The sequence below is a fragment of the Odocoileus virginianus genome, chromosome 27 (assembly GCF_023699985.2).
Source record: "Odocoileus virginianus isolate 20LAN1187 ecotype Illinois chromosome 27, Ovbor_1.2, whole genome shotgun sequence".
NCBI lineage: Eukaryota > Metazoa > Chordata > Mammalia > Artiodactyla > Cervidae > Odocoileus > Odocoileus virginianus.
In genome coordinates, this window is record NC_069700.1 from 36,260,906 (window position 1) to 36,405,084 (window position 144,179).

The 144,179-nt window shown below is 43.8% G+C and overlaps 2 protein-coding genes and 1 long non-coding RNA gene across 13 annotated transcripts; 1 reads left to right on the forward strand and 2 right to left on the reverse strand.

The window, feature by feature from the left end:
• Positions 1–13,827: 13,827 nt before the first annotated feature.
• On the reverse strand, positions 13,828–54,783 carry LOC110149594 (SLA class II histocompatibility antigen, DQ haplotype D alpha chain-like). 9 transcript variants are annotated; one of them, XM_070456664.1, is made up of 6 exons: positions 54,606–54,783; positions 48,867–49,136; positions 40,234–40,334; positions 40,053–40,149; positions 39,226–39,328; positions 35,549–37,017 (listed from the first exon to the last, which is right to left on the reverse strand). In XM_070456664.1, exons 1-6 carry the CDS (start codon positions 54,703–54,705, stop codon positions 36,906–36,908), a joined length of 783 nt encoding a protein of 260 aa, XP_070312765.1. In that variant the 5' UTR covers positions 54,706–54,783; the 3' UTR covers positions 35,549–36,905. The 9 variants fall into 9 exon arrangements, with proteins under 9 accessions (XP_070312763.1, XP_070312762.1, XP_020763775.2 ...); XM_070456662.1 differs by lacking the exons at positions 35,549–37,017; positions 39,226–39,328; positions 40,053–40,149; positions 40,234–40,334; positions 48,867–49,136 and adding exons at positions 13,828–14,558; positions 15,310–15,487; positions 16,338–16,619; positions 18,087–18,335; XM_070456661.1 differs by lacking the exons at positions 35,549–37,017; positions 39,226–39,328; positions 40,053–40,149; positions 40,234–40,334; positions 48,867–49,136 and adding exons at positions 13,828–14,618; positions 15,310–15,487; positions 16,338–16,619; positions 18,087–18,335.
• A 7,515-nt stretch (positions 54,784–62,298) lies between these two features.
• On the reverse strand, positions 62,299–102,336 carry GCLC (glutamate-cysteine ligase catalytic subunit). Of its 3 annotated transcripts, none has more exons than XM_070456669.1 (16): positions 101,756–102,336; positions 80,150–80,262; positions 79,149–79,331; positions 76,835–76,948; positions 75,129–75,187; positions 74,896–75,029; positions 72,981–73,055; positions 72,393–72,509; positions 71,047–71,185; positions 70,513–70,625; positions 70,204–70,296; positions 69,802–69,906; positions 65,334–65,415; positions 65,153–65,256; positions 64,944–65,064; positions 62,299–63,904 (listed from the first exon to the last, which is right to left on the reverse strand). In XM_070456669.1, exons 1-16 carry the CDS (start codon positions 101,903–101,905, stop codon positions 63,693–63,695), a joined length of 1,914 nt encoding a protein of 637 aa, XP_070312770.1. In that variant the 5' UTR covers positions 101,906–102,336; the 3' UTR covers positions 62,299–63,692. The 3 variants fall into 3 exon arrangements, with proteins under 3 accessions (XP_070312770.1, XP_070312769.1, XP_070312771.1); XM_070456668.1 differs by having other exon boundaries at positions 65,153–65,259; XM_070456670.1 differs by lacking the exon at positions 72,393–72,509 and having other exon boundaries at positions 65,153–65,259.
• Positions 102,337–130,452: 28,116 nt separating this feature from the next.
• LOC139031464 (uncharacterized) lies at positions 130,453–139,305 on the forward strand. Its single transcript, XR_011483961.1, has 3 exons — positions 130,453–133,845; positions 134,650–134,771; positions 135,715–139,305. It is a non-coding gene; the product is annotated as an uncharacterized lncRNA (long non-coding RNA).
• Positions 139,306–144,179: the final 4,874 nt, after the last annotated feature.

Sequence of the window (144,179 nt, forward strand, 5' to 3'; positions counted from 1 at the left end):
GAATTATTCATCTAAAAAAAAAAGAATTATTCATCTACACTACATAGTAAGCTTTCATTGACATTCTTCTGCTATGAAATGAACAATCTTTAGATAGATTTGACATAACATTTAGAAATTTTTAACTTTTAAGCTTATGTGTGTGTTTTTAATAGTGCATTAGAAAAGATGCAGAATTTCATAGAAGACAACTTCATATTCGAACCTATACAGTTATTCCACTCAGTGCTGAATGTAAAATTCCTAATTCTTTTTTTTTCCTGGAATTTTTTTTCTCTCACTTCTTTCTTGTTTTTTCATAACCTTTCTTTATTTTTTAAAAAATATAAATTTATCTATTTTAATTAGAGGCTAATTACAATATTGTATTGGTTTCGCCATACATTGGCATGAATCTGCCACGGGTGTACATGTATTCCCCATCCTGATCCCCCCTCCCACCTCCCTCCCCATCCCATCCCTCTGGGTCATCCCAGTGCACCAGCCCTGAGCACCCTGTCTCATTCATTGAACCTGGACTGGCGATTCATTTCACATATGACAATATACATGTTACAATGCCATTCTCCCAAATCACCCCACCCTCGCCCTCTCCCACAGAGTCCAAAAGACTGTTCTATACACCTCTGTCTCTTTTGCTGTCTCGAATACAGGGTTATCGTTATCATCTTTCTAAATTCCACATATATGCGTTAATATACTGTATTGGTGTTTTTCTTTCTGGCTTACTTCACTCTGTATAATAGGATCCAGTTTCATCCACATCATTAGAACTGATTCAAATGTATTCTTTTTAATGGCTGAGTAATATTCCATTGTGTATATTTACCACAGCTTTCTTATCCATTCGTCTGCTGATGGACATCTAGGTTGCTTCCATGTCCTGGCTATTATAAACAGTGCTGTGATGAACATTGGGGTACACGTGTCTCTTTCAATTCTGGTTTTCTTAGTGTGTATGCCCAGGAGTGGGATTGCTGGGTCATATGGCAGTTCTATCTCCAGTTTTTTAAGAAATCTCCACACTGTTCTCCATAGCGGCTGTACTAGTCTGCATTCCCACCAACAGTGTAAGAGGGTTCCCTTTTCTCCACACCGTCTCCAGCATTTATTGCTTGTAGACTTTTGGATAGCAGTCATTCTGACTGGCGTGTAATGGTACCTCATTGTGGTTTTGATTTGCATTTCTCTGATAGTGAGTGATGTTGAGCATCTTTTCATGTGTTTGTTAGCCATCTGTATGTCTTCTTTGGAGAAATGTCTATTTAGTTGTTTGGCCCATTTTTTGATTGGGTCATTTATTTTTCTGGAGTTGAGCTGGAGGAGTTGCTTGTGTATTTTTGAGATTAATTCTTTGTCAGTTGCTTCGTTTGCTATTATCCTCTCCCATTCTGAAGGCTGTCTTTTCACCTTGTGTATAGTTTCCTTCATTGTGCAAAACCTCTTAAGTTTAATCAGGTCCCATTTGTTTACTTTTGCTTTTACTTCCATTACTCTGGGAGGTGGGTCATAGAGGATCCTGCTGTGATTTACATCAGAGAGTGTTTTGCCTATGTTTTCCTCTAGGAGTTTTATAGTTTCTGGTCTTACATTTAGATCTTTAATCCATTTTGAGTTTATTTTTGTGTATGGTGTTAGAAAGTGTTCTAGTTTCATTCTTTTACAAGTGGTACCCAGTTTTCCCAGCAGCACTTGTTAAAGAGATTGTCTTTTCTCCATTGTATATTTTTGCCTCCTTTTTCAAAGATAAGGTGTCCATAGGTATGTGGATTTATCTCTGGGCTTTCTATTTTGTTCCATTGATCTATATTTCTGTCTTTGTGCCAGTATCATACTGTCTTGATGGCTGTGGCTTTGTAGTTTTTCTGGGAATTTTTGCAATAATTCATAATTTTGTGTGGTGTACTATGAAACCCTAATGGGGGAATCTGTTAGGCAGTAACAACTGATAAAACTAAATTCTTGATGAATTGAGGTCCTGAAATGCAGGCTCAATTACTGTAGCTTCTCTCTCTTTTGGCTATGACTTCAAGTATTTCAACTGCAGCCCCAGGTCCTCAGCTTTTCTATTCTTTTCTCCTGTGAATGAGCAGGAAAGGATGACAAAGAGACAGATTCCTCTGATGCATCTTCTCAGGTTACATTCTAATGAAAAACTTTTCAAATGAGAGGCATTTAGGCCTTTATTAGGAAAGAATTGCATCACATTTGTAAGGTTCCTAAAAGGTCATTCTACCCCCTCACACAGATTTTTCCTGGCCCTTCCTAGGTAGCAGACACCTACCCTAAGTGTTTCCTTTTTGTCTAACTTTACTTCTAACAATGTATCTACGGAGCAGATACCTTAATTTTTAAACTATTTGTGTTAGTTATGTTGGATTTTTGGCCATGAGCAGAAAGTATGCCTCTTAAAGATGATTTATATTTATGCTTTTGATGGACTGGATTGAAAAATTTGATTCTTTCCTGTTGTTTAAGACACTGCCATTTCTTTTCTGAATTATTGAAGCAGCCTCCCACTCATTTCTCTACTCCTTTCTCAATTCCTACACTTTACTTTCCACAGAGCAATAAGAAATATTCTGAAAACCTAAATCACATCACATCTATATAAGGCCTAAACATCTCAAATGTTTTCCTACAGTACTTCAAATTAAATCTAGATTCCTCAGTTGGCTAACAAAATCCTCTGTGACTTGGTCTTTGTTCATATTTCTGAGTTCATCATATGCCTTTCTACTGTTCCACTTCATCTGTTTGGGTTATACTGGGTGCTCTAAGAAATCAATCTTAAAAATTCAGATTTGCAAGGCTGCTGAAGAAAGTGAAATTCCCAACTTTTAGGCTGTGCATACTTTCCCGTCAACACCAGTATAGTCCCTGATACAGAATAAGAATTTGGTACATACTTGTGGTTGGCTTCATGGAGATCTCTGTTTCAGGGCTTCATCCATCTGGAATCTTTTCTATCTTGGTGTATATTTGTTGTATATTTGTACTCTTGTGCCAATACCACACTTCGAATGACTATAATTTTATCATGTGCTTTGATATCTGGAGTGTCTTCCCTATTCCAGTCTAGATTTTCTTTTCAGAATTGTCTTGGCTACTTTTGCACACCGACATACATATAGAGGCCTTCATACAGCAGGATTACATCATTATCATCCCATGTTAATTTTGGTGTTTCCCATATTTCTCTTTGATGAATGGGAAATGGTACTATTTGAGTGGGATTTAAAAGTTGTCTTCATACTGTGCTCTCTACAGGAACAGAATTGCTTAATCATATAAGATCTTTTTTTTATTCTTTTTTTTTAAAATTTTTCTTTTCATTTATTTTTATTAGTTGGAGGTTAATTACTTCACAACATTTCAGTGGGTTTTGTCATACATTGACATGAATCAGCCCATATAAGATCTTAAAGTCAGCAATCTTGCTAAATTCTTATAAACCTCAAAAGTGATTTTTTTTTTTTTGATTCCCTAGCAGCATGCAGAACTTCCCCAACCAGGGGCTGAACCCACACCCTTTACTGTGAAAGCCCCTAGACCACTGGTCCACTAAACTGCTGTGGGGGGCCCCTCTCGTAAGTGACCTTGAAAAATTTTTTGATCTCTCCCAAACACAGTTTTTGTACACAGGTATAACGTATTAAAAATAATAGGTTTGTCTCTTCCTGTCTGACCTTTTTAGCATCTTTCTTTCTCTACTTCTTTGAAAGAGATATCCAGTAAACTAGTGAATAGATGTCATAACAAGCTGCTATACTTGTTTTGTTCCTGAACCCATATCATCCATCTGTTCTGAAGTTCTCATTCAAAGTATCTCTTTTGGAGCTGTTAGTGCCTGAGACAAGAGGAAATGGTGTTTATCTAATTTCTGTTAATCACAGAAAACATGTTAAAAAGTGATGGCTTCTCCAAGAGAAACTTTTCAGTACTCAAAAGTTGACATTTTTATATGATTCAGAGTACATCTAACTCTTCAGTGTTCTGGCTTTCTATAAATGAATAAGTAGTCAATATGTCATCCACTGGGACTTGGTACCCTGAAAGAAAATGCCCATGAAGATGATAAATTGGTGGAAAGACTTAGAAGCAAGGTCTTGGCCCTTGGGTGGAGATGCCAAGGTCTACTTCTGATGGAGGTAATAAATTAGCACTGACACAGACAGCAATTGTGAATACACATTCCTAAATGTAAGGCTCCACTATAGTAGGCGTTCAGCACTATTATTTATTTATGGCAGAAGAGGGCATTGATTTGGCCTAAGGAGTTTCCCTCCCTACACCCCCGGCTGTTCGAGTGGTAAACATGGACTGTTTGCATAAGAAGAGCCCAGAAGAACAAAATTTACTTTAAATGCTTTTAAGCAGAAAGGAATTTATTGGAAGGCTTACTATGGCTTGGAGAATCAGCAGGTCATGGGGTGGAACCAGATCAGGCAACCTGAGAAGCTAGCCTGAGTCAGAAGCATCACATTACAGAAGGTCCTGACTACAGGAAGCTACTGTTACATCTGTCTTTTTACACCACGAAGTGACAATATCTCCTAATTCTGTGGCCAGAAAACAAAGTGCACCCACACTGGTGTCTTCTCAGGAAAGAAAACTGTCAGCATGTCCAAGCTTCTTTAGAATGCCTCTGATCAGCCAGATGGCATCTAAGATTATCTAGGAATGTGGACCTGGGTATGATTATACTAAGTTAGGTAAGTCAGACAGAGAAAGACAAATATCATATGATATCACTTGTGTCAATGGACATGAGTTTGAGAGAACTTTGGGACATAGTGAAGGACAAGGTCGTCTGGAGTGCTGCAGTCCATGGGGTTGCAAAGAGTCAGACATGACTTAATGACTGAGCAACAAATCACTTGTACGTGGAACCTAAGAAAGTGGTACAAATGAACTTACTCATAAAACAGAAACAGACTCACAGATGTAGAAAACAAACTGTGGTTACCAGGGGGAGGAGTGTGGGGGGGATGAACTGACAGGTGTAGACTGACACATATGCACTGCTGTATGTAGAACAGATAACTAGGAAGGACCTGTTGTGCGGCACGGGAGCCCTGCTCTGGACTCTCTAATGGCGCATATGGGAAAGAACCTAAAAAAGAATGGATGTCTGTTTTTGTGTAACTGGATCACTTTGCTCTGGAGCAGAAACTAACCTGATATTGTAAATCAACTATACTCCAAAAAGATTTTAAAAATCATATGATATGATTAGAGGCGGAATCTCAGAAAAAATGATACAAATGAACCTATTTACAAAACAGAAATAGACTCACACAGAAAACAAATTTATGGTTATCAAAGGGGAAAGGTGGGTTGGAGTGATAAATTAGGAGTTTGAAATTAACATATCCACACTATTATATATAAAATAGATAACTAACAAGGACCTACTGTGTAGCACAGGGAATTCTACACAATATTTTGTAGTAACATGAATGGGGAAAGATTTGAAAATAGATATGTGTATGTTTATAACTGAATCAATTTGCTATACACCTGAAACTAACAGAACATTGTAAATCAACTATAGTCTAATACAAAATAAAATGTTTTTAAAAATAATGAAGAAAAAAAGGATTATCTGTGAATGTGCTTTCTGTCTAAAGCACAGCTCAGAAGCATTAGAAGAAGTCAAGAGGTACATTGTTTGAAAACCCACTACACAGGGGACAGGGAATCCTTAAAACTACTTTATTTCTCTTAGTAATATCAGTTATTTCCAGATAGAACCCTCTACAACAAAAAATAAGGGGGGATGATATTGTTACACAATAGGTAATGTGCAGATCAACCACTTTTGTGTTCAATAGAGATTTTCTACTTAGAACAACAACAATGTCTAATCACTCTTGTGTCTCAAACTCACAACCAGTTCATTTAGGTGTGATTCTCAATGAGAAATCACTGATTTGCCTGTCTCTTTATGCAGTATTTTAAGCTATTTTTATGGCTTCCTTCTTTTAGTGACTGACGACTGGCCTGAGGAAGGTCTTATCTTGCAAACACAGGCTCTGGTTTCACTGAGAAGCCAGCATTACCGCACGTTCCCTTTAATCTGCTGTGGGCAGGGAGTTTCCAGAAAAGCAGAGTAATCTGGGCAACTCTTCCACAGGGTATCTGTGCTTCCCTCTGCTTTCACTCACTTTTCTGTCCTCTCACTCCAGAAAAATCACATTCTTTGTCTCTTTATGGCTGTAAAACATTTTACTTGAAGTGGTAAAATAGAACTCTATATAGAAAAGCAAGTTAAATCCATTGATATCACTACACATACACAAACGGCTAAATTGAAAAAAACAGCAATGGAGACTATCTAATGTCAAGATGTCTTGTAACCCAAATGCTCACCTTTTGCGTTTGGTTGTGTAAAATAGTACAACCAGTGCTTTAAAAGGCTGGCTATTTCTTGGAAAGATAGTCTTATCCTATGACAGAACAATGTGGCTTGTAAATCCTTACCTAAAGAAATGTAGACATATGTCCATAAAATGACTTGTTAAAAATGTTCAGAGCCACTATTTATTATTTATATTAGCCCCAAACAGAAAATGACTAAAAAGTCTCTCAGCAAAATAAGATATCAACAAATTTCCTTTCTTCAGAGAATAACAAGGAGCAAATTATTCATACAGGCAACATGGATGAAACTCACAGGCAACAACAAGCATCGTGTTGGATGAAGGAAGTCGGACAAAAGAGCACAGACTGTGCCATTTCTTGTTTGTGAAGTTATGGAAGTCTACCTTGACGCCCAGGGAGCTGTGACTGTAGTAACTCTAGCACAGTGCTCCTTCAGATGAGATACATGGGGGGTGACTAAGGATTTACCACACATGTGTCTCCAGAGAAGGGCTTCCCAGCAGGCTCAGCGGTAAAGAACCCGCTTGCCAGTGCAGGAGACACAGGTTTAATCGCTGGATGGGGTCGATTCCCCGGATGAGAAAATGGCAACCCACTCCAGTATTCTTGTCTGAGTAACCCCATGGACAGAAATTATGATGAACCTAGACAGTGTATTAAAAAGCAGAGACATCACTTTGCCGACAAATATCCATGTAGTCATCCAAGTTACGGTTTTTCCAGTAGTCATGTATGGATGTGATAGATGGACCATAAAGATGGCTGAGCACCAAAGAATTGATGCTTTCAAACTGTGGTGTTGGAGAAGACTCTTGAGAGTCCCTTGGACAGCAAACCAATCAATCCTAAAGGAAGTCAACCCTAAATATTTGTTCGAAGGACTGATGCTGAAGCTTCAATACTTTAGCCACCTGATGTGAACAGCCAACTCCTTGGAAAAGACCCTGGTACTGAGAAAGATTGAGGGCAGGAGGAGAAGGGAGTGACAGAGGATGAGATGTTTGGATATCATCACTGACTCAATGGACATGAGCTTGAGCAAATGCCAGGGGATAGTGAAGGACAAGGGAGCCTGGTGTGCTGCAGTCCATGGGGTTGCAAAGAGTTGGACACCACTGAGCAATGGAACATGCATGCATGCATCAGCAAAAAGTGAAGAGATTGTGAATAAATGGCTACGATCAGTCACCACACTGAAACATTACAATGTACCCAAGCCCTTGTCTTAGACTGCTTCTAGGAGAAATAGATTTAAGACAAATGCTTTGTGCAATTATCCTCAAGAGCCAGGTTAAATGTGAATTTGTTGCTATTTTTTAGTCATTAAGTTGTGTCTGACTTTTTGTGACCCCATGGACTGTAGCCCGCCAGGCTCCTCTATCCATGGGATTTTCCAGGCAAGAATAGTGGAGTTGGTTGCCATTTCTTTCTTCAGGGGGTCTTTCTGACTCATGAATCGAACCAGTGTCTCCTGCTTGGCGGGAGGAGTCTTCACCACTGAGCCATCAGGGAAACCCAAATGTAAATATATATGTACACTTAGTCGCTCAGTCATTTCTGACTCTGCGATCCCATGGACTATAACCTGCCAGGCTCCTCTGTCTATGGGGATTCTCCAGGCAAGAATACTGGAGTGGGTTGCCATGCCCTCCTCCAGGGGATCTTCCCGACCCAGGGATCGAACCTAGGACTCCTGCATTGCACGCAGGTTATTTATCATCTGAGCTACCAGGGAAGCCCAAGAATACTGGAGTGGGTAGCCTATCCATTCTCCAGGGGATCTTCCTGACCCATGAATTGACCCAGAGTCTCCTGCATTGTAGGTGGATTCTTTACCAGCTGAGCTACCAGGGAAGCCCAATATAGCTGTGTTTTTCGTGTTTCATCAGAATGCGGCCCTAGAGAATCCCCTGGTGGGCTAGTGCTTAGGGTTCAGTGCTTTCACAGCTCAGAGCCCAGGTTCCACCTCAGTCAGGGAAATGGGAACTAAGATTCCATAAGCCTTTGTGGCATGGTCAAAAAAATAAATAAATAAAAGCAGACTTATAATTGTTTACCTTGAAGCACACTTCGTTGCTTTCTAATTACAATTTCTTATCTCAAAATCAGTAATAGATTTCCAGTAAGATTTATTTCCCTGTAAATTTAAAGAGACAATATATTAATCTACTAATTTTTGATTATGAGGTTCTTAAAATCACTGCTATACATTACTAACCCAACAGACATTAGGTCTAGTTTTGTTGTTAACAGAACTCCCAAACTGAGTTTAAGAGTATAGGAGTAATTATCAGCTCGCTCTGTGTGCCTCTATCAGTAAATACTTTCCTTCACAATCTTACAACAAATTAAAAAAGTAATTTGTTGAGATCCAGGCAATTCTTTTCCTGTTTTTATTTTTTTGGACAATGTAAAATTCAAGAGAAAATGGTTCTGATGAAGTACCCCTAATTACATGTCAGCATTCACTTTTTTTTCAGTGCATATCTACAGGAGTGAAATCCCAATCAAAGGGCTTCTGCAGGGCACACAAGCCTCACTCATTATATTAAAACAATTTATATAATGTTTTGATTGGGTCAGGTCTCAGTTCCTCCATGTGGGATCTCTAGTTCCCTGACAAAGGATGAAACCTGGGCCCCCCACATTGGGAGCACCAAGACTTAGCCACTGGACCACAAGGGAAGTCCCTCATCCATTATTTTTAATTCTCTGTTTTGCCACTTCTGTTAGGAAACCATTGACCAGAACCACCCGCCTTGGCCAGGCACAATAACCACATGCACGAGTTGTCTCACAAAAGGATGTCCCGATAAGGAACAAGGTGTGGCCAGGAAGACCAGCTGGGAGAATTTGGGAAAGGCCCAAAGGAGGGAGGAGACATCACCCACCGGCTGTCCTACGGACTTCCCAGAATCCTTTGCTCTGGAATTCATCTCGGCAGAGTGACGCGTGAGCCACCAGGAAGGACCCTGAGTCCAAACGATCGGCCAGAGACAACCGGGAAACTAACCCGTCATCGTAAATCCAGCACCGCGAACCAGGGGCCGGAGCAGTCCTCCAGGGCTGCCGGCCCTCCTGCTCTCCGCCGGGCGCCCCTTTATGGAGTCTCTTGCTCTGTCAGCACATGTGTCTCCTGGGACAGCTCATTTCTGGGTGTTAGACAAGCGTCCAGTCTCGGGCCCCGGAGGGGGCTGGGTCTCCCTTCCTGCAACCCTTCCGGTATCTGGCTGTACCAGTGATTCACTCCCCAGCCCTCTGTTTTATTTTTATTCTTGGGTTTTTACTTTTCCCTGAAGTGCTTCCCTCTCCCTCCTTGTCTTGCTTTCTGAGGTACCTGTGAAGTGACCACTTCCAGTTTCAGGTCTTTCCTGAGCCTGCATCTATCGCTTGCCCTAAAACATCACTGGGGATGTTCTTTTTGAGGCTTTGCCGCTAGAACTTTCCTAAGGAGTCCCATCATCCAACAGAAAATGTTGACTACTTTCCTCTATCATGTCCAACAGTATATGCTTCATGTAATCTATTTACCTTGAACTGAGCCTGGGGGTCCTTTAATGAGGATGGGATGGGTAAGAGTCCTCACAATTCTTCCAATTATTTTCCTTATTGAGCCACATCCTTGGGCATTGGATCTTAAATTTCTATTAGTTTAAAAGGTCTTCGTGTCTCTTAAGTGTAAACACATCATTTTCCTTAAAGAGCACATTTCCTGAAGTAAATTGGATTTATATTTCCTGAACTGGATTTATATCTAGGAAAGCTATATACACAATTCTTCAGCTTATGACTTGAGAATAATGTTTTTATAATAGGAGATATAATAATACTAACATTTCTTTTAGAGTGACATGTTACTTCTGTAGAGAGAGTTTCATAAACCTGTGTGCAGAGTTTCATCAAGAACAAACCATGCAGTTTATAAAACAAAACACAGCCAGCTTCCCAGGAGCATCTTGTGTGTACCTTCTGATTACTGTCTTTTACTTTAAGAGGAAAATATTACTCTGAATTTTGTGAAAATTATCTTATTTTTCTTATGCATGCATGACTTTGAATTTAATATAAATACAAAATAACTTTACTTATTGGTTCTGTTTGTTTCTTTTGATAAATACTTTGTTTATGAGAGTCACCGTTTTCTTGTGTGTAGTTATATGCACATCCATTAGGATGGCTATTACCAAAAACTCAGAAAATAGCAAGTGTTGGCATGAATGTGGAGCAATAGGAACCCATGTACATTGCTGATAGGAATGTAGAATGGTGCAGCCGTTGTGGAAATCAGTATGTTGGGCCCCCCAAAAATTAAACATACAATTACCATTCCATCTAGCAATTGGAACTCTCTATTATATCTCCAAAGAACGGAAAGCAGGGACTAAATAAGCAATGTCCACAAAAGCATTATTCGCAGTAGCCAAAGGTGGAAACAACTCAAACGTTTGTTGATGGCTGACTGGATAAACAAAATGGAGTATACGGAGATAACGGAATACTGTGTGTGTTCAGTTGCTCAGCCGTGTCCAACTCTTTGCAACGCCATGGACTGTAGCCCTCCAGGCTCCTCTGTCCATGGAATTTTCCAGGCAAGAATACTGGAGCGGGTTGCCATTTCCTTTTCCAGGGGATCTTCGCGACCCAGGGATCAAACCTGTGTGTCTTGTGTCTCCTGCGTTGCCAAGTGGATTCTTTACCACTGAGCCACCTGGGAAGCTCAGTGGAATATTATTAACCCTTAACAAGGGAGGAAAAGTGGACAAAGGCTACAACATGGCTGAGCCTTGAGGATATTATGCTAAATTAAAATGAGCCAGTCGCAAAAGGACAAATACTGTATGATTACATTTATGTGAAGTGTCTTGAATAGTCAAATTTATAGAGATAAAAAGTAGAATGGGGATATCCCTGGTGGTCCAGTGACTAAGAATCTGCCTACCAATGCCAGGGACAGGTTTGCTCTCTGGTCAGGGAAGATCCCACACATCGTGGGGCAACTAAGCCAGTGAGCCAGAACCACTGAGCCTGGTCACCTAGAGCCCGTGCTCAGCAACAAGAGGAGCCACTGCAGTCAGAGGCCCATGCGCAACTAAAGAGTGGACCCCACTTGCCACAACTAGGGAAAGCCCTTGCACAGCAATGGAGACCCAGCACGGCCACACACACACACACAATTAATAACAAAAGTAGAATGGGGGTTATCAGGGCCTGAAGGGAGGGTGGAAGTAGAGGCATCATTTAGTAGTTACAGAGTTTCAGTTTAGGAAGATGAAAAAGTAATGGTTGATGGTAATGGTTGCACAACACAATGGACATGTATTTAACACTCCTGAACCACACCCTCAAAATGGTTGAAATGGTACATTTTAGTTATGCCTCTTCTACCATAATGAAATAGAAAAGGAAAGAAAGGCCAAGAAACAAGAAAGTTAAGAATGCCTCATGCCTGGGATTGGTGTAAAGATGTTTATAAAATTAAGTAGTTTAAGCAAAAAGAATGCTCAGCAAGGACTAAATGTGACCCCTGGAGTTTGGACATTGAGATTGGAGTTTTGGTTCCAGATAATATGAATTACAGTCAGAGGTAACATAATGGGTGCTTTCCATGTGACACCCATTAGGTTAAGTGTTTTATGTGTATTACCTCATGGATCCTCTCAACAGCCCATTTTATGGTTGCTAAAGCGATGCAGATGACACCATCCTTATGGGAGAAAGTGAAGATGAACTAAAAAGCCTCTTGATGAAAGTGAAAGAGGAGAGTGAAAAAGTTGCCTTAAAGCTCAACATTCACCAAACTAAGATCATGGCATCTGATCCCATCACTTCATGGGAAATAGATGGGGAGACAGTGGAAACAGTGTCAGACTTTATTTTTGGTGGGCTCCAAAATCACTGCAGATGGTGATTGCAGCCATGAAATTAAAAGACACTTATTCCTTGGAAGGAAAGTTATGACCAACCTAGATATCATATTAAAAAGCAGAGACATTACTTTGCCAACAAAGGTCCATCTGGTCAAGGCTATGGTTTTTCCAGTGGTCATGTATGGTTGTGAGAGTTGGACTGTGAAGAAAGCTGAGCACCGAAGGATGGATGCTTTTGAACTGTGGTGTTGGAGAAGACTCTTGAGAGTCCCTTGGACTGCAAGGAAATCCAACCAGTCCATCCTAAAGGAGGTCAGTCCTGGGTGTTCATTGGAAGGACTGATGCTGAGGCTGAAACTCCAATACTTTGGCCACCTCATGAGAAGAGTTGACTCATTGGAAAGACCCTGATGCTGGGAGGGATTGGGGGCAGGAGGAGAAGGGGATGACAGAGGATGAGATGTCTGGATGGCATCACCGACTCGATGGGCATGAGTTTGAGTAAACTCCAGGAGCTGGTGATGGACAGGGAGGCCTGGTGTGCTGTGATTCATGGGGTCGAAAAGAGTTGGACACGACTGAGCAACTGAACTGAAATGAACTGAAAGGATTATATTGTATAAAAATTTGAAATAGGGTGGTCTTAATACTCATACAATAGAATGACACCAATTACAGATAGTATGTTAATAAACCTAATTTTGGAACTTCCCTGGGGGTCCAATGGTTAAGACTCTCACTTCCACTGTAAGGGTCATCCGTTCAATCCTTGGTCAGAGAACTTAGATCTCCCCTGCTGTGCATCACAACTGAAAATAAATTAAAAATAAAAAAACACACAACTTATGAACTTGAGGGTGGACTGCATTTACATTGTACTTATAGTATTGCTACAGGGTAGTGAGGTTGCCCGTGCTCTGCACCCTGTCAGCCAGTCCCTCCTTCCTCCTTGATATTTACCCAGATAAGAGAAAGTGCGGGGCGTTTTCTGAGATACAGACAGCATTATCTTATTCTATGTTCTCACTTCTACGCTCTTTCTCATCCCACCTGGAGACTTTCTATCTCATCAGGATGAAAATGGGGAGGAGAGCTCTTACATCATTCTGCCTCCTTCACGGATTCATGTTTCTGACTTTGCACTCTCATAATCCAGTTTTGATGTTTAAAAGGTTTTATTTGGATGTCTGGTCTCTTGCACAGACTTAGACTTCTCTTTTAAAATTAAACACTTGAACATTGGCACCCCCCACCACACACACTTTTTTGCATGTTAGATATACACACTTCTCCCTGAGGGTAGAAATTTTGCTTTATATTCACTGATACCTAAATGTAAGAAGAGAGAGAGAGCGAAGAGGAAGTTTAGGGAGGAAACAAGGTCCCCATTTAAGGATATCATTTTCACACTTTGGCTGCGTGGTATTAATGTGACCCGAGAAGCAGTTTCCACGGAGCTGAGATTTCCGTGAGTCTTCCAACACAGGGGCTTCCATGCTTAGGTAGGAGTTATGTAGCCCTAGAAACAGACAGAGAAAGTGGCCACCCTGAGCAAAAGTACCCCAGAAAGAGATTTGTCTTTTTTAAAAGTTTCTTTTTATTGAAGTATAGTTGAGTTACAATGTTGTGTTAATTACTGCTGTACATCAAAATGACTCAGTTATACATACATACATCTGTGTATATTCTTGTGGTCATTTTCCATTGTGGTTTCTCACAGGATACTGATGTAGTTCCCTGAGCTGCACACTAGGACCCTGTGTATCCATTCTACATGTACCAGTTTGCATCTGCTAATCCCAAACTCCCAATCCAATTTACTCCCATCCCCCTCCTCTCTTGGCAACCACCAGTCCATTCTCTATGTTCCTGATCCTGCTTCTGTTTCATGGGTAGGTTCACTTGTGTCCTATTTTAGATTCCACACATAAGTGATATCATGTGGTATTTGTCTTTCTCTTTCTGACTTACTTCGCTTACTAAGACAATCTCTTGGTGCAAGATTTATTTATCTGTTTGGAACAGATGCTGGGTTAGGGTGACCGAGAACTAGATGGCTGGCTGGAACAATCCAGGTCTCTCTCTGACAGGCAGGCAGTGAACCAAAGACTAAGTTGGGAGAATTCCTAAGGGTCAGTGACCTTCGAAGGAAGATTCCTCCATAAAGTCCACCCCAGCAGGGAGGGCAGGAGGGCGTGGAAGGAGCTCTGTGACGAACTGGAACAAGGAGCACGTCTCAGTCAAGGTCAAGACGGGGAACTGGAGTCTGAACCATGCCTTTTTTTTCTTGTAAAGATTGATCACCTAAAACAGCAAACGGCATGAGGCTGTTGCAGCGAGGACAGAAATGAAGACTTTCCTCTCCTGAGAACAAGTAAAAGGAACGGTGAGCAGATGAGAGAAGCATAAACGGGCCTGAAAGAGTTAATCACTCCTAGCTTTCCTTTCAAGGTTACTAAACTGTGGCCAGTACCTCGCAGAAGGAAACTCACACTATGTAAATTATATCCGGTACCTACTGCCCCCGAACCCCATGCAAATTACATCCTGCACCTGGTGCTTACCTTCCCAGCGCTCCCTTTGCAGACCACCCCTTGTAGCATTTTGCATTGCAGAAAGAGGGCTGCAGTATTATAAATCAGAGACAAACTGACCCAATTATCTGACTTCCTGAAGCCAGTTCTGTTTTGAAACAATAAAGAAGAATGCAAAACTCTCACTATTTTGTTCCTGATCACAGACCTCGGACTGTAAGCCCCAGCTGTATGATCCCCTCCAATTCCCCTTAGCGCAGGGCACTAGCCTGCTATGTTCTGCTGTGTTCTTCCTTCAGCCGACTAAAGCCGTCTTTCTATTCCTCCAAACTCTGTCTCCGTATTTTTTATTCAGCATCGATGGGCAGAGAAAAACAAGATTTTGGTGGTAACTCTGTCCCAACGTCAACCCATCTCCAATTTGCCCACAGTTGTTCAAACACATGTAGGTATCCTGGATGCCAGTTTTGCACCCTTGCCTTCCCTGCCCGCAGTGCCATCTTTCCAGATCTGATCCTTACCTTCCCATCTTTCAGGCCATGACTCACATGGCCCTTCGACGTCTGGAGGCAGTACCCAAGCACCGGACTCGGAGGATGAGGACAGTGCCCGCCACGATGCCCACGAGGCCCATGGCCAGCCCCAGGGCACAGACCACAGTCTCTGTCAGCTCTGATGTAGGGGTCGGAATCTTGGGCTCTGAGAACAAAAAGACTTACAGGGTCAAAGTGATACCGAGCAGGGTCCTGTGATGGTCCTGTGATGCTCCTGTTAGCTAAAGCCTTTCTGTGTCTCCCCATCTCTTGTTTGCAGGAAACGTGCTTCATTCAGCCTCCAAGATCTCTCTGAGTTCAAGAGGCAGGCTCAAACAGATGTAATTCAGGGAAGGGAGGGGATGTGGAGACTAGGGAGGAGCAGTTAAGAAACAATAGTGCAGCCTTGGGGCAGGGTCCTGGTTCCCCCTCCGGGGCTACACACAGCACAGTCTTTGAGCTGTTTGGCAGATGTTGAAATCTCCAACCCGTGGAGAAATTAACTATATGCTGCCCACAACACACTGACCCCACACTGGCTGTCAACAGAAGGTTAATGAAGCTGATTCTCACTTGACTCACCACCAGCCAATCAGAAGAATGTTCAGGAGCTGATCACACCATCTTTATCATGCCAATACTATAAAACTCCTCACTACTCCCTCCAGTGGGGACACACAGTTCTGAGAGTGGTAGCCCACTGTGGCCCCCGTTGGCAAAGAAATAAAGCTGTTTTCTCTACTTCACCCAAAACCCCGTCTCCAAGGTTTGATTCAGTCTCAGAGTACAGAGGCCGGATTCAAAAGGACACTGTAAGCAGATGGATTGGATGTGGAGAAGGGAGTGTGTTTTGGAATGCACAAAACTCCTGAACTTCGGGAGAAGAGTAAAGTCAATTATTAGAAAACCCTGCAGTTGTGGGAAATGGAGTCATGGCCCTGGGGGTTCAGGGCTATAAGACAGGCATAAGATCCAGAGAGAATTGGAGGGTACACAGTGATGCGATTTAGGCATACCCCAGCGCTTGACGAGGGGCTCTTCCAGGCCCCAGTGCTCCACTCTGCAGTCATAGAAGTCATCCCCGGAGGGAAGAAAGGGGAGGTAACTGAACTTGAGGAAGGAGTGGTCACTCTTGGGGTAGAAGGTGGTCTCAGAGATACCTTCTGCAACGAAGTGTCCATTGCAAAACCAAGTGATGTTGATCACAGGAGGAAATATGTTGTCCACTTGACAGATGAGGGTGTTGGGGATCCCCAGGACCACGGAGGATTTGGGAAACACAGCCACTTCAGGGATTTCTACAAGGAAGACCAAAGATGGATTGGAATTTCTGACTATCGTGTCTTATCCTCCTTAATCAGTTTAGGGGAGGCTCCCCCACCCCATGCACAATCTCCCCAGCTGTTAGTGAGTTATTTCCTGTGTCCTTTCAGACTCACTTTACAGTCAGCCACAACCTCCCTTTATGTTTACCTGTTTCTTAGATTATATATTGATTATTATTATTATTATTTTACTGGCAGGACTATCCAAAACTTTGACCTTGGCTTTTCCATCTTCTGAATGAGGAAGATTAATGCTATCTATGGTGACTTCAGAACTGGTGCTGGCATCTTTATCTACAGATTCTGAACGGTCCTCTGAACTGTGCTGTAAATTGTCTTCTGAACTGTCCTCTTCTTTAGGGTCACTATGCAGCTTAGAGCACTTCTCGCTGGGAATCCACAAGGCAGAGTGGGTTGGTGTGTGTGAGCTAGGAGACAGATGGGCCCCAGGCTGAGCAGTTGCGACTGGTCTCCTACTGACGCTTCAAGACAGGATACCAGCAGGAGCATGGGGCCCTGATTAGGTGAAAGACAAAGTGACCACAACTTCCTCGTTCTTGTGGTCAAGGGGATTTCCCAGCCTGATGCTTGTGCAGAAGACGTCTTCAGTCTAGGGAGGGACAAAGGAGGAAGAAGACGCCAGCCCAGAAGGTGTCCTGCCAAACCCCCAGAAACCTTTGTGCCAGAATCCACCTTGGCTGAGAGATGCCAGCCCATCAGGAAGGACCCTGAGTCAGGTGAAGAATGGGCACAAGCGAGCTGACTGGCCAGAGACAAGCCAGAAAGCTGCCCCCATATAAGCAACCTAAATCATCCCTATTGCATGCAACTCAGTCCATTTGGAGTGATTCACCGTTTATGTTTAATTGTAAAAGACTGGTTAATGATAACAATGCACTGTAAAAGCTTCAGAAGGAAAGGAGAATGTTTTATGGACCATTTGTTTTGTGTGTGGCAGTTTTCAGTTATTAGTTTTTAAAATCAGTACTTTCTAATGGAAACAGCCTGAAAAAAATCTGTCACAGGATTTTGAGACCCATTAAAAAATGTTTAATTAAAAAACAAAAAACAAATTCCAAACTCTGAGTTCTCCTGTGTGCTCTCCCACACGTACTTTGTTTTTAATAAGCGCTGTTTCGATTCCACAAACTTGGTCTCTTTGCTGAATTCTTTCCTGAAAGGAGACAAGGGCTGAGGTACTACTTGGCTACTTAGGCCAAGAGCTTGGGAATATCCTCTTTTAGAACTACAAGGAGTGTCTCACGGAACTTAGGGGAGGGATATTTCAAGATTAAATGTGTAGCTGAGCACCGGGTATTTGCCAGGAAATGAAATAGAAAGGTAGAACGATTTAGACTGTTGGGGGAAGAGTAGCTCTCTGGGGGAAGAAAAAGAGACCAGGAACATGAGGTAGGTGCCGTGAAGAGAGGCCACACTTACCGTTGGTGGCAGGTGTAAAGTTGGCACTTTTTATCAAGATGTCCAAATTTCTTTTTGACATAATAATGTTTCTCAGGGCACTCTGAATTTCAAACATGGTAATATTGTTAAACTCGGGCAGCCTCCAGACAGTTTCCTTTTTCCCCAGGTCCACGTAGAAGAGCTCATCTCCATCAAATTCAAATGTGAACTGGCCAGAGGCGCCGTAGGTCTGGTAGACATTTGTGCCATAAGTGCCCACGTGGTCAGCTGGTGGCCATTCCAAAGCAGGAAGGTAAGAACAGGGAGGCAGGATACAGGGGAAGGGAAAGAATTTGATTAAAAAAAAAACACATGAGAAATGGTCTGTGGAGGAGTGTAGGCTCATATTTGGCCTGGTCCGATACCACTTCCTATTTCTGTCTTTTCTGTCTTGGGGTTAGGGAGCGTTATGTGCATGCCATGAGATGTTGAGATGCTGTCTTATTCACTCTGTACCTTCAGTAACTTGAAGGGCTCATGGCACACAGTAAGATTTCAGTTAAATAAGTTAATAATGAATGCTTGAGTGTGTGCTAAGTCACTTCAGTCATGTCTGATTGTTTGTGACCCTCTGGACTACTCCTCTGTCCATGGGATTCTTCAGGCAAGAATACTGGACTGGGTTGCCATGCTCTCCTCCAGGGGACCTTCCTGACCCAGGGATTGAACCTGTGTCTCCTGCATTGCAGGTGGATTCTTTACCCCCGAGCCACTGGGGAAGCCCTAGATAATGATTACATAATTTTAATTCTTAAATTTATTTCTAATCCCCTAATCTCTTACTTCTCATAGCACTTCTCTCATTCTTGCCGCACTATGGAATTTATTTACTTATGAGATGTGTTTTTTTAAAAAGGTCTCTGTCTGATTGTAAGAACATGAGTTTCCTGTGGATAGGAATCTTGATTTGTTGTTGTTGCTGTTTGTGTGTGCCACATAGCATGAGGGATCTCAGTTCCCTGACCAGGGATTGAACCTGTGTCCCCCGGCAGTAGAAGCGTGGCGGCCTGACCCCTGGACCACCAGCATTCCCAGAAATCTTGTTTTGTGCCAACCACCCAGAAGAGTGCTTGATACCTCGCTGAATATGTGTTGATTTAATGAATCACAATAAGGTTTTGAAGATTCCATTGCATTCCTCTTCTCTTTTCCTTGACTTTTTTCCCCCTTTGGGTTTCAATAACTGTTGTCAATGCCCATGACACAGTAGGACAAAGTTTTGGACAAGGGACTGAAATTTAGTGGAATCAGCCACCGTCAAGGTGTTGTGAGTACAGAATGAAGGAGCGGAGGGGGCTGATGAACCAAGATTAATCTCTTTTTATCCTCTTTTTAGAGCTTTGCTGGCTGGAGGTGACAGGACTGGTAGTTTGGGTTGACAAGCTGAGACTGACCTATTTTAAGTTCCTAGGTTTTCCACCAACATTACCCAAATTCCTGAAACAATCTAACATGAAGTTACACTTATAATAATCATGCTATACTTTGGCATTATATTGCTTTTTAGTCCATAGGGTCACAAAGAGTTTGACATGACTGAGCAACTTTTACACACATACACACACACACAACTCTTTGTTATTTAGAATACACATCTGAAAATAGAGTTGCCATATGATCCAGCAATCCCACTCCTGGGCATATATCCAGAAAGAACTATAATGCAAAAAGATAAATGCACTTTTATTTCATAGCAACGCTATTTATAAGAGCCAAGACATGGAAAAAATCTAAATGTCCATTGACAGATGAATGGATAAAGAAGATATATATACAGTTTTTAGTTGCTAAGCCATGTCTGACTTTTTGTGACCCCATGGACTGTAGCCTGCCAGGCTCCTCCGCCCATGGGATTCTTTAGGCAAGAATACTGAAGTGGGTAGCCGTTCCCTTCTCCAGGGGATCTTCCCAATCTAGACATTGAGCCTGGGTCTCCTGCATTGCAAGCAGATTCTTTCCCACCTGAGCCGCCATACTCCAATATAAAATAAAAATTAAAAAAACTCTCCTTCACAATTGTAAACCCACACCCTCAACTGTACACTCACCCACGATGTCTTCACCTCCACAGGGGCTCATCACGGCGGCCAGAGCAAGAGCGCTCAGAATCAGAGCTTTCTTCATCCTCCTCCTCCTCCAAGGGTATCCTCAGGAGTGGCTGTTCCGAGTGGTGCCTCACCAAGAAGGCGGTCTAAAGAGAACCGCTGGAAGAAGCCACGTGGGAGCAGCCCACGCTTCACCCTGCTCTATCATATTTCAGCCCATCAGAGAAGTTCCCTGAGCTGACACCCCAGTTGCCAGCTGAAGCATTTTTAGGGAGAGACCTGTAAGAAGCCTGGGAACTCCCTTGTTTTGAATCATCTAAGGGCATAGATTCAAAAGGGAGCAGAAGGATATCATATGTATCAGGAATCATCAAAGAGTAAAGTTTGTAGCAAGAAAATTTGAAAGATTTTGAGAGATCCTAAAGAAAGAAGCTTGTGGCTTCCCTGGTGCCTCAACTGGTAAAGAATCCGCCTGCAATGCAGGAGACCTGGGTTCGATCCCTGGGTTGGGAAGATCCCCTGGAGAAGGGAACTGCTACCCACTCCAGTATTCTGGCCTGGAGAATTCCATAGACTGTATAGTCCATAGGGTCGCAAAGAGTTGGACACGACTGAGCGACTTGCACACAAGGGCATAGATTCAAAAGGGAGCAGAAGGAACTTCCATTGTATAAATGAAAGGAGAAAAACTCTGACAGAGAATTCCAGTTTCATGGAGCTTACCTCCTACACTTTGGATTAAACTTGTCCTCAAAAAGATCTCTACTAGTAGAAGTCAATAAATGTCTTTTTTTTTTTCTACCCTGATATTTTTCTGCTTGGTGTGCACTTTATGATCTGTGTTTCTTGTTGTCTGTCTTAAACTGAGATTTGTGGACAAGGTACACGTCAAAGAGAATTGTCCTGGTTAGATCTAGGCCATGAGGTCCAGTGTGGGCTCCACATCTGTAGAGAGCTAACCCTAGAATTACTGGTGTGTATTTGAAGCCACTGGTGGTCTCGTGAGCCACTGGCTCCTTTAACATGTGCCTTTATGATCCTGGAGATAGTTCTGGGTCCGCTTAGAATCTACTCGGTTTACCAGGAAGTCTCCCACTTCCTGTGCAAAAGGACGGTTTTTCATCATATCATTCTAACCTACTTTCTATTTTGCAGAAATCTCTTGAGATGCTAGCAGCAGACAGAATACTGTTTTTTTTTCAGTAATACTAGATCTCACCTATTGTTACTTTCAATTTTTATTTTTTTCATTCATTTAAGAGGCTGAATTTTTTACACATAAGATCAGAACACCATCAAACAGTAAGAGACCACAGAAACAGCATGAGAAATCCAGGCAAAGTCCTGCTACAAGGCAATAGATAATAGGTGTGTGTGTGTGTGTGTGTGTGCAATTGTCAGGGAAGGTTGTAGAAAGATCTATTACTCTGACTTTCTGCCTGCCCCTCTGTCTCATCCACACATTTAACCTCTTTCCAGATGTTTTTGTGCCTGGGGTGGTAGTTTTTCATTTTGACACTAAAATGAAAATTTTTTTTTCTTAAAGGATAGTCTCTAGTTTTTAAAATTTATTAATTTCAAGTGTACAAGGTAAGGATTCAATATCTGTATATATTGTAAAATGATCACCAAAACGAGCAGTTAAATTTCCTCACCATACATGATCACACCATTGTTTTCCTTGTGATGAGAACTGTTAAGACCTATTCTCTCAGCAACTTTCTGGTATACAATACAGTATTATTAACTATAGCTGCCATGCTGTACATTACATCTCCATGGCTTTTTAACTTTATAGCTGAAGGTTTGTATCTTTTGACCCTCTGCTCCTACTTTGCCCACCACATCTTGTCTTTGGCAACAACAAATGTATTCTTTATATCTATGAACTCATTTTTGTTTGTTTTTCTAGATTCCACATATAAGTGAAATCACATAACATTTGTTTTTCTTTGTTTGGCTTGTTTTACTTAGCGTAATATTTTCAAGGACCATTCTTGTTGTCTCAAATGGCAAGATTTCTTTTCTTCTTTTTTTTGGTGGCTGAGTAATATTTTCTTGTGTGTGTATCTATCTCTGTCTTATCTTCTATGTTCAGTTCAGATCAGTCGCTCAGTCGTGTCTGACTCTGCGACCTCAAGGATTGCAGCACGCCAGGCCTCCCTGTCCATCACCAACTCCTGCAGCTTACTCAAACTCATGTCCATTGAGTAGGTGATGCCATCCAACCACCTCATCTTCTGTTGTCCCCTTCTCCTCCCACCTTCAATCCTTCCCAGCATCAGGGTCTTTTCCAAGAAGTCAGTTCTTTGTATCAGGTGGCCAAAGTATTGGAGTTTCAGATTCAGCATCAGTCCTTCTAATGAATATTCAGGGATGATTTCCTTTAGGATGGACTGGTTGGATCTCCTTGCAGTCCAAAGGACTCTCAAGAGTCTTCTCCAACACCACAGTTCAAGAGCATCAATTCTTCAGCGCTCAGCTTTCTTTATGGTCCAATGCTCACATCCATACGTGACTACCGGAAAAACCATAGCTTTGACTATAGGGACTTTGTCAGCAAAATAATGTTTCTGCTTTTTATTATGCTGTCTAGGTTGGTCGTAACTTTTCTTGCAAAGAGCAAGCATCTTTTAATTTCATGTCTGCAGTCACCATCTGCAGTGATTTTGGAGCCCCCCAAAAATAAAGTCTGCCACTATTTCTATTGTTTCCCCATCTATTTGCCATGAACTGATGGGACTGGATGCCATGATCTTCGTTTTCTGAATATTGAGTTTTAAGCCAACTTTTTCACTCTCCTCTTTCACTTTCAAGAGACTCTTTAGTTCTTCTTCACTGTCTGCCATAAGGGTGGTGTCATCTGCATACCTGAGGTTATTGATATTTCTCCTGGCAATCTTGATTTCAGCTTGTGATTCATCCAGCCCAGCATTTCTCATGATGTACTCTGCATATAAGTTAAATAAGCAGGATGACAATATACAGCCTTGACATACTCGTTTCCTGATTTGGAACCAGTCTGTTGTTCTGTGTCCAGTTCTACCTGTTGCTTCTTGACCTGCATACAGATTTCTCAGGAGGTAGGTCAGGTGGTCTGGTAATCCCATCTCTTTAAGAATTTTCCACGGTTTGTTGTGATCCACACAGTCAAAGGCTTTGGTGTAGTCAATAAAGCAGATGTTTCTATACTACATTTTCTTTATCCATTCATCCATCGATAGGCACTTAGGTTGCGTCCATATCTTGGCTGTTATAAATAGTACTGTAATGAACATGGGGGTGCATATATCTTTTGAATTTATTTTTTTCATTTTCTTTAGACAAATACCAAGAAGTGGAATTGTGGGATCATAAGGTAGTTCTCTTTTTAATTTTTTCAGCAAACTCCATAGGGTTTTCATAGTAGTTGCACAAATTTACACTCCCACCAACAGTGCACCTTCTTCTCCACAGTTCCCTCTTCTCCACATTCTTGCCAACCATTGTTATTCCTTGTCTTTTTGATAAAAGCCATTCTAATAGGTGTGAGGTGATATGATATCATATTATGGCTTGATTTCAATTCCTTTGATAATTAGTGATGCTGAGTACCTTTTCATGTCCCTGTTGGGTATTTGTATTCTCTGTAAAAATATTTATTCAGATCCTCTGACCCATTTTTAATGAAATTTTAAAAATTAAGCTGTAAAGGCTCTTTATATATTTTGGATATTAACCTCTCATCAGACATATCATTTGCAAATATTTTCCTCTATTCAGGAGGTTGTATTTCCTTTTGTTGATGATTGCCTTAGCTGTGCAGAGAATTTTTAGTTTGAAATAGTTCCACTTGTTTATTTTTAAATTTTTTGCCTTTGCCTTTGGTTCAAATCTTAAAAATCAACCCTAAGACAGGTATCAATAGCATTCCCTCTAGTTTTATTCCAGAAATTTTATACTGAATCAGATTGATTATGTTTTTTGCAGCTGAAGATGGAGAAGCTCTATACAGTCAGCAAAAACAAGACCAGGAGCTGACTGTGGCTCAGATCATGAGCTCCTTATTGCAAAATTCAGGCTTAAATGGAAGAAAGTAGGGAAAATCACTAAGCCCTTTTGGTATGACCTAAATCAAATCCCTTGTGATTGTCCAGTAAAAGTGATCAATAGATTCAAGAGATTAGATCTAGTAGACAGAGTGACTGAAGAACTATGGATGGAAGTTCATAGCATTGTACAGGAGGCAGTGACCAAAACCATCCCAAAGAAAAATAAATGCAAGAAGGCAAAGAGGTTGTCTGAGGAGGCTTTATAAAGAGCTGAGGAAAGAAGAGAAGTGAAAGGCAAGGGAGAAAGGGAGAGATACATCCAACTGAATGCAGAGTTCCAGAAAATAGCAAGGAGAGATAAGGCCTTTAGATTTTTTAAAAAAATTTATATTTAATTGAAGGATAATTGCTTTACAACATTGTGTTGGTTTCTGCCATGCATCAAATTGTTAAGAAGGCCTTCTTAAGTGAACAAAGCAAAGAAATAGAGGAAAACAATAGAATGTGAAAGACTAGAGATCTCTTCAAGAAAATTGGAAAAAAAATAAAATTGGAGATATCAAGGGAACGTTTCATGCAAGGATGAGTATGAGGACAGAAATGGTAAGGACCTAAAAGAAGCAGAAAAGATTAAGAAGAACCAGCAAGAATACATGGAAGAACTATACAAAAAAAGGTGTAATGACCTGGATAACCATGATAGTGTGGTCACGCACCTTGAACCAGACATCCTGCAGTATGAAGTCAAGTGGGCCTTAGGAAGCACTACTATGAACAAAGCTAGTGGAGGTGATGGAATTCCAGCTGAGCTCTTTAAAATCCTAAGTGGTTATGCTGTTAAAGTGCTACATTCAATATGTCAGCAAATTTGGAAGACTCAGCAGTGGCCACAGGACTGGAAAAGGTCAGTTTTCACTCCAATCCCAAATAAGAGCAACGACAGAATGTTCAAACTATCATACAATTGCACTCATTTCACAAGGTTATGCTCAAAATCCTTCAAGCTAGGCTTCAGCAGTACATGAATCAAGAACTTCCAGATGTACAAGCAGGGCTTAGGAAAGGCAGAGGAACCAGAGATCAAATTGCCAGTGTTAATTGGATCATGGAAAAAGCAAGGGAATTCCAGAAAAACATCTACTTCTGCTTCATTGACTGCTAAAGCCTTTAACTGTGTGGATCACAACACACTGTAGAAAATTCTTAAAGAGATGGGAATACCAGACCACCTCACATGTCTCCTGAGAAACCTGAATGCAGGTCAAGAAACAACAGTTAGAACCAGACATGGAACAACGCCACTGGTTCAAAACTGGGAAAGGAAAACAAAATTGTATATTGTCAATCTACTCATTTAACTTCTATGCAGAGTACATCATGTGAAATGCTGTACTGGATGAATCACAAGCTGGAATCAAGATTGCCAGGAGAAATATCAACAGCCTCAGATATGCAGATGATACCACTTTAATGGCAGAAAGTGAAGAAGAACTAAGGAACTTCTTGATGAGGGTGAAAGAGGAGAGAGGAAAGCTGACTTGAAACTCAACTTTCAAAACAACTAAGATCATGGCATCTGGCCCCATCACTTCATGGCAAATAGAAGGAGAAAAAGAGACAGATTTTCTTTTCTTGGACTCCAAAATCACTGTGGCTTCAAAGTCTCTCCAAAATGACTGTAGTCATGAAATGAAAACATACTTGCTACTTGAAAGGAAAGCTATGACAAACATAGACAGTGTTTTAAAAAGCAGAGACATCATTTTGCCAACAAAGGTCTGTCTAGTCAAAGCTATGGTTTATCCAGTAGTCATGTATGGGTGTGAGAGTTGGACCATAAAGAAGACTGAGAGCCTAAGAATTGATGTTTTCAAACTGTGGTGTTGGAGAAGACTCTTGAGAGTCCCTTGGATTACAAGGAGATCAAACCAGTCAATCATAAAGATGATCAACCCTGAATATTCACTGGAAGGGCTGACAGTGAAGCTGATATTCCAATATTTTGGCCACCTGATGAGAAGAGCTGACTCATTGGAAAAGACCCCGATGCTGGGAAAGGTTGAAGGCAGAAGGAGAAGAGGGGAGCAGAGAATGAGATGGTTAGATAGCATCACCGACTCAATAGATATGAATTTGAGCAAATTCCAGGAAATAGTGAAGGACAGAAGATCCTGGTGTGCTGCAGTCCATGGGGTCATAAAGAGCTGGAAAAGACTTAGTGACTGGACAACAACTAGGAGTTTTATGACTTCAGATCTTTAATCAAGTATTTAACCCATTTTGAGTTAATTTTGTGTATGGTCTAAGTTACTGATCAACTTTTATTGCTTTGCATGCAACTTTCCAATTTCCCCAATATCCCAATAATTTATTAGAGTCTGTCCTTTCCCCATGGTATAGTCTTGACTTTTTAAAAAATTAAAAAAAAAAAAATGAACTCATTGACTATATATGCATGGGTTTATTTCTGCTCCGTTGTTCCATATGTATATTTTTATGCCAATGGCATACTGTTGGGATCACTACAGCTTTGCAATATAGTTTGAAATTAGGGTGCATGATGCCCCTAGCTTTGTTATTCTTTCTCAAGTCTGCTTTGGCTAATCAGCATTTTTTGTACTTCCTTACAAATTTTAGGAATGTTTGTTCTAGTTATGTGGAAAATGCTACTGGAATTTTGATAGGGATTGCATTGAATCTGTTGATTGCTTTAGTACTCTAGATATTTAAATGATATTAATTCTTCCAATTTCATCAGTATGGCATATCTTTTCATTTATTTACTGAACCTCTTACAGTTTTCAGAGATTTCTCACCTCTCTTGTCAGAAGTGAGCTGCTGTAGATCTATTCCTGGATTTTTTATATTGTTTTATTGATCAAAGTACCCATCCTTCCAAAATAGCCTTTAGTTTTGATCACTCTAGCTATAAAATAGTTTTAAATTTGGTTAGAGTGATCCCACACATTTTTCTTCATTCAATTTGTTTTATCTATCTTAATTCATAAGCTTTTTCATAAATCTTTCAGAATAACTTTTCTACAACTATTAAAGATTTTGCTGGGATTTGGACTAAAATTGCATTAAACCAGGATGTCAACTTGGGAAAGAATTGACATCTTAATTATGTTCAGGTTTTCAGCTGATAGATATCATTATACTTTCCATTTATTTATAGCTTTGATTTCTTTCATCAGTCTTTCAGTGTACAAGTTCTTTACCTGTTCTGTTAGCTATACTTAAGTCTCTCTTTCTGGTCTTATTGTAAATATTATATTTTTAACTTTAATGTCTTCATTGCCATATATAGACATACATGCTGATGTTTAAAATTGATTTTGAAATCTGCACTTTTGATAAAATCCATTATTAGTTATATAGAATTTTTTATGAAGGGGAGGGCCTTCTTTGGGAATTTTTGTGTGGACCATTATATCAAATGAGGACAGGTATAATTTTACTTAGGGGTTTCCCTGGTGGCTCAGACAGTAAAGAATCTGCCTGGAGTGCAGGAGACGTGAGTTTGATCTCTGGGTTGGGAAGATCCCCTGGAGAAGGGCATGGCAATCCACTCCAGTATTCCTGCCTGTAGATTTTTCATGGACAGAGGATCCTGGAAAGCTACAGTCTGTGGGGTTGCAAAGAGTTGGACACAATTGAGCGACTAACATGCACACACACACACACACACACACACATACAATTTATTTCCGATATGTATGTGTTCTGACCACTTCCTCTTCATTCTGTAGATGAAGGAGGGTCCCCTACCTTTAATAGTATGAGGTGGCTGAACATGCAACATCCAAATGGACAGATGAATTTGATAGCAGTTTATTATGTAGACTCACAACCTGAGGATACAACTCCCTCCATAGGGGCACATGGAGGCTGCACTCAGGAGCACAGTGAATACGTAGGGGCTATGGAAGACAACCTTTGTAGTAACAAGATAATGGGGCCCCCCTGGATTTTACGGAAGGATGTTTTTGGTTTGTCAGAATAGTTTCATCAGCTTATCGGGATGCGAAACCTTAGACTGAGAATCAAGGGCAGTTCAGCTGTTCAGGTTGACGGGAAGTAGCTGGGCAGAGAAACAAACCTGGTGAAAGCAGAGAAGGAACTCAAGATCTGGGGCCCTTGAGGCTTGACGAGGTCTTGGCTGCAATTCAAATTTCAGATCTCACAATATAGCACGCCACTGATTTCTTTTTCTTGTTTTATTACTCTGACTAGGACTTCCATTAATGTGTTAACTAAAGGAGGAGCAAGGCATGCGACCATGTGGATAGAATTATAAAATAGTTTTTAGAGATAGAATTATAAAATAGCTTTTAGAGATAGAATTATAAAACTGAATTCAATCTCTGTTCTTCATTTTTAAAAGTTTTAAACCTTATATTAAAGAATGAGTATTCAAGAGGAATTTTCTCAATCTAAGAAGACTACTCTGCTGTACATATCAGACTCAATGGCGAAATATTTAAAATTTTCTTGTTGATATCTGGAATACTGGAGATGGTAGACAATCAAAAATGGAGAGAAAAAATAAAGCTATAAGTGTTTCAATGGAGGCAAAATTGTCATTATTTACTCTTAATTTAATCCTACACTTTGAAAATAAAAACAGTAGACAAATTAACAGATTTAATAGTACTGTTGGATAAAAGGCCAATATATAGAAAACCAACTCTATTATGCTCTACCTGAAATGAAAACTGAGAAAATGATACCATTCAGAGTAGCAATCCCAAATATAAAATATCTAGGAATAAATCTAACAAAATATGAGTAAGACTTCTATACTGAAAACTACAAAACATCATTGGGAGAAGTCGGTGAACCCACGTAATTGATGACAACAAAGATCAGAGACGGTAAGGGTAAGTATTTTAAATGCTGCTGCTAAGATGACACCACCCTTATGGCAGAGAGTGAAGAGGAACTGAAAAGCCTCTTGATGAAAGTGAAAGAGGAGAGTGAAAAAGTTGTCTTAAAGCTTAACATTCAGAAAACTAAGATCATGGCATCTTGTCCCATCACCTCATGGGAAATAGATGGGGAGACAGTAGAAGCAGTGTCAGACTTTATTTTTTTGGGCTCCAAAATCACTGCGGATGGTGACTGCAGCCATGAAATTAAAAGATGCTTACTCCTTGGAAGGAAAGTTATGACCAACCTAGATAGCATATTAAAAAGCAGAGACATTACTTTGCCAACAAAGGTCTGTCTGGTCAAGGCTATGGTTTTTCCAGTGGTCATGTGTGGACGTGAGAGTTGGACTGTGAAGAAAGCTGAGTGACGAAAAATTGATGATTTTTGAACTGTGATGTTGGAGAAGACTCTTGAGAGTCCCTTGGACTGCAAGGAGATCCAACCAGTCAAAGGAGATCAGTCCTGGGTATTCATTGGAAGGACTGATGCTGAAGCTGAAACTCCAATACTTTGGTTACCTCATGTGAAGAGTTGACTCATTGGAAAAGACCCTGATGCTGGGAGGGATTGAGGGCAGGAGAAGGGGACGACAGAGGGTGAGATGGTTGGATGGCATCACCGATTCAATGTGCATGAGTTTGAGTAAACTCCGGGAGTTGGTGATGGACAGGGAGGCCTGGCGTGCTGCGATTCATGGAGTCGCAAAGAGTCGGACACGACTGAGTGACTGAACTGAACTGAACTGAACTGAAGTCACTTCAGTCGTGTCTGACTCTGTATGACCCGTCCCTGGGATTCTCCAGGCAAGAACACTGGAGTGGGTTGCCATTTCCTTCTCCAATGCATAAAAGTGAAAAGTGAAAAGTGAAAGTGAAGTTGCTCAGCCATGTCTGACTCTTCGTGACCCCATGGACTGCAGCCTACCAGGCTTACCTCTAAATTAATCTATATTCAATTAAATTTCCATTGAAAATCAAGGTAAAGATTTTGTTTGCTTGATTATTTCTTCTGCTTTTTTCTTAGGTCTGTGTGAGTGAAGGTGTGTTTATGTGCCGCTGTTGCTCAGATGCTCAGTCGTATCCGACTCTTTGCGACCCCATGGACTGCAGCACTTCAGGCTTCCCTGTCCTTCACCATGTCCTGGAGCTTGCTCACACTCATGTCCACTGAGTCGGTGATGCCATCCAACCATCTCATCCTCTGTTGTCCCCTTCTCCTCCTGCCTTCAATCTTTCCCAGCATCAGTATCTTTTCTAATGAATCAGCTCTTCACATCAGGTGGCCAAAGTATTGGAGTTTCAGCTTCAACATCAGTCCTTCCAATGAATATTCAGGCTTGATTTCCTTTAGGATTGACTGGTTTCATCTCCTAGCGTTCAACAGACTCGCAAGAGTCTTCTCCAACACCACAGTTCGAAAGCATCAATTCTTCAGCACTCAGCTTTCTTTATGGACCAACTCTCACATCTGTACATGACTACTGGGAAAACCATAGCTTTGACTATACAGACCTTTGTTGGCAAAGTAATGTCTCTGCTTTTTAATATGCTGTCTAGGTTTGTCATAGCTTTTCTTCCAAGGAGCAAGTCGCTTTTAATTTCATGGCTGCAGTCACCATCTGCAATGATTTTGGAGCCCAAGACAATAAAGTCTGTCACCGTTTCCATTGTTTCCCCATCTATTTGCCATGAAGTGATGGGACTGGATGTGTATGTGTGAAGATTGTAAAACTAAATTTAAAATTTCAACATAAATTTTATAGCCTAGATTCACCTAGGAAATGTTTGAAAGAACAAACCTGGAAGAAAATTAGTAAAACATAACAAAAGCCTTGTTAGATTATGTTGTGTTGTATTGCCTATGCTAATTGACACATTGTGGTATATTAACCAACATAGTGTGATGTTTGCTTGGCTGAAGATAAATAGGAAAACAGAAAAAAATAGAAATTCTAGAATGAGATCCTCTCTCAAATAAAATGCTCTCGTCTATGCTGGCACTGCAGAGCAATGGGAGGAAGATGGTCTTTTCAATAAACCTAACTAGGTCGTTTGAACGTCTCTTTGAGAAAACTTACCATGACACTTACTCTAATCACTGGGCTTCCCCCATGGCACTAGTGGTAAAGAACACGCCTACCAATGTAGGAGATGCAAGAGATGTGGGTTTGATCCTTGGGTAGGGAAGATTCCCTGGAGAAGGAAATGGCAAACCACTCCAGGATTCTTGCCTGGAGAATTCCACGGACAGAGGAGCCCTGGTGGGCTACAGTGCATAGGGTCGCAAAGAGTCAGACATGACTGAAGAGACTTATGCACACTCTAATCATTAATAAAATAAGTTCCAGACAGATTGAAACTGTTTTTGAAATGGAAGGGGGTCCTCGTCCCCTCCTCCCTCTGTCCTCAGCCTGCCATCTGCCTGTGGAAAAACTTCAGCCAAAGAACAAGTGTAATCAGAGAAGTGAGAACATGCAGAAACAAAGGGAAGCAGCCACCTCCCCTGACATCTGGACCGGCGCTGAGCTCAGACCATGAGAATGTGGTGGAGAGGACACCACACGTCTTCTGAGACTGCATCTGAAGAAGTCCTGGGGCTTTCACTTTCCTCTCGGAAGGGCTGAGCTACCAGGTGAGAACTAGTCTTCACTGCTGGTGGGACCACATGGGCCACGTTAGAGGCGCTGGATCTGCTGAGAGAGAGGCTGTCTCCACACCCCAGGGGAGCCGCAGGAGACTGCCTGCCTCAGTGGCCATCTGACTGCAGCCACATGAGGGACCTTCCGTGAGAACCACCTACTACGTTCAGTCAACTCTCAGGACTGTAAAAAAATCACTGAATGGCTGTAGTTTTAAAATAACTGATCAATTAATTTTTGGTTGCTCGGTCTTTGTCACTGTGTGCGGGTTTTCTCCAACTGCACGGAGCTGGGGCCACCCCCTAGCTGTGCGCGCAGGCTTCTCATTGTCCCGGCTTCTATTTCTGTGAAGCTCAGTCTCTACAGTGCCGGCTCAGTACTTGTGGCACTGGGGCTTGGTTGCTCTGAGGCACGTCAAATCGTTCTGGAGCAGGGGTTGAACCCATGTGCTCTGCCATTGACTGACAAGTTCTTATTCACTGTACTATCAGGGAAATCCAATGGCTGTAGAAGTTTTGGGATAATTTTTTTGGAAGTAGCTGTGGAAATATTATTTTTATTTATTTTAAAAAAATTTTATTATGGAAATTTTCAAACATAACTGAAAATGGAAGGAGTAGTGTAAGGACTTTAACACAGAAGTAGGTCATGAAATATTGTGGTTTTCAATTTCCTCTAAAACGTCAAATCTACTGGCACAAAATTCTTTATATTCTGTTAGCATCTTTTTAATGTTTGTAGAATCTGTAGGAACGGCATCTTTTCATTATAGATGTTAATAATCTGCAAGTTGGATTTTTCTTCCTTGTCAGTCTTGCAGGTGGATTATAAAAAAAAAAAAAGATAGAAAACTTTAGCTTTGTGATTTTCTTTATTATACATCTGTTTTCTTTTAAAATTAACTGCAAATCCTTTATTGCTCTCAAACAGGAATCAATTTTTTTGTTTTCGTTTTTTTGGCTGCACCAGATGGCATGTAGGATCTTAGTTCCATGACCTGGGATTGAACCTGTGCCCCTGCATTGAAATCTTGGAGTCTTAACCACTGGACCACTCCTGAAGCCTCTATACATTTATTTTCCATTCTATTTATTCCCTCTCTTACCATCATCATTTCCTTTCTTCTACTTTTCTCGGTGTGTGTTACTCCAGTTTACACAGCATGTTTTGTTGAAGACACTATTCTTTCCCCATCGGATATTTTTGGCTCCCTTGTCAAATACTAGTTGACTGTACATCCAAGGGTTTAATTCTGGGCTCTCTATTCTATTTCAATGGTCTGTGTGTCCATTTTAATGTCAGGCTATACTGTTTTTATTACTATAACTTTTTGCTATAGTTTGAAATCAGGATACCTCTGGCTTTGTCCTTTCTCAGGGTTGCTTTGGGTATTCTGGGTCTTTTGTACTTTATGATTTTTTTTTTTTCTTTTTTGCTATCCAGGCTGGCTAGTCCTACCTTCATTCACTTAACACTTGGCATATTATCCCTTTGCACGGCTAAACTGCAATTCATCTGTTCTTTCTCTGAAAATTAAGACTGATTTTTTCCTCTTCAGTGACATTTTTAATATGTCATCTTGGGCACATATGTGAGAATTTATTTAGAATGTTTTTAACTAGGATGGAAATCTGGGATTATCTGACTACCCAAAGGGGTATACACCAGTATTTAATATATTTTATAATTTTTTAACATACATAATATTTATAATCAAGACAAGTTTATAAGTTTCTCTCTTAGAATTTTGAAATAATTTTACTATTCCAAACCCTGGTGCAACAAACATTTGAGTAGAAGTCTCTTTAGGCTCATGTAGGATTGTGCCTTTAAGACAGATATTGTCTTAGTTCCTTCAGGCCCCCAGAACCAAACACTATAAGTGGGATAGGTTATAAATAACAGAATTTTATATCTCACAGCTCTGGAGGCTGTGAAATCTGAGTTCAGGGTGCCAGCAAGGTCAAATGCTGGTGAGAAACCTCTTCTGGGTTTGCAAACTGCCAGCATCTCACTTGTGGCCTCATATGGTGGAAAGGGAAGACCCTGGTCTCTTTGGTCCTTTATAAGGGCATTAACCTCATTCATAGGGGCTCCATCTTCAAGACCTAATCTTTCCCAAAGGCTCCACTTCCTAATACCATCACATTAGGGATCAGGTTTCAACAGAGACATTTTGTAGAGGCACAAACATTCAGAACATAGATATATAGATGTGGAGTTTATTGTTGTTGTCAATCATGCAACATTTGCACTATTAATTTTAATGACTGTGTTAACTGCTCAGCTGTGTCTGACTTTTTGTGACCTCATGGACTGTAGGCTTGCCAAATCCCTCTGACCATGGAATTTTCCAGGCAAGAATTCTGAAGTAGGTTGCTATTCCCTTCTCCAGGGTATCTTCCCAACCCAGAGATTGAACCCAGGTCTCCTGCATTGCAGGCATATTCTTTACCATTTGAGCCACGGATACAACCAACTTCATGATGTTACTAATAATATTTGAGAGGATCCATCCTCACAGCATCTTCTAGATCCTTTATTTACAAAACCAGACTACTACACTTGCCAATTTGGGGGAGAAATGTTTCATCATATTGCTATCTGAATTTATGTCTTTTCTTTAAAAAAAAAAAAAAAGATTATTTTACCAAATCTCCTGAGGTGTAATTAGCTTACCACAATTTCATTCTTTCTACATGTAAAATTTAATGTTTTAGTAAATTATAGATTTTTTTCTTGTTTTAAATTTATTTTTTATTGAGGTAACATTAATTTAGGAAGAGAAGGGGATGACAGAGGATGAGATGGTTGGATGGCATCACCGACTCTATGGACATGAGTTTGAGTAAGCTCTGGGAGTTGGTGATGGACAGGGAAGCCTGGCGTGCTGCAGTCCATGGGGTCACAAAGAGTCGGACATGACTGAACAACTGAACTGAAAGGAACATTAATTTATAACACTATATAAGTTTTACACTAAAATCTTAAATTTTTACTTTTGTGTATACTAGAGCATGCCAGAAATTTAGTTTCCATTCACCTTCATACAGTTGATCCCCTTTACCCATTTCACCCTCCTCCCACTTCTGGATACTTATGCAAAGACTATGAAACACTTATCTCAAAAAACACTGTATCCACATGTTTATCATAGTGATATTTGCAATAGTCAAGATAGGGAAATAACCTAAGTGTCCACCAACAGATGAATGGATTAAAACAAGATGTGGTGTGTGGTGTATATATATATATATATATATACCATACATATCATACTATATCAGTCATAAAAAAGGTGAAGTCTTGCCATTTGCAGCCACATGGATGGACATTGAGGGTATGATGCCAAGTAAAATAAGTCAGATGGAGAAAGATATATATCATATGGCTTTACTCATATGTGGAATGCAAAAACAAGCAAAACAAAATAAATAAACAAAACATATCAAACAAAAATAAATGCTTAGATACAAAGAACAGAGGAGTGGTTACCAGTGGTGTGTTTTGATTGGCTAATTCAACTTAATTACATTGAGGGTGAATATTGATAGATGAGGACACAGTACTGTTATTTTATCTTTTGCTTTCTGGATGTTTTCTAATCTCTATTGCTTCCCCTTTCCTTGTGTTTCTATCTGCCATTTTATTTATTTATTTATTTTTTCATTTATTTTTATTAGTTGGAGGCTAATTACGTTACAATATTATAGTGGTTTTTGCCATGCATTGACATGAATCAGCCATGGATTTACATGTGTTCCCCATCCTGATCCCCCCTCCCACCTCCCTCCCCATTCCATCCCTCTGGGTCATCCCAGTGCACCAGCCCTGAGCACTTGTCTCATGTATCCAACCTGGGCTGGTGATCTGTTTCACACTTGATAATATACATGTTTCAATGCTATTCTCTCAGATCATCCCACCCTCGCCTTCTCCCACAGAGTCCAAAAGTCTGTCTCTACAAGAGACATCTGTGTCTCTTTTTCTGTCCTGCATATAGGGTTATCATTACCATCTTTTAAAATTCCATATATATGCATTAGTATACTGTATTGGTGTTTATCTTTCTGGCTTACTTCACTCTGTATAATGGGCTCCAGTTTCATCCATCTCATTAGAACTGATTCAAATGTATTCTTTTTAATGGCTGAGTCTATCTGCCATTTTAATTTGGTGGCTTTATAGAATGTCTTCTTCAGTTCCCTCTTTTTTAATGTTTCATATCTCTGCTCTAGATTTATGTTTTGTGGCTACCATGAAGTTCGTATAAAACATATGGTAGATAAAATAGTCTTTTTTCATGCTGATAGCATCTTATCTTCATTTACCTATTTGTCTTCTGTACTTTTTCTCTTCCCTTTTTGTAATTTTTGTTGTCTCCAAAGAGCCCCTTTTGTGTTGTGTTTGTTCCCAAGTTGAAGTAGCTACAGTTATTTTTCTGCCTTTCCCCTCTTTAGTCTTTATGCTATGAGAAAACTGTGAAAACACTGTTCTGATTACAGAGTTGCAATTTCCTGCTTCTATGTATCACCTTACTCAAATTTGTTGCTTTTCGAAAGTAGCTCTTTGGCTCCATCCCTGTTTGCCCACTTCTGTTCCTCTCTAACCTTAAAGGAACTTAAGAGGAATGAGATCAGGGAGCAGTTGAAACTGACTTCAGACTTAGGCTGTCATGAACACACACCATGCCTTGTCTAACCTGTATGAAGATTCCACTCTCTTGTATTTCAAAAAATACATATAAAGAAATGTGGATGGAAGGAGGCAGCAGGGGTAGAAAACAAAGAGGACCAGGAAAGAATGAAGATAAGGCACTGGGATCAATCCTGGGGACTTCTGGGTGCAGGGTAGGGCTGAAGAAACCACCCAGGACTTTTTCTAAAGAGTCATTCAACCCAGAGCAAAGATCCTGGGAAAGCACTCTCGTTGTGAGGAGTGAGCGCTGTATAGCAGAAGGCAAAACACCACTGCAAATCAACTATATCTCAATAAAACTAACAAATAAAGACTGCCAGGTCAGCAGCCACCAGAGGGGCATCTCTTCAGTTAAAAACTCTAGAAGGAATAAAATAAGGGGCCCACGGTCTGAAGTAGGAAACCTTTGCAAGCTGCAAAGAAGCTGGGACAGAAGGTTCTCGCCCGAGTGTCACGGTCTCTGCTCCAGCTCAGGAGACCTGCAGGAGCAGAGGAGAGGGCTGTTTCCACACCGACCTCTTCTCGCTGCTTCTTCCCCCTTTCTGGGGCCTCCCCTGAGAGCTCTGCAGTAAGAAGGCAGAATCAGTCTTAAGCCTCCCTGAGCCACAGCTACCTCGGGCCATGGGCCTCTTATTTTATTATTTTTAGAATTTTTAATTGAAGAGATGCCCCTTTGGTGGCTGCTGGCCTGGCAGTCTTTATTTGTTAATTTTATTGAAATACAGTTGATTTACAGTGCTGTTTTCATTTCTGTTGTACAGCAAAGTGACCCAGGTATACACATATATACAGTTAAATTTTACTTTTCATTTATTTATGGTTGCACTGGATCTTTGTTGCGGGGCACGGGCTTTCTCTAGCTGTGGCTGGTGGGCTTCACACTGCAGTGGTTTCTCCTGTTGCAGAGCACAGGCTTGAAGGTACATGGACACAGTAGCTGTGGCATGCAGGCTTATTAGCCCTGTGGCATGTGGGATCTTAGTTCCCCAACCCCGGATTGAACCTGTGTCCCCTGCATTGGGAGGTGGATTCTTAACCACTGGAGCAGCAGGGAAGACCCCGCATACATACATTTTTTTTTTTCATTTATTTTTATTTTTTATTTATTTATTTATTTTTCATTTATTTTTATTAGTTGGAGGCTAATTACATCATTGCAGTGGTTTTTGTCATACATTGAAATGAATCAGCCATGGATTTACATGTATTCCCCATCCCGATTCCCCCTCCCACCTCCCTCTCCACCCGATTCCTCTGGGTCTTCCCAGTGTACCAGGCCCGAGCACTTGTCTCATGCATCCAGCCTGGGCTGGTGATCTATTTCACCAAGATAATATACATGTTTTGATGCTGTTCTCTCAAAACATCCCACCCTCGCCTTCTCCCACAGAGTCCAAAATTCTGTTCTGTACATCTGTGTCTCTTTTTCTGTTTTGCATATAGGGTTATCATTACCATCTTTCTGAATTCCATATATATGCATTAGTATACTGTATTGGTGTTTATCTTTCTGGCTTACTTCGCTCTGTATAATGGGCTCCAGTTTCATCCATCTCATTAGAACTGATTCAAATGAATTCTTTTTAATGGCTGAGTAATATTCAATGGTGTATATGTAGCACAGCTTCCTTATCCATTTGTCTGCTGATGGGCATCTAGGTTGCTTCCATGTCCTGGCTATTATAAATAGTGCTGCGATGAACATTGGGGTGCACATGTCTCTTTCAGATCTGGTTTCCTCGGTGTGTATGCCCAGAAGTGGGAACTTAGGAGTATATCTACCTAAAGAAACAAAAGATCTATACATAGAAAACTATAAAACACAGATGAAAGAAATCAAAGAGGACACAAACAGATGGAGAAATATACTGTGTTCATGGATTGGAAGAATCAATATTGTCAAAATGGCTATACTACCCAAAGCAATCTATAGATTCAATGCAATCCCTATCAAGCTACCAATGGTATTTTTCACAGAACTAGAACAAATAATTTCACAATTTGTATGGAAATACATAATTTTTTAAATATTCTTTTCCATTATGGCTTATCTTAGGATATAGAGTTTCCTGTGCTGTACAGTAGGATCTTGGTGTTCATCCATTCTGTATACAATACTTTGCATCTGCTAATCCCAAACTCCCAATCTCTCTCTTCTCCACCCCCTCCCCCTTGGCAAACACAAGTCTGTTCTCTTATTAACTGATGCAAAGTTTTACTGCAATCAGAATTCAGTCTTTCTCATTTTGTCTGTCTCCCCACTTGTCATCTCCATCACTGTTCCTAGGAGACCAAATCTCTCTCTGAAAGAGGATGAGAGGGCATTACCTTGGCTGAAGCCCAAGTCTCCTAAGGAAGGAGAGGCAGGATACACACTCCCGGGATACAGTGTCTCAGCCCCTGACCACCCGCTGAGATTTCTGGACAACACAGCTCACATCACTGAATACCAGGGTGGAGAGGGGAGCAGACCCTGGAAGGCATATGACTAGGAAACTCCCATCACACAGACCCAGCATCATTTCATCAGCCTTACGGTCTCTTCTTGCATTTGGTCCAGAATTTCCATCTGAGATCTCCATGCATGCTAATCCTTCTCTTATCTCTACAGGCCATCACCTCTTATATTTCACCCATAAGTACTTTCTGGATTTCCAGGAAAGTTGAGATCAACTAGGCAAAGGTTGTATTCAGAGAACTTCATCGAGCAAAGCCATATTTCTTCCTCCAAACAATCTGTGGGGCATCTCAGCTGCCAACAGGTCCCTTACCTCCTGATGTAGAAGAGCAGCCCCATCCCAAGGAAGAGCAGACCTAGAACACAGGCCCCGATTCCACTCAGCATCTTTTCTTGTGAAGATTTGTCCTGTGCCCCTGAGAAAAGAAGCCAGTTTCTGAGTGATTGTTATCCCAAATCCAACTTCTCTAATTGAGACTGGGGGAAGAAGCCTGCTCTGAAAAAACTGAAATAATTGGCCATTCCTAGAAAAGAGATGAAAATTCAAGCTGAATTGCTACAAGGATCAGGCAGTGAATCATTTAAATACCCTAGCCCTGATAGAAGGCCACACATCTTCGTCATCTGATGGATGAGCAGCCTGGGGCTGGATGATGTGGGGAAGTCTGTCTCGGCTGACAGAGCTAATAAAAGGCAGAGCTGGGACTGAACTTCCCTCAGGTCAGGAAGGTCCCTGGAGGGGGTGTGCCCCTTCTCAGATCACAGTGAACAACTCAGGGAGAGAGTGTCTGAAGCACTAGCCCAGCTTGACACAGGGGACTGGTGCCCAGGACCGAAGAGGGACCAGGACCTGTAAGGTCACGGGAGGCTTAAGCAGAGACATCGTCTTCCCTGCTTGTCGGGAGAACTGGCTCTCCAGGGGGCCCAGGCATTTACAGAAACCATCATGGGATATCTGCAAACTATCGGAGGAGCTCCATCACAGGACGTCACAGGGCAACCCCAACAACCTCAGCTGAAGGAGAAGAGAACATGGGGCTCATGAACACTTGTGTGGGGAGAGGCGAGACCTGACACGCAGGGGTAAGCAGGCCCCCCGCTTGGTGGCTGAGAAACTTATGAGATCAGAGAGCTCCTCACTCCATTCCACTGTGATGGGGTTCGTTAGGCTGGGGTGCTCCACATGGCAGGCATAGACCTCTCCACCCTGAGGAACTACTTCAAGCATCACCATGATCTGGAAGGTCCAGTCTCCGTTAGGGATCAGGCCTGTGGAGACCACCCCGGCCTCCTCTTCCCGGCCGTTCCGGAACCACCTGACCTCAACGTGGCCTGGGTAGAAGCCATTCACAGAGCAGACTAGGAGGTTGTGCTGCCGCAGGGGCCGGGTCTTCGCAGGATACACAGTCACCGTGGGCTCCACTGGGAGAGGAAACGTAGTGGGGGTTAGTGTGGGAGACAGACTAAGTCTCCTGACCAGGCTGCAGCCTTGGACAGGCCAGGCTGCCCACGTGGCTTAAGAGGACGCAGTGCCACGAATCTCGCTTGAATTTAACCCCGAAACCTCCAACACCTATTAGAGTTGAGAGATGCTGAGGAAAACTGTGGGGTTTCTTTTCATAACTTGAAAGAGTTACTTATTGTTGAACTGCAGTATTTACACTTATTGCAGGACACAGGGTATATTCATTAAAAGTGTGATTTCTGTAATTAGGCTCTCCGGGTTCAAATTCAGGCTCTGCTTCTAACTGATTAATTCTGGAAGCATTTTTAAATTACTTTGAAAGCAACGAGAGAAGGAAGAAATGAAGAACCCCAGGGTTAGTAGAAGGAAAGAAATCTTAAAAATTAGGGCAGAAATAAACGCAAAAGAAACTAAAGAGACCATAGCAAAAATCAACAAAGCTAAAAGCTGGTTTTCTGACAAAATAAACAAAATTGACAAACCATTAGCAAGACTCATTAAGAAACAAAGGGAGAAGAACCAAATTAACAAAATTAGAAATGAAAATGGAGAGATCACAACAGACAACACTGAAATACAAAGGATCATAAGAGACTACTACCAGCAGCTCTATGCCAATAAAATGGACAACTTGGAAGAAATGGACAAATTCTTGGAAAAGTATAACTTTCCAAAACTGAACCAGAAAGAAATAGAAGATCTTAACAGACCCATCACAAGCAAGGAAATCGAAACTGTAATCAGAAATCTTCCAGCAAACAAAAGCCCAGGACCAGACGGCTTCATAGCTGAATTCTACCAAAAATTTAGAGAAGAGCTACCACCTATCTTACTCAAACTCTTCCAGAAAATTGCAGAAGAAGGTAAACTTCCAAACTCATTCTATGAGGCCACTATCACCCTAATTCCAAAACCAGACAAAGATGCCACAAAAAAAGAAAACTACAAGTCTCTTCTATACATCTGAGTCTCTTTTTCTGTTTTGCATATAGGGTTATAGAACAGACTTGTGGACTCTGGGAGGAGGCGAGGGTGGGATGTTTCAAGAGAACAGCATCGAAACATGTATATTATCTAGGGTGAAACAGATCACCAGGCCAGGTTGGATGCATGAGACAAGTGCTCGGACTTGGTGCACTGGGAAGACCCAGAGGGATAGGGCGGACAGAGAGGTGGGAGGGGGGACTGGGATGGGGAATGCATGTAAATCCATGGCTAATTCATTTCAATATATGACAAAAACCACTGCAATGATGTAAAGTAATTAGTCTCCAACTAATAAAAATAAATGGAAAATAAAATAAAATAAAATAAAAAATAAAAGGAAAAAAAAAAAAAGAAAACTATAGGCCAATATCACTGATGAACATAGATGCAAAGATCCTTAACAAAATCCTAGCAAACAGAATCCAGCAACATATTAAAAAAATCATACACCATGACCAAGTGGGCTTTATCACAGGAATGCAAGGATTCTTTAATATCTGCAAATCAATCAATGTAATACACCACATTAACAAATTGAAAGAAAAAAACTATATGATTATCTCAATAGATGCAGAGAAAGCCTTTGACAAAATTCAAAATTCAACACCCATTTATGATTAAAACTCTCCAGAAAGCAGGAATAGAAGGAACATACCTCAACATAATAAAAGCTATATATGACAAACCCACAGCAAGTATTACCCTCAATGGTGAAAAACTGAAAGCATCTCCCCTAAAATCAGGAACAAGATAAGGGTGCCCACTCTCACCACTACTATTCAACATAGTTTTGGAAGCTTTGGCCATAGCAATCAGAGCAGAAAAAGAAGTAAAAGGAATCCAGATAGGAAAAGAAGAAGTGAAACTCTCCCTGTTTGCAGATGATATAATCCTCTACATAGAAAACCCTAAAGACTCTACCAGAAAATTACTAGAGCTAATCAATGAATATAGTAAAGTTGCAGGATATCAAATTAACACACAGAAATCCCTTGCATTCCTATACACTAACAATGAGAAAGCAGAAAGAGAAATTAAGGAAACAATACCATTCACCATTGCAACAAAAAGAATAAAATACTTAGGAGTATATCTACCTAAAGAAACAAAAGACCTATACATAGAAAACTATAAAACACTGATGAAAGAAATCAAAGAGGACACAAACAGATGGAGAAACATACCATGTTCGTGGATTGGAAGAATCAATATTGTCAAAATGGCTATACTACCCAAAGTAATCTATAGATTCAGTGCAATCCCTATCAAGCTACCAACAGTATTTTTCACAGAGCTAGAACAAATAATTTCACAATTTGTATGGAAATACAAAAAACCTCGAATAGCCAAAGCAATCTTGAGAAAGAAGAATGGAACTGGAGGAATCAACCTGCCTGACTTCAGACTCTACTACAAACCCACAGTCATCAAGACAGTATGGTACTGGCACAAAGACAGAAATACAGATCAATGGAACAGAATAGAAAGCCTAGAGATAAATCCATGAACCTATGGGCACCTTATCTTTGAAAAAGGAGGCAAGGATATACAATGGAAAAAAGACAACCTTTTGGTTAAAGAGAAAACTGGTCAACCACTTGTAAAAGAATGAAACTAGAACACTTTCTAACACTATACACAAAAATAAACTCAAAATGGATTAAAGGTCTAAATGTAAGACCAGAAACTATGAAACTCCTAGAGGAGAACATAGGCAAAACACTCTCTGACATAAATCACAGCAGGATCCTCTATGACCCACCTCCCAGAATATTGGAAATAAAAGCAAAAATAAGCAAATGGGACCTAATGAAACTTAAAAGCTTTTGCACAACAAAGGAAACTATAAGCAAGGTGAAAAGACAGCCCTCAGATTGGGAGAAAATAATAGCAAATGAAGCAACAGACAAAGAATTAATCTCAAAAATATACAAGCAACTCCTGCAGCTCAATTCCAGAAAAATAAATGACCCAATCAAACAATGGGCCATAGAACTAAACAGACATTTCTCCAAAGAAGACATACAGATGGCTAACAAACACATGAAAAGATGCTCAACATCACTCATTATCAGAGAAATGCAAATCAAAACCACAATGAGGTACCATTACACGCCAGTCAGAATGGCTGCTATCCAAAAGTCTACAAGCAATAAATGCTGGAGACAGTGTGGAGAAAATGGAACCCTCTTACACTGTTGGTGGGAATGCAAACTAGTACAGCCACTATGTAGAACAGTGTGGAGATTTCTTAAAAAACTGGAAATAGAACTGCCATATGACCCAGCAATCCCACTCCTGGGCATACTCACTGAGGAAACCAGATTTGAAAGAGACACATGCACCCAATGTTCATCACAGCACTGTTTATAATAGCCAGGACATGGAAGCAACCTAGATGCCCATCAGCAGACGAATGGATGAGGAAGCTGTGGTACATATACACCATGGAATATTACTCAGCCATTTAAAAGAATTCATTTGAATCAGTTCTAATGAGATGGATGAAACTGGAGCCCATTATACAGAGTGAAGTAAGCCAGAAAGATAAAGACCATTACAGTATACTAACACATATATATGGAATTCAGAAAGATGGTAATGATAACCCTATATGCAAAACAGAAAAAGAGACACAGATGTACAGAACAGAATTTTGGACTCTGTGGGAGAAGGCAAGGGTGGGATGTTTTGAAAGAACAGCATTGAAACATGTATATTATCTAGGGTGAAACAGATCACCAGCCCACGTTTGGTGCATGAGACAAGTGCTTGAGCCCAGTGCACTGGGGAGACCCAGAGGGATTGGGTAGAGAGGGAGGTGGGAGGGGGAATCGGGATGGGGAATACATGTAAATCCATGGCTGATTCGTGTTGGTGTGTGACGGAAACCACTGCAATGTTGTGGAGTGATTGGCCTCCAACTAGTGAGAACAAATGAAAAAAAAGAAAAAAGAAAGAAAAAAAAATTACTTTGTGCCTCAACGTTCTTATCTCCAATGGAGGATAATGATACAAATTTACCTCTTTGAGTTAAATGAGTCATATATAAGATGGACTACTACCCTAAAAAAGAAGGAAATAATGCCATTTACAACACATGGTGCCCCTAGAGATCATCATACTAAGTTAAGCCAGTCAGAAAGAGAAGGACAAATACCACATGCTATCACTTATATGTGGAATCTAAAATATGACAAAATGAACTTATTTACAAAACAGAAACAGACACACAGACACAGAGAACAGACCTGTGGTTGCCAAGGCGGACGGGCTTGGGGGAGGGATGGAGTGGGAGTCTGGGGTTGGTAGATGAAAGTTATATATAGAACAGATAAACAACACAGTCTATTGTATAGCACAGAGAACTGTATTCAGTATCCCATGATAAAGCATAATGGAAAAGAGTATTAAAAGGAGAATGTATGTAACTGAATCACTTTACTGTACAGCAGAGATGAACACAACACTGTAAATCAACTATACTTCAATAAAAAATATTGACCATTATATTTAAAAAAAAAGACTTGATGGACCTAAACCATGTTAAGAAATGGCTGGCTGGTCCAGTGGTTAGGACTCTGCACTTTCACTGCCAAGGGCTGGGTTCAACCCCTGATCAAGGAACTAAAGTCCCACAGGTTGTATGGAGTGGCCGAAAAAAGGCTGGAACTTAGCACTCAATATATGCTAGCTACTTGTTGAATTTTTTTGTTTACTATGAAAGAAAATATGATTCAAAGCTTAAGGATAGATGTGAGGACAGCAGTGGGGCTGGTAGAGATGCAGAGCTGCCTCCGTGGACGCACGCCTGAGAAGAGCATGGGACTGCTCTTCCCCTGAGCAGCAGAGACAGACCACAGAGGCCGTTCTCCACGAGGGATGCCTCAGGAAAACATGAGTCCTGCATAGGAGAAGCAACAAGGAGAGCTCATCATTTCAAAAGTTGTTACAGCCTTATCCTCAGCTGATGAATCTCTCCTTTTGTCTCCTTTTTTTATTTTTTTAAAAAAAGATCTCACCAGACACTGAATCTGCCAGTGCCTTGATTTTGGACTTAGTCTCTAAAGCTGTGAGAAATAAATTAATGTTGTTTTTAACATAAAAACAGTTTATGGTATTTTATTATAGTAGTCTGACCTGATTACAACTGTCTGACATTATATAAATGGCAGAGTAGAAGGACACGTGCTCATCTTTTCCTGGGAGAACACCAAAAGTGCAACTAGCAGCTGAACAACTATCAACAGAAGGCTGTTGGAACCCACCAAAGAAAAGATACCCCACATCCAAGGACAAAGGAGAAGCCACAACAAGATGGTAGGAGGGGCTCAATCGGAGACTCTTGGAGGGTACAAACAAGACTTGTCCACGCCAGGACCCAGGGAAAGGAGCAGTGGCCCCACAAGAGACTAAGCCAGCCCTGCCTGTGAGTGTTTGAGGGTCTCCGGCAGAGGCACAGCTCAGCAGTGGCCTCCCACGGGGACAGGGGCTCTGGCAGCAGCAGTCCTGGGAGGTGTGGTGTGTGGCTTATGTCCACTTGGAGGAGGCCGCCGTCAGCCCTATCCTTAGAGTCAACAGCCCTAGCACAGAGACTGCAGACTCCAGGACTGGGCTGCCTCTGGGAGTGAGCACAGCCCCAGCCATTAGCGGAAAACTGGATTAAAGATTTACTGAGCATGACCCCATCCATCAGAGTAAGACCCAGTTTTTCCCACAGCCAGTCTCTCCCATCAGGGAGCTTGCACAAGCCTCTTACCATCATGCATCAGAGCTCAGACAGAATGAAAACTATAAACACAGAAAACTAACCAAAATGATCACATGCATCTCAGCTTGTGTAAGTCAATGAAACCGTGAGCCATGCCGTGCAAGGCCACCCAAGACAGACGGGCCATGGTGGAGTCCTGACAAAACGTGGTCCACTGGAGAAGGGAATGGCAAACCACTTCAGCATTCTTGCCTTGAGAACCCCATGAACAGTATGAAAAGGCAGAAAGAATGACACTGAAAGATGACCCCCCCCAGGTCAAAAGGTGTCCACTATGCTACTGGGGAAGAGCGGAGGAACAGTCCGAACTGTGGTGCTAAAAAAGGCTTTTGAGAGTCCTTTGGACAGCAAGGAGATCAAACCAGTCCATCCTAAAAGAAATTAACCCTGAATTCTCATGGGAAGGACTAATGCCGAAGCTGAAGCTCCAATACTTTGGCCACCTGATATGAACAGTTGGCTTGTTGGAAAAGATGCTGATGCTGGGAGACTAAAGGCAGGAGGAGAAGAGGGTGACAGAAGATGAGATGGTTGGACAGCATCACTGACTCAATAGACATGAGTTTGAGCAAATGCTGGGCGACAGTGAAGGACAGAGAAGCCTGGTGTGCAGCAGTCCATAGGGTCGCAAAGACTCAGACAGGACTGAGTGACTGAACAACTACAATGTTTGGAATTGCTATCATTTTGGAATTCTCTCTCCTTCTAAACTGACATTTGTGATCGGAGTACGGCCTGGGACTCAACATCTGAAACAACCTCTAACACTATCAGGCCCTAGGTAAAAGAATTATTTTAAAAGAAAGGAGAAGTGGGGGAACACATTTGTACAGAATCACAAAACAGTAGATTTAAGATCAATGGTAAACCATTAGTCACAATTTTGCTGTTTCTATTTCAGTAAATAAAAACTATTAAACTCTTAACATGGAAAATATTAAACAGACTCTAACAGAAACCACAAACTGGAGAAAATGTTGACTAAAAATGTTAATAATCTTAGAGCACAGAGAAGCCATAAAATTACTGAGAAAAACACATGGACCCCAGCAATAACAGATTAATAGATAGTGTTTGGAACAGTCATTATAACTGGCAAAAAAAGTATAACTGGCAAAAACAGAACTTTAGAAATAAAAGAAATATAAGTTAAAAACAATAAGATATAAATTTCCAACTAAGTGGCAATATGGAAAATAAAATTTACAATGGGGAATGCCAGGTAAATTGTTTACAACCATACAAAGGGTTAATATGTAACTACCTAAGTACTATTAGCATTATAAACATGGTAATATTAGTATGTTAATATTAAGTAACAAAATTATATCCAAAAGTTGGCTTCACAATCATTTCAAATATGTAAACTTGTACATACCAAGAAAGCAAAAAAGTAGTCGGAAATTTAGAATTAAAAGCAGCTTCAGAAAGGTCAGAGGGGTGTGGGAGGTTCCTGTCCACTGCACCCCTAGAAATTAGTGCCCCCACTAATTTACTCTCAACCCAACGCGCCTGCATACAGACACCAGCACACTTAATCCGGAGGGTTCAGAGTGAGGGGGTGTGCCCAGAGCAGACTGGGGCTCTTCTCACAGTCTCCCAGTCCTTTTACATTCCTCAGCTCCCCCCCAAACCACGGACACCTTGAGGCCCCTTCCCGAATCTGCCCCCACTTCAGCCAGCCTTTCCCTCCCCCCTCCCCCAGCCCTCCCTGGGTGGGAGGAGGCCCAGACCCCTGTCCCCCGTATGTCTCCCCACCTCGCCCCTCTCCCCCTCTCAGACCCCGGTCCGCTCCCCCACCACACACCCTCTCCCCCCCACCGCACACTGACAAAATCACACACCAGCTTTCTGACAGCAGGCTCTCACACGGGGACCCCGTAGCCAGCACTGTCCCCCACCATCCTACTCACCCACTGGACTCAGCCTAGCTCTGTCTCTCTCTGTCTCTCTGTCCCGCTGTCTGTGTCTCTGCCTGTGTCTCTCTCTCTCTCTGTCTCTCTGTCTCTGTCTCTCTGTCCGTGTCTCTGTGTCTCTGTGTCTGTCTCTCTCTCTGTCTCTCTGTGTCTCTGTCTCTCCATCTCTGTCTCTCTGTCTCCCTATCTCTCTCTCTGTCTCTGTCTCTCTCTGTGTGTGTCTCTGTGTCTGTCTCTCTCTCTCTGTCTCTCCATCTCTGTCTGTGTCTCTCTCTCTGTGTCTCTGTCTCTGTCTGTCTCTCCCTCTGTGTCTCTGTCTCTCTGTGTCTCTCCATCTCTGTCTCTCTCTCTGTGTCTCTGCCTCTCCATCTCTGTGTCTCTCTCTGTCTCTGTGTCTCTCTGTGTCCCTGTGTCTGTCTCTCTGTCTCTCCATCTCTGTCTCTCTCTGTCTCTGTCTCTGTGTCTCTCCATCTCTGTCTCCGTCTCTGTCTCCCCATCTCTCTCTGTTTCTGTCTCTGTGTCTCTCCATCTCTGTCTCCCCATCTCTCTCTGTCTCTGTCTCTGTGTCTCTCTATCTCTGACTCCCCATCTCTCTCTGCCTCTGTCTCTGTGTCTCTGTGTCGCTCCATCTCTGTCTCCGTTTCTGTCTCCCCATCTCTCTCTGCCTCTGTCTCTGTGTCTCTCTGTCTCTCCATCTCTGTCTCCGTTTCTGTCTCCCCATCTCTCTGTGTCTCTGTCTCTCTGTGTCTCTCTCTGTCTCGGTCTCTCCCGCACTCCCCTCCCCTGCACCGCCCTCTGCCCCGCCCCCGGCTCACCTCTCCTCTGCACCGTGAGGCTCGCAAAGAACCGGTAGTTGCTGGCGCAGAAGGTGCGCACGGCGGCGCGGGCCCGCTGCAGGGCGTGGGGCCAGCGGTTCCAGCGCTCGGCCGCCGGCCGCCCCATCTCGGTCCGCGCACGGTATTCGCCCACGAGGCTGTCGAAGCGCACCTGCTCCTCGCGGTTGTAGATGTACCTGTCCAGGAAGCGCACGTGCCGCGTGCCGTTGGCGAAGTGACACTCGGACTTGCCCTGCACCATGAAGAGTGCTGCGGGGCGGGAGCGCCCTGGTCACGGGCGCCCGGGCCGCGGGGCAGCGACGGCCCCCAGCGGCTCCCCGGCCCGCGGAGCCCGGGTCCGCGTCCCCCGCCAGCCGCGCAGGGAACACGAGCTCTGCCCTGAACCGATCGGGCTCCTCTTGGCTACCCGGCTCTCCTGGAGTCGCCACGTGCGGCCTATCCGGGGTCCCACCACCGCCTCCTCCTGGGACCCTCCACCGCAGAGACACCACCGCTGAGCCCCCCACGATCTCTGCCTAAGTGCTTGGTCAGGACGTCCACCGGCAAACCCTCGCTGCCCCTGAGATTCCAGGAAGGGGAGAACGGGCACCGGCAGCTTGAGATTTAGTGAGAGGAATGGACAGAAACCAAATGCACAGCCATTTGTAGGGGAACGAGGAATGTCAGGATAACAGGGTGGGGCTCTACGAATGCTAGGAGGACCTAAGTTAGGTTCGGGCGTTGGAGGCAGGTCTCTGAAAACACGTAAGGTGTGAGGTGTAAGGGGAAGTGGCTGAGAGCTCAAGGAAGACTGTGTGTGTTTACAGGAAAAAGAGAGACACATTTTAAGTGGAAAAGTGGAAAAGAAGAAGTGTGGAAAAGCTGAAAGAACTGATGAACTTCCTCAAGAAGACAGTTCACTGAAGCACAAAAAAGTGAGAGAAAGGAGGCTAAAAGATGAGACTGCACAAATTACATGGAACCAGGCACTTGTAGGTAATATTAGGATTTTGACTTTATGCTAAATGTAATGCAAACTATTGATGAGTTGTAGGAGATTAAAACTGTAACCCGAGGACAGGTCCCCCATTCCTTTTCCAAGTCTGGACAGCTCAAAAAGCCAGATTTTCCAAAAATTTGGTGCCACGATTCATTTGGCAATTCTGACCTGCTGAGGGAAAGGGTCAGCTGGGTCTCAGAGCTCTTATTGGTTACACATGGCTCTGTAGCTTCACTGCATATAAAGATACAGAGATACAAATATACACATACATACCATATGAGTGTATATATTTAAAATTTTTTGGGTCTTTTCTTAAATTGCAGTATCATTGATTTACAATATTATATTAGTTCCAGGTGTACAACACAGTGATTCAATACTGTTATAGATTATACTCCATTTAAAGTTATTACAAGATAATGGCTATATTTCCCTGTGCTGTACTATATGTCTTTGTTGCTTATTTATTTTATACATAATACTTTGTATCTCTTAATACCATACCCTTGCCTGGCTCTTCCTGCCTTCCGGTTTCCCACTGGTAGCCACTAGTTCACACTTTGTGAGTCTGTTTCTGTTCTGTCATATACATTTGTTTGTTTTATGTTTTGGATTCCACTTATAAGTGACAACAGAGCATTTGACTTTTTCTATCTGACTTCTTCCACTAATCTTAATACTCTCTAGGTCCATCCATATTGTTGCAAATGGCAGAATTTCATTCTTTTTTATAACAGTAATATTCCATTGTATATGTACCACATTTTTATCCATTCATCTGTCAATGGACACTTAAGTTGCTTCCACATTTTGGGTATTGTAAATAATGCTGCAGTGAATGAACACTGGGATGCATGTCCTTTGGGATGCAACATTGGGATGCATGAACCCCTGCAATCTAATCTCCATGTGGTAGCTAGAATTATTAAAAAAAAAAATATATATATATATAGGGCAGTGGTTCAGTGGCTAAGACTCTGAGCTTCCCATGCACAGGGCCAGCATTCACTCCTTGATTAGCGAGCTAGATCCCATGTGCTGCAACTAAAATCCCACATGCTGCCACTAAAAAAAAGATCGCGCATGCTGCAACTACAGATCTGCATGCCGCTACAAAGATCGAAGATCCCGCATGCCACAATTAAGATCCAGCGCAGCCAAATAAGTAAATAAATATTAAAAAATATACAAATGGACTCAGTTTGTAACTTCCCTTAGTAGCTTCCCTACAGTATCTCTGTAAATAAAAGTCAAATTTCTCATCATGGCCATTGGGGCCTAACATGATTTGGCTCCTGACTTTCTCTCCAACGTCATCTTATTCCATTCCCCCACCTGCTTTATCTGTTTCAGCTGCTCAAACCTTCTTTCTGCCCCTTAAACATAGCAAACATCCTCCCATATTTCTGTCTTTCCCTTGGTTCCTGGAGTATTTGTCCTTTAGATATTTCTCATGATTGTTTTCTTCTCATCATTTATTGGATGTCACTTTCTCAGGGAAAGCTCCCTAGACACTTGCACTGAAGTCAGATGGATACTCTCTCTCTCTCTCTCTCTCTCTCTCTATATATATATATATATATATATATATATATATATGGCTCAGACAGTAAAGAATACGCCTGCAATGCAGCAGACCTGCATTTCATCCCTGGGTCTAGAAGATCCCCTGGAGAAGGGAATGGCAACCCACTCCAGTATTCTTGCCTGGAGAACCCCAGGGACAGAGGAGCCTGGTTGGCTACAGTCCATAGTGTGGCAAAGAGTCAGACACACCCACACTCACTCATCACATATAATATATATATATATATATATATATATATATATATATATATACACACACACACAGCATTTACTACTGTTTCAAATGTTTTTCTTCGTTCCATGTTTATTGGGTTGTTGTCTTTCTTTCTCATCATTAGGTAACTTCCATGATCTTAGTGGACTTTTCTATATTATTCTAATAGAATTCACTGAGTCTAGTACATAATAGTTGCTCAAAAAAGTACTTGTCATTTATGGTTTTGGGAATTAATCTTTGTGGGGCTTCTGGAAAGCAGGAAGGGGCTCCCACGCCAACACAGTTTTGTAATCATGACACCTTAGTTTCCCCAGCCAGAGTCAAACCTGTGCCCCCTGCAGTGGAAGGTGGAGTCTTAACCACTGGGCCACTGGGGAAGTCTCTATATCTTATGTCTCTTCTATATCCTCTGAGAAATTCAGACTAACTTCCTCTTTCTCTTCTTTCTACTGTAAAGAAACATTCACAGGTGATTTTAAGAGACAGGGAACACTTCATGAAGTTTCATCTCATCCAGTGTGTCTGTTATAGTGCTAAAGGTTTGTGCAAACTTTGGGAATTTTCAGTAATGGTGGTGACATGATTGGGGAAAGAATACAGAGAAATGGAGGGAGAGGTAATCAAAGATGGCTGATTATAGAAAACTGTTGGCATGATGAATGAACATATGAAAATTGGGCTCAAGACTCCAAGAGGTAATGAGTTCCCTTGACTTCCTTATTGGCTCTCAGCCCCGTGGGATGGAAACAGCCTTGACACTCTCAGCATCCTGCTCAGGGTATATGGTTTGAACCATATGAAATGGCTGGTATTTGACTATTTGGGGTTTATAAAGAAAGTGAAAGTGAAAGAAAGTGAAGTTGCTCAGTCGTGTCCGACTCTTTGTGACCCCATGAACTGTAGCCTACCAGGCTCCTCCAACCATGGGATTCTCCAGGCAAGAATACTGGAATGGGTTGCCATTTCCTTCTCCAGGGCATCTTCCCGACCCAGGGATAGAACCCGGGTCTCTTGCATTGCAGGCAGACGCTTTAACCTCTGAGCCACCTAATTTAATACGGTCTATTCTATCCTGAGATTCCCAGGTGGCATTAGTGGTAAAGAACCCACCTGCCAATGCAGGACACATAAGAGATGCAGGTTTGACCCCTAGATTGGGAAGATCCCCTGCAGGAGGGCATGGCAATCCACTCTAGTATTCTTGCCTGGAGAATCCCTTGGACAGAGGAGCCTAGTGGGCTACGGTCCATAGGATTGCAGAGTCAGACACGGCTGAGTGACTGAACATGCACACATGCATTCTATACTAGTTGAATCTTTTCTTGTGGGTTCAGGCCAGATCAAGAGGAGATGTAACAGAAACTGAGAGGATAGGTTCAAAATAGTCACAATAAGCACTGACCTGTGCCAGGTTTTCAGTTCTTCCTGAGTTCTTTACGGAGTCACAGAATGCCCCTTAGATGCTCCTTAACTACAGGGTCATTCCGAGTACTGAGGATCCCCACTCTAGTTTCAGAGTGCTTTACACCGCAGGAGAAATGAGGGAAAACTAACTCCAACTTGTGCCAGAGAACCTCCAGTCCAGGGACACGGGCCTTATAAACCACGGGGTTTAGGGAGAAAGAAAGGGAGACAATAGATAACCAACAAGGACCTACTGCATAGCACAGAGGATGCTGCTTAATATTTTGTAATGATCTAAAGGGGAAAAGAATCTGAAAAAGAATATATATATACTATGTATGTATATTATACACACACACACACACACACACATATATATGTAACTGAATTGCTGTGATGTATACCTGAAACCAACTCAATATTGTAAATCAACTCTGAAAAAGTGGAAGTGTTAGTTGCTCAGTTGTGTCCAACTCTTTGAAACCCCATGGACTGAAGCCTGCCAGGCTTCTCTGTCCATGGAATTCTCTAAGCAGGAATATTGGAGTGGGTCGCTATTCCCTTCTCCAAGGGATCTTTCCGACCTAGGGATCGAAGCAAGATCTCCTGCAATGCAGGCAGATTCTTTATTGTCTGAGCCGCCGGGGAGCCCAGTATATACGTATCATATATATGTATGTATAGCTGAGTTGCTGACACAATATTGTAAATCAAAGATACTTCAATTGAAAAAAAGAGGAGACAGCGGGGAGGCCACTTGGTCCATCCTCACATACTGGGGAGTGGAAGCAGCTCACAGATCCCATGCAGGACACAAGAAGGGTCTTACAGGAGAGGTCTTTCTAATTCCTTTTGAATCCCCTTAAAGTTTTCAGAGGATTGTTCCCATTTTCTGGTATAACTCAATAGAATAAATGGAATAACAAATGGGAATTATTTTGAAATTATTTATAATCATTATTAATCATTTTGAATTATTTTTGAAATTATTTCTAAATCCTCTCAAAACCCTGAGGGAATAGGATGTGAGACTGAAGAGGTTTTATTAGAAGAGAGTTGAGAAGAAATAGACTATATGCGTATATATGAAGGCTCCTTGGGCAGATCTCCTAAAGAGGGCAAGTATCCAGGCTCCTTTTGTTTGTGGAAGGATTCATATGATAAAGATAAGGCTTCCCACGTGGCTCAGTGGGTAAAGAGTCTGCCTGCGATGCAGGAGATGTAGGAGACGTGAGTTTGATCCCTGGGTTGGGAAGATCCCCTGGAGGAGGGCATGGCAACCCACTCCAGTACTCTTGCCTGGAGAATTCCACGGATAGAGGAGCCTGGCAGGCTACAGCCCATGGGGTTGCAAAGAGACAGACACGACGGAAGTGACTGAGCCTGCATGCAAGCGCTCATGATAAAGATAAGCAGTCACTGGAGAAGATGCTGATTTTTGAGGGATGTGGCCTGGACACAGAGGTGAAGCTAACTCCCTCCCTCCGCCTCCATCCACAGCAGCTCACCACCCAAGGTGTGCACTTACTTCGGTTACTTCCAGCCCAGGCCATGAGCGGGCTCAGCACCATCAGTATCACTGGCAGAATTACTGTCCAGGAGCCTGGGGGGAACCAAAGGCACACCATGCAGGAGAAGAGAAGAAGGCAAAGTGCAGGGGAGCAGAAAAATCTCAGCGAGGACTAGGATCCCTCTCCACCCACATCTCAAATATTACCAACCTAGGAACTCATTGCTCTGTTCCTGGATTGGGTCGGCTCAGTTTGGGCGAGCCAATCAGATTCATCCGCATTAGCATCATCAGTTGCTGGTCAGATATTCAGTATGGAGTTCCTCTTTTGAATCCTTAGGAGGATTGTTTTAATTTCGTGCTTTAAAATTTTGATCCGTTTGTAGTTGTAGCATTTTAATTGGGGCCCTATCGTGAGCCAGCTCTGCTGGTCACCTAAGTTTTTCAGGATCATCTCCCAGCGCTGCCTCTGCCTTTAGTGGCACCTCCAGAATACACATAAGAGAAAGCTGCTTATAGCGAGTGATCTGTGTGCAACGAAGGGTCTTGAAGCTACCTTTGCAGTGTGTTACTAACAGTGTAACAGGGTCCAGGTCCTAATCCCATCCTGCAGGGGCTCAGAGATAGGTCTCAAATCAGCAACTCTGCTTTAGAATAATTAGTATTTTATGTGAAAAAGTGATTAATCCCCTCCTCCTGGTTCCCATTTTTGAATCTCCTCTTTCGACTGGGGACATGCCCCCTTCTCTTGCTTTACTGGAAGCAGATACAAGCAGATGTTGCTCAGAACACATTGTAGAGTGTTCAGTAAACAGAACCCTATGAAAAAAACTATGAATTACCTCCTTTGAGGCAATCATATGACTTACATATATCATTCTACTTTTAGGTTAATAATTACATCTTATATTAATATATGCAGTATCTGTGATTTAGAATGGACTTTAAAGGAAAGCTGTCTATCTAAAGTTCTGCATTAATTCTTTTTCTACCACAATTCTGATAAACAGTCCATCTTTATGTGCTTTAATGTATCTAGTGACAGGAAACTCACCATGCTCCATAAAAATGACTAGAACTGGTACTTTCCTGTGGCCCAGTGGCTAAGACTCCATGCTCCCAATGCAGGGGGCTCAGGTTTGATCCCTTGTGAGGGAACTAGATCCCACATGCCACAACTAAGAAGTCACATGCCATAACTAAAGATCCTGCTTGCCACAACTGAGACCCCATGCAGCCAAATAAATAAATGTATTTTTAAAATGACTGAAATCTATTGAGCAATTTTTGAGCTGGCTTTCTGTATCATCTTTTTATTGAATTCTCACATCATCTCAGTGACTGAATTACCCAAAGATGGACAGAGTAAAATGGTGGAGAAGAACAACTTTTGCCAGGATGAAAATCTGGTGAGTGACACTCTCCACACTCAACCAAGTTAAATGTGATTCCAAACCCCACAAGATCAGCTATTACTTCACAACAATTTACATTCAATTTCTGAAGAGAACAGGGTCCTTAGATTAAAACAAATTTTTCACTTCATCTCAATGGAAATGTGAATCCAGGAGAGGCCCATTTTAGTGAATGACAGCATCTTATATAAACTGAGACAGTTGCAATGCTGCAATTCTATTTCCTCCAAAAGTTTCCCCTCATCTTCATTGTTACTTTCCTCTGGAAATGACAAACTTGGCATGGATCTTTTGTAATGACACTAGAGCTCTTGTCCAAATCTTCTTATTGAAGATAAAAGTGACCTTAACATTCCTAAATCCAGTCCATTGGTCTCAGTTATTAGTCCAGATTTTTCAGCATAATGTAGTGCAAGTTTGAACCCTGCAAAAGAGAATCAAATGGTGTCTCACTTACTTTGGGAAAAAGATTTCTTTGCCTGTGGAAAGTTCAAAATTTTCTTGGCCAGGGAGAGCTTGAAGAGCAGTCACTATTGTCCCTGGACTTGAGGAGCATCTATGTCCCCAGGACCCCAGTGATAAGTCAGTACTACCAGCAGTTGTGCAATGGCCACCAGGAAACTATTAGGTTTAATTTGACAAGCAGAGAATCATAACTTACTCAGAATTCACCAGTTGTGACAATGTGGAAAGCCTAACAGAGGTTCACCTTAGATGACAGGATAGAAGGAATGCCGAGGAAAAGTGATTCATTATCACAAACATACCAAAGCAGCGTGAAAGAGGGCACTACCAAAACCTATTCATATAAATCTGACACACAGTTTGTAAAATCACACAAATTTCCTTTCAAAAAGGATGGGTTGTATATATTTATGAGTAACCAGGATCTACTGCTTTAAATGTTATAAATCTCAACTTTTCTTCAATACTAATTAAACATAAGGACAATTCAGGTAAAACAATGCAGTAACTGTCACCACACCATCATCCCTAAGGTGATCTTGAAGCTGAACTTCTTCACTGAAAGCAGGAGGAGAAGCAATGCTGCTAAGCTCCAACTGTGTAAGAGAAGTCTCAAGTAACAGCTTATCTCCCAAGGAAAAGGCAGTTAATTTGGTTTCTGGAATAAAGTGGTTCTCAGTGTAGAATTTCTAGTCTCTGCTCTCAATGCATGAGACCATACGCTTGCTTCTGTGGGCAATAAATCAACACTTGGGAACAAACAAGTGGTATCACATGCACAGACCTTCACTGAACAGCAAGCAGGTGGAAGTTTGTATCATTACAGGATGCTTTGAGTCCCACTAACTGTCGCAGAATAGGATTCACCTGTAGGAAGCCTGGAAAGTTGCAACACATCTGGGAAAAATGGGTTCTTCATTATCGGCAAGCTAGTTAGCATATAGACTCTCTCTCTCTTGTCCAAGTAGTTTAATATATTCTCTGTAGTTTTCAGAAGCTATCAGCCCTAAGCTGGAAACTGAAGTGAGAAGCAGGTCAGTGGTTCCTCTATTTAAGGAAAAATATTAATAACAGGGAATGGATCAACAGGTCCCATTTCTTCTTACCAAGGAAGACACATATCCTCCACAGGAGACTGTGTCATTTACAGGCTGCATCAGCCCTCAGCAGGCTTAATAGGATGCTTTCCAGTGAGATTTTAGCGATGTCCTCCATTAGGAACTTTAAAAAAGTATTTGTTTTTATTTATTTATTTGGTTGTGTCAGGTCTTAAGCTGTGGCCTGTGAATCCAGTTTCCTGACCAGGGATGGAACCCAGGCCCCCTGCATTGGGAGCTCGGAATCTTAGCCACTGGACCACCAGGAAGATGCTTAAAGATGATCCGGGGACAAAAAAAAAAAAACAAAGAAAAAACCAACAAACTAACTATAACCACAGCAACAACAAAAAAAAAAAAAAAAAAAAACCCCTTTTCTGCGCCAATAAGTGTCGCGCGCCGCCTGCTGGCCGCCGGGCCCAGAACCGGACACTGGCTGCAGAAGCTTGCGGAGCCGCGCCCGCCGCGGACTGAGGGGCGCGAAGCGGCGACGACGCGCGGGGGCTTCAGAGCACGAAGGCGAGACCCCCGAGCTGCCGCTGGGGAGCTGGTGCGAGCGGAAAGCCGGAGCGCTAACGGGAGAGACGCAGCCCCCCGACCGCGCACTCCACGCCCCCGGCGTCCTGGCGCTCTGGACCCGGGCAGCCCAGGAGCAGGGCGGACGCCCTCTGGTTCTTGGGAGCTCGGAGGCGGGCGTGGCCTGGTGTGCGGAGCGGGTCGTGGAACTTCTTTTAGAGAATGAGGCTGCAGGTGGTCAGGCTTCCCAGCTCCTTCTGTCAGGCCGAATGCCTTGGGTCCTAGGAGGGAGGTGCTGATGAGGACGGGGTACCCAGGGCATCTTTCAGGGCAGCACTGGGTAAATGTGCACCGTGGGAAATGTCCGCAGCCCATTTTTAATGTGTCCCCCCCCCCCCCCCATTGAGTTGTATGGATTTTTAAATATATTTTGGATATTAACCCCTTTATCAGATACATGATTTGCAAGTATTTTCTCCCATTCGGTAGGTTGCCTTTGCATTTTTGGTAGGTTCCCTTTGCTGTGCAAGAATCTTTTAGTTTGATGTAATTCTACTTGTTTATTTTTATTGCTTTTGGGGTCAGATTTAAAAACATCATCATCAAGACCTATGTCGAGAAGCTTAACACCTACATTGACTTCTAGGAGTCTGTGATTTCAGGTCTTGCATTCAAGTCTTTAGCCCATTTTGAGTTAATTTTTGTGTACGGTGTTACTATTGATAGTTGTCTAGTTTCATTCTTCTGCATGTGGCTGTCCGGTTCTCCTTATACCATTTACTGAAGAGACTGTCCTTTCCCCAAAGTGTATTGGCTCTTTTGTTTTAAACTAATTGACTGCAGCCATGAAATTAAAAGACACTCCTTAGAAGAAACACTATGACAAACCTAGACAGCATATTAAGAAGCAGAAACATTACTTTGCCGACAAAGGTCCGTATAGTCACAGCTATGTTTTTTCCAGTAGTCATGTATGGATATGAGAGTTGGACCATAAAGAAAGCTGAGTGTTGAAGAATTGATGCTTTTGGACTGTGGTGTTGGAGAAGACTCCTGAGAGTCCCTTGGACTGAAAGGAGATCAAACCAGTCCATCCTAAAGGAAATCAGTCCTGAATATTCATTGGAAGGATTGATGCTGAAACTGAAGCTCCAATACTTTGGCCACCTGATGTGAAGAACTGACTTATTTGAAAAGACCCTGATGCTGGGAAAGATTGAAGGTGGGAAGAGAAGGGGACGACAGAGGATGAGATGGTTGGATGGCCTGACCATCTGACATGAGTTTGACCAAGCTCTGGGAGTTGGTGATGGACAGGAAAGCCTGGCATTCTGCAGTCCATGGGGTCACAAAGAGTCGGATACAGCTGAGCAACTGAACCGAACTGAATTGACCATGTATATGTGAATTTATTTCTGGCTCTCTATTGTGTTCCACTGATCAGTTTTTATACTAATTCCATGCTGATTACCACAGCTTTGTAATGTGGTTTGAAATAAAGTTTGGAGGCACTATTGCTCTTACTGTATCTTCCATACTTCATGGGCTTCCCAGGTGGTGCTAGTGGTAAAGAACCTCCCTGCCAATGCAGGAGATGTAAGAGACACAAGTTCAATCCCTGGGTTGGGAAGATCCCCTGGAGGACAGTGTGGCAACCCACTCCAGTATTCTTGCCTGGAGAATCCCATGGACAGAGGAGTCTGGAGGGCTACAGTCCATGGGGTTGCACAGTGTCAGACATGACTGAAGTGACTTAGCATGCACGCACATGGTTTGTAATGTTTCATTTCACAAAATACTAAGAATGAAAGGGGCTTTAGGGACTATCCAGCCAATTTCAGCCTCCACTTACTATAAATACAAATAATATCATAATGCAAATACAGCAAATCCTCTACGTACAAACCTTTAAGTTTTGAACTTTCAAAGATGCAAACATTCCTTCCATCACAGTCAGGCTTTAGTGAAACTGCAGCTTGTCCTGTCTTCTATTGTGGAACCTTCAGCTCTGCCATCTCCCACCTTCTCTCCCTCCTCGTAACTCTTCCTGCCTGTTCACTTGATGCCAGCCCGTGGATGTAAGCCAGCTATTGTCCTGTACTGCAGTCCTTTTCAAAGACTGTACTGTAAGATTAAAAATGTTTTATCTTTTGTGTTTGTTTTTTCATGTATTATTTGTGTGGTAAGTATTACAAACATATTACTGTACAGTACTATATAGCCAATTTTGTTAGTTGGGCATCTAGGGTAACTTTGTTGGACTTAGGAACATGTTCAGAACGTGAACAGAACTTGTGTGTAGACTTACTGGAGTCTGAGGAGCGCATCTTTCCCAGCCAAGGTCACCAGCTAAGGCCTCCTCACGTCCAGTCCAGACAGTGGTTCCCTTCTAATTTACACTTCCCTAGATATCACTTGGCATACATGTTCAGAAGCATTTACAGGGAATGTTAAATATTTACACAAAAGCATAATGAAGAGAGAGCAGCTGGTAGATCTCAGTGGCTTATCTTCAGGGAACGTAGGCGCGGGGAGCCTTAATCTAAACGGAAAGTTTATTAGCAGCACCCCTAAGAACCCTGCCGTTAAAACAGCCCCTGTAGTTCTGAGAAGGACCCCTTCCCCAGCAGGGAAACTTGACGCCCTGGAGCCCCACGTCCCTTCCCCCCACATCTGACACCACCAGTGCTTGAAGGATGCTGTCACATTTTCTCTCTGCAGGATCCCCAAGAAACCCGCAGAGATATGGCCTCATGCTGGGTTTCCACACTTTGCACTCTTAGTTAACTTCTGTGTAGGTGCTAGTTCAGAAGGCAGTGGCCTGGGCCAGCTCCCTCCAGAGACAGAAAGGCTCGCCGACAGCCAGGGCCCGGGTGGCAGACCTGGGGCCGGGCCGGGCCGCGAGGCACACGGGATCTTAGTTCCCTGACCAGGGATCGAACTCGAGCCCCCTGCCTCAGAAGCTTGGGGTTTAAACAACACGAGACCGCCAGGAAAGTCCCTAACGGGCTTCTTTGTAAATTTTATGTGCTTTTTCCAGTGCTGAGTCTCCAGGGCTGCACAAGCTTTTCTCTAGTTGTGGCAAGCGGGGGCTGCTCCCCGATTGTGGCGCGGGCTTCGCACTGTGGCGGCGTCTCTTGCTGCACAGCGCCGGCTTCAGGGCGGCGGGCTCAGTCGTGTCCCGAGGGCCGTGTGGCTCTCGGGCTTAGCTGTCCCGTGGCACGCGGGATCTTCCTGGATCATGGATCAAAAACCCGTGTCTCCTGCGGTGGCAGGAGGGCTTGTCAGCATTGAGACACCAGAGAAGCCTCCTTCGCAGGTTTTGTTTGGAAACCTCTTGTGAATCCAGGAGACTTGGGTCAAGTAAGGGCCAGCTGTGTTCTGAGTGAGTGTCTGGGCTCAGCCAATGCTATTTCCACCAAGGACAAGGCACTCTGCTTATCTCAAAGAGTTTGTTTATTGTTTTGCTCCCAAAGCCTGAACCCTGAGCTATGCTCAGGAGGAAAAGGTGATGCTTTGTCTAGGACAGAGATACGGTGCTGCTATTTGATTTTCAGATACACATGAAAGATCAGTGTCAGCCGACACTTGGAACGGATGTGTGTCTGAGGTGCAGGAGTGATCTAAGTCCTTGGTTCTCAACACGGTCCACAGACCAGCAGCATCGGCGTTGCCTACGGGCCCTCACCCCGGACCCACTGAGTCGGGGCGCACTTCAGAGACGTGTATGCAGATTCGTTTGACAGCGAGCCTGCCCTAGGATCATTCAGATAAATAAAAGCAGACCAGCAGGTGAAGTTGAGAAAAGTGGATGGACCAGATGAACTAGGGGTTGGGGGTAGGTGAGAGGTGTGTGTGTGAAGATGTGGGTGGGCAATGGCTGTCTGCCAGGCCTGCTGAGCCGGTCTGAGTGGATTCACCACTGTGCACACAGCACCTGAGTTACTTGCCTGTAATTCACCACGTGATCACCGATCCAGCACGGTGATGGTTTGGAATAAAAGGAAAATTCATGTCTGGGGGTCACTGCTGCCCACCCCACAGTGCTGAGGGCTCCTGGGAAGGCCGGGCATCTGTTCTCATCACTGTGCTTCTTTCTAGAAAGAGCTGAGGATGGAGCATGATGAAGAAATCACCTTCTGGCGTACTTGGGCTAATTAAAAAAAAAAAAAAAATCCACCACTATCTGATTAGTTGCAGAACTCACACTTTCAAGAGTTTTCACAATGCCAATTCCATTCTTTTATTTCCTCATACCACAAACATTTTACTGCCTTTTTACAACCTGAATTTACATAAGCAAATTGCAAAGGAAAAACAGGCATTCTTTTATCCTCCAAAATGCATGTATGAAATATAGCACAAACTCTAGTACATAAACAGGCTTAGCTGAAGCTTTATGGCAATTTCTTAAAATAAGCATGACAGTTTAAATATTTATGCCTGTAAAGGTCTGCATAATCTACTATACATAGTTATTTCAGAAGCAGTTAAGACATTTAATTAATTGGAAAAGAAATTCAACAAAAAAGCTCTAACAATTGTGTGCAACTTAAATTATTTACAATTAAACATTTAGGGTCCTGATTCACAAAACTTAGTGCATATCATGATTTTTGCAGATAAGCTAAGTAGTATGCAGAATATTCCTTGGGTAAAATCTAGAATGAATGGCTTTTAGAAGAATGTTTATAATATGCTTATTGGAAACTAGAGAAAAATTAACAAAAACTTCAGCAACTGCATTTGATTTGAAAATTTAAGTAGACAGCAGCAATCAGAAAAAAAACAGAGGCCACAAGAGAAGAGCTGGTGGCATTTTTGATATTAGTTTTGTTGTGTACAAGGAGAAAGACGATATTCCCCATTTTTTTCCTTAAAAAAAAAACAAAAACCCCAATAATGACTACATGTGAACTCAGAGTCTTTCTTCTTCCAGAGTTGTCTTTAACCTTAACACCAAATTAGCAAATGTGGATAAAAAGTACCATCAGTTCAATGGGTTTTGTTTTAGTAGGGAAAGCCTGGGACAGGGTTACCAAAGGATTAGCTATTCAAATTACGAGAGAATTGTCACAGATAAGGCGCCAGAACCCCAAGCTTCCCCTTGAAGCACTTTGGTGGATTCAAAAGTGATTTTACACATATGCCAAAGGAGATGATGCAAAGGAAATGAGCAGGACAACCTGTTCTTAAGGTAAAGTGACAGAATGTTCAGTGAATCAGGTACTAGGTTAATGTCTTAAAAAAAAAAAAAAAAAAAAAGCCAAAATTTACAGTAAACATTTTAAACTCTGGAATGCAGATATAGTACAGTTACCGGTAAGTTACATTTACAAAACTGCTTCAGACAGTAGTTGCTCCAGAGTCAGAATTGAAAAATGTACAAGCCAGCTCACGAAGAACCTTAGATACAATGTTATTAAAATACATTGTTAATCATAAAAATACTTTACTATGTACATGTACACTGTATAAACTCTAGGTCTGCTGAGACCCACTTCTGCCAGGGCAGCGCGCTATTACCACCCGCTCTTCACACAGCGCACACAGCCGGTCCAGCCGTCAGTTCTCCGGGAACGCGGGGAAGGGCTTCTCGTCCTGCAGGGTGTCTAGGTGGGAGAGTCGGTTTTGCTTCCACTGTACCTTACTTTCCTAAACGCTGGTCCGAGTAACTCTGGGCACTCACATGATTCGTTTGCGATTTGATTACACTTTAGAAGAAGGCTATAGTTCATCTGGTCAGTTATTACACTGTCCTGCTTGTAGTCGGGATGCTTTGCGATAAACTCCCTCATCCATTTGGCAACTGTCATTAATTCTCCTGGGGGAGAAAAATAATTTTTTTTAAAATGACAACTTAGTAATATTTTTTTATTTGTTGGGTTTGGTTTTTATCTTTAGTAAGTTGACACTTAGCGGCTAGACAACACAACCCTGAAGAAGAATCAAGAGTGGCGTCGGGGCCGAGCCACACGGCCCGGGCTGGGAACAAGACGTTTTTCACCTTGTTTGAAGAACTCCTCCTGGGCAGGGTTTCATGATGCAGGCAGGCAGCGAGAACACATGTGTCCTGCTGCTATGAGACCTGTTAGGTGCCACCCATACGGGGACGCCGCCCGCCCTAAGACACAGGAGCCAACGTATGTTGACTAGTCCGTGTCCTCCCATCCAGCCAGGCCTGCCAGTGTCAGACTGCCCTGGATGGGGGGGCTCTGTGTTCCCCAGAGCGACCTGATCAAAGAGGGACACAGAATAGTGAGTAGATGCGCTCAGAGAGAAACCCGCAGAGACAGCACTTGGGGGGTTATCCTCTTGGCTCTGGAAACCGTACAGAAGCCTCAAGCAAAATACACAAGCCGTTGTCCTCTTAGTCACAGCTGACGGCTCCCTGGCCACTGGGATCTCAAAGCTGAGAAAGCAGGGGTCCCTGGGCGGCCCTACAGGGAGGCAGGCTAGAGGGCCTGAGTTCAAGCTGTGTACTTAGTTAGTTCACCTTTGAACTGGCTTAGACTCACTATAGAGAGTCCAGGATGCTGCAGAGCGCACACAGTTGAGCATTAATGACAAACTACCCACATACAATTTTAGGTGATAAAATGAACGCCATCAGGTTATAGATGCAACACTAGTTTATGAACCAGTAAGAGAAAATGTGCTGCTGATTCAAAGGTGACTGTCAAAGACAACAAGGTGTATGTAACTGCAGAGACGGTACTACCTGGAAAAGAGCATTGATTTAGGATGGTGCAGACTTTAATAAAAGACCACTTTAAAAACCGAGTATTTTAAGACTGTGAGGTTCTGCCTATGTTAACGAGAATTTTTGGTTTTAAAAGAAAGAAAAGCAAAGGATGCCATACCAGACGCTCTCTTCTTGATCAGCTTCAAGTAGTTCAGAATGCTGCACCTGGTGTCCACATCCACCTCCATGTTCTCCAGGTAGGAGTTCAGGATGGGGATCAGCCCGGGGAACACAGCTTCCTGTGAGGAGCAGGGCGCGGTCAGGCAGGGGCGCTCGGCAGGGGGGATCTGGGCAGGCAGTTGGGGCACAGGCCAAAGCGGGCCCTACCTTGCCATTGATGATGGTGTCGATGGTCATGAGCATGTATTCCTCGGCTGCTGGCTCTGCGCTGCCTGTGGCCTTGCCACAGCCGTCCACCACAGCGTTGCCACCTGCTGGAGGGGCGCAGGGCATGTTAGCAACCAGTGTGGCCTCCGGGGACCCCCAGAAATGCAAGAAAAGGCAGTACCTTTGCAAATGTCTTTTCTGAAATAAAACAGTCCCTGCAGGACGGCATCTCGCTTCTGGGCGACCTTCATGTTCTCATCAACCTAAGGAGGAAAACCATCGTGGCCATGTCAGAATGTTCCCGAATCGGGGACACTCCTGCTCCCACAGGGGTGGGGCCGCGGACCCGCCTGTGATGAACCTTCCCACCCCTCAGCGCTGGCTGCGGCCAGAGAGGCTGCACAGTCACGTGGGGTCCTGTCCCTCAACCCCAGCCTGGGACGCGCTTTTCCATAACAGGGCAACTTGAAGAGAGGCGCGCCTTAGAAATCCACGTGAAACTTACACGTGTGGAGGCTGCCTGCGAAAGCCTGGGGGGAATGTACAGTGCTGGGGAGGCACCGGGCGGTCCCAGCTCACAGCTGGAGGGAAGCGCAGAGGCCCTGCTGCCTTGGGGGTGGGGGGCCCTCTGTCCTCCCTGCCCCCAGGGCTTTGCTGCCTCACCCCACCACCTGGCAGTAGGCAGGCCGCCAACGCTGCCTGCCCGCCTGGGGCTCTGCCCACTCCCTCGGGAGCCCCAGCTCCCTCTTCGTGAATTCTTCATTTATTTCAATCAATATAATGAAATCGTAGGGGACACTCCAATATACAAAATGGACACAAGTCAGAGGTCACACTGGAAGGGACAGCTGGGGCAAAGTCTTGGATCCCTCAGCTTTGCCCTTCACACTCATTAATTCCTACAGTTATTTATTTTTTTTTTAAGGTACATATGACCTTCAGATTAATATAGATGGTTCTAGAAACATGTTCAAATAATAATCTTCATACGTCTGGCTTCAATCCTAGTCAACACTTGTATTTTTCTTAGTCTTGACAAAAAGTCACAAAGATCAACAGCTGTAATTTCTGCTTTTAGAAATTCCTTTTTCAGTCTATTTTTAATACTGCTCTTTAGATTCTTAATTTGACTACTTAGGTTTATTTTTAATCTTTCTGTTAAAGCATTTAAAGCTACGGTTTTTTCCTTGAGCCCAGCTTTGCCAGCATCATTTTCCTATACAACCTACAGTTCTAATTTTGATTTAATGTAGAACCTATTAGGAAAACAACTTAAAATTTCCAACAGTTAAATTTTTCCTGAACATTTTCTTGATGAGTTTTGGTGGAAGCGTGACTTACTGTATTTTCCTTGATTAACTTTTGATATTCTTCCTCAGGGCATTCAAAAGGCGTGTGCGGTATGAGATCTGTGGTACAAATGACACAGCCAAGCTTGTGGAGCGTGTCGTTTACGTCCTCTCTGGCTTTTCTCTTCCTCTGAGTGTGTGACCTGTCAGTTACTAGGTAACAGGACAGCTTCTCTAGTAAGTGGTCTACTCCACCGTCCTGACATGGCCTCGGGACGGCCCGCGATCCCCTCTGCACCTGCACACCGAGGCGCAGAGGACAAGCGGTCCAGGTGAAAACGCTGCCAGGCGCTGCAAGTGACTGCGTGCTCACCCGGACCAGCATCTTGCCCTCTGTGCTTCGGTGCCCTTAAAGTCGTTTATGCTCCTGAGAAGCTATGCTTTCTGGTTAGAAAAAACAAGAATCGTGGCTCTAATGATCTTGGATGAGCAAGTGGACAAACTTGCTTTCTGCATCTCATTTAAGACTTTCTCACATTTCTCTGTTACAACTTTGCCATTCCTGTATTTTTTTAAAAGGTCATTATGGAGCACTTTACTGTCAACATCTGTCCTTGTTTTAGGTGTATCTTATGCAAATTACACTGCTATTTTAGATCACTACTTTCAGTATTTGAATAGGAGAATATAGTCTACTCAAATTTGTCTTCATCTTATTTTCACCATCGTATGCTCTCTTGGGCATACTGTCTTACCATGCCCACGGCCCGAGACCTACTTCTGTGGTACCGGAACTTTTCTTTGTCCTTTCCCCACCCCCTTTAGCTAGGAGATTAGAGGCGACAAATCCTATTTCTAACCATTAAGTGTTTCTTCTTACTTTCAGACAGTTCAGTCGTGTCCGACTCTTTGAGACCCCATGAACTGCAGCACACCAGGCTTCCCTGTCCACCACCAATTCCTGGAGTTTACTCAAACTCACGTCCACTGAGTTGGTGATGCCATCCAACCATCTCATCCTCTGTCGTCCCCTTCTCCTCCTGCCTTCAATCTTTCCCAGCATCAGGGTCTTTTCCAATGAGTCAGCTCTTTGCATCAGGTGGCCAAAGGATTGGAGTTTCAACTTCAGCATCAGTCCTTCCAATGAATATTCAGGACTAATTTCCTTTAGGATGGACTGGTTGGATCTCCTTGATGTCCAAGGGACTCTCAAGAGTCTTCTCCAACACCACAGTTCAAAAGCATCAATTCTTCGGTGCTCAGCTTTCTTCACAGTCCAACTCTCACATCCATACATGACTACTAGAAAAACCAAAGCCTTGACTAGATGGACAAGTAGTTTTGAAATTCTTTCTCCAGATGTCAGCCATCAAGAAGCATCTACTATTCCCCTCCTTCCACTGACCCCTTGCTAGATAAGATTTCTGGCTGACTCTGAGCTCTAACTTAATCTTTTTTGTTATAATCACTTGGAATTTAAAGACTAGCTCGGATGCCAGAGATGTTCACAGTTCTAGTTCTTTACCTTCAGGATTCTGGAGACTTCTCTCCATCTCTTCCAGCGTTTAATGTTGTAGATGAGAAATGAGACCAACTGATTTTTCTTCTTTTTGGCAGAAAGCTAAGTAGCCTCATTTCCTCTCCTTTCTGGACAACTGATCTTTTCTTTGAGATTCTTTCTAGATTTCGGTTCTTCTTTATCTATTTCTGTCTTATCCTTAATGGATTCTTACTTGGGGAAAATTATATTCATTTATCGTCTCGCACACATCTTTTGTGTAGACCATTCTCTTCTTCTAATTATTAGACAAACGCTGAACTTTTCAAAGAATTTCTCTCTTGCTTTTCCCATGATTTCCATTTCTCTGCCGTCCTACAGGGATGAATCTCAGTTTGGTTCCCGAAATCAGTGACTTCAACCACACCCGCTTACTGGGGAGCATACTGACTTTTAAAAGCGTGGCGACCACGTCCTTTGTTTCTGAGAACTCCTCTGATCTCCAAATGTTCTTTGATCCACAGGGCTTGTTTATTTAAGATGCAACTCTTCTCTAGGATTTCTTCAGGGGCATTAGTGAGAATTTCTTTAAAAATTCTTTCCAGTTTCCAAATTAACCGCGTTCCACTGAGGATAATGCACTCTGGGGGCCCATGGGCTCTTCTCTTTAAGGCTATTAAAAGTTTTCACGTTTCTCCTGCCTTTCAGGTATCTATACCTGACCCTGGAACAACGCACGTCCCCCTAGATGAAGGTGCTCTCCAGCAGTAAACATCACAGTACTCCACGATCTGCAGGTCGAATTCTCGGATACGGAGGAACTGACTGTTATTTACATGTAATTTTCTGACTGTGTGAGGTCAGTCCATAATGCCTGTGTTGTCCAAGGGTCAAGTATATTTACATTCATAAGCAAAGGCTTAATTAGACAAGCAGCTCTCATGGACCCATCACACGGTCTGGCCTCCCCAGGGGGTGCCCCACGCAGCTAACAGGGGTCCGCAGAGTCCTGCCGGTCACCCTGGGCCTGGGTGCAGTGGGCAGGCAGGGTCAGCCCGACCTCCAGACTTCTTCAGGGTGCATTCGTGCACCGGCTGGAGTGGCCCCCACGGAGGAAGGGGGAGTGGCGTGTGGGGGCAGGCGCTGGTCCTCCTCCATGCTCGCAGGGACAAGCAGTGTGCCCCGCTGTCTACGCTCTGGCCCTGAGCCCCGCAGACCCCACTCTGCCCGCAGCTGCTCCTGGCCCCGCTCCGTGCCCGGTCCTGCAGCCAGGAGCCCAAGGCCTCCATGGTCACTTGACTATGGCCCCAGGGCCTGTGGCGTTGCAGCCGCAGAGCCTGGAGCTGTTTCAAGGCCCTGAACAGCTTCCAGAAAGCTCGTCTTTGTCTTAGTTGGGCTGGGGCGGATTGAGGTCTGTTTTTCCGATGGTGCCCTGCCATCCTCATTCTCCAGAAACCTCCCCAGCTCAGCTCCTCTGAGGCGCCCCTCCCTGCACTGAGCAAGGTCGTGACCGGCCTGGGAGCTGACAGGATTAAACACACTGGGGGCACCCCCTCCCACCATCTTAAATCCAAAGTCTAGACATTAGTGGTTATTCAAATGTAACCCTAAATGTCCTTCAAATGGGCCGAGTAAGGAGCTACCATCAGCACTTTTTTTCAGGAGTCTCCACCAAACGGTCCCCAAATCTATAGTATAAACTTTGGTTTGAAAGTAAAAAAAACAAGGTGGAAGGGGAACACTCTTTCTAAGGAGGAACAGGTCTAAGTGAGGTCAGAGTTGAAACAAGTATTACACATAAAGGAGCATCAGATGATAATCCAGATACCCACAGCCAGCCCTAAGCTGAAAACCATCCTTACCTTTGACAGCGGGATGAGAAAGTCCAGTTTGTAGGACAGGATGACCCTGGTGAGCAGCACCACAAACACCACGTATGCGGAGTTCTCGAAGTCTGTCAGCTGAACCTGGACGTGGGGCCAAGATGTCAGGGACCCACTGTGCCAGCGGCTCCTCCTGAGGGGCCCCCGCGGGTCACAGCGTTCCCATCACCTCCTAACCCCCACCCGGGGCTGGAAGCCTCTGCCCACAGTCTACTTCCGGAAAGCAGTCCTCCGAGCCGCTGGGCTCGCATGTGACATGCACACACACGCGATCTGTGCTGCTGCCTGGGTAACCCAAGACTCTGGGGAGGGTACAGGTGGGTGGGTGGCGGTCAGTTGAACCTATTCAACTGAGTTGGTTCCTGCCCACAGCCCACGTACCTCCATGGGCCGGAATTCCACTCTCCACCCAATGTCAGAATTTGGAGGAGGAGGCTTGAATCGCATTGTCTGCCAATTTGTGGACTGAATATTCTGTAATCAAAAAGCAGAGAATAAAACCAATTTTCCACATATCTGGGAAGATCCTAAGGTGATTTCATCCTTAACATGTGAAGCAGACTATTTACTGTGTATACCCTTCGATTTACAAAGGAAACTAAACAGCGAGCATTTAACAGAAGTGAGGGGACACATCAGTGACGCTGAAAGTAGCAGGCATGTTATTTTTAAAGCATTCGCTGCAGGTACCTCAAAGTGGTCGGACTCGTTGGCATCATCCAGGTGGATTTTCTCTTCAAACAGAGTCAGCGGGTCTCTGATGAAGAGGTGCGCCACGTGCTGGGCCAGCAGGTGGTCGAGGCCTGCGGAGAGGTCACACCAGGCTCACTCCAGAGCCGCTCTCCACGCCCCGGGGACGGCAGACAGCTCGGGGGGTTGAAGAAAGGCAGCTAGGACCTTAGGAGACGCTGGGTTGTGCAGGATTCTTGTGTTGCCCCGAGTTTATCCTGCAGACCCGAGGGGAGTGTCGGAGTTGTGTTCACCCCTTAAACGATGCCCGTGGGGATCTCAGGGACACACCTCCAAAGTCAGTTCTTTTTGCTACAAGTTAAGCTCTCACAAGTATTTGGGACTTGAAACTTTAGGGCAAACAGCCTCATAAGAAAAGTTCAGAGACCTCACATTAAAAACAGAAGCCAGATGGGAGTCAGCAAAGGAGTTTAAGAGAGTGTTGAAGAACTAAAGGCTTACAGTCAAATCTAGACAAGGGGAATGGAGGCTTACCTTCCTGCAACAGCTGTTCGTAGATTTCTTTGTCTTTTGTCAGGTCAATGTCATTGTATTTCTCACCGCACTCAGATAAGTAACTGTCTATCGAATCGTATCGGGACTTACTGATCCTATAGTGGTTTTTCTTCAGTGGCTAAAATTGAAAAAATGCAAATGAATGCCATATAAAGTGATGTGGAAATAAACTAATATCCCAAGTAATTATATTAGAAGCTTATATACTTTACAAACAATTACCTAAAAGTGTCCAACCTGAACATGAGATCCTGAAAAATAGCTATTAACCCTGAAAAGTATTAGAATTAGAAAAAAAAAAAAAATTTGGAGACAATTTAATCTGTTCTCAGATCTGAGTTAAATATATATATTCCTTTTTTTTTTTTTTTTTTTACAAGTGGATCACCATTATTATTAAGACTAGAAAATGCCCATGTTGAGAGCAAAAATATAAACCCACAGTGTATTCTTGCCTGGAAAACCCCAGGCACAGAGGAGCCTAGTGGGCTATAGTCCATGGGGCTGCAGAGAGCCAGACATGACTGAGCCACTAACACTTTCATAATGTAAACCAAAAAATTTGGTTTAAACCATTAAAATTTCTGCTCTAAAGCTTATTTCGACTCAGAAAGCATGGTCAACAATTTATGAACAATTACATAGAGACCAGAGCAGCAGCGGCGCAGCCCTGGTCAGGACCATGAGACTCGCCTGTGAGGACCCTCTACTAACACGCACGTCTGCGCCTCAGCTCTGGGCTTTCTCTGCTCACTGGGTCTGTGGGTGGGCAGGGCTGAGTGAGTATTTTTAAAAAGCTCTACAGGCGGTTCTGATGCACACTCTTGGTTGGAGAGATGCAGGGTCAGAGTTCAACATGCAAACAAGAGGCACAAACCTACCCTTCTTAGGCAAAACTCACCCTTTGTAAGGGGCCAAGGACTCTGACAACAGATTACGCTTTCCCCAGCAGAGAAAGCGCCATAGACAAAGCACTCAGGTAGCGCCAAAAAGCTTTATGGTAAAAACAGCCGTCAGCACTGACTTCCAAAATAAAGAAAAACTGTTCTACCAATTTTAGAGGGCAAACAGACACAGATCTCAACAAATGATGGAGATTAACTTGGCACCGCCCTCCCCCCTCCAACCAAACCACATTTCCCACATTCTCACCCCAAACACACCATAAAGCCACAGACAGGCTGATAAGCTGTCAGCTTCTTCCATGTGTGACTAACCCACTCAGGATAAAATCGGTTTAAAGGAGACTTCAACACTGTGAGTGGTGACAAGACCCCCACTTCACCTGCTGGATTCAAAAGGCTAATAAGGAAAAGCGTTCCCACCTCCAGTCCTCTCTCCTCCCGAGTTCTATCATCTACAGATGCAGAAATCACGCCCCAGCGACAATCAATGTCTGACACATAGCCTCGGTAAAAAGGCGACGCAGCGCTCAAAGCCATCTAGGAACAAACAGAAGTCAGCATCTGCAAGGTCAAAGTGTCACCAACACGCTGAAGAAGGCTCCGTGCAGTTACCCCTGGTCTAGAAGCACCAGCTTACGCCACCCCTGCGGGCTCTAGCACGTGTACTGCGCCTGCCTGTTCCTGGGGAAGGACAGTGGGAGTGACTCCAGCCCTGGCCTCCGCTTCCTTGAATCATCGTCTCTAGACGGTGAGGACAGGATGAGAGAAGGAAGACAGCTACGCTTGAACTTGACGTTTAACACATAAATGCCTCGCTAGCTAAAGCACTGCTAAACTCTTCAGCTTAGACGCTTACCCATGAGCTCCACGTCTGCATACTAGTTGTGTTAGTTCAGTTCTAAATGAAGTCTTAACTGGACTTAAATAGCACACGGTCAGCAAATTTTGCACATGCAGTCTTCATCTGATACAAAAGAGTAGTTAAAATTAGGTGTGATTTCTACTTACAACAATTGGGCAGATGGTAGCCAACTGATCATAAAGGTATCTGGCCTCAGATATGCTGCAGGCTTGGAACGTTACCTGTTTAAGAATCAGATTATTAAACAATAATACAAAACCACCACCATCCTCCCCAAGGAGCCAGTCCGGAGAAGGAAGGTTGATGCTCATGGCATGTGAGGTCATTCCACTGATCCCAACACTGAAGCCAGTTTTAAAAGCTGTCTGGGATGAACTTGTCTAGAATATGGCTTTAATAATGTTTGCATGGGATATAAATAACCATGTTCTAATGTTAAGTATGCTACAATTTTAAAGCCATACACTGTTAAGTTCTAGAGTTTAATGGCTCTCTTCAGAAATATTTGTAATTAAGATAGTTAAGCAGATATGCAGTCAAAAGTCAAAAAGTCTCCTTTTTTATGCAGTGTGCCTAGCTGGAAGGAAACTCATGACCTAGGTTTGTTTGGCAGACACGCTTTATACCACTTACATCAGTGAGTCGGGAAAAACGGGGGGGAATGAGATCCTCGGCCATGGTTACTTAAACACACTTAGCATGGATACATCTGACTCTCACATTCAATTCTGATTATACATAGCTGTAAAAATGAATGCATCTGAGATCCAGGTGCAGGCAGGCGTGCCTCTGTGTGAAGCTGCCCGAGATGGTGGGACACAGGGTCACCAGCTGTGTGTGCAGAGCAGGGCCACCTCCCGTGGGGCCAGGCTTCACGGTGCTCCAGCCAGCCAAGTCATCGGAACTGGACACAATCTCCTTAGATAACAGTGAGGCTCCCCTTTTCACCGGAGATTTTCAGTTTGAAACATCTAGTTTTGTGCCACTCCTACTTCTAACATTTTATTTTTTAATATTTTTATTTACTTGTTTTTGGCTGCTCTGGGCCTTTGCTGCTGTGCATGGGCTTCTCACGGCAGCGGCTTCTCATGTTGCAGGGCACAGGCTCAGCTGCCCTGAGGCATGTGGGATCTTCCCGGACTAGGATCGAACCTGTGTCCCCCTGCGCTGGCAGGCGAATTCTTAACCTGGTCTTTAACCTTAAGGTGGTCTTTTCCTGGACCACCAGGAAGGTCCCGACATGATTGTAAACAAACTGAAGACTGAAACCAGTACTGCTGTTACTAAAAACAACAAAAGAGTGTGAGCTCAGTCACACTTAGAAGGGGCCGTAATATAAACTCTTCTTTTATGATGAGAAAACTGAGGCCAGAAGAAGGGAAAGGAGTTAGCCAAGTGCCCGAGAGATGACAGCTAAAGCCTGGATGGTGGGTTCGCGGGCAGCCGGAGGGATCCCCCACAGATCTCCTATGGGATGGGGAAGCATCACTGCCACAGGCACCAGCAATCAGATTAGACCCGGGGGCAGTTTTAATCACGTCATTAAAAGAGAGGCTCTTCCGTGTCCTGTGAAACAGCCAGGGGCAAGGCAAACCAGGGCTGTTAAATATTTATTCTTTTTATACCACTATACAGCCTTACAGGAAGATAGGAGTTTAAAGTCCAAACAATCCTTCTCTTGGACCATAAACTCACTGGGGTGCATCCAGGGTTCATTTTCAGAAACTAAGATCTGAGCAGTGTTTACAATCTCAAAGCTAACCCATCACTAGATGGCAGCAAAAATTAGGCACAGAAAGAGCTGAGACAGTGACCCTGGAACATTCTACATGTTAAGCAGCTGTGTTTTTGCAGTGAACTGAAGATTTTGCAAATTCTATTCAGAGATACCTTCCAATGAATTTACCAACATAACCTCAGTGGGTTTCAGAAAGATGTCACTAGTTACAATAATATTTCAACCTGAGGAAAATTTTAAAAACCAAACACGCGCATCTCAAGAAAAGAAGGTAATGAACAGAAATGGGGGGCAGCTCGCCTCTCTGGGTCTTTGCACGGTACCTGCAGGCAGCAGTTGCCCATCCCGAAGCCCATGGCGTCCATGTAAATGTGGTCGGGCTTAGCGGCCTTCGCGGCCTCCTCGTCCTCAGGAAAAGTCTCTATAAATGGAGCTGGGGTGTTCTTGTCCTTAAAGACTGCAGTGATAAAACCAGAGAGAAAGAGGAGAGCAGGGCGTGAGTGAGAGCCGGCATCCGCAGCGGGCAGGGCCGCCCCCTCCCCGCCCGCGGACTCACTGGGCACGTTGATGACCACTTTCTCGCCCCTCCGGTGCCGGATGTTCCTGGTGAGCGTGCTGAAACAGATGACAAACATCCTGAGCAGGCCGCCCAAAAACCCTCATGCAGAAGAATTTGATAATACAGGCTACGCGGGCCGGCTCCTCCCTCAGACAAGTCCCCCAAGGCAGCCCTACAGAAAAATCACATGCGCCGAGACGGATGGATTTCCTGCAGCCTCGCCTGTGGGCTCCTGCTTGAGAACGTCACCCTCTCTCCTGTCCAAGCCCCCATCCCTGACTCTGTGTGACTCACCAAACCGAGCTCAAGTGTTCAAGGTCTGCCGTGGTCTGGCCTCACGCTATGTTTCTAACATTTTCCATGTTAATTCCAAAACCTGAGCCGAGCTGAGGTCCTCACATTCCCTGCGCCTCACGGGACCCCGGTACCTCGTCACTTCCCCCATCCAATCTGCGCCTTAACACCATCTAATCACCCACCTTGTCTGATCCAGAAGCCCCCAAGCACGCTATGGCTGTGAGCACTGAACATGTGGCCAGTCCTTAAAAAAAGTGCTTTGAGAGCAAACTCACAGCAGATTTTGAAGACTTGGTTTAGAAATAAAGTAAAACTTACTAGTAATTTAAAAATACTGATTGCAAGTTGGATATGTGTGTGTCATTAGTCACTCAACTGTGTCCAACTCTGCGACCCCACAGACTGTAACCCGCCAGGCTCCTCTGTCCATGGGATTCTCCAGGCAAGAAGATGGAGTGGGTAGCCATGCCCTTCTCCAGGGGACCTTCCGGACCAGAGTCAAGCCTAGGTCTCCCGCCTTACAGGCAGAGTCCTTACCCTGTGAGCCTCCAGGGAAGCCCTCGAGTTGGATATAGCTATAAATGTAGTTTATTTTTTATTACTTTTTTAACATGGCTACTAGATTACTATTAAAATGACATGTGTGGCTCGCATTATGGTTTCACCAGGCAGGGCTGCTGTCTGCGCTGCGTAACGCCTCCGCTCTCGGTCAGAAGTACCCTCCTCTGTCGGGCATTGCCACCTTGGGACATAACCTTCCTTTCCTTGCAGCTGACCATCTCCATGTTCTCCCTGGCACACTCTAGCCCTAACACTGGGAACTAAGCTCCTGTGTCCTCCTCTTCCCCAAAGACTCCGCGCGTAGCACGTGTGCAGACGTGTTACAGGAATGAACCCTGAGCTGCCACAGGTCCCTAACTCTAGGTCAGGAGCCCGGGTTCAGGACAAAAGTGAGACTCAAAGGGACAAAGCTGAGACCAGACCGGTGCGGGCCTAAAGCAACCTGAAACCCTGGGGTTAGAGCTACAGAGCAGAAGGTGGCGCGTGCCTATTACACACACAGGCGTTGGACGCATTTTACCTTATAGTCAAGGGACACGAGCAGGGTGAGGAGATCACAGACACTGGAGGTAAAAGATAAAAATAACGACAAGAGAGCTTCTCCAAACAGGTGTTAACAGACCTGGGATTGAAATGAATTTGCAGCTAAGTGAACAACTTTAGGATGACTCGGAAAACGGGCAGATCCAGCCTGGAAACAAGCGGCAGGGGCCGTGCAGCTGCGGGGGACGGAGAATGTGAACCGGTGTGTCTGCTGGCTTCTGTGGAGCTTGGGAAGCGCGCGGGAGGGTCCGGGGGGCCCCCGCACCCCAGGGCAGGGCCGGTGCTGAGCCTCAGGCACTCACCTGAAGCGCGGGTGCTTGTTGATCGCTTCATCGGGGAAGAAGAGGGACTTGGAAGCGCCTCCTTCCACCGGGCTGGGTTTGAATTCAGGCAGCGTGAACCCAGGGCAGCCTAATCTACAACAAATTGAAGAACTAAAGAGATAGAATGTGTCTCCAAGGATTAACAACTCACAAGTGCAATGTTGCCTTTTTCAGGGGGGTCCATTGTTCTACCAACCCTGGGCCCCTTGCAACCAGCCCGTTGAAACCTGTCTTGCTCACCAAGCTCTTCTCTTGTGATTGCAGCCTGGGGCTGATTTTATCAGAAGCCTCTGTCCACCCAGGGTCTGCAGGGCACAAGTCACAGGGCCTCAGCTATTTCCCCCGGGAGCTTCTGTCTTGAGGCATGCTCCTGTACCTATGTCAGCCCTGCACACCCTCACTTCCGGGCAGCGTGGGTGCCCTGGGAAGGGCCTCCTGTTTCCTGCCTCTGCCCAGCACCTCCCGAACCCCTCCGGATCAGGCAGGTCCCCCACGGGTGACCCCGTTTGCCCCCAGGTTTCCCCCTGAAGGCTGAAATCCAACCCTATTATCTCACTTGACCTAAAGAAGTGCTTTAATTACAACACAGAAACAAAGGTCCACTTTCTCCCCTAAATGTAAAACTCAAATTCCACATCATGGGCAGCGACGCCACCAGCTCTCCCAAGTAGGGGGGGGGAATGGGGACCCACGGAGCAGGGCCAGCACAGCAATAGCAGCCGCTGGGGGTGCGCAGGGCCAGGGTGGGGAACTTCTGGCCTGAGCGCCAAACCTAGCTGGTGCCTTCTTTATCTTCAGCCTCATCTTTAATAACAACCGGTTGCCCACAACCACCTTGTGAAGAGCAGTGAAGCTGCCCATCATATCTGGAACAGCCCCAGATGTGATGGGGTCTTGGGAGGGTTCCTGCAGGAGCCTGCGTTATCCACCACGAGCCTGAAGCCTTAGGAGAAGCCCTCACAGAGAGTGACAGACTGAGACCTGGGGATTCTCTGCTGGCCAGGATCGGGCCGGAGCAGGGAGGTGAGTGCCAGGGCGCTGGGTGGGAAGTAGGCGGCCGGGGCTCAGACCTGCACGCCCAGCAGGGCTTCCCTCTAGACGACCATCCCACCATCCGACGCGCCTCCAGGAGTGGGGACGCCCTCCACCTGCCCTGCCGGGCGAGCACCAGCAGGCAGAGGACCTGGACTTCTGGTCGCGTCAGTCTGAGTAACTGATGTGTAAATAGTCATACGACCACTGGGTCACAGGGCCACACTATAGTTGCACCCGTTTATGAACAGAGAATCCCCCTGTTTACGCTGAAAAAACCACAGTCTTCTCTCTTGATCCCCAAACAAAATCTTCATCGTTTAACTGTGGATTTAAGGTGAGGCTTTTACAAACCAATAATTATTACTCTTGTTTTGCTTACAAATCCAAAAATACCCTCCCATCATAAAAGATAAACTTTAAAAAAAAAAATTAGAGTTTTAGAATAAAACGTATCCCCTTGCTCAACTTTTCTCCTTTCATAATGTCAGAAAAAGATATTCTCTAAAATATTTGATGAGCTGCTTCAATAAGGCCTCGATTGTTTTGATGTGATCATGGAGATTTTAAAAAAGAAAATTCCCTTTAAGTGTCCTAAGACCCACGGTGTGACTCTGAATGCCTGTGTTCACAGTGGACATTTATCAGGAAAAGAAAAAAAGGTATAAAAATAGTTCCGCGTGTTTCAGGCTTTGGATACCAATTCTCACAGAGCTTCTGAACTTTGGGGAGGTAAGCATACTTTGCCACAACCTGAGAGATCTCTCGCAGAGATAACCAGATTTATGATTTGGTAGAACTGCATTCTTGCATGCAGGCCCTACACAAAACCGTGTGACATTTATGTACCTCATTCTAAACCAAGGACTGAATCCCACTGACTTTATACTCACTCTTGTGAACTTTTAGAAATCCTAACTTGTTTCAGCGTGATCTGAACACGACCCGCTGGTTCTTCATGTGTGTCGCCCATCCCAGGAGCACTGAGGCTGACCCCCGATCTGATCTGGGGGGCAATGCACGTCCTTCCTTATACAGTGCTCCCTCCCGCTGGCCTGGGGAGTGTGTGGCCCTCGGGTCCTCCCGCAGTCCGCCCCCCCCCGAGGCTAGCATGGGACTCGGCCTGCGGCTCTGACGTTAGATGCTATCAGATGCGGCGAGACGCGGATATACAGCCCACCATTGTGAGAGCTGTGGGTCAAGCGCTAGGTTGTGGTCTGCTCTCCGGACGCCGGCTGTGCGTGTTGACGCAGGCACTAACCTGGGAAAGGACGTGATCGTGCAGAGGGCCTGGTTTTCCCGCAGGAGGGATGTGGCCTCTTTGCGCCGTTTCCTCATGTTGTCCTCAACCGTGTTGAACTCAGACATGGTCCCGCCATACGGCTGCCCCGGTGTCCCCTCGATCATGTAGCTCCCATATTCTGGTCTCCAAAGGGTCGGATGGCTGTGGAGGAGACAAGGTTCCGGGTCCCTCTTATTCTTCTGCGGCAGTCTGCTCCCTTTTGAGTTTTGAAAAAGCGGCTTCCAAAAATTTAGAAACCACTGGATATACAAGAAGCCAAGAATGCTTTATGGCTCCCAGAGCCTGTGAACCTTCCGTAGCTCTTTAACTGTTTAAGGGCTACAAGTGCTGGGTCCAAAATATTTATAAATAACTGAGCTGCACGCAGGGCATGCGCTGTCCAAGACAAACAAGCCCGTCCACTCTGCAGGGAAGGGTGTGAGGGCTGAAGGCTCCTTCAGTTTAACGCTGGGCTCCAAACGCAAACCCAGCCTCCCAAAATTTAGTGGGCAGAGAAATGAACATGCCCCCTTCACCTCTGTCTACTGAAATAAAGAAATATTTAAAAAAAAACATCTTTCCAGCCAAACAAAATCCATATGCAAGTTTTCTCTGGCACCGTGGTTTGTGATCTTGGGAACATGTCACCAATTTTTTTTTTTTTAATATTTAAATAGCAAACAGACTTTATGTGGCATTTACTCTTCCAAGCACTCACTAATGTATTTAGAGTGCCAGCACCCTAAGAGGCACCCCTGATTTACAGAAGAGGAAACTGAGGCACAGAGAAGCTAAGCCCTTCACCTAAGGTGCTCAGCTATTAAGTAGAGGGAGCAGGATTTGAACCCAGGCAACTGGGAACCAGAGCCTGCGCCCTAAACCGCTGGGATCCCGTCTCCTGTACGTGGAGGAAAGAGGTCACTCCATTGGTCCTAACAATTTCAGAAACTCGAAAACAAGCCCCCCGTCCATCAGCTTACTTTGGGTTCGTCCTTTCCCCTTTTTCTTGCAGAGTTTCAAGAAGTTCCTCTCCAGACAGGACCAATTGGGCTTTTTTCTTTTCATGATCGAAAGACACCAACATGTACTCCACCTATTGAGAATAAAGGAGAGCAAAATGAACGTTCCTCCATCCAGATCTGTGCTAGATGCGACCTTCAGGAGAGAGAGAGAAGCAGGGAGGTTGGGAAGGGTCACAGGGGGCCGGCTCTTGTATGACGTGAAAGAGAGAGCAGCCGACAGTGGTCTGGGAGGAGGACCCAAGCTTGCACTCGAGTCCGTCTTCTCCTGTTTTGTGAAGGTTGTGAACCACTCTTTCTGGTTAAAACTAGACACACGGCGTTCATAAGTAAGTGAAAAGATTGGAGCTGGATGGTTCAGGGGAACACGTGAAAGCGCCCTTTGCACAAGGTCCCAGACCTGTGCCTCGAGGCAGCCGGCTCTCCAGAGTTACCGCGTTGGGCTTATCATAAAAGAGGCATGCAACAATGCACCCATTATTGGCCTTATCCTCCTGACATTCCGCATGTAAATCCAGATCCCAGCCTTAAAAACAAACCAGTCGGGAAGCCCAGCAGCAGGCCTGGGGCAGGGGTGGGGCTGGTCTGCTCCCCTTGGGGGGTGGGGGGGCTCTAGCCTGTGCCTAATTCACAGGGACCTGCTGCCCCAGCCTTGCAAGGTGCCTGAGTCAGACATCCCTATCAGAGAAATGGTCCCATTCAAGAGACTGTTTGGCCCTTCAGCTAAAAAATACAAAAGGGAAAAAATGTTAGTAATCATAGGGAAACAGCCTGACAGGCTTAAATGACAACAAAAAAATAAACTTTAAATTAACTTTTATTAGTTGCTGTTATGGACTGAATGAGTGTCATGCACCCCCAATCATATGTTGAAGCCCTTCAACCTGATGTGACTGCATTTAGAAGTGAGGCCTTGTTGGGGTGGGGGTGTACCTAGGTCAGGAAGAGTGGGGCCTTTGTGATGGGACTTGTGACCTTCTAAGAATTGATGAGGAAGACGGGTTCTCTCCCCCATGCGAGGATAAAAGCGAGAAGGTGGCCGACCACAAGCTGGGAAGAGGGCCCTCACCCAGAACCAAAACTATTCGCATTTTTGACCTCGGACTGTCTGACCTACAGAACTGTGAGAAATAAATGTCTGTTGCTTAAGCCACCCAGGCTGTGGTATCTGTTACAGCAGCCTGAACGGATCGAGACAGCTGTCTTACTGATGAGTTCAAGTCCCTACTCTTGCTTCTCTATTACGAATTTTTTTAGTTCCAAAAAAATTAGTAAGAGGGCTTGATTTACATACATGAACCAGAAATGTGAGATCTGCACCTGTACAATAACTCAATGTTCAAATGCCGGGAAGCTGCAGGCTGCAGAATCTGGAATTGCTCTCAACATTTACAAGTTTTCAGGTAACACCTACAGATTCGGGACTCCTGAAAAGCTAAAACCTGATGGAACAGGACTTAGTTAGGTCTCAGGGGGGATATATGAAAATATCCTAAGTATGAGAAATAACTTTACCTTTAAACAAGCACAATGAGAAGTGGCCTGCTAGGAACCTCTGGATCCTCATCTTACTCACCACGCACCATAGGCACGATCACCCACTTCGCAGATGGACAAAGAGGCTCAGAGGGGCTGAGTGGACCGCCCGGGGCAGCGAGTGTCAGCAGCTGCCTGAACCCGGGCCTGCCTGGTCTCAAAGGACCACAGAGGATTTCAATCTTGGATAAGGATGGGGATAAGCTTTCCAAAAGAATTGTTGTAAGCTGTGAGGCAGGGAAAGGTTCTAACACTGGCTGCAAATCTCTCAGACTGGATTATACCTCCACTTTACGAAGGAGGCCTGACGTTACATCATAGAAGCGGAGCTCACACAGTTCCAGGTAGAGATCTAAACTGATGGGTTGGCTTGCCTCTTTAGGCCCAGCTCAGATTGCCGTTGCTCTGTGCTGCATTCTGAGCCCCCCACTGTCCCTGCCGCCACCCCGCCCCCCTCCCTGGCCCCGGGTAGAAGGAATCCTCCTCCTTCGATCACTGGTTCCAACACATCTGCCTTGCACCATCTGTTGGGGTGAAGTTATCTTCTTAACGAGATAACATGTTTCTTCCGGAAACAGAGATGAAGAGATACTCCCCTGTTGACTGGGTTCCTACTGTCTGTCTATTCATCAAAATGAGCAAGAACTTTGGTACTAATTTATACAACCTATATCGCAATTACTTTTGTTAGTTTCCTGGTTTTGAAATCAGTGAAATCCTCAGTTTTCAGAATCACGCTTGGCCCAGAAGTTTAAAACTTGGGTAGGGCAAGAGAACAGAAAGCTCAAACTCGGTTTGAGTTTTAAATATCAGCCAAATGGGTGACATTTAAAATGCTAACAAACCAAACCCTCCTTAATTAACAAATAATCACCCATGATCTCATTAAGCAAGTGAAACAGAAAAACAGAATATTTACAAGAGGAAGAGAAACTTTTGGATAAAATTGACTTATTTTGGGGATAAAATCTAAGTTCAGTTAGAAGGCCTAGAATTCTCTGAACATTTTATAAACTCAAATTTAAGGCTTTCTGAATTATCCCCTACAACCTCCTCCATTTTTCTGCATTAGGGCTCAAAAAGCTTCTTTAGCCTCTCAGCTTTTTGTTAACTTATTTACCCCTTCCTCCAAACCAATATATGTATGTTTATCTCCAATTCTAGTTCATACAAGCCCTCAAATAAACAACTCGTTCTTTAGGAGCCAAGTTAGCACTGTAAGGGAGTTTGGTTCAGTTAACAAAAGTGACACATTAGAAGAAGAATGCTTTCCCAATAGAAAATACCTAAAGCCACAGGGAGTTAATTATTTCTGGATTTTTGTCCCCAACCTAAACTTCCTATTTTCATACAAAAGATGAGAGAAAAAAGACAAAATCACAGGGAAAACAAAACAGAATATCGCAGCCCTTCTGTATACAACATGATTCTAAGGACTGGCCTCTGCCTCCTAACTTCAAATCGCATCTCCGCTGGCGTGGTGCAGGGTCTCCCTGCGTGCACGGCACGCAACATGGCTCTAAGAGCAGACACCCAAGGAGCATTATGAATGGGTAGAGAGCGACAACGACGAATTCAAATCTGCATGATTAGCATATCATTTGGAAGGAGCAAAAATAGCCATCTGTTCTCTGAACAGATTACAACTCCCTGCAAATAATTTAAGGCACTACTATTTGGTGTCCATCAGCTGTCTCTTTAAATGTAAGGAGAACAGGACCAACAGAAATGCCCAATTAGTTTTTGAGATATTCTACTCAAAATGTGCACTACATCTTCTACAAATAAAATTAAAATCCTTTAAATTTCTATTGTTAAAAGACTGAATGTCATCCCACCAGGATAAAAGTCACTAATATTTCTGAGCTGCTGAATCAAAGACAAAGGCACATTCAAAAGACTATTACGCGGTTTACTAATGATAGAGGGTTGCCAGGAAGGACCTGGACACGGTAGCCTTCCAGCCATTCAACGCAGGTCTGCACAAGAGGGAGGTGCCATGTGTTCACCTGAAATTAGACCAATAAAAACAAAGAACTTTAATTGAGGGTGATGTAAGTCAACGCTGAACACAGACAGTGAAATGCTTGTGGCATTAAAGCTCAAGTTAACAGTACTGTTAACGTAATATTAAAATGCTGACATTTTTAGAATTCAAGTCATTAAATGGCACTAACTAGTTTAAAATTAAAATGTTCTTTTTTTTTTTTTTTTAAAGGCATTCTGATACTCTACCATGAAGGTAAGGGTTTCAGGAAGCTCAGAATTTGAGGAAAGCCTAGACATTTTATAAAATATTAAGTTTTAAATTTCTGCTTCCCAGAGATGAAAACAGTGCTTGATTCGGAATCTATAAGACTCAGAATCAGCTATAGGCAATTCCCTATTTAGGAGACAGTACTTTGAGAAAGTTCCTCTGTCAATTTCTGTGTACAATAGAAAACAGGAATTTTCAAATCTCTTTGAAACAAAGTTATACAAAGGTCCCTGGGCCACCACTCTAAGTGTCTAACCGATCATGTGCCTGACGTCTGAAGAGAGGGACCCCGTCACCACATCCTCGGGGACAACGAGGCCCTAACTGCTTCCCAGGCACTGGGAGGAGGACTCCACTGCTATACACCTGCTCCCAGGAGGTCCGGCCGAGGAGGGCAGGGTGGGGGGAGCTTAGCCCAGGGGTGGCCTGCAGCCACCTTACTGACAGCCACAATTCAGGATTCAGGGCCAGCTCATCCTCTTCACCTGCCCAGGCAGGGAGTACTCTTGACTCCTACTGGAACCACCTGTTGTTTCTAAGAAACCTGGTTTTCTCCTTACACTGATCTACTGAACAAGCCCGAAGCCGTCCTGTGATCAGGCTCTAAGCAGCCGATGACCGCTGAGTGCCGAAACGCAGCGTGCTGCAGCCCCCACTGCAAGTTCTCTGACTCAAGTCCTATCTTCGGCAAGTGCTGGGAGCAATGCAGCCGCAGAGCCAGGCGGATGACTCCTGCTCTCAAGCTCAAGTGGGGCCTGAAATGACCGTCAATAACCCAAGGGAGCTAAACGGTCTGGGCAGGAGCTCAGGACGACCATCAGCGCTGGGCCTGTGTTAACAGGAGGTCCGGTCCCGCCTGAGGGATAAGAAGCCTTCCTGGGGCAAGGGGTTGGCCAGGCAAAGGAGGGGGTCCTCACAAATACAGCCCCCACCCGACGACTACCCCGACTGCAGTGTAATCTCCTGGCTGGCTGCCCAGAGACACAGATAAACTGAGCACATCCCCCAGGGTACCATGTCCCATAGCCCCACCTCTAGATCATAAACTGCTTTAAAGCGAGAGACCCTGTCTTCTGCCCAGAAGATGGTTCCCTCACACAGCAAATATTAATGACCAATGTTTCTGAGCACTTTCAACCATCCAGCTGGATGGCACCCATTTCCATATCGAGCATGATACCCAAGCTTGAAGCACCCAAGGACGTGCCAGGCACGGTGATGCAACTTGGTTTCAGAACAGCGAAGACCTGGGCAACGAGACCCGAACAGCTGTGCTTGGAACAGTGGATGGGCTTGAGGTGACCGCCACAAGTCCAGGAACCATCTGTAAATGGTGATATTTTAGACTGTAACTGTAGAGATGTTCTTTTAAAAACTGCTCTATTTTCCCCAAAAGGAAATGTTTTAGTAGCTCACTCTAAAGTTACATCAGGGAACTATACTCAGTATTTTGTGATAACCTCTAAGGGAAAAGAATCTGAAAAAAAACATAAACACATATGTATGTTAGTGTATGTCTATACATATATGTGTGTATATATATGTACATATAACTGAACCACTCTGTTGTACACCCGAAACACGACATTGTAAATCAACTATACTTCAATAGAAAAAAAAAAGAAGAAACACACAGGCCAAAAATAAATAAAGTTACATCCAACTCTTAGAATATCTGTTATATTTTGACTTCTTCCCTACTATGAAATGCCGTTTCATACCACGGAATGACAGAGCGTGCACACCAGGGAAGTTTACACAAAATAAAGTGACCTTGGCCTGGTCTTCCGCTGGCGTGTCTTAGACCTGGACTTTAGCTAACAAAGCAAGAGGCTCTCTATTTATAATACGTTAATCTCAAATATAACAGCATAAAATGACGAATTTCCCATATGATTAAGTCAAGTTACTTCCTTGAATCACTACCAAAACAAATTCTTCCCAGACCAAGATTAAGATATGAGGCCTTGGTGAAAAACTTGTAAGATTCAGGACGAGCAGGGAAAACTGTGATGGATCTCAGAAAGGGGGACAAGACCTTTCAGTAAAGGGGGAAAAATTTTTAAAAAGCCATCCTCTTCTTTATTGGAGACACTAGGCAGGTGTGACTTCTTGGATTTGAAATTAAATAAAAATTTCAGTTCCCAAGTTCCTAACTGGATATTGCAAACAATTACTGCAGCAAGTGGTACTGGACAGCACTGGACTTAAACTTGAGAGAACCCACCTCCCAGAATTATATCTGGACACACTTACTGATGCACTGCTGCTGGTTCAAAGGGAATCCTGCATGCAGATTGGCTCTTTCCTGTCCTACAAATGGTGTGAGACCTCTACCTTCTGGCCTCTGAACTAACACTGGCCGATTTTTTTTTTTTTAACCATGCCACTACATGTCAGGCATATGGTTCTAATCTTCTGATGGTTGGATGGCATCACTGACTCAATGGATAGGAGTTTGAGCAAACTCTGGGAGATGGTGAAGGACAGGGAAGCCTGGCGTGCTGCAGTCCACGGGGCGCAAAGAGTCAGACACGACTGAGCGACTGAACAACAAATGAAGGCCAGACTAAGGCACTCCTACCTAATTTCTGAACCAAACCGGCAGAACCCAACTGGTCTGCTCTTACCAATTAAACTCAGAAAAGACAGCACATTGTGTGAAGTTATCAAAGGGGATGTTTGCTGCGGCCACCAACATCGGTACTCTGCAACTTAGAAACCTAAGCCAGAAGACACTTCCTCCTAAAGAAACAATATTGTAAATATAAATAGTTCTCGTGTGCTGGGCTTAGTCGCTCAGTTGTGTCCGACTCCCCCATGAACAGAGTAGCCCGCCAGGCTCCTCTATGGGGATTCTCCAGGCAAGAATACTAGAGTGGGTTGCTATGCCCTCCTCCAGGGGATCTTCCCAACCCGGGGATCAAACCCAGGTCTCCTGCGTTGCAGGCAGATTGTTTACGGCCTGAGCCACCAGGAAAGCACACAAGTAGTTCTTATTTATCTCAAAACACCTGCAGACTAGAACCTTCCCGATTCTGCGGATAAGTAAGTGCCTTGGCTCTTTCCCGAGAACGGGGTCCTGGTCACCAAGTGGCTGACGAGAGAGGGTGCCGTGGACCGCATGCTCTGCAGGGCACAGCTGGGGAGAGGGCAGAGAGGGAAAACTGACGGATCTCATCAAGGGGACGACACCTTTCAGTAAAGGGCAAAAAACACACCATCCTCTCCCTTACTGTAGACAGCAGGCACGTGTGACTTCTTGGATTTAAGGGGTGAGGGCCCCTGGAGGAAGCCCACGAGGTGCAGGAGAGCTCGGAGCTTCGGGAGGGCGGGCTCTGGGCTCCAGGCGAGAGAGGGACAAAGCAAGCTGGCCGCTCTGCGCGTGCTTAGCGGTGAACTTGGCCCCAGTTCAGGGACCACTGTGGAGACAGGAGAAATTCGGGGGTTTCGTTCTCAGGAACTGATGGTAGGTTAACCCACCCGACAAAGGAAGGGGCGATGCTTTCTAAGGAGACTGAGAGCTGGTGCTGAAACAGGACGTCCAGCTCCGAAGTCACTGCTGTGTTCAGAGGGCCCCCTGAGCCCCCAGGATTCCAGACCCAAGTCGAATGTCCTTCCATCTCAGGAGGGTCTCTCATAACCGTGTCTCACAGAGGTGGTGCCTGGATGCTGTGGCAGGTCCCACCAGCAGCCCTGACCTGCTGAAGACGGGGTCTGGGGGACGGAGATGCTCCAACCCAAGCCCCTTCCCACCAAGCCTGGAATTCACGGGCAAAGGTTACAATCCCAGATACATCAGAGCTCCTGACTTGGGGTGCTGATGCTGGCCTGCTGCCTTGGCCTAACTATCAGGTGAGGTCAGCCTGATCCCCAGAGAGGCTCATCTGTCTCTGCGCTTTTCCCAGGGCTGGACTGCCAGCAGAAGATTGGCTGAGAAGGCTGTAGCCACATCACTAAACCTGTTAACATCTGCCCTGCGGACAGAGAAACTGACTGCACATTCTCCACGCTTCGGACCTGGAAGCACACTGGCGTTTCACCGGGAGGGAGTCTCGGCCGTCTGGGAACCAAAGGCACGCACAGCCGCTCTCGGGCTGGAGACCCTCGCCAAAACAGCCCCGCCCCACTGCTTCCCCTTCCACCTCTAGCCTCGGCTCGGAGCCTCATTTAAGTCTGAGTGAGGGCTGTATATTTTTTCTTGTATAAAACAAGGATAACACCTACCTCAGGGGGTCACTAGTGAGGATTATAAAGAATAGTGCCTGTCAAGCGCCTAACGCGGAAGCGAGTGCACGCATCCTGCTGTGTTAATCTGTGTTACTGGGGATTACTTTCCAAGGGCTCTCACATACTGAGGCAGAATGGTGTCTTGCAAGTGTTCTTAGGGGGCCGGGATGGCCTGTAATCAACATTACCAAAAAGTCTTGAAACAGCAGAGTATCACGAGTATTTCACCCTAATGCTGCTTCCTGTGGCATTTATTTTGGGTACTTGGGGTCTCAGTAAAAGGAAAGCCTTCTGGCACAACACCCACTAGCACTGTGAAAGCCAGCTCGGATCAAGTCACGCCCCTCCCGACCACTGCCAAGGTCTGAAACTCAGGGGGAGGCAGCATCACGCCACGTGGCCGCCCTGCTGCTCCAGCCCACCCCTCCTCTCCAGTCCCGCCCCCCAGGCCACACCACGGTGACCGCTGGCCTTGATGCTCCTTCTGGCAACCAACCACTTCAGGGCCTGGACGGCACCTCTGCTATCTGCTTGGAAAGCTCTGGCTGCAGGCCTTCAGGAAGCTGGCTCCAGTCGGGCTCTGGTCAAGGACCCACTCTTCAGAGGACCCTTGGCTGACCCCCAACACCAGGACCCCTCTTGGCCCCACGTCCAAGGGCGCCACGCACACTTGGGCCTGGTGAAGTTGTGAAAGGTGGTTACCCTGGCCAAAGCAGTCACAATTTCCCCTCTCTCCTCACAAATATTACAATCATGGACATTCAGACATTGTTTTAATCTCTGGAAAATACGGAAAAAACCCAGCGTGTCCCTTCCAAATCCAAACTACTCTTTCTGTAGTTACACTCTTCCAGAAATTCTCACAGTATAGGATCATCTCTTTTTCTTTTCCTCTCAAAGGCAAGACACTGCATACTCTGTAATTGCCAGGAAGGGAGTTTCTTTTCAAATGCATTGTCTTGCTACCCAAGGCTCACCCTTTCTAGCACATGATCTCTTAAATTGTACGCATACATCAGTGGAAATCTTTCTAAAGCTGATTACGACTTCTTGTCCCACAACAGGAAGACACTGGACATACTGCCATTTATTAAGGCTTCAGACTCCGGGCAATTTCATTTCTTTAACGAGAGTGGTAACAGAGCAAGGACCTGGGAGGCAGGCACCAGCTACCGCGCATAGATCTGCTTCTCCAAACTGCTCTTGGCATTGGCCTCTCACTTCTGCTTCAGCTGGCTTTTGGTAGTTCATCCTGAGTGGAGGAAGGAGATGACCAGCATGCAGGAATAGTGTATAAAGTGGGTGATCTCTGGGTTAGGGTTCGGGACAGGCTTCCAGGAGTAAAGTGCACGCCCTCTGTGCTGCATACTTGCTTCCTAGCTGTGGCTGTTTGCATTCTGGGGCCAGCAGTTCCTGACCCCCGGGTCGTTCTCACCCAGCCAGAGTGGCCCTGGGCCGAGGCAGCACTGCAGGCAGCGCTGGATGGTGTGCCTTCCAAGCGCCCAACTTGTGTAAACACGTGAGCACTTGAGCGGGAAATGAGGGGCGTGCTCCCAAATAACCTCTCAGGTTGCTCTGAGGCTTCCAGGGCTCAGCATAGTCTTTTAAACAAAAACCTTTTTTAACTGAAAAAAAATGTAAACGTTCGCGGAGGCTCTGGCCTCTGGGGTTTGTTTTAAAACCCTGCTTCTTCAGCACGCAGTGCAGAAAGAAGTTAACTGAATCCACAGGACCGAAAAATGGGCCTGGGGCGTGGGAGACAAGACAGTGGGTTTGTGTGAACACTGATGTAATTAGGAACATCTGGTTTGGGGGTTCGTTTTGTAATCTTATTGTGGAAATAAGTTTAATTACTAAATCCTGACCGTAGCAGACACACACATCTAAAGACACTGAGAGCTCTCCAAACAGCGTCCAGCTCAACAGAGCCACGGCTATAGGAACTCTCCAAAAACACACCGACACAGATAGCCAACCTTTCTGGATGCCTATAGAAGGTGTGTTCTTTTGGCTGGACGTCTAATGCTTATGATTCCTTAATTTCTCAAGCAAATCTGAGAAACTCAGCCTTTAAGAGGCGGCGATTCAGGGTCATCGTTCTAAATTACTCAATCCTTTATGATCAGTTTCAGTATACAGTCCCTTTGGCTACTAAGTTCAGTGACTAAAATGCATACGCTTTCCGAGCTCAATTCTATTTCTTTCTGAGATTTCAAGATTTCAAGGACCCTACAAGCTGTGAAAACACGCATGGGCTTTGTGCCATTTATCTTGGCAGGAAACCAATTCTTGCTCTTTTCCCAAGTTCTTAATATGTTCAGGATCGGTTGCTGCCAAAGCCTCTAGTCCCTGCCTAACCGGTCAATTCGGGCTCACTTTCGTTCCCATCCCCAGACTCCCTTGAAAGCCTGCCACCCTCCCCGCCCCCAGGGTGACCCACCGCCCCCGCTGTCATTCTCGGGGTCCCACACACGCCCAGGTGTTTCGTGGGGGTCTGCGGGGCTCAGGGGTGCTGGCCAGGCTTCCTCTCTGGGTCAGGCACCTCGCCCTCCTCAGTTCTAGCCCTGTCTGCAGGCCTGCGGCCGCCCTACCACCCACATGGCCAGCCCAGACGGTGCTCCGGCTTCCTCTGCACGTCTACCCAGTGTCTCTGCTGCACCAGCACGGGGCTCCTTCACCTGGAGAGCCCCAACCCAGAGGGCACAAGCAGCTCCCCAGGAGCCAGCCCCCGGCCCTCACTCCAGGTTACGCTCTCTCCCCTCCCCCAGTGACGAGGCGCCCTCTGCAGTGGAAGCTCCAGGCCTCCAGTTACCTTCCCAGGCAATGTTCCCACCTGCTCCGAAGGGACCTGGGCTTCCCTGGTGGCTCAGCTGGTAAAGAATCCACCTGCAATGCGGGAGACCCGGGTTCGATCCCTGGGCTGGGAAGATCCCCTGGAGAAGGGAAAGTGTTCTGGCCTGGAGAGTTCCACGGACTGTATAGTCCATGGGGTCGCAAAGAGTTGGACAGGACTGAGCGATTTCACTTCACTTCTGAAGGGACCCAGGATTCGTCTCCCTGCACCACCATCCCTAGACTGACATTCCTAATGTCCGGCGCTACCGCAATGCGTGGCCCATCACAGAGGCCCTCCCACAGCCTCAGCCTCTACCCTCGCCCTGTGCCCTGCTCTGGCCCCACGCCATGGCAGAGACCCTCGCTTCAGGAGCTCCACAGGGACACGTCTGGACATGCGCCTCCCTGGCCCCCTCCATCCGAGATCCTCCCAGAAGGCCCCCCATCCCGCCCCCATCTCTAAGCCTCCCAGGACTTGCAGGTAGAGAGCAAACTTCTCCCTCCTCCCTGTGCCCCCACTGCCCCCCGCCAGCACGCCACTGGAGCTCTTCCAGGGCAGAGCGCGCCTCCCTTTCCTCGGTTTCTCTCTTCAAGCCCATGACTGACCACGGGAAGTCCGTAATAAACAGCAGTCACTTGACAAATGCATAAAAGTCATCCATCACGGAAATAAAGCCATAGTGTTTTGCCACACGTAAGTGAAGCTGAAGTCTTAGCTTATCTGAAAGAAACATTCTGCAATATCATCTTGCTTTTTTAAATAGAACCATTGTGAAGCTCAAAGAGGTTTATGTAGGAAATTAAAAGTTTCTAGAAACCTAATATCAATGGGTTTGTAGTTAGATTACTTTTTCCAGTAGCCAGTAAAACATGTTCTCTTTGAAAAATGCTAAAGCCCAAAAAGGTAACAGGATAACGAAATGAAATGGATTCTACCATCTCCTGATTTTCGTAAGTTATGTGGAGTTTTTTTCTGAAACAGTTAAATATCTGAAAAGACACAGTTGATTGTAGGGCTTCCCTGGTGGCTCAGTGGTAAAGAATCTGCCCGCCAATGCAGGGGACACGCGTTAGATCCCTGGGCTGGGGAGACCCCACAGGCCACACAGCAGCTCAGCCTGCACACGACTAAGCCTGCGCTCTAGCGCCCAGGAGCCACAACTACCGGGCCCACGTGCGGCAACTGCTTAAGCCCTTGTGCCCAGGAGTCTGTGCTCTGTGACAAGAGAAGCCCCCCACCGCAACTCAAGAGGAGCCCAGTGGCCTGAGGGCTTTCTCCAGTTTTGGAGAGCGGGGGCTCCTTGCCAGCTGTGGTGCACAGGCCCTGGTGGGGGCTTCTCTTGCCGCGGAGCACAGGCTCCCGGGCCCGCCGGCTTCAGCGACCGCAGCGCGTGCTGTGGAGCACAGGCTTAGGAGTTGTGGCGCACGGGCTTGGCTGCTCCGCGCATGCGGGGTCTTCCCAGACCAGGGAACGAACTCGTGTCTCCTGCACTGGTGGGCGGATTCTTTACCACTGAGCCACCAGGGAAGCCCAATAAGTTATTTAAAAAACAAAAAAACAAAAAAATTGTAGGGGCTTCCCTGGAGGCACAGTGGCCTGCTTCCAATGCGGGGGCACAGGTTCGATCCCTGGTCAGGGAACTAAGAACCCACAAGGCATGCAGTGCGACCAGAAGGTTTTTGTTTTTCTGAATTGTATGTGTTGCACTCAGACGCTTCAGTCGTGTCTGACTCTTTGTGACCCTATGGACCACGGCCCGCCAGGCTCCTCTGTCCATGGGATTCTCCAGGCAAGGATACTAAAGTGGGTTGTCATGCCCTCCTCCTTTGGATTGTATATATACACACATACATATATATACACACAAGTAAGCACACAATTCAAAACCAAATGATAGAAGTTTTTGATTAGTCTTACAGATGAGGGAATTGTGGTCCTGACGCTCTGTACCAAAGATCACACAACTATTTGGAAGAAGACTTGAGCTGTGCTCCCACCCTGAAGTTAGCCCATTCTTACACACGTATGCAAACTTCAAAATAATTGTGTTTTAACCAAATATGAACAGTGATACTAAGTAATGAACATTACAGCATTAAGGCAAAGAAAATCCTGACTAAACATTTGGCTAAATCTATGTTGCTGGAGACGGAAGCACGAGGGCTAGCTCTTGGACAAAGTTTACAGACAAAGGAGAGCAAAGCTGAAGGAAAAACAAAAAAGGTGTAGCAAAGACTTCCACCTCCGATCAAGATGGAGTAACAGTGATCAATGTTACCCTCCCACATGGAACAACAGCAACAAAAAGAGAGGGAAAATATATGAAAGGATTTTCAAGACACTGAACTTTAGAAAAAAAGGGCAGAGATACCTGTGATACAAGGAAAACGTGTGAGTGAGTGAGACCGACGAATGCCCCAGCTTCCGTCCTGCAGAGAGGCATTAGACCCTGGGCAGGGAGGTGAGGCAGAGCCTGTTGGGGAAGGCAGCTCCCTGAACTGAAGGCAGAGAGCTGACGGTCTGAGCGAAGCAAGTCAACTAGGAGGTCACAGGACCAAAGAGAGCTGCGCAAATAACCCCGGAGGTCTGCAGGGGGTGCGCGTTATGGACTCGGCGCTGACCCGGCCTGCACGTGAGGCGAGCACCCACAGTTGGGACAGGGTGCCTTCCCACCAGCCAGAACAGAGTGACTCCTAGCTCAGCCCACTGCAGCAAGGCCTCCCGAAGGCCTTGCCCCAGCAGAAGGGAATAACGAGCCCCACGCTGAGACTTCTCGGCCCAACAAATTGTAAAAGAGAGACCTGAAAGGATTAAATGTGCATAGTCACTCACAGTTGTGTCCGACTCTTTGCGTCTCTTTGGACTGTAGCCCATTGGACTCCTCTGTCCATTGGATTTTTCAGGCAAGAATACTGGAGTGGGTTGCCATTTCCTTCTCCAGAAGATCTTCTTGACCCAGGATTGAACTTGCGTCTCCTGCATTGCATGTGGATTCTCTACTGGTTGAGCTATCAAACCATCTCCAAATAATGATATTTCAGAACAAAGCTTTTAGGAAAATACAAATATCAAGCACCCAAGAAGGATCCAAAGATTATCTGTCATGCAAAGAAGCAGAGGAATCTACTGAAAATAAAGAGGGAGAAAAAAAAAAATCAATTGAATCTTACCTTAAATGACAAAGATAGAATTAGCAAAAACATTAAAACAGTTACTAGAACTGTACGCTGTATGTTAAAAAAACAGTTTTACCAAGGTTGCGGGATACAATATAAATACATGAAATCCATTTTATTTTAATATATTAGCAACAAACAATCAGAAATTGTAACTTAAAGAGTAATGCAATTTACAATAAAAAATATGAAACTGATAAATCTGACAAAAGACACGAAAACTACAGTTTTCAGTTGTCCACTGAAAACTACAAAACAAGTTGAGAGAAAAACAAAGACGTGGAGAGATGTCCCCAGGTTGGAAGCATCATTGTTAAGATGTCAGTTCTCCCCAAATGATCTATAAATTTGATGCAACCACAGACAAAATCCGAGCAGGGTTTGTTTTGGGTAGGAACTGCCAAGCTGTGCTAAAATTCATGTGGAAATTCAAAGAATCTAAAAAGATCAAAACAAGATGAAAAAGAGCAAAGTTGGAGAGTTAACAGTACTTGGTCTCAAAACTTATTATAAATTGTAGCAATAAAAAAGAGTGTGGTATTGACATAAAGAATAGATCAATGAACAGTGCACAGAGTCCAGAAATGAAACCACACATGCACAGGCAACTGACAGTGAAAGAACCTTCAGCAACGGAGAAAGGATTTTTCAACAGGCGGTGCCAGAGCACTGCGCAGAAGCAACCAAACTCCGAAATCCACACCCGGCATCATATACAAAAATTAACTCCAAAAGGGTCATAGGCCTACATGTAAAACCAGCGAAAGGTTTCCTTGATACCAGACCAAAAACATGATCCTTTAAAAAAAAAAAAAAGACAAATTAGATTTCATCAAAACCAACAACTTCTGTTCCTCAAAAGACACAATTAAGAGAATGAAAATAGACTGGGAACACAAATGTGCAAAGCATGTATCTGATATAACTCCTACATCCAGAATACGAACAGCTCTCAAAATGCAGTAATAAGAAAACAACTCAAACAAATTATTTCAACACACTTCACCAAAAAAAAAAAAAAAAAAAAAAAAACATACACAGATGGCAAACAGGCACATGGAAAAGTACTCAACATCAGCAGTCTTAGAGAAATGCAAATAAAAAATACAATAAAATACCACCATACATCAATTAGAATGGCTAAAATTAAAGAGACTAATATTAAATGTTGACAAGGATGTGGATGAGCTGGAACTAGCATATTCTGATGATGGGAATGCAAAACGGTACAATCACTCTGGAAAAGTTTGGTAGTTTCCTTCAAGAGTTAACGTACATCACTCCTACAGAATAAACAAGATAGATGAAGGCATGAGTCCATACAAAGACTTGAACCTTTGCTTTCATGGTTTTGTTTGTAATAGCTAAAAACTGGATACAATTCAAACAGTGAAAAGATAAACAAATTATCATGTATACATAACAGCGGAATACTACTCAGGAATGAAAAGGAATCAATCACTGATACATCCAACAACACAAATGAGTCTCAGAACAAAAGCCAGACCAAAAAGTATGTGCTGTGTGATTTCCTAGATATAAAACTAGGAAATGCAAATTGAGCTATGGTGACAGAAAGCAGGTCAGCGGTTGCCTAAAGAAGTGAGGGACAGAAAGCGAGTTATGAAGAGACACAAGGATGTTTCTGGAGATGATGCATCTTCATTATGTTGACTATGGGGGCTGTTTCATAGGTGTATGTGTATATATATACTTTATATATACATATATCAAGACTTAGTAAATTTTACAGTCTAAATATGTGCAGCTTATGTCAACTATATCTAAATAATGCTGTTAAAACACACCTAACTTGGTCAAATGTATAAACAGAGAATATGAATAAGCAAGCTCATTAGGATAATGGTCTATCCAGTTAATGCAACAGCAGTAATGCCCCATATAACAACATGCTCAAATGCCTCGGGCGTCGAAATAAACATTCAGAAACACAAATTCTGTGTGAGAGGCTCAAATAATATTCTGCCATCTTTTCTTAAGATATGGAGTCTTACACTGAACTTTACTGAGGTTTCTCCTTCAAAATGAAGCTACCCACAGAGTTCTTGTAAGTACATTTGCTAACACCACTTCTAGACATTTCTGAAGTGGCACCACTAGAAATGGTATCCTGGACATTCCTCTTCATGGAGAGGAATTCAACAGGGATACGATGGGGTGTTAGTAACTCATTCAGAAGTCTGGAAACACCCTCGAGGTGAGCCGGGTGTACAGAAGGAATAAATCTTTCCTTCCATTGTGTTTTCCTTGCGCCTTTAAGGTACAGCAAAGCTTCTATGTATCCAAAGACCCCTGCATTCCAATCCTGCGGTTCACTGCATGGACACCACCAGTAGGCACAGAACCTCTCACCGTCTCACCTTTATTACACTGCTCGCTGGCCTGGAATGACTTCCCTTTTCTTTATCTAGATAGGGCAGCTTCCCAATGACGTGCTGAAGCAGCAGAATCACCTGAGGGGTTGTGAGTCTCACATGTCTGCAAAGGGCACAAGGGAACTTCTGGAGGGCATCAAAGTGTTATATACAATATATATGTTTCATATTTTAAATTTTGACTGTGGTAGCAGATATCTGGCTATATACACTTCTTAAAAGTCACTGAGCTCTACATTTAAAATGGGTGTGTGTTATTATATGTAAATTATAACTTAATGAAACTGGTTTAAAAAGAAAGCCCACATAAAACTATACAACACAAAATGAACAAGGGGAAAAAAATCCCAAAGTGAGACGGACACCAGAGGAGGTACCCAAACTCAATTCCTAACATACAAGAAATTGACCCTTGAACCAGGAGGGGGTCAGAAATGCTGACTCTCCCCATAGCCTGACATCTGATGTTAACTTTATGTTCTGGATCACGTAGTTCGTATTTACTGGAAAAAAAAAATTATCCATGTATAAAGTGGACCGGTGCAGCTCAAATCCACCTCAAAACCTCAGCTGTACACACAGGGTCAGTGATCTGGTTCTCTAATCTTCAAAAATGAACCTCTTGGTTGAAAAAGGTAATTATAGGGGGGAAAAAAAATCACCAGAAGGCTCCAAGCATGTTTCACTCTTTTCCCTGGATTTCATCACTGAGCTTTAGAATGTCAGTAAATGCTGTTAATGCCCATGATGATAGTAAGAGAGGGAAAGATACAGCAACTGCGCTTCATGTGCAAAGAACACACGATGACTGATGGACTCCGCATGACTCTCAGAGGAATTTGTGTTCAAAACCATATTCTAAGAAGTCAGCGTCAAATAATGCATTTAAAAAATACAATTTAAATTCTGAAATGCAGTTCAGAAATACAATAAACCATGACTGTTTATGGAACACCATTATATGTGAATGGCACATTTCAGTTAAAAACCCACAAAAATGGAATGCCTCATTCCCCAAAGACCATGGCTATTTAAGTGAGACATTTTAAATGAGATATCTTGGATATTTAAACATTTCCAAGTACATAACTTAAGCTACCATTTATGAGTCTTACTTAAAAGACTAGGTACTGACTTGTAAGCCATTTCACCAACATTATCTCATTTAATCTTACTAACTCTAAGGAAGGTATTACTCTCTCCGTTTTATAGATGACAAAACTGAGGTTAAGAGAGGTTAAGTGACTTGCCCAAAGCAACACAGAACCTTCAATCAGATTCAAATGACTATGCTTTTGTCCATTCCAGACTTATAATTCAGGATGTTACTTTTGCTATAAAATCATAAGCTTATTAACAAGCTATGCATTTTCTAATTAGTCATGTAAGCATCCTCAACCTACACAGTAATTTGAAGTTCAATGAGTGATATGCCAGCCCTTTATAAATCCATCTCATGGTTTTATGCATAATACCAATGCACTCATAAATATTAAAGATGTATTTTCCTCTTAAAAGTTCACATGCACTTATATCTGCTAATTAGAGGACAACTGACCTTTCCTTTGAAAGTCACTATAATACTGGGTCAAAAAAAAAAACACACTCAGAAAAACGTATGTTTCCTTTAAAACGTTTTTCTGATACCTTTCTAACCAGCAGAGTTTGAAGAAATTTGATGAAATCTCATACATTGTAAATAATCCAAAACCTGGTATAATGTGTTTAAGAAAGGTACCTGGAGTCAGACAGATTTCAATTCCGATAATGCCTGTGCCACCAAGTAGCTGAAAAGGCTGGCAGGTAGCTGACGCTAGAGGGATATTGGAGTCGTGTTTACTGCAGCATGCGCAGCTTTTATAAACTTCCTACGTTTGTCTTTTAACGTGCATACTCCAAGTTATAAACAAAATCTGTACCTAAACGTTGTGTGTGGGCTGGGGAGAGAGAAGTGCTTTTTTTTTTTTTTTTTTTGGCATAAAAGAAGGCTTGATAGACATCAGGGCCCCCAGGAACACCCATCTCAACTTCCCCAGACCCCCATCCTGGGCCTACATGAAGTATCTTCTCTGTACCTGGTAGTTAGAACTTTGATTCCCCCCAGACAGCAAGATCACTGGTGGCTGGGGTTGGGACCTACCACTTTCAAGGCGAAACCTGCACCTGTAAACTGACCTGGGAATCTGCCCGTTTCTAGGGTTCTCACGGGAAAATAATTCTGAGCTCCAAAAAGCCAGCACACACATTTGCACGATACAACCCCTTTCGCCAGCCTTCTCTCTCTTCAATCAGCAGTCTAAAGATGAGCTATGCCCAGGGGGATTTCAAAGAGAAGCAACTCTCTCTTGTTCCAAAGGAGAAAACTGAGGCTCATGACCACATAGGCCGTTGGCAGGCCTTGGAATACAACACCAGGGCAGCTCCAAGTACAAGTTCTTCCTGATAACCACCCCCAAACACTGCCCTAGCACCAGGGATTTCCAAGACGGCAGGCTCTCCTTCCAGCCATGGGCTTAGGCTCCTTTTTTCTTTTTTTTAATCCAAGTCCATGGTCCTGTAAGCACAACACCAAAACCTCTAGGAAGAGCAGAATTTGGTATCACACCAACACAGCCCAACCTATCATGTCCCGAACACCCCTCTCTGTCTGGTGGGGCCAACCTGCATCTCCGGGGCCACAGTCCCCACCACACCCTTCCCCACTTTTATCTGCCCGGCCTGATTCCCGGTTGTTGCCTAGGCTTCTGCATACAGACAAGCTCCCCTGTGGGCTGACCCTGCCTGCAGACGTCCCTCAGTAGTTGTGACAGGGAGCTCCCAAGTGCAAGGATCAGTGCTAACAGGGTTAACTTCCGTCCTGCTCTCAGTACCCCACCTCACAGAGAGGTCTGCCATGATCAGTGTGGGACCCTGACCTCCCAACTCCTTTAGCTGCAACCACAGTAATACTTTACTGCAACACAGGCACGCAACATACCAACCCCCACACACTCAAATTATTCAGGTTTGACATAATATCCTTGCTATGTATGGTAAACTGATACTCTCCAACCTACTCCTCATTTTTTACAGTCTTGGAGAGACAAAAATCTAGCGGAGGAGGAAAGACCATAAAATACACACAATAAATAAATGAAAATACAGTCATCCCTCAGTATCCATGAGGGGCTGGTTCCAGGACCCACCAGACACCACAATCCACAGATGCTCAAGGTCCATAGTTAGCCTTCCATTCAGCATCTGTGGATTCAACCAACCTCGAATCGGGTCATGTATCCTTTTCGACACAAAAATCTCTTATAAAAAAAAATCAGATTCCTAAAATCCTCTAAGTTTATTTCTCAACCTACTAATGGATCATGAGCTCCAGTTTGAAAAATAATTTTCGGTAACATAACAGTGATTACCTTTATATAATGCCAGAGGTACACAAACACGCAAATACTTAGGTATGAGATCCCGCACCCCCCCGCCCCCTCCCACCCGGCAACCCTCAAGTCACATCTTCTCTCTGCCCGAAGATGCAGAGGTACCACAAAGGAGAATCAGCATTTGGATGCCCCGGGTCAAGGAGAGAAGAGAGGACGGACCTGGGGCAGACTAAGGTGTCAGTCAAGTGCCATTCCAGGAGGAGGAAGAGTGAGGCTTTTCTCTTCCTCACCTGGGAAGTCTACACACTCTCAAGTCTTCCCCTTAGGTCAGGCTGCCCATTTCCCAACTGGACTGTCAGCGCTGGCAGGCAGGAATTTCTTTGTGAAAATCCTACACTCTACCAAGACATGACTGAAGCACGATTTAAAGTAATAATAAATGGTCAGTGGGTTATTTCTTAAATCTAAGATAACTTTCCTAATTTGTGGATTCTGTTAAACAGTAAACTCTTCATTGCTAAGGACACTGGTTTGTTAGCGGGGAAAAAGGAAGGGGAGATGTGGGAGGGAAAAAAAATCTAGAGGGAACACAAGAAAAGATCATAAATACATACAATACACAAATGCATGAAATGTCAGATGCTGTTAAAAACAAAACCAAGGAGCTTTAGACTAAAACTGAAGAATTATCACCAAATACATACTGTACCCCTCTTCTGTCCAATAAAGTATGGCAAACCATATAGTAGAAATATAAGTTACAAGTCAAGTTACTTTTCTAGCTTACAAGAGCATAATTCCTTCAACTACTATGAGAGACAGAGGCATTTTCCGATCATAGAAAAACTAACTTTTTGTAAGGAGACAGATCTGGCACTGGTGTAGCAGCACCCTGACACTTAGGTCAAGACTGAGAACACTGCTGAGACGATAAATAATTTACACCTGAGCAAGCCATGGAGCGTAAAACACGAACAGATGGACCTTTTGAGAAGTCACTTGATTCAAATTGTATATACAAGCGATTCTTAAAAACAGGAAGAAAAGGCAGGCACAAAAAGCTTTGGCAGAAAAGACTCTTAACAGGAGGCAGTGCTTTCCAGATCCTTCCAATAAATAATGGTTCAACATTGAGAATCTAGAGGCATTTCACCTGGAAGCCCACACATGGGGAAGCACGGATTCGGAAAGCTTACAGGCTAAATTTGAGCCATGGAAAGGCACTAACAAATCCTAATTTTGAAGCTCTCCGAGTTTCCATAATTTGTTTTAATTTACACCTATAAAGTTGTGGTCGAGGGTTGGTTGATGAGAAGCTGGAGGCTTAAAAGGTACCTAGATGAGGTGGGGAGGAAATGAAATCCTTTAGACCTGATCCCGAAAAGCAACCGGCCTTCTGAAACCAACCTAGTCCCCTTCACGTTAGTGGCATTCTGAGACGGGACGGGGACAGTGGATCAGCAGGCGGCGGCGGCAGACACCCCAGCCTGAAAACTCCTTCAGGCACACGGTGTCACACTCTGGCACGCTCACGCCTTCCCAGAGCCCGCTCCGCGTTTGCTGAATGGAGAGGAACCCCAAATGAATGAATGGGAGAGAGACGTCTGGCCAGAGGCTCTGAGCAGGCAGGGCCTGGACAGCGCCGGGCGCCCGCGGGCGCGGGGGGACCCTCGAGGCAGCGCGGCGCAGGGCGCGGACCGAGGGGGCCGGGGCCGGGGCCTCGCCGAACAAAGGGGCGCGGGGCGGCGGGGGGCCGGGCACTCACCTCATCGCCCCACTTGAGCACGTCCTTTTGTCGGTCCTTGACGGCGTGGTAGATGTGCAGGAACTGGAGGATCCCGTGCCGCCGCACGTGGTCGGCGTGGCGCTGGGTCTCCTCCCAGCTCAGCGGCGAGCCCTGGGACAGCAGCCCCATGGCCGCCCCCTCTCTCCGCCCTCGGGGCCGGCGGCGGCCGCTCCGGGCTCGGGGCGCGCGGCGCGGGCCGGACGCTCAGCTGCCCGCAGAAGGCGGCGGCGGCACAGCCCCGGGGTGGGGTTGGGGGGCGCCCTCGGGCCCCAGCCGGCAGAGGGAGGGTCCGGTCCCCTCTGGCTCCCAGGCGCGGGGTCCTCGCCGCCCCGGGGACCGATCCAGGGATCGGGCGCACAGCACGGGCGGGGGCCCCGAGGCCGGGCTGGCTGGCTGGCCCTCTCCGCCCGACCCCTCGCCCGCTCTGGCTCCCGCACCGCTCCTGCTTCGAGGCGGCGGCGGCGGCTGGCGCTTCTCTTTGCCGGTGTCGTGCACTAGCTCCTTCCTACTTGTGACCAAAACCTGCGCCGCCGAGCATGCCCAGTGCTCCCGTCCGCTGGCCGGCCGCTCCCGTGCGCGAGAGGCCGCTCCGGATTTTATAGGCTGCGGAAGGGGCGGGGAAAGGGGCGGGGCCGGAGAGGGGCGGGGCCGAGCCCCCGCGGAGACTCGGGGGCCCGGGGTAGGCGTGCAGAGGCGTGGTTAGGGCGGAGTCCAGGGGGAGCTTCCGCGGAGGCCGCAGTCCTCCTGGCTTTAGGCAAATGATCTCTGTGAAATTCCTTTTTCTGTAATCCGAAAAGAGAAACTGAGTTGGGGAAGAAAGTTGATTATCCGAGCTGATGAAGAATCCACCAGATTATTTTTTAGGTGAGAAAGGCCTCACAGTTATAAAAACAGGGTGAGAGCATTATGGTGTGGCAAGAAAATTTGTCTATAGGCTTTAAGACGTGAACATACTAAGTATTTGTATAGTCTCTAACTATTTGATGACATAGGTTCTTTGGATGGCACAGACACCATTCATCGCAACCACAGGGTTGCAAGTCACCCATCAAGCGATTAAAACGACGATCCTGTGAGCTTACCATGGAGGTGGAAGATATTAGGAACTTCTGGAGTTGGCCCTATCTTGGAGGGAAAGAGAAGGAACGAGGTACCTCGCCACCAAATAATTGTTCAGATAATGTGTTAACAGAGAGATGAGATGACAGATGAGGCTAAAAGTGACAGCAGCTAAATCATACACATATTGAGATCAGAAAGTATGTACTTACTGTGCCAGCTTCCCTTACACCACAGCTAACATTTAGTGAGCACTGTGTGGATCACAACAAACTGTGGGAAAGTCTTCAAGAGATGGGACTACCAAACCACCTGACCTACCTCCTGAGAAATCTGTATGCAGGTCAAGAAGCAACAGTTAGAACTGAACCTGAAACAATAGACTGGTTCCACATTGGGAAGGGGGTACGTCAAGGCTGTATATTGTCACCCTGCTTATTTAACTTATATGCTGAGTACATCATGAGAAATGCTGGACTCGATGAAGCACTAGCTGGAATCAAGATTGCTGGGAGAAATATCAATAACCTCAGATATGCAGACGACATCACCCTTATGGTAGAAAGTGAAGAAGAACTAAAGAACCTCTTGATGAAAGTGAAAGAGGAGAGTGAAAAAGTTGGCTTAAAGCTCAACACTCAGAAAACTGAGAGCATGGCATCTGGTCCCATCACTTCATGGCAAATAGATGGGGAAACAATGGAAACAGAGACTTTATTTTTGGGGACTCCAGAATCACTGCAGATGGTGACTGCAGCCATGAAATTAAAAGATGCTTGCTTATTGCAAGAAAAGTTATGAGCAACCTAGACATCATATTAAAAAGCAGAGACATTACTTTGCCAACAAAGATCTGCCTAGTCAAAGCTATGGTTTTTCCAGTAGTCATGTATGGATGTGAGAGTGGACTACAAGAAAGCTGAGCGCCAAAGAATTGATGCTTTTGAACTGTGGTGTTGAAGACTCTTGAGAGTCCCTTGGACTGCAAGGAGATCCAACCAGTCCATCCTAAAGGAAATCAGTTCTGAATATTCATTGGAAGGACTGATGCTGAAGCTGAAACTCCAATACTTTGGTCACCTGATGCAAAGAACTGGCTCATCTGAAAAGACCCTGATGCTGGGAAAGACTCAAGGTGGGAGGAGAAGGGGATGACAGAGGATGAGATGGTTGGATGGCGTCAAGGACTCAATGGACATGAGTTTGAGTAAACTTTGGGGAGTTGGTGATGGCAGGGAGGCCTGGCATGCTGTAGTCCATAGGGTCGCAAAGAGTCGGACATGACTGAGCAACTGAACTGAACTGAACTGAAGTTACTGATTGCCAAATGGATAAATGATCATAGGGGTCTCTTCTCCCCACCCTTCATATTGGACTTGCCCATCTCAGAGTCTGGGGACATGGATACCCAAGGTCTGGCTGTAATGTCCACAGGGATGTGTGTGTGTGTGTGTGTGTGTGGAGTGTGAGTGGGGATGTGAGGCTATTTGAAGCTCAGAAGATAATGTTTCAATCATCTGTTTCAACAGCTGGTTTAAAAATCAAGCCTCATTCTACTTTGCCCATAGCCCAATCTTCCTTGTGCTCTCCCCACCAATCACAAGATCTGTGTGGTTCTGACTTTCTGTTGTTTTTCTCTGGTTGGAATTCTCCACTTGACACAATCCTATTCTTTCGTTGGGTCCTAGTTACTCTTCTCTGTATTTTGGTTGCGTTTGTACATATCACTGTTTCTACATTATGATAGAATCGCCACGCTAGATAGTGACTTCCTCTGGGATAGAGTTGCTTCAGGCCTCTTGTATCTTTAGCTCTAAAAAAGTGCTTGGTGTAACTGGAAGGAAGGTGGTCTGGGGTTGGGGAGGAAGGGATAGTGTTGGTCACTGTTTCACATCCAAGCCAGGCATCCAAAGGATCATTTTGTAATTCTTATAATCTCATCTCACATATGCATACCCTGGCATTGTTCAGTACAATAGCCATTAGCCACATGTGGCTGAGCACTTGAAATGTGGCTAATTGGAAAAACTGAATTTTACTTTGATTTTAATCCACTAAAATAGAAATTTTTAAACTGATGTCCTATGTGGCTACTGGAAGACTTCTAAGTAAATTTGGAACAGATTGGGAGTGTGAAATCCACTTTTTCATCTGTTAATTTTGTGAACTCTAAATACAGAGCAAGTATTTCCAAAGAAAATTTAGTGGACTGGAGATGGCTTGTGAGGGTAAGACACATACCAGATTCAAGGTGACACACACAAAGAACGTAAATATCTCATTAGTGATTTTATTTTGATTACATGTTGCAACAGTAATATTTTCAATATATTACTTAAATTAATTGTCCTCCAGGATGCCTTGTAAAGGCCAAGGGAAGCCATATTTAACGACATTCATTCTCCTCTATTAGTATTTTGCATTTTTTGGTTTACTTCTCGAGTTTGTTTCGTAGATTGCACCACGGTTGGCTTTCGACTTCTGGGAGTGAGTTCTCAGCAGCGGACAGCCCCACACAGAACGTTCAGGGCTTTAACGATGGCTGGGACGAAAAGAAGGCGCTTGTAGCCTGCAGAATCAGCCTTCTCCAAAGGCGGATTCTGGGTCAGTTCTGCAGAAGAGAGCAAGACCCACTGGGCCAGAACCCGGTGACTCTATGGACACCGCATCCGGCCCTGCTGGGGCCGGGTCCAGCGGCAAGCCGCGCCCCCAGGGCCGCGCGGAAAACCCGGGCGCCGGAGCCCGGCGCGGCGCGGCGGCGCTCTGCGCAGGCTCCGAGGGCCGGCGGGTCGCGCGGGGAGGCGGCGCGGGCGCTGCACGCCGCGCCGTTGTTGTGGTCCGGCCCCCGGCACGTGACCGCGGCCCGCCCCCGCGCCCGGCACCGCCTCCCCGTGACTCAGCACTTCATGCCGGCTCGGTCCCCGGGGTCAACCCGGGAGAGGCTGCGCGGGGTCGGAGAGTGCTCCGCCGCTCCCGCCCCGGAGGCGGCGGTGGCCGCGGGTGTAGCCGCTACCCTTGCAGTCTCTTCGGTTTTCCGGCCTCCGGGCAAAGAGAAGAAATATATAGTGTTTCCCTGGAGCCAGATCGCTCTGGGTTTCCCCTGAGTCAGCAGCTCCGCGGAGAACCCGCAGCTGGCCTTGCCTGAGGCGATGACGGAAGCAGAGGGCCGTGCTTAGGGGTCTCTAAGCCTCAAGTCGTTTGCAGGTGACCTGTCCAGTCCTTACTGCTCCGTTTGGCCTGAGCATCTGCTAGATGGTCTCTTGGGTGGTGTCATTTCAGCTCAGTCCAGTCGCTCAGTCGTGTCGAACTCTTTGCGACCCCATGGACTGCAGCAGGCCAGGCCTCCCTGTCCATCACCAGTTCCCGGAGCTTGCTCAGACTCGTGTCCATCGAGTCGGTGATGTCATCCAACCATCTCATCCTCTGTCGTCAATACCTTACTCTTTATGCCTGCTTTCTACCAAGCTCTTTGAGCTGGAAGTCTATGGAACAGCCGGCCCTGGTTGTTTCCTTGTTCTTGGATGAGGCTTCAGAGATCCAGTGAACAGGTCGTTGCTATGCAGAGTTGAACTGCAGTGTGAATTTCAAAACCTGTGCACTTCCTGCTGCATCTCGAATCCTGCCTGAAGCTGAGGGCCTCTTTCCGCGGGACTCTTCTTGGGTCTTGATACCACCACAGCCTTCCTGTTCCGACACACCTCTCCCCCAAAGACCTGGTCTGCCAGTGAGGGGCTTAAGATTTTCTTCCTTTTTACTTAATTATTGGTAGAAAATAAACACACAGTGCTATTTCTTAACTTCAGCATACATGATGCAAATGATGTGGAAAGGATTTTTTCCCTGCAACTGCATGGTGTTAAGAATTTGAATTGATTATAGTGAAGAAGGCCCCGGAGCCTTAAGATAGAAGAACAATAGCCAACAGAAGCTACCCGGCTTCAGATCTAAGCAAAGCTGTGTCATCGTCAGGGACCACCCCCTCCTCACTCTTCACCTGTTTCAGTGAGAATCTGGAGGAAATGTGGTTTCCTTTCCAACCTAAACAGCTCGGGTGTCAGTAGTACTAAATTAGTTGTTTGAAGAAGGTGCAGAGCTTTTCATATTGTGTAGTATTTCTAACACAGGATGCTGAGATACACAATTGTTATTTTAAGAAAAAAAACTTTTAACTTGGTTTTTAAAAGCCAACCCCTAGTTTATATGGATTAATATATATATATATATATATATAAAAACATGTTCTTTTTCATGTAGGGTTACAAAAGATCTGCTCAGTAAAGGGAAGGCCTTTATTAAGCTGGGAAAGCATGGGTGTGTAAAGAAGGTGGGTAGGAGTTAGCAGGGGTGAGGTTAAAGATGTGGGAGTGAGAAGCTGAAACCATTGACCACAGATCGGAACTTGAACCCATGTGCTGGGACTCAAACCCAGCCAAAACTCGTGGTACCTGGTTTTAGGACCGAATGAAGCTCAGGTTCTTGATGTCTCATCGCAGAAAGAATTCAGCGAGAGACAAAGTGATAGGTAAGAAGTGGATTTATTCAGATTCAGAGAGAAGCAGACTCCACAGAGTGTGGGCCATCACAGAGGGTGTGTGCGGCTGTGAAATGTGGCGTGGTTGGTTTTTACAGGCTGGGTAATTTCATATGCTAATGAGTGGGAGAACTACTCCAGCTATTTTTGGGAGGGGGCAGAGATTTCCAGGATTTGGGCCACCGCCCCCTCCTTGGTCTTTAGACAGGGCCTTGGAACTGTCATGGCGCCTCTGGGTGTGTCATTTCACTTGCTGATTGAGGATCAAGGTCTAGTCTTGTCTGCTGTCTTGGTCCCATTTGATTCTGATCGGTTTATGTCAGGTCCTTGGGCTACATCCTTCTTTGAAAAGTTGTGTCCTGCCCCTTTCCCTCCTGTTACAAAAGGATGTTTTTAGAAGCAGGATGTCTCAGGAGAGGGAGTTCCCTGGTGGTCCAGTGGTTCACACTCTGCCCCTAATGCAGGGGGTTGGAGTTGGATCCCTAGTCAGGGAACTGGATCCCACCTGTGCATCCTGCACGTGACAACGAAGGTCCCTTGTGCGGCAGATAAATTTAAAAAAAAGAAAAAAATTATCTCTCAGGAGACATGACTCGATGAAATCCAGAACACATGTAAAGAAGTTAATTTTTTTCTTTCTTTTTTTTAAAAAATAGCATCATCTTCTTGTGAGATGCTGGGGAAGATGTATGGGATGGGCAACATGGTAGCTCAGTTCAGTAGACTCACTTTCACTGGAGTGCAGTTAAAGTAACACGGCTTTTTCTGATGGACACTTCCAAACAAGCACAAAAGTAGGGAGGACATAGTGTCATCTCCCTATTACCCATCTTCAGTGATACTGCACGGCTACTCTTGTTTTGGGTATTCCCATTAGAGCAGATCTTACTGAAAATGATCTCCAGTGATGAACTCTAAATGAGCCCTTGCCTCTAAGAAAGAAAGAGGAACATAGGGATGAGAGTGATCCAGGAAGCTGGGAAGGAGTGAGCAGTCGGCTAATCTCTTACTGGAAATCAGTTTGCTTCCTTCAGAAATTGGAGACCGTTGACGTTAACCAGTGGTTTTTATTCCAAATGTTCTAACTATTGTTATAAATTATGGGACCATGAGTTTAAATCAAAGCCAAAAACAAAGCCAAAAAGCAGTGCTTGTCACATGTAATATAAACTATTTCACAATAGCTGGAATGGATAATTGTTGTGGTCAAAGTAGGCCCACTGTCAAAAGGAGTGTAAGGTCTTTCAAGCATGTATTTACCCTTTTAAAGATCCGTAATGTTAGTCTACACCCTTTTCTTCCCATTTCACTTACACTGGTTCACATTCTAGGTTAGATGACATCAAATAATTCACCTTTGTCACACAGCAACCCATCATTTGTGGATGACGTGATGTGAAAAGGTGCTAACCATAATTACACATACATAAAAAGGCAATTGTACTAAATATTGAGCAATTTTGCTTTGATAAGATCAATTCCTAAAAGAAAAAAAAGGAATAATGTAATTTTTCTTCCTGAAGGTATTTTTCCATACACAATACCCCTGCCATTCGTTGTAGTACTTAGGCTAAAATGTAATAGTTACCTTTGGTGGGGGAGAATCAACTCATCTAAGATGTACCTTATCTGGGACTTCTTGATGGTCCAGTGGCTAAGACTTCACACTCCCAATGCAGGGGGACCAATTTTAACCCCTGGTCAGGGGTCTAGATCCCACATGCTGTAACTAAAGTTCTTACATGCCACAATGAAGACCTGGTATAGCTAAATAAGTAAGTGTTTTTTAAAAAAATAAAATGCAACTTATCCTATAAGTGCACAGGGCACCCCCACACAATCATCCAACTCAAAATGTCAGCAGTGAGAAACCTTGGTCTATGTGGATCAGGATTAATCCTGAGTGTTACATGGGTGCTTTTTCTTAAATCTTTGCAAGGGTTTCTAAGTTCATCAGAATGGTTAGTTGAAACAAACTGAGTATATACAAAGGTTAGTATTTTTATTTGCAGTTACCATGAACACAAATATGTACAACTGTCTAGTACATTCTTGGTCTGTAATGGACTTATGGAAGCTACAGTAGGAGGGAGAGGGTAGGGCCCTTACTTTTATCCTGTTTCTGGTTTCCTCATGGCCTCTAACTGCTCTAACTCTGGTCTACTCTCCGTAGCATCTTATTTTCTGTTCATGTGAGATGTTATATACCTGTACCAATATTAACATTAGACTGCAGTGTTCTTAATCCCCCATCTAGATGTCTTGAAAATTCAATTTTAAAGAATGGAAACTCATTAGCTCCCTTAAAAGCTCTTTTCCTACTAGACAGGAAGTATGGTACATGAGTGATCTGGCCACCCAAGATACAAAGGTACTTTTCTCTTTTTTAAAACAAAACTTTTGGCCACACTATGTAGCACGTGGGATCTTGGTGACCAGGAATTGAACCCTTGCCCCCTGCAGCAGAAGTGTGGAGTCTTCACCAGGATGTCCCCAGGGTGGCTGTTCTCTAGCCTCCTGTCCACCCCCTGCTCCACCAGCGCCTACTCCACCTACACCATTCTCACAGGACTGACTTCCTACATACTTGCCCCAGCCCAGCTAGTGATTGTCCTAACTTTAGATTAGAACATCTCCATGATGATAGTTTATCAGAAGGGCGGTGGAGGGGTGTGCCTCTCTGCTTGCTTCCCTGGTAATCTATGAGCCAAGCTGACACCAATCCCTCTATAACTGGTAACCCGCCCCAGCACACATACCCCTCCTACTCCCACCCCCCACCCCCATCAAAGACTGCCACGTGGTGGGGTGTTGCTCCAGGACCTTGCTTCCCACGTGCGAGCTCCCCCATTCATTAAACCATTGATGTCTCTGTTGCTGACTCTGGGCTCTTTCTTCAGTTTCAAAGTTGGCCTTCAGGACTTGTAGGCCTGCTGGTTGCAGCCCGACAGCATCCTGGAAGAAAGCTTGGCTTGAGAATTGGAATCCCAGCTCTGCCTACCTTTAACCCTGGTCAATAGTTTACTGCTTGATTGTAAAGATTGAAAATAACATGCAAAGCATCTGACACATGTTAGGGGAGGGGCTCTTGAAATGTTTCTTTCTTTTGCATCGGCCAAGACAGGGGACGAATTTCAGGAGGACCAGCACTATTATATTCAAGGACCAGTGAGTTAACAAAGCATCTTACAAGCCATGGACGCTTCTTTTCTGGAAAGACCAAAGGATACTGGGCTTTTCAGGAACAACAGCCTGTAAACACTGGGATTCAAAGCTCTCCACTGGCCACTGAAAGTTGCCTCTCTGGCACTTTCATTTTTAAGGTTTTTTGATTTCTTCTAGTGTCTTTTTGGGAAGGGTGATTCAGTCAAACCTCCATGGGCTTCTTCTACCATATTTCTCCCCAAGAAGAAGCCTGGACAAAGTAGAGATGGGTTTGCTACTCAGCAGCTGCCTCCATGGTGGCAGGTGGGGGTGTTGTAAGGACGTCAAGGAGGGCAGGTCACAGCTCATGTGGCAGCTTGAGCCAGTGAGTTCACAAAAAGAGTTGTCATGAAGCGTCACTTGGAATGGGCAGCCCTGCCCTGCTGCACATTTATTCCTCCCCCAAAAGCCAAATAAAGCAGGACCTGATCTGGGTGACCAGAGCCTGCTGGTCAGGTCACATCTCACTGTGGGTGGCAGCATCCTTTGCAGTAAGAATAGTCTCCTTTTCAAGGTGGCCTGGTGGCTCAGATGGTGAAGAATTTGTCTGCAATGCAGAAGATCTAGGTTTGATCCCTGGTTCGGGAAGATTCCCCCTACCCCCCACCCAGGAGAAGGGAATGGCAACCCACGCCAGTATTCTTGCCTGGAGAATTCCATGGACAGAGGAGCCTGGCAGGCTACAGTCCACGGGGTTGCAAAGAGTTGGAAGCAACTGAGTGACTAACAGTTTCAATTTTCAATGTCATAAAAAAGTTTGGGAACAACTTCTTTAGTTAGGAGCCCATTCACAGAAGAGGAGTCTGAGGCTCACAGATTATTCCGTCCTCAAAGGCCACACTTAGAAACGGCAAGGAAATAGCAAAACTAGGGTGTGATACCAGGCCTCTTTGCCTTCAAAGTCCAAGTTCATTCCTCACACTGCTAAAAACAAAACTGAGTAAACAGTAACACCTGAATCTTGAATAGGCCTTTATGGCCTACCGAGTGCTTTGACAGAAGAAAGGGGGAGTTAAGGGCGAGAGGGAATGAACATATGTCATATAGCTATACACAGCCAGTGCTTTCCATCAACCACTTTAGTTTAATGTTCTTAACAGTGTGGATTTCTGATTCACAGAACTTACATTAGATGGCCTTGCTTTGTTTTACAAATTTAAGATGCTCATTCATCATTTTATCTCTATGCCCCACTAGTTCTAAGAATTAGCACTACTTATTACTTATATGTGTGTATGACAAGGTAGCTTTCACATATTTTTTACATCTCATTTGGTTCTTAAATCACCCCTGTGGAGTTGGGCAATTTTACAAGGAGGAAACTGAGGCCGAGATGGTACCTATCTTGCCCCAAAGTGGCACCACTAGCATCAGGCCAGGCTGGGAAGACTTAATCACTGCTCCAACTCTGCCAGCACCTGCAGGGGACATTGATTCTTGAGTGTTTCTGCACTAACCCAGTGCTTCAAGACTTGCAGTTCAGCGGGGTGAGGGGTAGAGTAGGGGATTGGGATCGATACATACACGCTACCATATACAAAACAGGTAGCTAATAAAAATCTACTATGTATATGTGGTGCAGCAGAAGCTGATGCAACATCGTAAATCAACGATACTCAATAAAAATTAAAAGACGATAGCTTTGAAGTTTAGCAGATAGCTTCCTCCTATCCTCCCTTTTCAAAACATTCCCAATCCACAGGAAAAAAATAAAAGTAAATAAATAGAAGAAGGGGAAGAAAAACAACCAAAATGTTCTCAATCAATTGTCTTTCAAGAACAAACGCAAAAGGAAGGCTGGCCCAGGAAATAGCTTTCTTATCTGTGGAGAAGCCGGTGGCCTGGGGCAGGTGGTGAGGTCATCATCTCTCCTCATCAGGTGATGGCTTGGCTGCTCAAATTCAGCCCATCTTTCCCCAAAGTCTTTCCTAACTGTACCCTCAGCTGACTCCTGCCTGCAGACTGACTTCACATGTAGGCTGTTTTAATATACAAGCCCCCCTTTTCACCAGATTATATAATCTTACAGAATTTTAATATGACTTCCTTTTATTTTATTTTTTTGACTTCCTTTTAGAGATGGGGAAACTGAGCTGGAGGAATGTTCAATGATAGAACTTGCACTTAAACCTGGGTCTTTGACAGAACATTCAGTACCTTTCTTGCCCCAAGAGTGATGCCTTCATTTCATATGGTAGAGACTTTCAGAATCAGATAATCATCTTCAGTGGCTCAAGACTAGACAAAAGAAACTCTTAAACTCGACATCTTTAGTTCGTGTACATTTCTGTTTTTTCTCTCTATATATTTTAATTTCTTTGTCCAGGACTTTTGGGTATTTGAAGAATTGCTTAAGTCATGTGCTGCTGGAGGAAGATAGGGAGAAAGACTGGATGAGCGATAACAGTACCGTGGAAATTGCTAGAAGACCCTCAAGAAATGATTTCTTTTTAAAGGAAAATATTCATTAAGTATGCTTCTTAAAGTAAACCCATAAGTGTAAAATAGGCCACTCCTTTTCAGTACTATTCACTGAAACTCACGGTAATTGAAAATTTCTCTGTCCGGGGATGTCTCTCAAGCACACAAACCAAGCCCTTTTTTTCTGTCGAGGAAAACCAAATGTAACTTGTGTGAGAGCTCACGAGCCATTTTCAGGGTCATGGCCCCGCAGTTGCAGATGTGTGTGTTGGGGGAAATTCAGCAGGCTTTCTGAGTCATAAGTAAAATGCAAGGGTGACAAGTAATTATTTATTTTTGGCTGTGCTGGGTCTCCACGGCCGCACACGGCTTTCGGCGGTCGCAGTGAGCGGGGGCTGCTCCCAAGCTGCAGTGCCTGGGCTTCTCACTGGGGCGTCCTCTCTTGTTGTGGGGCCCTGGCTCCAGGCAACAGGCTCAGTATTGGCAGCACGTGGGATCCTCCAAGACCAGGGATCAAACCTGTGTCCCCACGGCTAGATTGAAAATGGATAAGCAACAAGGAACTCTGCTCAATGTTCTGTGGCAGCCTGGATGGGAGGGGAACCTGGGGGAAATGGTTGTATGTTTATGTATGGCTGCATCACCTTTGCTATTCACCTGAAACTGTCACAACATTGTTAATTGGCTATACTCCAATACAGAACAGAAGGTTAAAAAAAAATTGCAGGGGTGATAGCAAGAGCTAAAACCTTGGGCGTGAGAATTTGTCCTTGGAAGTAAGATTCTTACTGTTAAATTTAGTTGCTATCTTCTTTTCACTGTGCGAAACAAATACCTAAGAAATCTTTTACAGATATCTTTTTAATATTTAAGAACATGGATTAAATATGTCCACAAACTAGCTCTGAAATGAGTACCAATGTTGATCTGGGTTGCAAAGAACTTTTGGATGTTTGGATGATACACAGTTATATAATGGAGGCAATATTCTGCCAGTTGGATGAAATGTGTGCTTAGTTATTTAACAAATATTTACTAGCTACTCATTCTATGCAGGTACTGTTCCTGTCTTTGGCTGAACGGGAAGGACCACATTTCTGTTCTCATGAACTTTCCTTCTAGAGGGAGAAGACAGACAATAAACAGGAGAATAGATGTGACGAATTTTAGGTGCCATTTTGAAGAAAGTAATAGAGAACAGTAATTGTTACTGTGATGATTTATGTATACTAGATCTTCTTGTGGTTAGTTTTACAAATGATTTAACTACCAGTCCTGTGATTTTGCAGGCCAAAAAAGCTGCCAGCTCTAGAGAATGTTCCTTTCTCCTGCCTGGGCTTCCTGGGTGGCGCTAGTGGTAAAGAACCTGCCTGCCAACGTAGGAGACTTAACAGACGCAGGTTCGATCCCTGGGTCGGGAAGATCCTCTGGAGGAGGCCATGCAACCCACTCCAGTATCCTTGCCTGGAGAATCCCATGGATAGAGGAGCCTCATGGGCGACAGTCCATGGGGTCACAAAGAGTCGGACACAACTGAAGCGACAGCATTCACACACCTGCTGGGGTAAACTCTATTAGTTGAAGTAGAGAGTTTTTTTTCCTCCGTTTTCCTTCAGGTAGGGCATATTGTTTCCTTCTTAAATTTCTTCAAAATGAGATAATCACTGTAATTGCTATTGAAAGACAGACACTTTAGTTACCTTTGATAGTTTGTTATGAATCTCTAGATCTTAGAAGCATAGTATTTAAACAGTTCCTTAAACCTAAAGTATTCGTGAAAGATTTATGGTGAGATTTAAGTATGCCAAAATAGTGTCAAAACGTCAAAGAATATTTGATTTGAAGTTCATTAAATTGATTCAACACGTCACATGGGTCGTTTTTTTTTTTTTTTCCATTTATTTGGGTTGAAAATGATAATTAATGACATTGCTTTGCTAACATTAGACTCTGCTCAGAAGAGCATTGAGACCACAAGACCACAAGAGAGAAAGTTCCTTTCCCCGGGGCTGGAGGCGTCTAAGCTGTGAAACCAGAGGGCAAAGTACAAATAGTGCCATTTTCCAGATATTTGGTACTTCTGATAATGTCAAATTTGTAAGAAACAAGTAATTTAATCCATATTATATTATGGCCAAGTTTGTTTATAAATCCTGTATTTTTTTTTCCTCATAAGAAACAAACATAAATTGTGCTTCTTCAAGATGGAACCCCCAGCAAGTGTTCTCTTTTATCCATATTTGTATTTTATAGTTGTAAAAAGGAGATTCAGGTCACCCCATTTTAACTAGGGTAATATGTTCTGAGGTTTCTGGGCTTTTGTTTTCAAGTTATGGCTAGTTTATATCGTTGTGGGGCTGTTTTATATTCAGATGATTATATGGTAGTTTATTTAAAAGGTAAAAAGAAATGCCAACGTAAGCCTTCAAATATTTACTTCAGTCTTTTAAAGTCTATTAACATTAATTCAGGTAACATGTTATTGCATGATTAATGAAAGCTGAGTTTCTTTTAACCATATTTAGAAAGAAGACTGTTGAAATTAAAAAAAAAAAAAACAATGTCTATTATGTTTTGTTTCCTCTGAGGCTTGTAGTTTAGTAATGCCTTAGTATTGCAATCCAGAGTCACAGAGGAAGGGAATAAAACTGGTGCATAACATGAGGAATTATCAGGAAAAGGCGGAGAAAGAAAGAATTGAGGGAAAAGTGAAAGAAGGAAGAAAGGGAAGAGATTCACTTGGCTGTTCTGCAGAAACTAACACAATATTGTAAAGCAACTATACTCCAATAAAGATTACAAAGAAAGAAAAAGGGACGAAAGAAAGAAAGAAAAACCAGCCAGGGAGAGCCTGGAGCAGCGTCTTAGGTTCCTCCCCGACTAGCTCATTCTTTCAGAAGCTAGTGTGCTAGTGACAGAAATCGGGGAAAGTACAGATGGAGATGCAGACGTGAACAGACCTGTGGACACAGTGGGGAAGGAGAGAGTGGGGCCGACTGAGAGGGGCCTGGAGACTCATCCATCACCGTGGAAAATGAGAGCCAGTGGGATGTGCTGCGTGATGCAGGGAGCTCAGACCAGTGCTCCGTGACAACCTAGAGGGGTGGGGTGGGCTGGGGAGGGGGATGGAGGGAGTTCAGGATGGGGGGCCACCTGTGCACCTGCGGCTCACTCATGCTGAGGTGTGGCAGGAACCAGCACAATGCTGTAACGCAATTATCCTCCAATAAAATTTTTCTTTAAAAAAAGTAAGGAAAGAAACTGCAAATGATAGCAGTTCCAGCCACTGAGTTATTGTGAAGTTCAAACAGCATAACATATATGAAAGCGCCTCAAAAAAATTCTCTACAGAAGAAGGTTTTCTGCAGGAACTACGGGCAGACCTCTGAGAGATTAGGAGTGGGTTTGGTTCAGAGCATCACAATAAAGCAAATGTCAACACAGTGAGCCACATAAATATTTTGGTTTCCCACTGCATATAAAAGTTACATTTACATTATACTGTAGTCTATTAAGAGCAACAGCACTGTCTTAAAAAATGTAAATTTTTAAGTTAAAAAATACTCTATTCTAAGAAACATAACCAGCCTTAAGCAGGGTTTAGTAGTAACATCAAAGATCACTGAACATAGATCACTATAATAAACATAATAATGATGAAATAGTGTAAGCTTTTGAAAGAATTTTTTAAAAATGAGATGCAGAGACATGAGGTGAGCAAATGCTACTGAAGAAATGGCATGAATAGGCTTGCTTGATGTGGGGTTGCCACAAACCTTCAATTTGTGAAAAATGCAGCATCTTCAAAGTGTAATTAAAAGAGGAGTGCCCGTATTAATAAAAGATATGGGCCTATTTATCATCTTATTTCTAAAATTATGTTTGAGGTCTTTTAAGGGGCCTCCAAGCTGATCTCCGGCACAGAGAGTAAGGTGGACGTCCTTTATCTTGTGAGAAAGCTTGCAGCGTCTCGGTGCTCACACTGGCTGCATATAGGTTAGAGGAGGAGCAGGACAGGATCTCTTTGATTAGTGTCTATTGTTAACAAAAAAGAAACCAAAGCTATAGCTGTGCATATGTAAGATACAGTATCTCATTGGGAAGATACTGGGTAGGTGATTCAGTCTATAAGACTAGAATAGATGAAAGAAGCCGATTCATCTAATTCAAGGCCAGGACCAATAACTATGGAGGCTGCACTGCATTCACTGAGGCCATAGTTCGTGCCTGTGACTGGGTTCAAACTCATAAGCATCCTATCATTTAATTCTCATGACCATCACGTGGGGCCTGGCAATAATAACTCCGTGTGGCAGTTGGAAAAAGCAATCTTTAAGGATTTAAGCATAGTTAAAAGTTGCCTATCAAGTAAATGGCAGAATTCAAATTCAAATCCAGGTGCTCAGCGCCTTGCTTCTCCCCTTCAGCTCTCTGGACACCCCTGCTCTTTCCCAGGGCAGAGGGGATCAAAGACAAGGGGCCCAGAGCTCTCCTACAGAGTCAGCTGTTGGCCCTGTGGGTGTTGGAGTCAGAGGTCTTTTTTCCCCATCCCGTCCCCATGTTCTGTAGCATTTCTAGAGAGTGTCTGTGTTCCTTCTCCCATCTTGGGATGGTGGCACCATCCTTAATGGCAGGTCTCTTTAACTGCTGCTTCTCAGAGATGGTCTCCTAGTTCCAGAGGTTGGTGAACACTTTGCAGGGATTAACAGAGGAGCTCAGAAGTGTTGAGAAAGAGGGATACATTAGGAATTTGGGAGTAACACCACTGTATATAAGATAGATAACCAACAAGGACCTCCTATATAGCACATGGAACTCTACTCAATAATTTGTAATAATCTATATGGGAAATGAAGAAGGAAATTGCAACCCACTCCAGTGCAAAGAATCTGAAAAAGAATATCTTCTGAATCACTTTGCTCTACATTTGAAACAAAATATTGGAAACCAACTGTACTTCAATAATTTTTTTTTTTAAGGGAAAGAGGCAGGAAAAGGAGTAAGGTCAGGGTAGTGGGGAAATATGAAGAGAGCTAATGAGTAGTTGTTAATTGCCTACTGGGTTCCCTGGACTGTGCTAGGTGCTGGGACAAAGAAGTAAAGAAAAGGCAGGGTAGTTCTCTCTCCATTTACAGCCAGGTTGGGTAGAAAGAAAGTGGTGTTAAGAGATGTATGAGTTAACGCATACCTTTAAATCATGGGCTTCCCGGCTGGCTCAGACAGTAAAGAAGCTGCCTGCAATGCGGGGGACTCGAGTTTGGTCAGTGGGTTGGGAAGATCGCCTGGAGGAGGGAATGGTGACCCACTCCAGTATTCATGCCTGGAGTATTCCATAGAGGAGCTGTTGTCCCTGGAGTCGCTAAGAGTGAGACACAACTGAGCGACTGACACCTTCATGACAGTAAAGCAGAGCCATGGCAAGGAATAAGGAGAGGGGGATACAGTTAAGATGGGAGAGAGTTTCAGAAAAGACCTCTACGAGACAGTGATATTTAAAACAAGATGTTTATAAACTGATTCTGAAATACTTGTATACTGATGATTCTAGAATAATATAACTATTGACCTTTGATGGAAGTTATGAGGAATAGTAGGAAATGCATTTATTTTTATTACATATGCATGGTATAGCTTTTAAGAGGAAATCGCAGCTCTAAGGAAATATTTCTATATCTGCTATAATCATAAATTTTAAGGAACTCTTATTTTATTATTTTCATATTACCTGGAGTGAGCCATAATAAAATATCAATCGTTTTGTGAAAAGAGTTCTGTTTTCCTCCTATCCTCCAATGAACCGAAGTTTGATTATACATCCTCCTATACATATAATAGCAATTATCTTCTCACCATATCATATATCTTTTTTATGATTTAAAAACTATATACTTTATTTGTATATTTATTTTTGGCTGAGCTGGGTCTTTGTTGCTTTGTGCAGGCTTTCTCTAGCTTCAGCAAGCAGGGGCTGCTCTCTGTTGCCGTGTGCGAGCTTCTCGTTGATGTGGCTCCTCTGTCTGAGCACAGGCTCCAGGCACCCAGGCTTCCTTAGATGCAGCACTAGGCCTGCAGTTGTGGTGCATGGGCTTAGTTGCTCTGAGGCATGTGGGATCTTCCTGGACCAGGGATCGAACCTGTGTCCCCTGCATTGGCAAGCGGAATCCTATCTACTGCGCCTCCAGGGAAGTCCTAATATACCTGCTTTAATATTAATACTCTACAGTATGTGGGCTACATCTCATTTTTAATTCTTATTTATATAACCACATAGTGTTTTGCTACCAATAAAATGTTAGTTAAATAATTGGTTTAGGATACATCTATATTTTCATGGAGACTAAATAGACAATTTTAGCAACATTTAATGGTCAAATAAAGCAGTTAGAAAGCTTTTCCAAAAAAAACACAATATACAGTCTTGCCCTACCTTTTGATTATGAATTATCACCTTATTTCCTATTGAAAATTACTCCTTTTAAATAGTGTGACTTATATTAGAGTCCATTATAATTTATACACAGGTTCTTCACTGTTAAACTATGAAGAGGGTCAGTGCCTCTAGTCCCATCCTTATTCAAGGGTCAAATGTAACGGCATCTTAGAACTGGCAAAATATGGCATGATGTACATGGTGATTTCAGCAGCAAGTCTTGCTTCCATCCACCTGGGGTATACAATGAAGTGTCATTAATTAAAAACTTGTATCAGAGTATAATTGATTATAATGTGTCAGTTTCAGTTGTACAGTGAAATGAACCAGTTATACATATACACACAGCCACTCTTTCTTAAGATTCCTTTCCTGTGGAGGCCACTAGAGAGTACTAAGTAGTTTCTCCTGTCCTGTACGGCAGATCCTGATTAGTTACCTATTTTATATATAGTAGTGTGTGAATATTAATTGTAATATTAATTTTATATGTAGTGTGTGATATTAATTTTTAATATCCAATTTGTCACGAGTCTTCACCCCAGGATGTGACTGGTTGACCTCAGCCCCTGCACCCCCCTCACATTCCCACTAGTGTTTCTGACAGCCCTGGAAGAGGCGCCGAACCCCAGGCTTACAGGCCGCCCCTCTCCTGTCTCCAGGACGGACTCACGGCTCTCTCTCCAGGTCTGTCTGGGCCCCATCTTCTGCATCCTCCGGCATCAGGGATCCTCTCCAGAGCCTTCCCAGGTCTGCAGAGAAAGGAAGGTCCCAGGATGCTGCCGCCAGCATCGTGTGGTCGTCGGAATCTCGGTGACATCCCAGTGTGGAGGTTGAGACGTCCCTGGGGCCCAGCTCTGCTGGAAGCCAGGTGGTGTCCAAGCCGTTTAGGGGTGCTCCTGCCCACGCCTCCTTACCTCACTGTCGCCTGGGGCCCCCATCCCTCCTTTTTGCCCATCCTCCTTCCAGAGACTAGTCTCCTTAGAATGTCCATACAGTTCCTTCTTAACAAGGAAAGGCTGCAGCAGCCTCCTTTCCCCCCAAAAGGCATCAAGTCATTTAAAAGAAAATTCAGAAAAGACAGTTGGCAAGAACAATGGGGACTATGATAGTTGATGCCCCATTTTAAAATCAGGGAACTCAACAGAGAAGATCGGAGGTTGAATGATTTGTCCAAAGTCACAGACCTATGAAAATAAGGCAGGGGATGATAGCTCCAGAATCTCTATCAGTTCAGTTCAGTTGTGTCCGACTCTGCGACCCCATGAACTGCAGCACAACAGGCTTCCCTGTCCATCACCAACTCCTGGAGCTTGCTCAAACTCATGTCCATCCAGTCGTTGATGCTGTTCAACCATCTCATCCTCTGTCATCCCCTTCTCCTCCCTCCTTCAGTCTTGCTCAGCTCTCCGTGCCACCACCCATAAGAAGACTGAATTTTCTTTGTCCTCCTGCCTGTTTTTGCCTCTTGCTAAATCTGCCAGCTTCAGGAGGCAGGGTAAGTCCAGGGAAGCACACCTCTCCTCAACGCAACGGATTGAAATCCATATTCCGTGTTGCTGCCCTTATTTCGGGCATAAAACTGGGGCAGTGTCCTAACAAAAAGGCATCTGAACATGTTTTTCAGTGTTTACCTTGCATTTTTCTTTATTTTATCTTGTTTGATATATGTGCTCACATGCTTTTAAAAAACGGAAGCCCTGGACGACTGAGAAGTTAACAGTTAAAAAAGTGATGACATCTTTTCCTATAAAATCATTCCCACAGTTTTAAGTGAGTTTGGATTTTTTTTTTTAAATCAGTTTTCTTCCTTGAGAGAACCAGGGAATTGAAACACAGTTCATTCATTCATTTCAACCTTTCTTTTCTTCCCTCCCACCCTTTCTGCCTTCTTCCCTCACTGATCATTCAGGAAACACTTGCAATATTTGAGACACAGTGCTAAGCTTGGGATACAGAGATGAATACAATGGGTAGGTTTCCTAGGATACTACACTGCAAAGAACTGGATCTTTAGAGCTACAGTACATTAAAAAACAAACAAACAAAAAACCCCCAAGCCCTCTAGTACAAATTAGAAAAGGATAATTATTTAAGCAAAATTCTGATAAAGTGCTATGTTTTTTGTTTCTGTTTTGTTTTATATATAGATTTTTTCTCCATTGGAAGAAAGGGTCACTGGAGAGGCATCAGTGGAGCAACAATGTTGTCTGGGCTTGACTTTGAAGGACCAGTGAAAAATTGTTATGTAGAGGTTGGGACACAGACACGGAGTTGGGGGCAGTAGGATTATTAAGAACTACATCATGTAAAAGAATGGGCTGCTCGTAATCCAAGTGACCATTCCATTTTGATGGAATGTTAGATTTTGAAGGTGAATAACTAAAAATATTTTAAAAGTAGGTAAAATCCAAATCTCAAAGAACTAAAATGCCTGTCCAAAGACTTGGGACTTTGTTTTGTCCTATATTGTACAAAAGTTGAGCCAATTGTAATCCTTAGCTTATGGCAAAGTTTGGTTACTGGGCTGTGCTAGACTCTTGTGCTTCATTCATTCATTTTTATTTCCTTTTATCCCCACTCCCACCAATGGCAACCATGCTAATGCACTAGATAGTCATACTTTTTTGTATGTGTTTTCATGATATAAATACTATTGTGTGTAAGCTTTTAAAAATACCCTTCATTGTGGAAGATTTCAAATGCCAACAAACTCCTATGCATCATCCATTTGTAATAATAATCAATTAGTGATTAGTGATTAGTTATCTTATCTATAGCCCCATCTCCTTTAGCAATCCCTCCTGTCAGATTATTTTGAGAAAAATAACAAACATGATATTAATATTATTTCATCTGTAGATATTTCAGTATGAATCTTTAAAAGATAAAGACTTCTGAGGGGGAGACATAACTTCACTGCTATTATCTTGCTTAAAAAAATCAGTGAAAATGTCTTAATTATTTCTTCAACAAGTGGTCTTTATATTTCCCCAATATTTCTGAAAATATTTGAGGAGATGGAAATTATTAAAATCTAGAAATTTGGAGGAGGAGCCCGCAGAGTAGAACTGAGAGCTCTGAGGAGGGGGTGCTACTCCTGGGAAGTCAAGGTGAGTTTGGAGTTGGGGGGAGTAGGGAGGGTGGGGGTGGGGGATGTTGGGAGCTCTGCAAACCAGGGTCAACTCTTGCTGCTGGCACAACTCCACTGCTGGGAAAAAGAAGGCTTGGGGAGGTGGTAGCGTTTCCCTTTTTTACTTTCCAGTTCTTTACAACCTGGCTACCAATTCCTTGATTATGTTCAGCTCTCACTGTTAGCAACAGCTGTGTGTTTCTGTGTCCTGACTGGATTCCACCTGATGGATGTCAGCTCATCTCCCTCTGGCTTCTCCTCTCCACCACTGCATTGATATTATCTAGGGTTTTAGTTCTGGATTACTATAAACATGCATTTTTATTTTAAGCTTTCTTTTCTTTGCTCATTTAAAATTTTTCTTTATTTTTATGGAGTGTGGTTGTTTTACAATGTTGTGTTTGATTTCTGCCGTACAGCCAAGTGAGTCAGCCATACGGATACATGTCTTCCTCTGTTTCGGATTTCCTTCCCGTTTAGGTCATCACAGCACTGAGTAGGGTTCCCTGAGCTACACAGAGGTTCTCATTAGTTATCTATTTTATGCATAGTATCAGTAGTGTATATAGGTTAGCCCCAGTCTTCCAGTTCACCCCTCCCCCCACTTTTAGCTCATTTTTTTAAAAGTAAAAAATTGGGCTTTGTGTTTCATATATCTTTTTTTTCAGACTAAATTTTAACTTCTGGTAACTTTTTTTTTGTTTATTTTCACAGCTGAACTGAGGTATAGTAGACATACAGGACACCTTGCAAAAAGCTAGGGAGAAAGGGAAAGATATATCCAACTGAATGCAGAGTTCCAGAAAATAGCAAGGAGAGATAAGAAGGCCTTCTTCAATGAACAATGCAAAGAAACAGAGGAAAACAATAGGATGGGAAAGACTAGAGATCTCTTCAAGAAAATTGGAGATATCAAAGGAGCATATCGTACAAGGATGGGCATGATAAAGGACAGGTAAGGACCTAACAGAGGTGGAAGAGATTAAGAAGAGGTGGCAAGAATACACAGAAGAACTGTATTAAAAAGCTCTTAATGACCCAGATAACCATGATGGTGTGATCACTCACCTAGAGCTAGACATCCTGGAGTGTGAAATCAAGTGGGCCTTAGGAAGCATTACTACCAACAAAGCTAGTGGAGGTGATGGAATTCCAGCTGAGGTATTTAAAAATCCTAAAAGATGATGCTGTGAAAGTGCTGCACTCAACAGGCCAACAAACTTGGAAAACTCAGTAGTGGCCACAGGACTGGAAAAGGTCAATTTTCATCCCAATTCCAAAGGACAGTGCTAAAGAATGTTCAAACTACGAGATAATTGCACTCACTTCCCATGCACAAAATCCTTTAAGTTAGGCTTCAGTATTTCCTGAATCGAGAACTTCCAGATGTACAGCTGGATTTAGAAAAGGCAGAGGAACCAGCGATCAAATTGCCAACATTTGTTGGATCACAGAGAGAGCAAGGGAATTCCAGAAAAACATCTACTTCTGTTTCATTGACTATGCTAAAGCCTTTGACTGTGTGGATCACAACCAACTGTGGAACATTCCTAAAGAGATGGGAATACCAGACCATCTTACCTGTCTCCTGAGAAACCTGTATGCAGGTCAAGAAGCAACAGTTAGAATGGACATTGAACAACAGACTGGTTCAATATTGGGAAAGGAGCACAAAAAGGCTATGTGTTGTCACCCTTTTATTTAACTTATATGTAGAGTACATCATGAGAAATACCAGGCTGGATAAGTCACAAGCTGGAATCAAGATTGATGGGAGAAATATCAATAACCTTAGACATGCAGATGATATCACTTAATGGCAGAAAGCAAAGAGAAACAACAGAACCTCTTGATGAAGGTTAAAGAAGAGAATGAAATATCTGGCTTAAAGCTCAACATAAAAAAATCTGAGATCATGGCATCTGGTTCCATCACTTCATGGCAAATATATGGGGAAACAATGGAAACAGTGACAAATTCTCTCTTCTTGGGCTCCAAAATCACTGCAGGTGGTGACTACAGCCATGAAATTAGAAGATGATTGCTTCTTGGGAAAAAAGCTAAAACTTGACAGCATATTAAAAAGCAAAGACATCACTTTGCCAGCAAAGGTCTGTATAGTCAAAGCTATGGTTTTTCCAGCAGTCATGTATGGATGTTAGAGCTGGACCATAAAGAAGGCTGAGCACTGAAGAATTGATGCTTTTGAACTGTGGTGTTGGAGAAGACTCTTAGAGTCCATTGGGCAGCAAGGAGACCAAACCAGTCAATCCTAAAGGAAATCAACCTTAAATACTCATTGGAAGGACTGATAATGAAGCTGAAGCTCCAATACTTTGGCCACCTGATGCAAAGAGCCAGTTCATTGGAAAAGACCCTGATGCTGGGAAAGATTGAAGGCAAAATGAGAAGGGGGCAACAGAGAATGATATGATTGGATAGCATCACCAATTCAATGGACATGAACTTGGGCAAACTCCAGGAGATAGTGAGGGACAGGGAGGCCTGGTGTGCTGCAGTCCATGGGGTTGCAATGAGTCAGACATGCATTAGTGACTGAAAAACAGCAACAAAGACATACAGGAAACTGCATGTATTCAAAGTGTACATTTTATTAAGTTTTAGCACATATATATAGCCATGAAATCATTACTATATATTACTAATCATGATAATATCACAATAATGAGTATATTCATCTCCCCCAAAAGTTTTCTCCTGCTGTTTTGTAATCCTGCTGTCATTTCTTCCAGCCCTTCTTCCCCATCTCCAGGCAACCACTTGCCTGCTTTTTATCACAGTAGATTAGCTGCATTTTTAGGATTTAATATAAATCAAATACTATGAACTTTTTCTGTTTATCTCATTTAGCATAATTATTTTGAGGTTTATTTATGTTATTTTGTGTATCAATAGTTTGTTCTTTTGCATTACTGGGTAGTATTCCACTCTATAAATGTACTTTGTTTATCCACTCCCTAGTTAATGGATATTTGGATTGTTTGCAACTTGGGCTATTACCAATAAGTTTGCTGAGAACACTTGACAAGTCTTTGTATGGATATATATTTTCTTTTTTTTTTTTCTTTTTCTTTGAACAATACACTGGGGTGGAATGGCTGGGTCAGATGGAAGGTGGATGTTGAACCTTTTAAGAAACTGCTGAACTACTTTTCAAAGTTCCTGACCCAACCAGCAGTCCATGAGAGTTCCAGTTCCTCTATATGCTTGGCAACACTTGGTATGGTTAGTTAGTATGTGGAGGCATTTCCTTATGGTTTTATTTTGCATTTCCCTAAAGACTAATTGTGTTGAGCATCTTTTCATGCGCTTATCTCTCTTCTTGGGTAAAGTATCTGTTCAAGATAGACCACAGTTTGAGCCGTAAGACAAGTCTCAACCCATTTTAAAAGATTCACATCATATAAAGTGTGTTTCAGACCACAGTGGAGTTAAATTAGAAGTCAACAACAGAATATCTGGAGAATCTCTAAATCTTTGGATCTAGTACTGCCGTTAAGAAATCTGATTCTTGTAGCTTCACAGAAGATGTTCTTTCCCTCTGGAAGTGCTTAGAATTTTCTTTATCTTTTATGTGCTATATTTCCCAATATTGTTTCTGAGTTCTTAATCTCTCTTATTTGGCACCCAGTTGCTTCCATCTGAGTTCTTTCATCTTTCTTTAATTCAGGGCTATTTATTTTTATTATTTCCTTAAATATACCCCCCTTTTAATTATCTCTCCTTTGAATTCCTATTTTCAGTATGTCAGCATGTCTGCTTTCTATCTTCCATGCTTCTTAACTTTTTATTTCCATATTTGTTTCTTTATCCTATTTTTCCTGCCTCCCAGGAGATTTCCTCAGTCTGCTCTTTTGGTTTTGCAGTTTAGCTGCATTCAGCTTGCTATTTATTCCATCTACAGTTCTCTAAGTATTATTTCTTTTTGTATAGTTAATCCTTCCATTTGGCTCTCTCTCTCTCTCTTTTTTTTTTTAACTTTTTTTCTCGCTTCATGTTACCAGTATCTTTTTGGCAACACTGGTTGCTGCTTATTTTAAATTCTTAATCTGCCTGTTCTAGCATTTCTGCTTGATATGATCTGTGTTGTAAAGTTTCTGTTTTCCTTTTATAGTGGTTCTAACCTCGGTTATTTAGGTTGTGAGCCCATGTTCCCCTAGGCTTATCAGACCAGAACGAGACGTCAAGGCTCAGGCTCTGCTTTACGGCTTCCTTTTGACTTTAAGAAGCGGTTAGAAGGGGAGCCCCAGGGGAGAGTCCTTGACGCCGGAACTGCAGACCACCTCTCCTTGGTTGCCTCTCTCCAACTAAGCGCTCCTCAGGCGAGGGGTCTCCTTGGAAGTGTTACAGGGAGAAGATGGTTCCCTCAGGTGTGATCTGACAGCTCTCAAGCAGGCTGGCGAGGCGGCTGGGAGGCGTGGGTGCTCCGGCAGCTGCCCAGCATCCCCCGCCAGCTGCCCAGCATCCCCCGCCGTGCGGGCTCTTGTGTACCTCCTGAGTCCTAACGGGGTGGGCCACGGCCAGACGAAGTCTGGGCGAGGCTGGGCAGAAGCCAACAGCGCTCGCTCACCTGTCCCTCGGCCTCTGCGCCCTCCACCCACAGCTGGAGCTGGTCCTTGGTCTCCCCAGAGATCCCTCACAGTTTTGAAGATGAACATGTTCCTCTCTCCTGTAGCTTTCCGAGAACTGAGTCCCTGTGGCCAGTCTCTGCTAAACATCTTGTCTGCACTGCATGGGGTGGCAGTCGGGGACAGGTTATTGAGTGCTTCTGAGTTTTGCATTAAGAAAATTATTATCACAGCGGAGTACAATAGAAAGAGGAAGGAAATAGAGTCTAGGTAAGCAGGAATAACAACAACCTGTTGAGATGAGAAGATATTTATTTTTTTCTGTATAAATAATTTACTTGTTAGTTGAGCCCAAACTTGAAGCTATTGTTTTATTTTGCCTTTTTTTTTCTAAATATGTTTGCTTTTAGCTTTTGTTGTTGTTGCTGAGTGAATTGCAAACTAAGCACTGAGAGAAATTCAAGATGTTAAAGTGAAAAAGGAAGCTAAACGAGGCCAGATTGGAGAACAAATTGTTATTATTTTAAACTTATGGACCACCCAGGCTATGGCAAATTCTATTTAAGAAAATACAGAAACATGATTCCTTCCACTTAACTAACAATTTCAGGAAATATATATCACATTTTGCATGTGTTTTAGTCCACATACTGCCAATATTTAAGCTTGTTTAATTTGAGGAATTTCCTTTTAGTTTTCTTTCCCTTAATTTTTTTTTTTTTTTGAGAGTGGTTCCCTTTCTCTTTTTAAAAATCTAGGGACTATGAACAAATGATATTGTGTATGTTCATTATTATTGGGCTGAAAGTTGGTAACTAGAACACCATCTTTATGCTTCATAGAGCTGTTACCCCTTGCATCTTTTCAGAGTGTTTGCCTTTGCTCTAGAGTAACTGGCTAGTCATTATGTTTATTTTAGACTAAAATCAAATAAATCAGTTTGAACTGTAACATGTAAGGTTTATGTTAACCATGAACATAGGAATAATGTTCAATCATGAGACAATTTTTCTTTTGCCTATCAAACAGCCAAAATATTTAGTACACATAAAAATATTTAGTACTAAGAATTCTCATAAAATGCTGATGAAAACGTAACTTCTGCTCACAGGAAGGACACTTGTGGATACAGCTGTGGCGGCCTCTGAGTCGCAGGTGACCCTGCTCCCACCGCATCCCATAGACAGCGTTTTTCTCAAACTTTAACGTACCCCAGAGTCACCTAGAAAGCCTGTTAAGACTTGGATTACTGGGCCCCATGCCCACATCTCTGATTCAGTAAGTCTGGGGTGAGGCCTGAGACTGCATTCTAACAAGTTCCCACCCAGGTAACAGTGACACTGGTCATCTAGCATCGACTTTAAGGATTGCTGCCGTATGCCAGGGGTCCTCGACCCTGGCTATACCTGAGGATCTTAAAAAGAATACTGGGGGGGCCTTCCCTGGTGGTTCAGTGGTTAAGAAACTGCCTTGCAGTTTGGGGGACGTGGGTTTGATCCCTGGTTGGGGAACTAAGCTCCCACATGCTATGGAGCAATTAAGCCCATGGGCCACAGCTAGGGAGTCTGCGCACGGTAAGGAAAGATCTCACGTGCCACAACTAAAACCCAATGCAGCCAAATAAATAATAAATAAATTTAAACATTGAAAAAAATCTATTCAAAGAAAAAAAAAGAATGCTGGGATTTCCCTGGAAGTCCAGTGGTTAGGACAGTGCACTTCACTTGCAAGGGGCATGGATTTGATTTCTGGTCAGAGAATTAACATCCCACATGCCATGGAGCGTGGCCAAAAATAAAAGTTGATGCAAAAAAACCCATGATAAATTAAAAAAAAAAAGCTACTTTTGTTGTCAGAGACTATCAATGTTCATGTCTACTCCCAGGGATTCTAGTTTAATGGTTGAGAGGGAGACTGGGTATCTGTATCTTATGAAAGCTCTTCAGGAGATTCTGAGGGACACTTCAGGTTGAGAACCACAGCCTATTCTCAATTTCCTCGATTATCCAGAGGCACTATTACAGTTGCTGTTTAACGTCCAGTCAAGCCTTCAACATTAAGGTGTTACCAAGATATTTTTATTTAAATTGGCGCGCCCTTTGGTTGTGGTCACCACCAAAATGTAAGTCATTAAGTGTTTATCATCTCTCTGCTTTTAAATATTTGCCCATGATTTCTCTCCTCTAGTTCAGTCTCTCCTCTCTCTTCTCCTCACTGCCTCATCCCTCTTTCATCTTCCTGTTGCTTCCTCTAGAATTCTTCATTACTCTATAGAGTTATTAATGATCTCTTCTCTTTCAGCCTCTCTACCACTTTTAAAACTTTGTCTCCTTGCTTTATCTGTAACTTGTTTCTGAGCATAGTGCTTTTCTTTTCCTTTTTTAATTTACTTTTTGGCAGCACTGCACAGCAGAGGGATCTTAGTTCCCCAACTAGGGATCGAACTCATGCCTCCTGCAATGGTATCATGGATTCTTAACCGTTTGGACCACCAGGAAAGTCCAATAGCGCTTTTCTTGCAGCTGTTCCAGATGCAGGCTGCATTTATGAAAGGAGACTCTGTTTGGGGTATTCTGCACAGAAGCCTAAGATGGATAAGCTGTGCCCCCAGACCCTCTAAATTGCCTTTCCTATATACCTCATTTTACCCTTAACACTTTAATCCTTAGGCTGGGCATGGGTAACAATGTTACTATGTTTCCTCAGATATTCATGTTTTACTGTGGAAAAGTTTCAGATACCTTCAGAATAGGTTATGTGCCTTATGCCAGGAATCAGCTTCCTATTAAAGTATAATTGACAACATGATCCTGCCACATGTATCAAGACTCTTGAACATATTTATACCCTTTGACACTTTGGTGGGCAGAGGGAACACAGGATAGAGAGGCGCACACCCGGGCCAAGCCCTCTTGTCTATTTCTCTCCTTCACGTGTGGAAAGCAAATTGTCTCCCCATTTTTTTTTTTCATTCACCTCGTGATCCTGAAATTCAATTCTCGCAGAGCTGTAGTTTTCACTGGGAGCAAGTCTAAGGTTGTTGGGAGAAGAGATGTTGATGTGTTTATTCACAAACACACGTTTTAAAAAACTGTGTGTTGCTGGCCTGTGGGGTTTTGTTTCCACACTCTTTCTGCCTGCACAGGATCTGGGTACAGTTTGGCTGGCATTTCCATGAACTGAGAGGAGCCCAAAGGGTGTGTTTAAGCCACGGCGGATAATTCTTTCTTTGATAAAGACAGACCTGTTCTGGCCAATGCACAGGAAGATAGGAGACACAGTGGGCTGGTGATAAGGGCAAAAGGCTAGGAAACTCAGAGTAAGAATTTTTTTTTTTTTACTTACTAGGCTTGTCATTGTGAGCCATTTACTTAGTTTGTGTTAGCCTCAGCTTTCTTACCTGTGAAATGGGAACCAGTGTGTCTATTTTACTTTCCTCACAGGATGACTGACTGTGAGGATGAAATAATCGAATGTGTGTGCAAATGCTTTGGAGTAGTAAAGTCCCACAGGGACTTCCCCGATGGTCCACGCTCCCAATGCAAGTGGCCCTGCTTAGGAAACTAGAGCCCACGTGCTTCAATGAAGACCTGGGATAATAATTAATTATTAAGATAATAATTAAAGATAATAAAGATAATGGTTAAGATAACTGTAGCTTTTGGAATTATAAAATGATTGAATGAAGATGAGTAAAAATGTCATAAACTTACTAGATTAGAAGTAAGATAAGAGATTTTGAAAATATGCTACTTAAACAATACCAAATATTTTACTATCCAAACAAAAACAGCCATCTCCTAAGCCCTTTTCCTTTTAGAATAAAGACTCTTGACTTTCAAAATATTACCCAGATTCTAGCTTGATATGGGAATGGTTTAGGTCTTCTACTCTGCCTATTAAGAATAATCTTTTTAATTTCATTTTAAAAAAAGAGACCAGCAAGTTTTAACATGGTGCCTGTGACAATGGTAATTGTCTGGAATATCTCAATTTCTAGGGACCTCGTTGGTCATAAGGCCTTCACAAACTATAATGTTTATGGTCCCTTTAACTCTTCAAACCAAAAATTCTCAACCAGTATCTCCTTTTGGAGGGCAAGGGATATGAATATCCCTCCTAAGGAACATATGTCCCTTACATTTTTCCTGTGTGGCAGTTCTCAAATCTGGCCCTCTTTCATCATCTCTAAAGCCATCCTCCTAACCTGGGCTTGCTTATCTTTTGCCTGGATACTTCCTCAGCCTTCCATATTGCCAGCAGTAGGAGGTTCTGCGCTCACACTTTGGCCTTGCTTCCAAGTGGTGCTAAATTATTTACTCATTCCTCACTGATTTCTATGCAGTTTCCTTCTCGTTAAACTAAATTCACCCTTTGCCTGTATGTCTCCAGACCAAACACAGTATTTTGCTCATTTTAGGTTGTCAGTTCAGTTCAGTCGCATCTGACTCCTTGCAACCCCATGGACCGCAGCACTCCAGGCCTCCCTGTCCATCACCAACTCCCAGAGTTTACTCAAACTCGTGTCCATTGAGTCGGTGATGTCATCCAACCATCTCATCCTCTGCATCCCCTTCTCCTCCTGCCTTCAATCTTTCCCAGAATCAGGGTCTTTTCAAATGAGTCAGCTCTTTGCATCAGATGGCCAAAGTATTGGAGTTTTAGTGTTGACATCAGTCCTTCCACTGAACACCCAGGACTGATCTCCTTTAGGATGGACTGGTTGGATCTCCTTGCAGTCCAAGGGACTCTCAGTACATGTCACATCCAACTGAATAATTTTCTTGATCAAACTTGCAGTATAAACTGGACTCTCTGTGAGCTAACATAAGTGTCCTTGCCCCTGTTGATATAAAACATGAGTTTAGAGTTTTCAGTGTAAATCCTGGAAAACAAACCACCTCGGTGAGATGGAAGACCAGTGATATGGGAGGTAAGAGGGCAACCATATCCTTCACCCCAGGACTCAGGAGAACACTCTGGGTTTCTCCTCTTGGAGAGATGGTCCAGGATCCCAGCAGGGAAGCTGGAGTTTGGCATGTTTAGAGGTGACAGTTCGCGATGTGTTGGTGAGGACAGGGTTGTCTCTGTACTGTTCACTGTTGTTTCTATTCCAGCACCCAGAACAACACCTAGCATGAAGCAGACACTCAATAACTCTTTGCTAATGGCATGCATAAATGAAGACCAGATGATCCATGTGTTGTTAAATGCAGCAAAAAGTTTGAAAAAGCTCAGGGCTAACATGAAGTCATACAAGCATTCTGGAAAATGTTAGATTTGGGGAAATGGAAACTGAAAGCTGCTCAGTCATGTCCGACTCTTTGTGACCCCATGGACTGTACAGTCCATGGAACTCTCCAGGCCAGAACACTGGAGTGGGTAGCCTTTCCCTTTTCCAGCGGATCCTCCCAACCCAGGGATCAAACCCAGGTCTCCCGCATTGCAGGTGGATTCTTTACCAGCTGAGCCACCAGGGAAGCCCAAGAATACTGGAGTGGGTAGGCTTTCCCTTCTCCAGGGGATCTTCCCAACCCAGGAATCGAACCGGGGTCTCCTGCATTGCAGGTGGATTCTTTACCAATTGAGCTATCAGGGAAGCCCTGGGGAAATGGAGGAATCTGTCTTTTTTGGAGTTCCTTGGTTCCTCCCAACGAGACACCATTGTTGGCTCCCTACCTCCCAAATTCCCATCGAAATTCTGGAATGAGCACGTGAAGAGGGAGACTCCGAGTTGACACTGTCCATGTGCCCAAAACATGCCATGGTTTCTGTGGGGTCCTGTGTGGTTCTGCATTAGATGCCCATGAGCACTGTTGTTCTGAAAGCACTATGTGTCTGGGATGCAAATGGAAAAAGACCTGGCGGAACCCTCTGAGGGAGGCAGGCACCGTGGCACGTTATTTGGCCTCCCTCCTCTGTTGCATGGGGCCTCCCCAGTGGCACAGCAGGAAAGAATCAACCTGCAATGCAGGAGACACTGGAGATGCAGGTTCTATGTCTGGGTTGGGAAGATGCCCTTCAGGAGGAAATGGCAACCCACTCCAGTACTCTCGTCTGGAGAATCCCATGGACAGAGGAGCCTGGCAGGGTACAGTCCGTGGGGTCACAAAAGAGTCGGACTCTGTGGCATGCTTTATGAATTCCCAAAGTCTTCACCAGCATCCACCCAGAGGCCACATCCTCAGTGTCTTCTGTAGGGTACCGCTCTCTGTTCCATCAGGAGGCTGTGATTGCTGCTGCTCCTTCTGTCTTTACTCCAGTCCATAAAGAGAGGAGAGGGCGGCAGTGACATCCAGCCTGGGAGGTGTGGGGGTGAGCTGGAAGGATGTGCTTCTCAGGAGACCACCCCTAGAGGCGCCCATGCTGGGCGGCGAGAAGCTGAGCAGGATTATAGGCAAAGAACTGCCGTGACCCCGGTGGTAACGGGAAAGAGGTGTTGGGGAAACTCTGAAACTCTGACCAGGCAAGACGGTAGCCACTTGCATGAGTTGTCTTAACAGCAGGAGATCTCGGTCAGGAGCACAGAACTACTGGAAGAAATTGGGAAAAGCCTAAAGGAGAGAGGAGATGCCAGCTCTTATGTCCTACCAACCCACCAGAATCCTCGCTGGAATCCATCTTGACGGAGAGATGCGCACACCACCAGGAAGGACCCTGAGTCACGATGACTGGCCAGAGACGACCCGGAAACCTACCCAGGTACCATGACGCCTGCACGTGTGAGCCATGTGCGGAAGAGCTCTCCTGGGTTCTCTGACCTCCTCCTGCTCTCTGATCAGGGTCCTTCCCAATGGAGTCTCTTGTTTTATCAGTCCGTGTGTCTCCTCTGACCATTCATTTCTGAGTGTTAAACAAAAGCCCATTCTTTGGTCCTGGAAAGGGCCCCACTTCCTGCAACAGAGTTACAGGAAGCCAGAAGGTTTAGATGGAGGGCTCTCCTTGCTGGTATCCAGAGGAAAGTTGGGCATGCAGTAACCTGGAAGGGACTGTGATACAGGCAGAATGGAGAGACATGTCTGAACACATGGTCTCAATCCTTCATAACTCTACCAGGAAGTCTCCTTCCCTGCCATTGCCTTCCACACTGTAGAGTCAAAACCAGAGGCCCGGGAGAAGAGGCAGGACACAGCTGGTCTCTAAAAGCCTCTCCCTGTGGGCCTGAGTCTCTCTGGTTCACTGATTTCTCCCAAGGCCCATATGGCTGTCACCAGAGAAGAGCAATTTTATGGCTCATTGTCAAGTACATGAAACTACCTCAACCCATGTGTTTTGAGGAAGTACGTTTTCTTTCTCTTTGGAAGGAGTTCCCTTTCAATGTTTTTTTTCCTTAGGGATCGTTTCTTGTGATAAAATGCAGTAGTCAAAGGTCGCCAGAAACAAATCAATATTTCAACAAAGTTAGGTTTATTTCATTCTCTTCCTTGTCTCCTCCCTCCCGAGAGATTGTATTAAACCACAGAAACATGATGAATAAGGATCATTTACAAGTATATTGTTTCTCAGTGCCCAACAAGTGATACAAAGGATGAACTGCTGTCCTGAAAGAGGATTCTGACCAGAGACAGAATCTGACTAACCCTACACGGCGTGCCTTCTGGAAAGGTCAGGTTTCTGCCTTCCCCAAGGTCAGTTTCCTTTACCTCTTTCAGACAAGGGCTGTCAAAGATCAGCATATAATGAATGATGTGCCTGGCAAGTAAATGTCTTTCTAATATGGACAACCTTGAAAGAAAATGTACTAGCAGTTTTTTTTTTTCCTTTAGATCTTTTACCCGTTATGTGTATCAACAGTACACACAAAACTGGTGGTCCAGAAACCAGTAAAATTAAGCTGAAAAGTATGCCTCAGTATATTACTGTACAGCCTCACTTTATGTGATTCCCACCCCTTTTAATTCTTAGGAAGTCATGAAATTCAAGATCTGTGAGAGTCAGCAGTCCTTATGCTTTTTTCTTGTTTTTTTTTTTTTTTTTTGTTAGTTGAATTAACCTTTTAAAACTAAAAAAGTGTTTACTTATTTATTGTAGTGTGTTGAGTCTTTGTTGTGGAATGGGACACGTGGGCCCTCCATGTGGGATCTTAATGCTCCGATCAGGGATTGAACCTGTGTCTTCTGCGTTGCAAAGTGATTCTTAACCATTGGACCAACACAGAAGTCCCTTCTTGTTGTTTTGATGTTAGTAGATTTAGGAAACAAGCTATTCATTCATTCAGATGAAGTTACCATGCCATTGGGCATACAGAATAGAGACAGATATGGACCTGGCCTCTTAGGAATTCAAAGCCCCAGGACACCCTTCCTTCATTGTGCTTTAGCACCACCTCTGAAACAAAGCAGCAGCAGAATACTTCTCTTTTGAATATATGGCATGTACATGACTCATTGTATTTATGACTCTTTAAATGAATTAAGAGGAAGTTCCTAGGGTATTGTGCAGATTAAGCAAAAGGTAGTTGTGATAGGTTGCAAAAATAGCCACAACTTATTTCATCCCCATACGCATCCCCTTTTGCAATGTGAATTTATGGTCTTCCCCTCAAGAAGTTCATTCTGTTTCTCCATCCAGTAAATCTGGGCCTGGACGTGTGACTTGCTTGGCCAACAGGACAGAACAAATGGACTGTGAGTAGAGACTTGAAAAATGCTTGTGCGTCAGGCTCGCTCTCCTGCTGCACTTGGAGCAGTGTGGACGAGCTGGAGCTCCCCTGCTGGATGGAGAGAGACACAGGGCCATGGACATATCACTCCAGCAAACATATGCCACCCACCGGAGCTGTCTGATGGAAGCCACCCTAGACCACACAGCTCCAGCTGCCCCACCAACTACCATTAGATGCCTGAGCAAGCTGGCACACACCAGTTGGGCAGACTCAGCCTGGCGATCCCCACTGGCAAGCTTGTGTTGAATTCTTTCTAACCAACAGAATTGTGCAAAGTAATAAATTTATTATTTTAAGTCACATTTTTGGGTGCTGTTCTGCAGCAAAAGCAATTGATACAATCCAATTTTTTAATCTCTTAACACAAAAATATTTAATTTAACCTATCCTAACTACAGGTTTAGGATGAGTTCAGAAAGTAAAAGTTTAAGTAGTCTATATTGTAAAATTTCTTAAGACTGCCTGTTAATCCTATTGACATTTTTACCTGAGGATTTAAACAATTGGGAGAGAGCCTAAAAAAAAAAAAAAAAAGATGCTTTATAGAGGTGTGATTGATATACAAAAAGCTGGAGATGTTTAAGGTATACAACTTGATGTGTTTGGGAATTGGCAGAGATTGTTATTGTTTATTATTATTATTACTTGTAGTACTGGTCCAAAATTGAAACTGGTTAGGGGTAAGATTTCCAGTTAATAGAGGTATAGAATCACAGCTTATTGTCCCAGCTTTTACTCTGGCTCTGCCTAATATACTGCAAATCAATGTTTACTTCATGAGTGGTATTTAGTGTTTTTCAATTAAAAACCAAGCTGTGTTTTTAATATGGAAATTACTATGATGAGTTATACCCACTGTCTATCTGTCGCTCACTCCCTCTATGTGTTGGCAGTTGGGCTGCATTCTAGGATGTGGTAGTCAGCATCCTTGGGTATAAGCCTGTGGAGGCAGCAGTTGTGTCTGTGCTTTGCTGCCTGAGACTCCTCCACCCCCTGGAATCTGGTTTCGCTCTACTACAACAAGGAGGGCCTCTGCTCAAGGTCACAGCTCCGTGTTGCTAAATCCAGTGGACACTTCCAACTTCTATTTTCACATCTTAGCCGATGTGCCCTGATAGCCAGTTCCTTCCTGAAGTATGTTCTTCTTGTAGCTTCCGTCACACTCTCATCTTCTGGTTTTCTTCCTACTGCCCTGAATATGCCGCAGCCTCCTTTGAGGGCTCTTTTGTATCCCTTCATCCTTTAAATATTGATGTTCCTCAGGGTCTGTCCTGGGTCACCTTCTATTTTTATTACACACACTCTTCCCCCAGCAATCTCATCCCTTACACATGTTCTTGTCTTCTATGCGAATCTCTTCTGAATTACTGTCTCTATTTGAAGTCTCTCCTGAGCATCAGAAGTCAAGCCATTCACGGAGCAGCTTCTCTCTGATGGCTCAGTCTCAGCCTGTCCCAGACCGAAGGCTGAATCCTTCTCCCCTCCCCCTGGCCACACACTGTTTCCTTTTGCCCCCCACCCACCCAATTCATCAGCTCCTTATATGGATCAAACCAGTGAGCAACACTATCATCCTTGTGATGACTGAGGAGAGCAACCATCTTTAACTTCTCCCTTGCCTCTACCACAGTCCTAAATTAATAGACTAATCTTGTCCATTCCTCCCTCTCAATAGCTCTTAAATAAATCCAGTTTTCTTTAGCTTTCTCTCTCTCCAGTTCAGAGAATGTGTGCTCCCAAATCACCTGTCTCTATGCCACCCAAGTCCCAGAATGCCAGACACTTGAGTCCGTTGTCCTTTTCATTTTGCCAGGTAGTACCTGCCTTGAAGCTGCAAAGAAAAGTGCACTGGATGACTTAGTCTGTAAAGGCCAGAGGGCTTGGAAATGTGTGTGTGTGTATGTGAAATCTTATTTGCTTAAAAATTTGATCCAGGGAGGAGCCAAGATGGCGGAGGAATAGGACGGGGAGACCACTTTCTCTCCTACAAATTCATCGAAAGAACAATTGAACGCTGAGCAAACTTCACAAAACAACTTCTGATCGCTAGCAGAGGACATCAGGCGCCCAGAAAAGCAGCCCATCATCTTCGAAGGAAGGTAGGACAAGATATAAAAGATAAAAAGAGAGACAAAAGAGCTAGGGGACGGAGACCCGTCCCGGGAAGGGAGTCTTAATAGAGGAAGTTTCCAAACACCAGGAAACCCTCGCACTGGCGGGTCTGGGGGAAGTTTTCGAATCTCAGAGGGCAACCTAACTGGGAGGAAAAATAAATAAAACCCACAGATTACGTGCCTAAAAGCAACTCCCAGCAGAAAAGTATCCCAGACGCCCGCATCCACCACCAGCAAGTGGGGGCGGAACGGAGAGGAGCGGGTGGCATTGCTTAGGGTAAGGACCGGGCCCGAAGGCCCTGAGGGCAATTGGAGGGAGCTAATATGAGAGAACAACTTAAACTGTGGGATAGCAAGAGAGAGAGAAAATTAACCGGCCCAAACACACTGCGGGCCCGTTCGCAGAACAAAGGGACTGAGCAACTCCAGAGAAGAGCTAGCTGGCGGCGGACTGGCCCATCCCCACCGGAGGCAGGAGGCAGGGGGGAGGGGAAAGGGGCAAACTTGGCCCCAGAGACGGCACCCCCTACCACACTGCAAACAGGCCTCCAGCTTGTAACCAAAGACTTCGTGAGATTCTGGATGGTTGACATCCGCCGGGAGGGTCGTGGCTAAACACAAGGCGCACGCACCCGACTGGCACAGGCGGAAACTGAGGCTGGGGCCGCGGAGGGGAGAAGGCACACCGCACCCAGGGAGAGTGTGCCCGTCAAGCTCCTGGCTGCCTGAGCTGCTCGGGCCGGGACGGCACAAAACGCAGGCCCAACTGAGTCCGCGCTTTTGTGGAGTACCCGAAAACTGGAACCGCACGCAACACAGGGCGCGCTCCATGTAGAGCAGCCGGGAGCCTGAGCAGTGTAGACGGGGAAAGCACTGACACCCGTGAGCGGGGCAAACCCAGTGTGGCCGGAACACTGCGAGTGCTCCCCACACACAGCGATATCTGTCTGCAGCGCCCCGCCCTCCCCGCAGCAGGACTGAACAAGCGAACCTAAACAAGAGACCACCTCTGCCCGCCTGTGTCAGGGCGGAAATTAGACACTGAAGAGACCGGCAAACAGAAGCCAAATAAACAAAGGGAACCGCTTCAGAAGGGACGGGTGCAACATATTAAAATCCCTGTAGGTAACACCGACTACACCGGAAGGGGCCTGTAGATATCAAAAAGTGTAAGCTGTAATGAGGAGCTATTTGAAACTGAACTGAACCCACACTGACCGCAACAGCTCCAGAGAAATTCCTAGATATATTTTTACCTTTTTTTTTCTCTTTTATTTTTTTTTTAAATTCCCTATTACTCCCCCATTACTCCTTAACTTTCATTTTCATATATTTTTATGATCTTTTTAATTAGGAAAAAATTTTTTTCTTGTTTTTTTTTTCTTTTTTTATCTTATTTTCTTTTAAAGTCTTCTATTACTCCTCTATTACTCCTTAATTTTCATTTTCATTTCACTACAACCTTGCAAAAAAAAAAAAAAGAGAAGCCCTATTTTTAAACCAAACTTCAGATATATTTCTAAATTTTTTTGAGTTTTTGTTTTTAATATTGTATTTTTAAGAGTCTAACCTCTATTCTAGATTTTTAATCTTTGTTTCTCAGTATGTGAGAAAACAAAAATCTGGACATTTAAGAATCTAATATTCAATTCCCATTTTTATTCAGGAGTGTGTTGATTACTCTCTCCCACTTTTGACTCTCCATTTTCTACCTCAGAACACGTCTATTTCCTCCTTTCCCCTTCTCTTCCCAATCCAATTCTGTGAATCTTTGTGGGTGTCTGGGCTATGGAGAACACTCTGGGAACAGAGAACTGCGTAGGTCTGTCTCTCTCCTCTTGAGTCCCACCTTTTCTCCTCCTGCTCACCTCTATCTCCCTCCTCCCTCTCCTCTTTTTCATGTAACTCTGTGAACCTCTCTGGGTGTCCCTCATGGTGGAGAATCTTTTCACCATTAACCTAGAAGTTTTATTATCAGCGCTGTATAGTTGGAGAAGTCTTGAGACTACTGTAAGAATAAAACTGAAACCCAGAGGCAGGAGACTTAAGCCCAAAACCTGAGAACACCAGAAAACTCCTGACTACATGGAACATTAAGTAATAAGAGACCATCCAAAAGCCTCCATACCTACACTGAAACCAACCACCACCCAAGAGTCAATAAGTTCCAGAGCAAGACATACCATGCAAATTCTCCAGCAACGCAGGAACATAGACCTGAGTGTCAACATACAGGCTGCCCAAGGTCACACCTAACACATAGTCCCATCTCAAAAACTCATTACTGAGCACTCCATTGCACTCCAGAGAGAAGAAATCAAGTTCCATGCACCAGAACACCGACACAAGCTTCCCTAACCAGGAAACCTTGACAAGCCAATCGTCCAACCCCACCCACTGGGTGAAACCTCCACAATAAAAAGGAACCTCAGACCACCAGAATACAGAAAGCCCACTCCAGACACAGCAATCTAAACAAGATGAAAAGGCAGAGAAATACCCAACAGGTAAAGGAACATGAAAAATGCCTACCAAGTCAAACAAAAGAGGAGGAGATAGGGAATCTACCTGAAAAAGAATTTAGAATAATGGTAATAAGAATGACCCAAAATCTTGAAAAGAAAATGGAGTTACAGATAAATAGCCTGGAAACAAAGATTGAGAAGATGCAAGAAATGTTTAATAATGACCTAGAAGAAATAAAAAAGAGTCAATTAAAAATGAGTAATGCAATAAATGAGATCAAAAACACTCTGGAGGGAACCAAGAGTAGAATAATGGAGATAGAAGATAGGATAAGTGAGGTAGAAGATAAAATGGTGGAAGTAAATGAAGCAGAGAGAAAAAAGAAAAAAGAATCAAAAGAAATGAGGACAACCTCAGGGACCTCTGGGACAATGTGAAATGCCCCAACATTCGAATCATAGGAGTCCCAGAAGAAGAAGAAGACAAAAAGAAAGGCCATGAGAAAATACTCGAGGCGATAATAGCTGAAAACTTCCCTAAAATGGGGAAGGAAATAGCCACCCAAGTCCAAGAAACCCAGAGAGTCCCAAACAGGGTAAACCCAAGGCAAAACACCCCAAGGCACATATTAATCAAATTAAAAAAGATCAAACACAAAGAACAAATATTAAAAGCAGCAAGGGAGAAACAACAAATAACACACAAAGGGATTCCCATAAGGATAGCAGCTGCTCTATCAATAGAAACCCTTCAGGCCAGAAGGGAATGGCAGGACATACTCAAGGTAATGAAAGAGAATAACCTACAACCTAGATTACTATACCCAGCAAGGATCTCATTCAGATATGAAGGAGAATTCAAAAGTTTTACAGACAAGCAAAAGCTGAGAGAATTCAGCACCACCAAACCAACTCTTCAACAAATGCTAAAGGATCTTCTCTAGACAGGAAACACAGAAAGGTTGTATAAACGTGAACCCAAAACAACAAAGTAAATGGCAACAGGACCATACCTATCAATAATTACCTTAAATGTAAATGGGTTGAATGCCCCAACCAAAAGACAAAGACTGGCTGAATGGATACAAAAGCAAGACCCCTATATATGCTGTCTACAAGAGACCCACCTCAAAACAAGGGACACATATAGACTAAAAGTGAAGGGCTAGAAAAAATATTTCACGTAAACGGAGACCAAAAGAAAGCAGGAGTCGCAATACTCATATCAGATAAAATAGACTTTAAAATAAAGGCTGTGAAAAGAGACGAAGGAGGACACTACATAATGATCAAAGGATCAATCCAAGAAGAAGATATAATAATTATAAATATATATGCACCCAACATAGGAGCACCGCAATATGTAAGGCAAATGCTAACAAGAATGAAAGGGGAAATTAATAGTAACACAATAATAGTGGGAGACTTTAATACCCCACTCACAACTATGGATAGATCAACTAAACAAAAAATTAACAAGGAAACACAAACTTTAAATGACACAATGGACCAGCTAGACCTAATTGATATCTGTAGGACATTTCACCCCAAAACAATCAACTTCATCTTTTTCTCAAGTGCACACGGAACCTTCTCCAGAATAGATCACATCCTGGGCCATAAATCTAGTCTTGGTAAACTCAAAAAAATTGAAATCATTCCAGTCATCTTTTCTGACCACAGTGCAGTAAGATTAGATCTCAATTACAGGAAAAAAATTATTAAAAATTCAAACATATGGAGGCTAAATAACACGCTTCTGAATAACCAACAAATCATAGAAGAAATCAAAAAAGAAATCAAAATATGCATAGAAATGAATGAAAATGAAAACACAACAACCCCAAACCTATGGGACACTGTAAAAGCAGTGCTAAGGAGAAGGTTCATAGCATTACAGGCTTACCTCAAGAAACAAGAAAAAAGTCAAATAAATAACCTAACTCTACACCTAAAGCAACTAGAGAAGGAAGAAATGAAGAACCCCAGGGTTAGTAGAAGGAAAGAAATCTTAAAAATTAGGGCAGAAATAAATGCAAAAGAAACTAAAGAGACCATAGCAAAAATCAACAAAGCTAAAAGCTGGTTTTTTGAAAAAATAAAAAAAATTGACCAACCATTAGCAAGACTCATTAAGAAACAAAGGGAGATGAACCAAATTAACAAAATTAGAAATGAAAATGGAGAGATCACAACAGACAACACTGAAATACAAAGGATCATAAGAGACTACTACCAGCAGCTCTATGCCAATAAAATGGACAACTTGGAAGAAATGGACGAATTCTTAGAAAAGTATAACTTTCCAAAACTGAACCAGGAAGAAATAGAAGATCTTAACAGACCCATCACAAGCAAGGAAATCGAAACTGTAATCAGAAATCTTCCAGCGAACAAAAGCCCAGGACCAGATGGCTTCACAGCTGAATTCTACCAAAAATTTAGAGAAGAGCTAACACCTATCTTACTCAAATTCTTCCAGAAAATTGCAGAAGAAGGTAAACTTCCAAACTCATTCTATGGGGCCACCATCACCCTAATTCCAAAACCAGACAAAGATGCCACAAAAAAAGAAAACTACAGGCCAATATCACTGATGAACATAGATACAAAAATCCTTAACAAAATTCTAGCAAACAGAATCCAACAACATATTAAAAAAATCATACACCATGACCAAGTGGGCTTTATCCCAGGAATGCAAAGATTCTTTAATATCCACAAATCAATCAATGTAATACACCACATTAACAAATTGAAAGATAAAAACCATATGATTATCTCAATAGATGCAGAGAAAGCCTTTGACAAAATTCAACACCCATTTATGATTAAAACTCTCCAGAAAACAGGAATAGAAGGAACATACTTCAACATAATAAAAGCTATATATGACAAACCCACAGCAAGCATTACCCTCAATGGCAAAAAATTGAAAGCATTTCCCTTGAAATCAGGAACAAGACAAGGGTGCCCACTCTCACCACTACTATTCAACATAATCTTGGAAGTTTTGGCCATAGCAATCAGAGCAGAAAAAGAAGTAAAGGGACTCCAGATAGGAAAAGAAGAAGTGAAGCTCTCCCTGTTTGCAGATGACATGATCCTCTACATAGAAAACCCTAAAGACTCTACCAGAAAATTACTGGGCTAATCAGCGAATATAGTAAAGTTACAGGATATAAAATTAACACACAGAAATCCCTTGCATTCCTATACACTAACAATGAGAAAGCAGAAAGAGAAATTAAGGAAACAATACCATTCACCATTGCAAGAAAAAGAATAAAATACTTAGGAGTATATCTACCTAAAGAAACGAAAGACCTATACATAGAAAACTATAAGACACTGATGAAAGAAAGCAAAGAAGACACAAACAGATGGAGAAATATACCGTGTTCATGGATTGGAAGAATCAATATTGTCAAAATGGCTATACTACCCAAAGCAATCTATAGATTCAATGCAATCCCTATCAAGCTACCAATGGTATTTTTCACAGAACTAGAACAAATAATTTCACAATTTGTATGGAAATACAAAAAACCTCAAATAGTCAAAGTAATCTTGAGGAAGAAGAATGGAACTGGAGGAATCAACCTGCCTGACTTCAGACTCTACTACAAAGCCACAGTCATCAAGACAGTATGATACTGGCACAAAGACAGAAATATAGATCAATGGAACAGAATAGAAAGCCCAGAGATAAATCCACGCACCTATGGACACCTTATCTTCGACAAAGGAGGCAAGGATACACAATGGAAAAAAGATAACCTCTTTAACAAG

What these genes read in the sequence shown, in the direction of transcription:
- GCLC (XM_070456668.1), bottom strand. Translation starts at nt 101,905, where the DNA reads ATGGGGCTGCTGTCCCAGGGCTCGCCGCTGAGCTGGGAGGAGACCCAG. An exon ending in ACGATCACGTCCTTTCCCAG is followed by an intron (nt 76,949 to 79,148) that starts GTTAGTGCCTGC and finishes AATTTGTTGTAG; the next exon opens with ATTAGGCTGCCCTGGGTTCA. An exon ending in TTCTCATCCCGCTGTCAAAG is followed by an intron (nt 65,416 to 69,801) that starts GTAAGGATGGTT and finishes TTTCCTCCTTAG; the next exon opens with GTTGATGAGAACATGAAGGT.
- LOC110149594 (XM_070456659.1), bottom strand. Translation starts at nt 54,705, where the DNA reads ATGGTGTGCCTTTGGTTCCCCCCAGGCTCCTGGACAGTAATTCTGCCA. An exon ending in CCCCATCACAGTGGAATGGA is followed by an intron (nt 39,329 to 40,052) that starts GTGAGGAGCTCT and finishes TTCTTTTCTCAG; the next exon opens with GGGCACAGGACAAATCTTCA. An exon ending in CTGCTCTTCTACATCAGGAG is followed by an intron (nt 37,018 to 39,225) that starts GTAAGGGACCTG and finishes TTCTTACTGCAG; the next exon opens with AGCTCTCAGGGGAGGCCCCA.